Source organism: Gobio gobio (assembly GCF_949357685.1).
Source record: "Gobio gobio genome assembly, chromosome: 2".
Lineage (NCBI taxonomy): Eukaryota > Metazoa > Chordata > Actinopteri > Cypriniformes > Gobionidae > Gobio > Gobio gobio.
Window position 1 is genome coordinate 68,244,460 of NC_137098.1, and position 144,179 is coordinate 68,388,638.

Below are 144,179 nucleotides of genomic sequence, written 5' to 3' on the forward strand. Positions count from 1 at the left end.
TTTATAATATGCCATTGAAAATAGATAAGGTAATGGGATCTAACGGTGGTCGCCATGTTGCCCCTCCATCTTGAAAGTACATTAGCCAAAGAGGGACATACCCGTAAATTCAAGCTTCGCCTTTCGCGTTCAAAATTCTCCGCCTCGCGCATGTGCGCGTCAACTTGTTCAGACTTGTCTGGTGCATGCGCAGAGAGTTTTCATCTCAGCAGCTCCAGTAACAGAGTTATACGGAGTTTTCCTGGCTTGTTTATTCCTCAAAAGTCTGTTTTTCCTTGTGTGGTATTTCTGTGCGTTAATAACTCCGTAAGTAATAATAGTTATTGTCATTGTAGATGTGTGTCAGAGTGTGTCATCGCGTAATTCAGTTGATGTCACCTCAGAAGTATTTTTGTGTCAACATACAATAGCGTAATGCTCACCTATTTGAATAATCATTCAGTTATTTTGTTATCAACAATGTTTATTCGTTTATAGAAAATATTTGCTTGTAATGTATGTTGATGGAAATATGTATCAGGTCTGATCGGCATATTAACAATTGTTATACAGAGCGCACTGCAGTGCTAACGTTAAAGCGGCGCACACACTTTTGTAACCGGACACCGCTTGTTAGCAGCGGCAGCTCCGCTCCTTTTAATGCAGCTGCATTTAGCGCCTATATATGGTACAATAAGCTCTGGTTTACGGTTACATTATTCAAATGTAACTTATAAGTATAGTTATACAGTTCTTAACTGTGTATCTTCTGTCATGTCATTATCATATATATTAACCATCCTTATTTGTTCTCTCACAGAAACCACATTTATGTACATCCACGCAAACCTGTTTATGCCTTGCAATTGGATGACTGAATAAACATTACTATCATCAAAGTTCACTCTGGATTAGCTGCAGTTCTTTCTAGCCGAATAATTAGGCCAGTTGAGTTCCAACCATCCCACTGCGCACAGAATATCCCACAGGCACCGTGTCGAATGTGGACGAGGTCGAACTGGAAGCCATGTTAATCTTGGACTAAATCGGCCACCGTAGGAGTTGAAACGAAATCGGAATTGAGAGGAACAGAAACTAAAAGTCACTGGATGGTCATATACCTTTTCACCACAAGATGGGGGAAAATATCACACAGTGTAGCTTTAAACTTAAAATAAAACTTGAACTAAAATAATAAATATCACAGCTGAAAATTGAGCAAATTCAGAATATGAATAAATAGTCACATGGACTGATGTTATGGTACTTTATTGCACTTTTTGTCCGTTTTGGTGCTAAACTGCTACAGATCTCCATCCAGCACATGCAAAAACACTTCAAATCACCAAAACAAGAAATTATATTTGGTATGAAGAAAAGCCTGTTTTATGAACAATAACATTTGAGCACCATTAAAATCAACAACATTACCAAAGTGCTGTAGAAAAATAATACACAGAGAAAAAATAAAGAAAGAAATAGATCAAATGTACACTATGGCTGGTGGAAAAGCCACATAAATCCGTGTTTCCTGTAGATTTGATGTGTGCTGATGTTACTGTATTGTCAGTAATGTGTAGCATGCACTGACCCGCTCGTCTCCGCGGGTGGACTCTGCGTCCAGCAGGGGCTCTCCGGGAGCCTGGATGGTGACAGACTTGTCTCCTCGGCTGCTGCTGTCTCTGCTCTTAGAGCGATGTCTGTCCCTCCGGTCCCTAAACACCAACGGGACAAACCACAGGTTACAGATCATACAGCACCGGCCTTCAGAGCCAGCCACTGAAGCGCCTTCACACGGCAAAGGAGGAGAGAAGCCTCTGATGAAGCTAGGGGTGGCGAAATTACCAACATTTTATTTTTCATTCTATTTTACGATAACGATATATTTATCCTGATGTGCTGTAGATATTTTTTGCGTTAAATAAGGATTTGATCCATTATCAAAATTTGATCCCACTGAAATCTACTTTCTTCTATCAGACGAACACAATCAGAGTTATATTAAATATGGCCTGGCTCTTCCAAGCGTTATCATGGCAGTGAATGGTAATTTCACAGACTAACATGTAGATTTGAAAAGAGTATGGCGTCTGCGTGTACCTGTGCTTGCGAGAGCTGCGTGAATGGGAAGACTTGTAGGAGTAGCCCGAGTACTGCGACTCGTTGTCCATGTCTGGGGCCGGTGGGCGGGGTTTATGGGCCCCAGCTCCGCCCCTGGAGCGTTCGGTGGTTCCGCCCAGCTGACTCTTGCGCTCCGAGATGGATTTGGACGACAGAGACAATGGCAACTTCAGCAGTTCCACCTTACTCCTGAGAGAATCTATCTTGGAGGCGGGCGGAGAGGAGGGGACGGACCTGCAGCAGATTACCAAATACTTCACATTAGAACTCTTGAAACTATAGGTTCACTTCAATCCTGAAACACTGTGTTGGGGTTCTTGACAGTGCATTAAAAATAAATTAATAATTATAATAGCCACAGATTGCAATAATCAAACTTTAATACAAAAAGTCAAAGTTTTAGGTTGATGCAGATAAGAGAAGCCGTTTCCATCGCCTATTTTCATGCACATTTTGGGGTATCACTTAAAAAACGACTGTTCACAAACTCCAGCATCCCAAAACAAGAGAACATGACAGCGTTTCGCAACTTCCATTTTTACTACAGATATTGTGCATCTATTTGCAAGGAAGTGATGATTTTGTTCCCTTGAACAAATGAGATGGAAACTGCTTTATCCACAAATGTTTTATGCCATATTCCAAGTTGCAAACTGCAAATTCCAAATTGCAAGTTAAAATTTGCAACTCTGAATGGAAACATAGCTATAGAAAAATTAGCAGACAATTTAGCGCCAAAACAACGAAGCGCCTCGATTATATTTGTATTTTGGTTTCTAAAAAGATCCTACACTATAAAATCGAATTAGTTAGACTTACTTAAAAAAAAAGCATGCAAACCGAATGCCTTAAAACGACAATTAGTGAAAGTGAAATAGAAATAGTATTTTGTACTGAGTACTTGATAATTTACTATAAATAAAACTGCAGCTCTTGTTTCCCTGTCTGCAGTGGTCAGTATCTATCAAAAGTGCTACAAGGAAGGACTGGTGGTGAACCGGCGACAGGGTCATGGAATCAAACTGAGATGCTCTGTGTTTTCTGACACCTTTCTATCAGAACCAGCATTAACTTCTTGAGCAGTTTGAGCTCCAGTAGCTCGTCTGTTTGATGGGACCACACGGCCCAGCCTTCGCTCCCCACGTGCATCAATGAGCCTCGGCCGCCCATGACCCTGTGGCCGACTCTGTCAAGAGCTGCAGTTTTGGAGATGCTCTGACCCAGTCGTCTAGCCATCACAATCTGGCCCTTGTCAAACTTGCTCAAATCCTTACGCTTGGCCATTTTTCCTGCTTCTAACACATCAACTCTGTGGACAAAATTCAGTTCACCTGTCAGTGGTCATAATGTTATGACTGATTGGCGTCTATATAAATATATACCCTTCCTTTTGGAATCAAACATTTGTGATTTCATCTTGCATCGCGACATCAAAAGGAAGAGAATTATAATAATATAAATGAAGTTCAAGAGCCCAACCAAAGAGAACACTGATCTCCATAATGGTGACTTCAAACAAAAACATCAATTTATAAAGTCCGCTTATGAGATTTTCTTTCCATTTTTTCAGTTGTTTTGACAATTCAACATTCAAGATGACTTTGGGAAATGAGTGAATGCAAACTAAGATAAATAACTGCAAAACGAGTGAAAGTCCCCATGCCTCAATTATTTTATTTTTTTTGACAAAATGGCACTCAATTCATCTAAACTTGGGTTTTCTGAGTAAAAAAAGGCATAGTATGTGAATAGTACAGATTACTAGACTTTCTTTTTAGTGTGCGATCTTATCACATATCATATTTTCCAGCCCTAATTTAAACACATAAACCCGAAACCCCACATCTGACCTTTGTGTAAAATCGCAGAGCCTCATTCTTAAAACACGGGCTGTGGAAATCGTCTTAAATGATTCTCACCGAAATCGCCTCATTCAATTAAGCGCAACTATTTCGGCAACACAGAAATTCGTTCTGCTCATGTCATGAATGATGCCCATTGTGCTCGAACATCTCACAGGAATACACACACGCATAACCGCATTTCTAATCATTTTTTACACGACTTAAAAGTATGAAACGAGACGAACAGGTGTCATTAACACACTTCTGTGGTGCTTCCAGAACATCAAAAACACGTTGTAACTAAGCGAAGCGTCCGGCATAAGGAGCTCAGCATCTCCATAAAAACCCCATTACTCAACACACACACACACACACACACACACACATTCCCCAGCCATCGCCTGTCATCTCCACAGCAACTGAGCTTGGCTGTTACTATGGGAATGAATGTGAGGGTATGAGTGTGATGGGTCAGGAGGGGGGTCTGTTTCTATGGCCGCGTGACCTTTACACGTACACCCTTTTATGAAAGTATGAAATTTAAAGCAGTTTTCGGAAACACCGGTCTATTCCTGCATGGTTCTGTGCCGGGTTGTTTTGCTCGTTCTTAAGTAACGGCTCAATTCGATTATCTAAATTAGAGGCGGCACTGTGGCGTCTATTTTTGCTCCTCTCGCTCACATTTCTGTCTCCTAACAAGACTCATGTGAGACGGCCTGAGACAGACAGCGTTTCTTCAAGCACAAACACACACGCTGAGTGTGTGTGGGCCGTCAGGAGTTGTTTACAGAGCTGATAAGACACCATTTGTCCAGGACGGATTCGGAGCATGTGTCACCCATCAGTCTGAGGCTCTTCTCTCGCTCGCTGCCCTTCAGGAACACTCTGGGAATCAAGTAGAGCCGGGGACCCAACTGCTCATGTTTCAAACGCTTTCACACACACACACACACACACACACACACACACACACACACACACACACACACACACACACACACACACACACACACACACACACACACACACACACACACACACACACACACACACACACACACACACACACACACACACACACACACACACACACACAACGTATCAGTTATTGTGTTGCTAAGACAAATCACAAACCAATCTTTCTTGTTTTTCGATTCAGGTCATGAAGATAATATCGGTTAATGCATACATAAGTTATTTATAAAAGCACATTTTCACACTCCAGTAATTAATGTAAGCTTGATCTATAAGGAATATATCACTATAATGTGTGTTTATTTTACACAATATTATTCGTTTTTGTTCTGTATATTACATTTGAAGGTTTTTTTTGTGGAGGGGAACTGCAATGTTTGTGAACACCCAGAATTTTACATTATTTCTGAATAAATGTGACTTACACACTAATGCGACTTATCTGCATTTCTTTTTTTTCCTCTCTCAAGAACACAATTTTGACCCAGTACGACCTAAATTATTGAAATTCTTCATGAAATCATAAAAGTGGAATTGTGAATCAAAACATTAAACTTCTCAAGATTCCCACAATTAGACATTCACATATAGTTAAGTGTCTTAAAGGGACAGTACACCCAAAAATGAAAATTAACTACCCATCCAAACCCTTTCGTTCATCTTCTGAACACAAATGAACATCTCTGATGAAACCTGAGAGCTTTCGGTCCCTTCATTGACAGCTACAGCATACAACATTTCAAGGTCCAGAAAGGTAGCGAAGACAGCATTAAAGTAATCATGTGACTCCAGGAGTTTAGTCTCAATTTTGTGAAGTGACAAGTGCTTTGTTTGCGCAAATAAAACATAAATTTACCACTTTATTTACAAAATATTAGGCCTAATCTCTGACGCCCATTCACGAAACGTCTGTTCTCGGGTCAACCACACGCATCCATGAATGTGCATTGGAGATTAATATTTTGTAAATAAAGTGGTACGTTTTATTTGCGCAAAAAAGCTCTCGTGTAGCTTCATAAAATTAAGGTTAAACCACTGGAGCCACATCTGTACTCCCTTCGTTTTTGTTCTCTATATTACATGTGAAGGTTTTTTTTGTGGAGGGGAACTGCAATGTTTGTGAACACCCAGAATTTTACATTATTTCTGAATAAATGTGACTTACACACTAATGCGACTTATCTGCATTTCTTTTTTTTTTCTCTCAAGAACACAATTTTGACCCAGTACGACCTATATTATAGAAATTGTATTTGTAATTGTATTATATGAAATCATAAAAGTGGAATTGTGAACCAAAACATAAAATTCCTCAAGATTCCCACAATTAGACATTCACATAGTCTTAAAGGGACAGTACACCCAAAAATAAAAATTAACTACCCATCCAAACCCTTTCGTTCATCTTCTGAACACAAATGAACATCTCTGATGAAACCTGAGAGCTTTCTGTCCCTTCATTTCTACACATCTACAGCATACAACATTTCAAGGTCCAGAAAGGTAGTGAAGACAGCATTAAAGTAATCATGTGACTCCAGGAGTTTAGTCTCAATTTTGTGAAGTGACAAGTGCTTTGTTTGCGCAAATAAAACATAAATTTACCACTTTATTTACAAAATATTAGGCCTAATCTCTGACGCCCATTCACGAAACGTCTGTTCTCGGGTCAACCACACGCATCCATGAATGTGCATTGGAGATTAATATTTTGTAAATTAAGTGGTACGTTTTATTTGCGCAAAAAAGCTCTCGTGTAGCTTCATAGAATTAAAGTTAAACCACTGGAGCCACATCTGTACTCCCTTTCTAGGGCTTGAACATGGTGGTTGCGTAGCTGCCAATGAAGGGAAATAAGATGAACGAAGGTCTTACGGATTTGGAACGTCATGAAGGTGAGGAATTAATATTTTTGGGTCACATTTTCAGCCGTTTCGTTTAACAAAATCCAGTTTTTTTCAATCGGAATCCACGCGATTGGGAATTTCACGTGAGGACGAAAGATGCCCACGCAGATTTCAAGTTCAACAGTTCAAGTTGGCCTGGCGAATTCACCACATTAACCAAAAAGAAAAGCTGGACGGTCTGAAAGTGACTTTTGTGTGAGATGTGCTATAGACAATGCTTGTTAAATTTGGCTAATGTGACCACACCTGGGACACAGCTGCCAATACTTTCGTGTTTATGTGGGAACTGCTCATAAACGCTTCAGCTACAGGTGTGATAGTGCAAGAATCTGAAACAAAAACATACACTATATCAAGAAATGTCGGCTGATCATTTTTATGTCATGTCCAATAGCTAACAGGATGGGCAAGATAGCGAATACTCCAGTTTTAGAAGAGAAAATGGATGTCGCCGCATTATAATACACAGAAATACAGATGATACCTGACAACAATAGTGCATAACTAAAATTAATCTGCACAGCTACAAGATCTCAAGAGGTCCATGATACCAACATAAGCGTCTACATCCTACAAGATAGCAACTGAATGTGAATCCAGGACAGCAGGGCTAGGTTTACTGTAAAGCCTCAGAAGTTCATCTGGTATTCTGTGCGGTTGCGTTCGGCAGCTGCAGAAATGTGTGTGAAGGTTAGGCGTGGCAGCTGTGATTTATGAACGAAGACACCGGTCCCAGGTGTGTATTCTGCCTGGATATACAGTTACTCATTATTCCAGGTCTCATCTGACCTATTTAAACAACATCACAGTTGAACAAACACACATGCTCAAGTGTCACAAGACACATCCCAGGCACTAAATGAAGCATAATATATCAACTTAGCTGCACTTTCGTTTATGAAGGATTAAAAACATATTGTAACGTCAAAATGTTTGTAAATGAGCGTCTATTGAGTGTTGCAATCGCGTTCTCCGGTTACAGTCTCCTAGGAGACGGCACAGGAGACATCTGAGCTCATCGCACCGCACGGGCCTCAAAGCCTCGGACTGGCGGCGTCAATCACCGCGGCATGACATGAGCGACACCTGCGCCGGCCTCGCCTACGAGAGTCCGAGGCTTTCGGGCCTTCATCTCGACGGGACACAGTAACCTAAATACAACGTAAACGACCAAAATTCAGAAAAAATATATGGATTTTTGTATACGTTCTGAATGCATGTAACGTTTAAGTGTATACAACAAAACCCAAATAAAAGGGTATCTAGTGCGAGCATTAGATGAGGTTTTGCTTGAGAGCAAAATACAGTGACAAATCACTTTTAAAACGTGTTTGAAATGAAAAATAGTTTGATGTATGCACATAAGGTTGAAATCAAGCTCAAACGCAAAAAGAGTGCATTTAGAGGTCGGTTTCGATGAAAACGCAGACAAATAAAAATAAATTAATATTTATCAAAGTTACATTTATGGGTTGTGGAAATGTTTTATATCACTTTCACATTACTTGCATTGTCTTAAAATACGCACTAAATGCAACAACATCCCGTGAATAAGTAGCACAAGCGATGCTCGATTGGACAATGAATCGTTCTATTGAACCGGATCATTTCAATCATTCAGTCGAACCGATTCGCTACATTTTCGTAAGGCGGGTGACATGTTGGAAACATAAACACAAAACATGTCAAAATAACAATTAAAAGAGTTAAATACTAGGTCAACAAAAAAGTAAGAGATACGAAGCTTCTGGGAGGGTGACTCAAACGGTTTATGAAACGAATCGATTCGCCGCTAAAAAATGAATCATTACACTAAATACCACTTTATCGAGATACGACCAAAGAGCAAAACAAACACTTTCTTTCAATTTAAAACTGTTAATTGTGCTTACAAACAGATTGCAGACATAAAACGTCCTTGGCTATACTATAGTATATATCTATTGTACCTTTTCTTTGTGGATCTGAACACAAAGAGTCCGAAAGAATCTCTGAAACAAACCCGCATCCAAACGCCCAGTTTACAGAAAACAATGAAAGCGAATCTTTCGCTCCGTTCCCGTGCGTTTAATTGCAAAGTCCACACGGATTCACGGCCAACTGTTTAACTTTATATGCATCATGCAACACCAGACGGAATATAATACACTGACCTGGTAGAAAACCATCCGAATGAGATACTAATGTTTCAAAACGGAAGTAAAATTGAGACTCTGCATCCCCAGTAATGCATGCAGCGACACTTTCTGTCGTGTCTTTGTATCTCTTTTCACCAGAACAATAATCCACACGACACAAAAAGGGGAAATAGATCCTGTTTTCTGGATAAACTCACAGTTTTCAGATGAGTAAACCCTCCTCTTGTTGTTTTAGAGCCCCGGATCATTGAATGTGAATGTGCTCTGGCCCGCGGCTCTACTTCGCGTCCGTGTGTGTGTTTTTTTTTCCTTCACAGAAACTCGCATATTTCCGTCTCCATTCAAACCTGAGCTGATACACGCCCCGAACGGACGGCCGACTGACCCGACCTCCCCCACGTTCCTGCTCCGCCCTCCGACACACACACACACACACACACACACACACACACACACACACACACACACACACTCATGGGGAGGCCATTACACCGCATGCTTGGAACATATATTGTATATATATATACATTATAGATATATGTACATATTGTATTTATGTGTTTTAATATCTTTTAAATGTTCTTTTATGTTTTGATTTTTTGATGCTTGGTAATGTGTGTATATGTGGATTTGCATTTTAGATCTTGTCAGTTTTACCACTTGTTATTTGTATTTAAATGTTTGTTCTGCTCATTTCTGATGTGCAGGTTTATATCCTATTTTGCCTCATTTAATGTATATTGATACATTTTGGAATATTAAAATACAGTATACAGGTGCTGGTCATATAATTAGAATATCATCAAAAAGTTGATTTATTTCACTAATTCCATTCAAAAAGTGAAACTTGTATATTATATTCATTCATTACACACAGACTGACATATTTTAAATGTTTATTTCTTTTAATTTTGATGATTATAACAAGCAACTAAGGAAAATCCCAAATTCAGTATCTCAGAAAATTAAAATATTACTTAAGACCAATACAAAGAAAGAATTTTTAGAAATCTTGGCCAACTGAAAAGTATGAGCATGAAAAGTATGAGCATGTCCAGCACTCAATACTTAGTTGGGGCTGGTTTTGCCTGAATTACTGCAGCAATGCGGCGTGGCATGAGGAGATCAGTCTGTGGCACTGCTCAGGTGTTATGAGAGCCCAGGTTGCTCTGATAGTGGCCTTCAGCTCTTCTGCATTGTTGGGTCTGGCATATCGCTTCTTCCTCTTCACAAAACCCCATAGATTTTCTATGGGGTTAAGGTCAGGCGAGTTTGCTGGCCAATTAAGAACAGGGATACCATGCTCCTTAAACCAGGTACTGGTTGCTTTGGCTCTGTGTGCAGGTGCCAAGTCCTGTTGGAAAATGAAATCTGCATCTCCATAAAGTTGGTCAGCAGCAGGAAGCATGAAGTGCTCTAAAACTTCCTGGTATGCGGGTGCGTTGACCTTGGACCTCAGAAAACACAGTGGACCAACACCAGCAGATGACATGGCACCCCAAACCATCACTGACTGTGGAAACTTTACACTGGACCTCAAGCAACGTAGATCTCTTCCTCCAGACTCTGGGACCCTGATTTCCAAAGGAAATGCAAAATTGACTTTCATCAGAGAACATAACATTGGACCACTTTTTTTCCTTTTTGTCTTTAGCCCAGGCGAGACGCTTCTGACGCTGTCTGTTGTTCAAGAGTGGCTTGACACAAGGAGTGCAACAGCTGAAACCCATGTCTTGCATACGTCTGTGTGTAGTGGTTCTTGAAGCACTGACTCCAGCTCCAGTCCACTCTGTGAATCTCCCACACATTTTTGAATGGGTTTTGTTTCACAATCCTCTCCAGGGTGCGGTTATCCCTATTGCTTGTACACTTTTTTCTACCACATCTTTTCCTTCCCTTTGCCTCTCTATTAATGTGCTTGGACACAGAGCTCTGTGAACAGCCAGCCTCTTTTGCAATGACCTTTTGTGTCTTGCCCTCCTTGTGCAAGGTGTCAATGGTTGTATTTTGGACAACTGTCAAGTCAGCTTCTTCCCCATGATTGTGTGGCCTACAGAACTAGACTGAGAGACCATTTAAAGGCCTTTGCAGGTGTTTTGAGTTCATTAGCCGATCAGAGTGTGGCACCAGGTGTCTTCAATATTTAACCATTTCACATTATTCTACTTTTCTGAGATACTGAATTTGGGATTTTCCTTAGTTGTCAGTTATAATCATCAAAAATTAAAATAAATAAACTTTTGAAATATATCAGTCTGTGTGTAATGAATGAATATAATATACAAGTTTCACTTTTTGAATGGAATTAGAGAAATAAATCAACTTTTTGATGATATTCTAATTATATGACCAGCACCTGTATGACTTGTGCATTTGTATTACACAATTCATACTTTTTTATATTTACTATACAGCAAATCTCAATTGCTTGATTTGCTATATTGAAGCCATACATCGTGAACTGATGTGGACAATCAGACATTAAACTATTACAAACACTGACATCATTTCTGTTTTGAAATAATCTGCCCTGTGAAAACACTGCACATAAAGCATATTTGATTAAATTATCTACTGTGACGTTCTTTAGTGCTTTTCCTGTTGTTGTTTCCACATTAAATCTCACTGTATGCTGTGAAGAAGTGACAAAGTATCTTACATATGATGTTATTTAGAGATATATTGTTATTAAGTTGCATTTGTTTGAAATGAAAGGTTTTAAACTATGAAACAATAGACCCGTCACTTTTCGCTCAAGTGAATATTTATCTACTATAATTTTCGATATCAAGTCGATTTTAAAAGTCAATTTCTGTATGAACACATGCCCTGCTGAGCATTTCCTGCAGTGAAGAAAAACACACAATTCACTTAAACATATATTAGTCCTGTAAAGGGGTGAGTTGTCACAGGCTTTTCAGCTAAATGAACAAAATATGATTGTTGGGGGGGTATAATGCTATTTCATGCATTCTGACTTATATACACACATCACCCAGAGCAAGAGTGTGTCCATCATCGAGCTTCGTTCGGGTTAAGGTAGCCGTCCGTGGCATTGTGTTTTTAGACACGAGATCAACAATGTCCCTAAAGAAGAGTGTGTGTGTGTGTGTGTGAGGGAAAGATCACCTTGTTCAGCTTCACAAATAACCCAGTGTTAAGGGAACAGTGGATGCAGTTTGTGTTTCCGGAGTTCTGCAAGTGTGTGTTTGTTCCCGGTCATGAGTGAACTGATCAAATGTGTGTGTTTTGTTGACAATCAAAAGTTGGTAAGTGCATATAATGTGAACACCACCAATGTGTAGTGAATTGTGTGTCTCTCTTTAGCTCCGCCCACTGCACGCCTCCACGAGCTCGGCTGTTTTCAGAAAGAATCACTACAGTGTATCTGTCTTTTATAAACCTGATCAAACTAGAGACTCTTGTGAGGATCAACACTACTCTACAGATACTCAAGATGAACACCAGACTGGCAGAAACTGTGTGTGTTACGACCCTTTAAAAGAGCAAAACTCTGAAAGCTAACATAATCCATTATTTTGTGTGTATGAGTGAGTGTTTACACACACACACACACACACACACACACACACACACACACACACACACACACACACACACACACACACACACACACACACACACACACACACACACACACACACACACACACACACACACACACACACACACACACAGTGGCTAAAGTACTTGAAAGTCATACTTCAGTAAAATATCTTACCAGAAAATGACTTTGGTAAGAGTTAAAGTCACTGTTTAGAATATTACTTGAGTAAAAGTTTTAAAGTATGTGATATTTACTGTACTTAAGTATGAAAAGTATTTTTAAAAAATATTAAATGTACTTAAGTATTGAATGTAAAAGGACAAGTAAATGCAAAATACAAAAGGAGCAAAAAACCCCCCAAAAAACTAGCTTTATACAGTTTGAGCAGCAAGATTGTGTTCAGTTTTAACTCTCTTCCATTTTGATTGCTTTGAATTAAAAAAAGGCAAAATGTTTATTGTAAGTTTTAAATATAAAAAAGACTAATATATTAATTATACCTTGATCAGTTATTAAAGGGTTAGTTCACCCAAAAATGAAAATTCTGTCATTAATTACTCACCCTCATGTCGTTGGACACCCGTAAGACCTCCGTTCATATTCGGAACACAAATGAAGATATTTTAGTTGAAAGCTGATGGCTGAGAAAGGCTTCACACAGGCCTCCATTGGCATTCAGTACATTGACACTTCCAAGATCCATGAAAGGCACTTAAAACGTCGTTACAAAGTCTATCTCACCACAGTGGCTCTACAATAATCATACAATGCGACGACAATAGTTTTTGTGCGCAAAAAAAAATCAAAATAACGCCTTTATCCAACTTGTTCTTGTCTTCCGTGTGCGCCTCCACGACGCATGCGCGAGAATATGACGTAGCGCCGGTGTTCGGGAATCCATGAAATACACACTTAAGCTCCAGTTTGAGCACTACGCCGAGACCTAAAGCACGATCAATGTAGAATCCAACAGCTTAGACACGCGCGTCTTCCTCTGCTCGTAAACAAATCGCTTCTGGGTCATGTGTCCGAACGCCGGATCTACGTCATATTCTCGCGCATGCGTCGTGGAGGCGCACACGGAAGACAAGAACAAGTTGGATAAAGGTGTTATTTTGATTTTTTTTGGCGCACAAAAACTATTGTCGTCGCATTGTATGATTATTGTAGAGCCACTGTGGTGAGATAGACTTTGTAACGACGTTTTAAGTGCCTTTCATGGATCTTGGAAGTGTCAATGTACTGAATGCCAATGGAGGCCTGTGTGAAGCCTTTCTCAGCCATCAGCTTTCAACTAAAATATCTTCATTTGTGTTCCGAATATGAACGGAGGTCTTACGGGTGTCCAACGACATGAGGGTGAGTAATTAATGACAGAATTTTCATTTTTGGGTGAACTAACCCTTTAATGCACAGTAACTAATGTAAGAGACAACTTCAAAATGTTAAAATGTATTAGTAAATGTTGAAATGAACAATACCGTTATTAACCTTATTTAATGCTACAAATGGACTTGTAAAGTGCTACCAATTCATTGAAGCATGGCATTGAAATTACACACATGTATATTTCACACATTATTTGCTTATATTTTAGAGCACTTGATAATTATCAAAATATGTTACAGTGACGATAAAAAACTTAAATCAAATAGATTTCTGATATGTTTCTGTCGGCTGATAAGGATAGTTTAAATATGCAATTTCACAGGATAACGAATGCATAAAAGCGAACAAATGGATAAAAACTAATGCAAATAGATGGTAACAATCGTGACATGAAACGGTCGTGTCAGTTTTGTTAACATTAATGTTCCTCAGCCTCTGCAAACACACGGCTGTTCTCCACTAATGCAGCATTTAGTCAACTAATGACTTTATAGTGATATGAAAACATGTAATATAGCGTCCTGTATACGTTTTAATTCTGCTTTTGACGTGTCCCGCTCTGTGTAGCCTCACGTCAGGTGTCAAAACAAACTCCACGAGGCATCAGTGAGTATTACTTTGGCCTCTAGAGGTCGCTCTCGTACTGTATAATGACAGAGGACACTTCTCAGCCGCTCCAGCCACATCCCGGAAAATGAAATCAACTGCGGTTGTCGAGCACTTGTTCGCACATGCTTGCTTGCAGTCGTGTTCTTCCGACTTTATTGTGTAGTAACGAAATGCTTTGGGGAAATGTATCGGAGTAAAAGTAAAAGCTGACAGAAATATAAAAACTCAAGTAAAGTACAGATTATTACTCCGTTACAGTACACCACTGCACACACATGTTTATTTTCCCATGCTTAACTTGATGAAAAAGTATATCTGAAACACCAAAAATAGTTCTCAATCCATATAATTGCACACAAGTAAAATATGAAATGATATAAATCCAGACGCGGACTCATCTGTCACATTCCCCACCAATAACACACTGCACCGTTCTCGTTTTAAACATGTTTAATTTCACAAAACAAATGAGTTGTTTTTTAACATGAGTTTTCATTTTCCTTCTGTGCATCTAACAATCTCGCCGTTTTCAAAAAGAGGGAGAGAAAATAATTTACACATCCTTTGTTTGTCATATCTACAAAAATAAAATTAACGAAACGACTAGAGCTTTACAGGAAACCAACATATAAAACAGGCCGTCAACTATATTACATGAGCGAACAGTAGATCGCACGAGCGCTTCCTTCAAACCGCAGACGAGTGTGAGCGAGCGATGGAGGAGAGAGACACCGCCCACGCTGGAAACGTCCTGCGGTCGCACATAAACAATGATTAAAATAAAGGAAATCCCGAGAGGAGGCGAGGGCGCGCTCCTCCGCTGGCAGGTTAGAGTTACACACTTGCGTAGTTTTATTCATTAGCCAATCCCTTCATTTGTGTTTCGAGCGAACGACGAGGGACAAACGTTCACAGTATTTACACGGAATACAAATGCGTCACATGACATGATGTCAGAATTCATAAACACGCCCCTTTTTTATCCAGTCGATAGTGTTGTGCGTTGGAATGCGTTATTTCTTCCATTGCGCACGAAAAAGTCAAATAAAACCTTTCCCGTATGTCGTTTTCCTTCTTTCGCGTAGTGTTACGTCATCACACACAAGCTACGATATCAACAGACTGCGGTATATTGGTGAGACGTCCTCATTCGCCCCGTGTGTGTGTGTGTGTGTGTCCACCGGGGTCCCAGTGCAAAACAACCTCGCCGGCGCCGCCCATCCGAGAACGGCGGAAAACGGCGCGCGAGTTTCCTGACGGAGGAGAAACTGACGTACAGCAGGTAAAGTGCTGGGGTTTCCTTCGGAGGACAGAGTCATGTCTTCGGCCGCGCCACTTCCTGTTCTTCACGCATCACTTCCTGTTCCTTACGCATCACTTACGTTCTCCCATCAACCGACGACATTTCATTTTCTGCTACTCGAATCGCCACTTCCACGTCCTTTCTCTCTCGTGCGGGCCGAAGGGTCGTCCGTCCCCGTCTCAAATTGACACAAACAACACATAATTCAACCTGGATGGTGCTTCCAGGCACAAGGCATGCTGGGAAAGGGGCTACATCATAGAGTGTGTTTGCGTGAGTCTGTGCGTGCGAGATGGAGGTCCAGTGTAAACCGTCAGAAGCCAGTGGACAGGAGTACAGGCTGAGCTGGTTCTGTCGAGACGCCCTCCTTCCCTGAGAGAGCAGACACACACGTCAATATCACTCACACACACACACACACACACACACACACACACACACTGAACTTCTATTATGAGGCGTTTTTGGGGCTGAAGTGTCCTACCGTCTCCTGCTCCTCGGTCCAGCGATGGCATTCGGGCCGCTGGGGGAGACTTGCAGATGAGATCGCTTGAGGTTTTCTCGACAGGAAGTGGTTTAGTTAATTTCTTCAGGAGTTTGTAGTGATCTGCTTCAATGTCCTAAAACAACAGAAGAGACACGCCAAGATTTACAACAACACACCATACCAGGGTGAATCGCACAAAAACACACACAGGTCACAATATATATAAATATAAATAAATAAATAATAATAAAAAAAATAATAAAAAAAATATATATAGGCCACTGACATCTTTTTGCACATTGATAGTTTTTCCCATTGACTTATTTGTTTATATTAAATCAGCATATATTAAAAGATGTACAAAAAATAATATGATAATACTCTTTTAGCACATTTTAGATAATATATGTCTAATATAGTTTACAACTATCTGTCACTAAAAACATGTCAGGTCACATTTAGCCACACAAACAAACAAACAAACAAACAAACTAACAAACTAACTAACTAACATAAACATTTATTTTTATTTTTTAAACAGTGCACATTTCATTTATCTATTATAACTTTTATGTTGGTTTGGTTGTTTGGCTGTTTCCTTATAAAGGTCCAGAAATTTGTGTTTTTTTATTATTATTTTTTTAATTTGTCAAGTTTTTTGCCAGGTGGCTTTTTTAATTTTATGATGTCATTGCGTTGCTGTCTTGCTGCCAGCCAATCGCTGCATTGCTTTTTTTAATTATATGATGTCATTGCGTTGCTGTCTTGAATCGCTCCTCGTGCGGACGCGTCGAGTTTAAACAAGGCTTAAAGCTACACTAAAGTTGGCAGTTTGATAAATGCAAGTTAATTCTTCAGCTTAATCTTTGTGTGCTAAAAAGGCACATAAGTTCCTGCAGAGATAGCAATACATATTCTCCTTTTTTGCCAAATAAAAGCATGGCATCAATGTCTTCTCTGCTTAAAGTCAAGCCAAATTCAGTTTGTGCATGATTACTAAGGATGGGCATTTTTGTCAATTTCTCATTTCGATCATCGATAGGTCTCAAAAAAACGAGTACTCGAGTACTCGGGGGCGGGGCATGTGCAGGGGGCGGGGCATGTGCAGGGGGCGGGGCATGTCCGTCATTGAGATAATGAAAATACTATGAAAATGGTTGTTGACAAATACAAACGTGACATGAAAACAGGTATATGAAAACATGAACATATAAAACAAAAAATAACTGCTAGATTATGATGCATAAATGTCTTTGAAAAAGAATAGATTTCACAGGCTATGGTTTGAAACGGAACATTTTGAATGCGCTCTTCCCAACACCGCTGATACACGGACAACGAAAGCACACACAAACAACATTTTATTAAATGTGTCAGGTGTGTGTGTGTGAGTGTGTGTTTTACCCTCAGGTGCTGCAGTTTCCTCATCAGCTCCTCCATGGTGTTGAAGATCTCGTCCACGTTCTTGATCACGTGCCGCTGGACGCTGGTTTGTGATTGGCCGAGCCCAGTCAGCGACTGGTCCGCTGGAGAGAGGCAGGGCGTCTCTTGCTCCTCTTCCTCGATGATGAAGGGCGATGAGAAGACGCTGCTCTGTGTGTGACGGCTGTTCTCTGAGTCTCTGAGCTCGTCTGTGCTGCTCTCGTCCGTCAGGGCGCCCGACGGCTCTTTGGGCATGACCAGATAAAACATGTTTCCTGGAAGCAGCGCAGCAAAATCATCAACAAAAATTAAAATGAACTGAAACAAATACATTAAATGAAAAATGTAATCTAAAGGCCTGTGCACACCGGGACGATTATCATGCGGGCTTATCGCGAGTATTTTTCGAGACGTGTTTTGGCACGTCTTGAGTGTTCACACCCAAGTGATATTCAGCGATGCGTCGAGTGAACGTGTAAATTCAGTAGTTTTACATAAGGTACACAAGGTGGTGCTGCGCTACTTTACACTTCTAAAACTCACTTGTCACACAGAAGAAGTATTTAAGTTCTGCAAAAACCATTTACACACTTTTTGCTAACTGGCAAGCAGCATTAGCAGCTCATCTTCTTCTTTGTCTACTTACTTCCTCTTCGTCGTATCAATGTGTGCTCGGCAAGACCGTTTTGTGCTTGAGAGCCACCAAGTGGTGTTTTACTGTAACTCCAGCAGCTCCAGGCACGTGAACAAAGCGGCGATCTCATTGGTTGGCCTGCTTTTAACGCGCTGTCAAAACTAAAAAAACAAACCCGTTTAAAAAAACAATTTTTTTTATTACGCTTTTACGCCTGCCGTTTTGTGCATCGGTGTGCACACTCACATTGCCGCCCTTTGTTTAGTCACGAGGCGTTAAACGTGGACGATAAACGCGTGCGAAAATCATCCCGGTGTGAAAAGGCATTAATGTTTTCAACAAAAAAAAGAAAACTTTTTATGCTTTGTGGCCGTTGATTTACATGACATGAGGGCCTGAAAACACAAACAAAAAAAATATATAAATAAATATAAAAATGGATATGCAATAATAGTACAAACATAATACTAAAATAATAGTATGATTACGATTAATACATTAAATATAACTAAAATAATCATTTGACATTCAGTAAAAACTAACAGAACAAAAAGAAAATATATAATAATAATAATCAATTCAATATTTTAAAGGGTTAGTTCACCCGCTCACTTCGAAGCGTTATGAATCAGCGAGTCGAATCATGATTCGGATCGCGTGTCAAACCGCCAAACTGCTGAAATCACGTGACTTTGGCGATCCAAACCGCTGAATCGACTCGCTGATTCATAACGCTTCGAAGCTTCATGATACTGTATTTTGAAATCGGTCATCACTATATAAGTCGTTATTTAGGGGTTTTTTTGCGCACAAAAACTATTCTCGTCGCTTCATAAAGTTATTGTAGAACCACTGTAGTGAGATGGACTTTGTAACAACGTCTTTAGTGCCTTTTATGGGTCTTCCACAACCAAACATCCTCTCTTCATTTTCTACACTCACTGAGACAGAAGTATCTAAACTTCTCCTCTCCAGCCATCCTACCACCTGTCCTCTCGAACCCATTCCCTCACACCTCCTTCAAGCCATCTCTCCTACACTCCTACCAGCACTCACACACATCCTCAACACATCTCTCCTACACTCCTACCAGCACTCACACACATCCTCAACACATCTCTCCTACACTCCTACCAGCACTCACACACATCCTCAACACATCTCTCCTACACTCCTACCAGCACTCACACACATCCTCAACACATCTCTCCTACACTCCTACCAGCACTCACACACATCCTCAACACATCTCTCCTACACTCCTACCAGCACTCACACACATCCTCAACACATCTCTCCTACACTCCTACCAGCACTCACACACATCCTCAACACATCTCTCCTACACTCCTACCAGCACTCACACACAACCTCAACACATCTCTCCTACACTCCTACCAGCACTCACACACATCCTCAACACATCTCTCCTACACTCCTACCAGCACTCACACACATCCTCAACACATCTCTCCTACACTCCTACCAGCACTCACACACATCCTCAACACATCTCTCCTACACTCCTACCAGCACTCACACACATCCTCAACACATCTCTCCTACACTCCTACCAGCACTCACACACATCCTCAACACATCTCTCCTACACTCCTACCAGCACTCACACACATCCTCAACACATCTCTCCTACACTCCTACCAGCACTCACACACATCCTCAACACATCTCTCCTACACTCCTACCAGCACTCACACACATCCTCAACACATCTCTCCTACACTCCTACCAGCACTCACACACATCATCAACACATCTCTCCTACACTCCTACCAGCACTCGCACACATCATCAACACATCTCTCCTACACTCCTACCAGCACTCACACACATCCTCAACACATCTCTCCTACACTCCTACCAGCACTCACACACATCCTCAACACATCTCTCCTACACTCCTACCAGCACTCACACACATCCTCAACACATCTCTCCTACACTCCTACCAGCACTCACACACATCATCAACACATCTCTCTGCACCGGCACTTTCCCTACCACTTTCAAGCAGGCTCGGGTAACTCCACTGCTCAAGAAACCCACATTAAACGCATCACTCATAGATAACTACAGACCAGTCTCTCTCCTGCCATTCAGAGCGAAAACTCTTGAACGAGTTGTTTTCAACCAGGTTTCATCCTTCCTATCACAGAATAATCAGTTGGACGTCAAGCAATCCGGTTTCAAAAGGGGCCACTCCACAGAGACTGCACTACTGTCGGTCACCGAAGCCCTGCGGATAGCTAAAGCTGAGTCCAAATCATCAGTCCTCGTCCTGCTCGATCTATCTGCTGCCTCTGACACGGTCAATCATCAGATTCTTCTGTCCACCCTCTCATCACTGGGCATCACAGGGACTCCACTCCTCTGGTTTGAGGTATCTCACAGGTAGGTCCTTCAAGGTTGCCTGGAGAGGAGAAGAATCCAAAGCACATGAACTGACCACGGGGGTTCCTCAGGGCTCAGTGCTTGGACCTCTCCTCTTCTCCATCTACACTACTTCATTGGGTCCCATCATTCAGGCACATGGCTTCTCATACCACTGCTATGCTGATGACACTCAGCTCTACCTTTCATTCCAACCAGACGACCCCACAGTAGCTGCACGAATCTCCAGCTGTCTGGCTGACAGCTCTGCATGGATGAGTAAAAATCACCTACAGCTCAACCTGGCAAAGACTGAGTTTCTCATCTTCCCCACCAGTCCCACTATACAACATGACTTCACCATCCAGTTAGGTACATCCCTGATCTCCCCTTCAAAATCAGTCAGAAATCTTGGAGTTACATTTGATGACCAGTTGTCCTTCAGAGAACACATTGCTAAGACAGCTCGCTCATGCAGGTTTGCGCTCTACAACATCAGGAAGATCAGACCGTTCCTAACAGAACACGCAACACAGCTTCTTGTCCAGGCCCTGGTTATTTCTAGACTTGACTACTGCAATGCGCTTCTGGCTGGACTCCCCTCTTGTGCGATCCAAACACTTCGAATGATCCAGAATGCAGCGGCACGTCTGGTCTTCAACGAGCCCAAAAGGACCCACATCACACCTCTCTTCATCTCTCTGCACTGGCTACCACTCGCTGCTCGCATCAAGTTTAATGCGCTGACGCTTGCCTACAGAGCCACCACGCACTCAGCTCCTGCATACTTTTACCACTTTTCCACCAAAGCAGAGCCAGAGCTAGATCGGAGCTAGAGCCTAGTTTCAAATCGGTTCTTTGTGTTTCCACACCCAAAGCCCCAGCTCCGAGCCAGGAAAAGTGGTTCTTAAGTAGCACCAAAACATTGCTGGGCTAGAACAGGGCTAGAAGTAAGAACCGATTACGTCAGGCGCTGGGGGCGGGGTCAACAAGACGAACACAAACTGGAGATCCGCCATTGTGAAATAGCAGCTAATGGAGCTAACAGCTGCTGCTCATTTGTAATCTCCGTCTATACAAATTACGGCGAACTGCATGAATGCGTTGGTTTCGTTGTGTTTTGATGCCGATGTAGGATCGTAAAGCCATGTGAATCAATAGTAACGCAACGTTTGCTTTGTTGATGGAAGGCTTGTTCGCAGCGGTGCTGTGCAGAGACCGATCGCCGTATGATAACGAGTCCAGCGAGAGCATACGACTCCTTATGCTTTTGATTCACTCATGCGTTTTTTTATATCATACGTGGATCAGTCTGCGCAGTGACGATGCATCTCGAACAAGCCTGGTGTGTGTGTGTTTCCCGCTGTCCAGGGTTGCCAGGTTTTCACAACAAACCCGCCCAATTTCTACTCAAAACAAGCCCAATCGCGTTCCAGGGGGGGGATTCCCCAGTAAAAATCACATTTGGGGGTAAAATATGTGTTTTTTGGCATGGTTGCCTACTGAAATTCGCATTCCCGGGGCTAAATATCACACAATTGGGGTCGCTTCATCCCGCGGACATGAAAAAACAGCCCGCGGCAAAACCACATACTTGGCAACACTGCTGCTGCCTCGCTAGCGTTGCTGAGAGAGATGAGACGTATACAGTGACGTAAGACATGGCTCTGTTGTGGCTCTCAGCAGGTGGAAAAGCAAACCGGTTCTTAGAAGGCTCCTTAGTCGAACCAACTATGAACTGGGACTAGCTCTGGCTCTGAATTAGCTCTAGCACTGCCTTGGTGGAAAAGGGGTAGAAGACACCATTATACGACTCCACACCCCCACCAGAAGCTAAGGAGCGACGGCTTGTAGTACCATCACAGAGAGGCAAAAAATCCCTTTCCAGAACATTTTCATTCAACGTTCCCAGCTGGTGGAACGATCTTCCCACCGCCATCCGAAACGCAGAATCACTGACAACATTCAAAAGTCAACTAAAAACTCAGCTCTTCCATGAGCACTTAACCTCATAAAAAAAAAAACTTTCCTTTCCTCTTTCTCCTCCTCTTTCCCTCCCTACTCTAGCCTGTGCTACACTGAGAAATGTACATGGACTAAGTATTTCAGGCACTTGTTGCGCTTACTCGACTCTTCATGACCAATCGCTTCGTGTACCCCCAAGTTGTAAGTCGCTTTCGATAAAAGCGTCTGCTAAATGCATAAATGTAAATGTCTTGAGAGTGTAAAGTGCATTGTGCCAATGGAGGCCTTTCTGAGCCATCGGATTTTAACTAAAATATCTTCATTTGTGTTCTGAAGATGAACGGAGGTCTGACGGGTGTCCAACGACATGAGGGTCAGTCATTAATGACAGAATTTTCATTTTTGGGTGAACTAACCCTTTAAGATCTTTTGTAACTTCCTGACTATTAAAAATCCCAGTTGACAGATTTTCTGTAGGATTCTCTCATGCTGATGACTAAAGGAGCCGCTGAAGTTCAGGAGAAGAGCACCAGAGAGAGACGACTCAGGACCGGTTCCCAAAACTGAAACCAAACCTCGACCCAGATCAGATTTCACAGTCAGCGGAGACTGAACACAACTGCTGAAGTCTGAGACGAGGCACAATTGTTCACAGGAAACCGGCCCAGAATGCATCTGCCAAAGGTATTGTACCATAAATTAAGCCCCACCTCTGTCCTGAGAGGATTGACTGGCGGTGACATCATCGGTGATGTCGTCAGGAAGAGAACAGCCCGCACCCATGACTGTGTGTGAAAGACAGGAAGAAGGTGTGTGTGTGTGTGTGTGTGTGTGTGAGTGTGTGTGTGTGAGTGAGTGCGTATGTGTGCGAGATAGAGTGTGTGTGTGTGTGTGTGAGAGAGAGAGAGTGTGTGAGAGAGAATGTGTGAAAGAGTGAGTGTGTGAGAGAGTGAGTGGGTGTGTGTGTGTGTGTGAGAGAGAGAGTGAGTGTGTGTGTGTGAGTGAGAGTGCATGTGTGAGTGTGTGTATGCGTGTGTGATAGAAGTGTGCAGAAAAATGGCGTGAGGTGCATTTATAGTGTGTGTGTAGTTAGAAACAGACAAATACAAGAAGCCAAAGCACCGTGAGAGAGAGAGAAAGAGAGAGAGAGAGAGAGAGAGAGAGAGTGTGTGTTGTGGAAAGTAGCAAAAAGAGAGAGAGAGAGATGAGAAAAGTGTGTTAAATCACATAAGCTTCATCACCGTGAGATCTGAGCACATGCAGAGAGAGAGAGAGAGAGAGAGAGAGAGAGAGAGGGGAGAGAGACACACACTCCTCAGACTCTGAGAGAGTTTTCAAGATTCAAGATTCAAGATTCAAGTCAGTCAAACACAACAACAGCCACAGATCCTTTAAACAAAACGTCAAAACTGTCATTTCATTCACTGAAATAAGTCTGAAATAAAATGAAACCTTAACTTAAATATTGACATTTATTTAAAGCACAAAATAAATATGAAATATGTCCCTCAATTTGTAAAAACAAACTAAAGTCCAGAGTTCTTAACTGGAAATAATCCTTCTGTAATAACATCGAATGATTTTCAGCATTGTGTGAACAGCTAGATCACGTGGACATGCTCCTTATGTGTGTGAAAAGTTGAAATACTGGTTATAACTCTGCACACACACACCTAATAAAGCATTTAATCCCTGTCGTCTAACGCTGGGCGTGTGTGGTCATGTGTGACAGTGTCTGTAGCTTTTATAAACGGAGGGACGAGTTGAAATGATCCTCTGAACATTAAATATGACTTTAATACAGCGCCGACCGATCGAGTGTTTACCTTTCCTCACAACCTGAACGGCAGGCGGAGCTTCCACAGGCTCCTCCTCCCATTGGCTTGGGGACTCGCTGGGGGCGGGCTCAGGGAACTCCGCCCCCGGCCCGTCTGTAAAAGAGCTCCTTTCATTGGCCGTCTCATTTGTGGGCGTGTCATCTGAATCTTGACTCCAGCCGTCCTCCAGGTCTCTGAAGATCAGCTGGCGGAGGGTCTCCACTGAGAACACACGAGAAACGCTCATCTCTCAGAGTTTGAGTTGCTGCATGTTGTTGTTTTGAGTTGTTATATGTTGTTGTTTTGAGATGTTATATGTTGTTGTTTTGAGATGTTGTATGTTGTTGTTTTGATATGTTATATGTTGTTGTTTTGAGATGTTATATGTTGTTGTTTTGAGATGTTATATGTTGTTGTTTTGAGATGCTGTATGTTGTTGTTTTGAGATGTTATATGTTGTTGTTTTGAGATGTTATATGTTGTTGTTTTGAGATGTTATATGTTCTTGTTTTGCGTTGTTGTATGTTGTTGTTTTTCTATGTTATATGTTGTTGTTTTGAGTTGTTGTATGTTGTTGTTTTGATATGTTATATATTGTTGTTTTGATATGTTATATGTTGTTGTTTTGATATGTTATATGTTGTTGTTTTGAGATGTTATATGTTGTTGTTTTGAGTTGTTGTATGTTGTTGTTTTGAGATGTTATATGTTGTTGTTTTGAGTTGTTGTATGTTGTTGTTTTGATATGTTATATGTTGTTGTTTTGTTGTTGTTTTGAGTTGTTGTATGTTGTTGTTTTGAGATGTTATATGTTGTTGTTTTGAGTTGTTGTATGTTGTTGTTTTGATATGTTATATGTTGTTGTTTTGATATGTTATATGTTGTTGTTTTGAGATGTTATATGTTGTTGTTTTGAGATGTTATATGTTGTTGTTTTGAGTTGTTGTATGTTGTTGTTTTGATATGTTATATGTTGTTGTTTTGATATGTTATATGTTGTTGTTTTGAGATGTTATATGTTGTTGTTTTGATATGTTATATGTTGTTGTTTTGAGTTGTTGTGTGTTGTTGTTTTGAGATGTTATATGTTGTTGTTTTGATATGTTATATGTTGTTGTTTTGAGTTGTTGTGTGTTGTTGTTTTGAGATGTTATATGTTGTTGTTTTGAGTTGTTGTGTGTTGTTGTTTTGAGATGTTATATGTTGTTGTTTTGAGATGTTGTATGTTGTTGTTTTGAGATGTTATATGTTGTTGTTTTGATATGTTATATGTTGTTGTTTTGAGATGTTATATGTTGTTGTTTTGAGTTGTTGTGTGTTGTTGTTTTGAGATGTTATATGTTGTTGTTTTGAGATGTTGTATGTTGTTGTTTTTCTATGTTATATGTTGTTGTTTTGAGATGTTATATGTTGTTGTTTTTCTATGTTATATGTTGTTGTTTTGATATGTTATATGTTGTTGTTTTTCTATGTTATATGTTGTTGTTTTGAGTTGTTGTATGTTGTTGTTTTGATATGTTATATGTTGTTGTTTTGATATGTTATATGTTGTTGTTTTGATATGTTATATGTTGTTGTTTTGAGATGTTATATGTTGTTGTATGTTGTTGTTTTGATATGTTATATGTTGTTGTTTTGAGTTGTTGTATGTTGTTGTTTTGATATGTTATATGTTGTTGTTTTGATATGTTATATGTTGTTGTTTTGATATGTTATATGTTGTTGTTTTGAGATGTTATATGTTGTTGTTTTGAGATGTTGTATGTTGATGTATGTTGTTGTTTTGAGTTGTTGTGTGTTGTTGTTTTGAGATGTTATATGTTGTTGTTTTGATATGTTATATGTTGTTGTTTTGAGATGTTATATGTTGTTGTTTTGAGATGTTATATGTTGTTGTTTTGAGATGTTATATGTTGTTGTTTTGAGTTGTTGTATGTTGTTGTTTTGATATGTTATATGTTGTTGTTTTGATATGTTATATGTTGTTGTTTTGATATGTTATATGTTGTTGTTTTGAGATGTTATATGTTGTTGTTTTGATATGTTATATGTTGTTGTTTTGAGTTGTTGTGTGTTGTTGTTTTGAGATGTTATATGTTGTTGTTTTGATATGTTATATGTTGTTGTTTTGAGTTGTTGTGTGTTGTTGTTTTGAGATGTTATATGTTGTTGTTTTGAGTTGTTGTGTGTTGTTGTTTTGAGATGTTATATGTTGTTGTTTTGAGATGTTGTATGTTGTTGTTTTGAGATGTTATATGTTGTTGTTTTGATATGTTATATGTTGTTGTTTTGAGATGTTATATGTTGTTGTTTTGAGTTGTTGTGTGTTGTTGTTTTGAGATGTTATATGTTGTTGTTTTGAGATGTTATATGTTGTTGTTTTGAGATGTTATATGTTGTTGTTTTGAGATGTTATATGTTGTTGTTTTGAGTTGTTGTGTGTTGTTGTTTTGAGATGTTATATGTTGTTGTTTTGAGTTGTTGTATGTTGTTGTTTTTGAGATGTTATATGTTGTTGTTTTTGAGATGTTATATGTTGTTGTTTTGAGATGTTATATGTTGTTGTTTTGAGTTGTTGTATGTTGTTGTTTTTGAGATGTTATATGTTGTTGTTTTTGATATGTTATATGTTGTTGTTTTGAGTTGTTGTGTGTTGTTGTTTTGAGTTGTTGTGTGTTGTTGTTTTGAGTTGTTGTGTGTTGTTGTTTTGAGATGTTATATGTTGTTGTTTTGAGATGTTGTATGTTGTTGTTTTGAGATGTTATATGTTGTTGTTTTGATATGTTATATGTTGTTGTTTTGAGATGTTATATGTTGTTGTTTTGAGTTGTTGTGTGTTGTTGTTTTGAGATGTTATATGTTGTTGTTTTGAGATGTTGTATGTTGTTGTTTTGAGATGTTATATGTTGTTGTTTTGAGATGTTATATGTTGTTGTTTTGTGTTGTTGTGTGTTGTTGTTTTGAGATGTTATATGTTGTTGTTTTGAGTTGTTGTATGTTGTTGTTTTTGAGATGTTATATGTTGTTGTTTTTGAGATGTTATATGTTGTTGTTTTGAGATGTTATATGTTGTTGTTTTGAGATGTTATATGTTGTTGTTTTGAGATGTTATATGTTGTTGTTTTGAGATGTTATATGTTGTTGTTTTGAGATGTTATATGTTGTTGTTTTGATAAGTTATATGTTGTTGTTTTGAGATGTTATATGTTGTTGTTTTGAGATGTTATATGTTGTTGTTTTGAGATGTTATATGTTGTTGTTTTTGAGATGTTATATGTTGTTGTTTTGAGATGTTATATGTTGTTGTTTTTGAGATGTTATATGTTGTTGTTTTTGAGATGTTATATGGTGTTGTTTTGAGATGTTATATGTTGTTGTTTTGAGATGTTATATGTTGTTGTTTTGAGATGTTATATGTTGTTGTTTTGAGATGTTATATGTTGTTGTTTTGATATGTTATATGTTGTTGTTTTGAGATGTTATATGTTGTTGTTTTGAGTTGTTGTGTGTTGTTGTTTTGAGTTGTTGTGTGTTGTTGTTTTGAGTTGTTGTGTGTTGTTGTTTTGAGATGTTATATGTTGTTGTTTTGAGATGTTGTATGTTGTTGTTTTGATATGTTATATGTTGTTGTTTTGAGATGTTATATGTTGTTGTTTTGAGTTGTTGTGTGTTGTTGTTTTGAGATGTTATATGTTGTTGTTTTGATATGTTATATGTTGTTGTTTTGAGTTGTTGTGTGTTGTTGTTTTGAGATGTTATATGTTGTTGTTTTGATATGTTATATGTTGTTGTTTTGAGTTGTTGTGTGTTGTTGTTTTGAGATGTTATATGTTGTTGTTTTGAGTTGTTGTGTGTTGTTGTTTTGAGATGTTATATGTTGTTGTTTTGAGATGTTGTATGTTGTTGTTTTGAGATGTTATATGTTGTTGTTTTGATATGTTATATGTTGTTGTTTTGAGATGTTATATGTTGTTGTTTTGAGATGTTGTATGTTGTTGTTTTGAGATGTTATATGTTGTTGTTTTGAGATGTTATATGTTGTTGTTTTGAGTTGTTGTGTGTTGTTGTTTTGAGATGTTATATGTTGTTGTTTTGAGTTGTTGTATGTTGTTGTTTTTGAGATGTTATATGTTGTTGTTTTGAGATGTTATATGTTGTTGTTTTGAGATGTTATATGTTGTTGTTTTGAGTTGTTGTATGTTGTTGTTTTTGAGATGTTATATGTTGTTGTTTTTGATATGTTATATGTTGTTGTTTTGAGTTGTTGTGTGTTGTTGTTTTGAGTTGTTGTGTGTTGTTGTTTTGAGTTGTTGTGTGTTGTTGTTTTGAGATGTTATATGTTGTTGTTTTGAGATGTTGTATGTTGTTGTTTTGAGATGTTATATGTTGTTGTTTTGATATGTTATATGTTGTTGTTTTGAGATGTTATATGTTGTTGTTTTGAGTTGTTGTGTGTTGTTGTTTTGAGATGTTATATGTTGTTGTTTTGAGATGTTGTATGTTGTTGTTTTGAGATGTTATATGTTGTTGTTTTGAGTTGTTGTGTGTTGTTGTTTTGAGATGTTATATGTTGTTGTTTTGAGATGTTGTATGTTGTTGTTTTGAGTTGTTGTATGTTGTTGTTTTGAGTTGTTGTATGTTGTTGTTTTGATATGTTATATGTTGTTGTTTTGAGATGTTATATGTTGTTGTTTTGAGTTGTTGTGTGTTGTTGTTTTGAGATGTTATATGTTGTTGTTTTGAGTTGTTGTGTGTTGTTGTTTTGAGATGTTATATGTTGTTGTTTTGAGTTGTTGTATGTTGTTGTTTTTGAGATGTTATATGTTGTTGTTTTTGAGATGTTATATGTTGTTGTTTTGAGATGTTATATGTTGTTGTTTTGAGATGTTATATGTTGTTGTTTTGAGATGTTATATGTTGTTGTTTTGAGGTGTTATATGTTGTTGTTTTGATATGTTATATGTTGTTGTTTTGAGATGTTATATGTTGTTGTTTTGAGATGTTATATGTTGTTGTTTTGAGATGTTATATGTTGTTGTTTTTGAGATGTTATATGTTGTTGTTTTGAGATGTTATATGTTGTTGTTTTGAGATGTTATATGTTGTTGTTTTTGAGATGTTATATGGTGTTGTTTTGAGATGTTATATGTTGTTGTTTTGAGATGTTATATGTTGTTGTTTTGAGATGTTATATGTTGTTGTTTTGAGATGTTATATGTTGTTGTTTTGATATGTTATATGTTGTTGTTTTGAGATGTTATATGTTGTTGTTTTGAGTTGTTGTATGTTGTTGTTTTGAGTTGTTGTGTGTTGTTGTTTTGAGATGTTATATGTTGTTGTTTTGAGATGTTATATGTTGTTGTTTTGAGATGTTGTATGTTGTTGTTTTGAGATGTTGTATGTTGTTGTTTTGAGTTGTTGTATGTTGTTGTTTTGAGATGTTATATGTTGTTGTTTTGAGATGTTATATGTTGTCGTTTTGATATGTTATATGTTGTCGTTTTGAGATGTTATATGTTGTCGTTTTGAGATGTTATATGTTGTCGTTTTGATATGTTATATGTTGTTGTTTTGAGATGTTATATGTTGTTGTTTTGAGATGTTATATGTTGTTGTTTTGAGATGTTATATGTTGTTGTTTTGAGTTGTTGTATGTTGTTGTTTTGAGATGTTATATGTTGTTGTTTTGAGATGTTATATGTTGTTGTTTTGAGATGTTGTATGTTGTTGTTTTGAGATGTTGTATGTTGTTGTTTTGAGATGTTGTATGTTGTTGTTTTGAGATGTTATATGTTGTTGTTTTGAGATGTTGTATGTTGTTGTTTTGAGATGTTATATGTTGTTGTTTTGAGATGTTGTGTGTTGTTGTTTTGAGATGTTATATGTTGTTGTTTTGAGATGTTGTATGTTGTTGTTTGCCACAGTCTAAGTGGGCGGCGCTCATGTCGTACTGTGGGTTCGCTCACCGTCCTGAAGAGCAGCTTCTGCCACACCAGATTTAGTTTGGAGGAAAGCGTCCCCGCCCTGGCGACAGCTGGCTTCTGATTGGTCGGTGGGTGTGGTGGGCGTCAGAGCGCTTTCATCATCACTGGAGGAGTCCCTCTCTAGAGACACGGATGACTCCGACAGAGACACGTCTACAGGAGAGAGCGGGAAAACAACACGCCGCACTCTTTTAACCTCCAACAAGTCATCACATTCAAAATAACATTAACATTGGATAATATTTAGAGCTTTTAAGTGCTGGAAAAAGTGAAAAGCTCTTGAAAAGTGCTTGAATTTCACTCTCAAAAGGTTGAACTCTGAGATGAATAAAACCATTTTACTATTTCTGCCACAATACCATGGTTAGTTAGCATTACTACATTAGATGTGCAGTGTGTAAGTTTTAGCGGCATCTAGAGGTGATGTTGTGAATTGCAATCGCCCACGGCTCACCCCTCCCTTCTGAAGCACATAGAGAAACTACGGTGGCCCACACAGGACAAAAATTTTGTCGTCGGAGAGAGCAGAAAGTAGCTAGCGCGAGAAGTTTGTCCATTTAGGGCCACTGTAGAAACATGACGGCGCAAAATGGCGGCTTCACTGTAAGGAACCCACGAGTGTGTAGATAGAAATGGCTCATTCTAAGGTAATAAAAACATAACGGCTCATTATGTAAGGTCTTTATATGTAAGGTTTTGTTTCACTTTTGTGTTGTTTTGCCGTTTGATGTTTCTCATATGCAACAAAACGCAGCTCTTATCAGTTGAGAACCGTGGTTGAACCAGTGCGACCGCTAACAAAATTTAGTCGCACTGTGTAAATGTCTAATGTGTAAATGTTTTCACTGTCACTTTTGATCAACTGAATGTGTGTTTGCTGAATAGAGAAATCTTCCTGACCCCAAACTCATTATATTTTAGGCAGGTGACCCTCCTCAGTGGCTCTTACCTAGCTGATTGGCAGAGGTGGGCGCACCTGAGGACCTGAAACAGAGCAGACACAGTTTGATGAGAGTGTGTGACGCCGGGGCTGTAGTCTTCAGTGTTTCTGATCTGCGCTCACGTACCGTGCTGGAGATTCTGGTTTGGTTGATCCCGATCCTTTAGTGGCGGAAGCGATTGTCTTTTCCAGCTGGTCTTTCCAACTGAACCAAACAACGTTTGAAAGAGAATTACAAGACTTATAAATCAATCTCAAACACATTCTCAATCAAAGCAGCTTTCCAACATCAGTACTTCACAAATGGGTTTATTTGAGCCTTGTTGCACTTCCTGTGTTGTGAAAAAATGTATTTACAAGTACAAACATTCATTGCATTTGTTCAATAAATATGAATTCATAAAAGCTGCATGCAAATGTTGACAAAAGAACCAAGGTTGTTATTGTTAACTAAAACCTAAACTAGGGCTGAACGATATGGACAAAATTTCATATCTCGATTTTCATGCCAGATATCTCGATATCGATACGATACGATATGACTACGTGTTCGGTGAAAACCAGAATCTGAATTAAAATGTGTTTGATTTAAGCCTACATTTCAAAAATTTGTGTCAGAAAATGTATTGATTTTAAGCCTTTGGCACGTACGATAACACAGGTGTAATCAGTCTAGGCTGGTCCCTGGAGCACATGATCAAGTGCATCACATGATCAAATGTTGAATTTAGCCAGAGACAGCCGTGCTCAGAGCTGTCATATATCACAACTTTTCAGTGTTTTCAACCACATACAATATACTTCCACTGGCATGTGTTTGACAATCGGAATATCAGATATTTCATGCCATAGCTAACACATTTGTGAATATTCTGAATAAAAAAGGAAAAAATTACTAAAGCAGATCATCATTCATTCAGCGCTGTTGCTGCTGCAGTGTGTCACGTGACAAGCAATGACGTGTCACCATGGAAACGTCCCCCTCTCAAGTCCCTGTAGTGTGCGCGCGCTGGCTTTAGCATTCAAGGGCACTCGTAAAACTGATGTTTTTTGTGACTGCCAGAGTTGTAGCGCGGAGAGGGGAAATCTATATCGTCTATATCGTTGCTTTTTTCGATAGTAATATCTTGAAAGTTCATATCTAGATATAGATACGATAACGATATATCGTTCAGCCCTAACCTAAACTATTAAAAACATTTCTGTTAACTGAAATAAAGCTGAAATAAAATAAAATATTAATAATAAAAAAAGAAATCAGAAATTATGTCTTGGCTGAAATAAGTTTGAGTTGAAGCAGTAAAATGATTAGCTGGAAATATAGGAGGAACTAAAATTAATTAAAACTGAAACTGAAATAAAAATACATTAAACATATACAGCAATATTTAAAAAAAAACTAAAATGACAGAAGTACATAATGAAATTAACATGAAAACGAAAAATTAAAGCCAATTCAAAATGATATAAGACTATAATGACACTAAATTAACATGCATATTTTTAGAAACCGGCCCATTTCGCCCATAATAATGACAGCAGGAATCAATCAAGCTCCCTGATAGGCTGCAATCCTGCCAGTCAAACACAAGCAGCCAATGAGGAACGAGCTGCGACTCACGTGTTCTTCTCTGAGGACGTGCCGGCCACCAGCTCATAGATCTGTCTCTCTGACGTGCTGATCACATACAGCGCTTTATTGTCTGATGAAGAGGAAATATCCGTTTTCAGTGTTTGGTTTAAAGAAAGCTCTGATCTGCACTTGATTCGATGTGAAGTGTGTCTCTATGTTTAAGTGTAAACGCATGAGGTTTGAACTCTGACCTGTGGCCACTGATCTGACGAGGGAGGAGTCGAGGCGAACGATTGGGCAGAATGGTGTTTTGAGGTCTGTAGCTCCGCCCACAGCTCCGCCCAGCGAGCGTGAGGGACAGCGCAGGATGAGCCGCTCGTCTGGACCCTTCTGAAGCAGCACCAGCAGATCTGAGAGCAGCAGCGCCTGGATCTCTGACACACACACACACACACACACACACACACACACACACACACACACACACACACACACAGTTCAGTCCATGTCTTTAAGCTTTGAGCTTTTCAAATTAATATTCATTTTATCAGTGAATATAGTGTTTTTTATGAATATTATTTATATATTTTTTTATAATATTTATTTAAATGACACATTTATTGTAAAAATTAACAATATTGTACTGTCAAATAAAAACAGAAAATATGGAAAAAATATATGGAAATATATTTTTACACATTTTTTTAAAGATAATTTGATTTAAAAAGTATTCAAATGTACAGGATAAAAAATAAAATAAAATATAATAATCAATAATAAGATTTTAAAAAGCCGCCCCTTGAATATTAACATAAAGTAATAATAATTTAAAATAATATGTTTTATTATTTATATTATACAAATAAAATTATGTAAATATAAAAAAATAATATTGTTCTGTGAAATAAAAACAGAAAATATGGAAAAATTATATGGAAATATATTTTTACATACATTTAAAGCAAATTATCTTTAAAAAATGTGTTATGTATGTGTATATATATATATATATATATATATAATATAATAATCAATAATATTGAAAAAGTTTTCCCTCATTGAATAGTATTTAAAATGATAAAAATGAATTTTATATATAATATTGTACAGTAAATTTAAAAACAGAAAATATATGGAAATATAGTTAAATATTTTTATAGATCAATTGCTTTAAAATGTATTCAAATGTCCAATAGAAAAAAAATAATTTTATATTAAAATATAATATAATAATCAATATAATATAACAATAAATATAATCAATACTATAAAAAAAACATTAAATATGATTATAAAGTAATAACAAATTAAAATAATAATTTTATTATTTAAATTATATAAATGAAAATCAACAAATAAATATATTAATATTGTAATAATACTATTGTACTGTCACATCCTTGAATAATATATTTTTAATATATTTGAAGTCAACTATGAAAAGAAACTGCCTTTACAATATTGTACATCAGGCGAGTGATAAAATGATCAAATATAATAATCAATAATAATATTTAACCCCCCCCCTGAATATTAATATAAAGTAATAATAATTTAAAATAATTTATTTTACTATTTATATTAAATAAATAAAATTATGTAAATAGCAAAAAATAATATTGTTCTGTGAAACAAAAACAGAAAATATGGGGAAAATATATGGGAATATATTTTTACATACATTTAAAGCAAATTATCTGTAAAAAAAAAAAAACTGTGTATATATATATATATATATATATATATATATATATATATATATATATATATATATATATATGTATGTATTTATATATATATATATATATATATATATATATATATATATATATATATATATATATATATATATATATATATATATATGTATTTATATATATATATATATATATATATATATATATATATATATATATATATATATATATATATATATATATATATATATATATATATATATAAATATATATACATACATACATACAATAATCAATAATATTGAAAAGTTTTCCCTCATTGAATAGTATTTAAATGATAAAAATGAATTTTATATATATAATATTGTACAGTAATTCTAAAAACAGAAAATATATGGAAATATAGTTAAATATTGTTATAGATAATTTGCTTTAAAATGTATTCAAATGTCCAATAGAAAAAAATATATTTTATATTAAAATAAAATATAATAATATAACAATAAATATAAAAAAATGTTTTCCCCATTAAATATGATTATAAAGTAATAAAATAATAATTGTATTATTTAAATTATATAAATTAAAATCAACAAATAAATATATTAATATTGTAATGTCACATCCTTGAATAATATATTTGAAGTCAACTTTGAACAGAAACGGCCTCTGCAGTTTTGTCCATCAGGAGAGCTGATACAGTCAGACGTGGTTATGATGATTTCTGTGTTACCGATGGCTTTGTCTTTGCTGACTTTCCAGGTGAGCGGCCCCTCGTGGATCATCCTCTTCGTGGTGAGATCCAGATTCTGTGTGAGGATGAGAGAGGACAGCATGAGGAGCGAGGTTACCCTGAGGCGTGCGGGACGTGTGGAGGACGCGGGGCGGCTCGCACCTTGAACTGCGCTGCGACGGGATTGGCCTGCCTCTCCAGAGGCGAGAGGTCCAGCCTGCGCTGGTATTGGCTGAGCCGGTGGCGGTGCTCCGTCTCCCTCACGTCCTCATTAACGGCCTGCAGGATCCCCCGGCAGCACACCTGCGCTCTCTGCAGCGGCTGCAGGTCCGGGGAGGACACTGCACACACACACACACACACACACACATGATGCCGTCTCAGACACCTGGCCCACATGTACACGTGATGATGCTGTGTGTGCTTCACTCACTCTCGGTGTATTTGAGGATGTTGTCCAGCAGCAGGGGATATTTGGTCAAGCGCTGCATCTCTGACACCAGCAGGTCTTTGAGCTGTAGCCGGCGGCAGTGAGGACTGGCCTCACATTCCTGATGAACATCACAGCGTCAGTGTGTGTGTGTGTGTGTGTGTGTGTGAGTGTGTGTGAGCAGGGCAGGCGTGCGTTACCTGTATGAGGTGTGTGAAGCGAGGGTCTTTGCGCTGCTTGTTCTTGATGAGCTCCAGCGCTTGGCTCTGCTGACTGCACAGATGAGACACCTGCTCCTCAAACTGATCTCCAGCCTCTCCCTCGAACTAACACACACACACACACACACACACACACACTGCAGGTCTGGGATTCTTCACAATCGAAGGCATCATGTGTAAGGAAGGAGACACTCACTCTGGCCAGCATGATGTCTCCGATGCCCTGAACGATTGCCGATTCCCTGCGCTTCCTCATGGACTCACACAAGCTCGCTGGGACAGAAAGACAACATTAGAACATCGAGCTAGGGATGTTAACCGATGACCGTTTGACCGATGGTTGACCGTATCAACGTTAACCAATCAAAGTTGTCGGTTAAAAAAAAAAAAAAAGGTGATCTCTAAATTAGGCTATTATAGACAGTGGACTAAACGCTACTACAGTTAGCCATCTCATTCCAAAATCTTTTTGTGTGAGGTGAACAAATCCCTCACACTCAATTTTCATAACTCGACTGTTTGTACTTAATAAACCAATAAAAACATTTGGCGCGAGGTCACAGCGTTTGGGTTTGACAGTATGAAGCGTGCAAAGAAAAGTAGTGTGTGGGACCATTTCACCAAAAAGAACGACACAGATGTAAGTTGCTACTTGTGTGATACAGTGCTTAAATACAGTAGTAGCACTTTCTGAAGGTTGGTTTTATCGTGTTGCAGTCTATTAGACAACATTCCGCATCAGATGGGCTTACATTTGGAAATATTACATCTACATTTCAGTGGTAACACGTAAGGTGTTGATCATCATCTTTCTTTATTATTGTTAGCACTTCCTCGAACTAAAGCGGCGTCTCTTCGGAGCTGTCATTTTCTTAAATGAGCCGCGGCAATGTTTCAAATGAGCTTCTAACGCTAGACAAATGCCTTTATTTTCAACGCGATCAATTTGTACCCAAACCATTTCGAAACTATGGAGCCATTTGTCCTCCGATTACAAACAAGCTCCTCTGCGCCGCGTTTGCGGGACTCATGTTTGGCGCTGTAGGGGATTTTAAAAAAGTGACGTGAGTGGAAGGCGGCGGCGCCGGGACAGTGTGTGTGTGTGTGTGTGAGAGTGTGTGAGTGTGTGTGTGTGAGTGTGTGTGTGTGAGAGCGGGAGGCAGAGCGGCAGAGAGATGCGACAGGGTTGCGAAATTGCAGGCGCGGCTCGCGGCTGTTATTTCAAATAGCGCAGCATATTTTAAACTAATCGGTTAACCGGTTTCAACCGACTAATGAGTCTCGGTGGTCGGTCAAGAAAATGTTTAGTTTTCGCCATCCCTACATCGAGCACCTAAAGTCACAATTACAGCACTTAGTCACAGCGCTTCACTGTTCACACTGATCATCCTTGAGATGTTTCTACAGCTTGACTGGAGTCCACTTTAAAAAAAATCCCTATAGGAGAAATGAATGGAAGTGTAGTGACAAATGTTGCCTATATTGTGTTGTCTTAATGATTGAAATCACGTCTAAAATCCATATTCTGTTTGTACTGAACAGATCCCCAGCTCTAACGCCCCAGCGGTGATCAGCGGTGGAGACTGACCGTGTAGCTCGTACACCTGACGCAGGTTGAGGAAGATGCAGGACAGCTCCTCCGGACTCAGGACGCTCTGCATCTTCTGGTAAAACACCTGGTCCAGAACCCTCAGCGTGCGCAGGTGAGACGCCTCCGTGGTGAACAGCTCTACAGGACCAACACACACACACACACACACACACACACACACACACACACACACACACACACACACACACCAGATGTTAAAGCAGGTCAGGATGAGCAACCCATCTAATACAGCTCAACTACACACTTAAAGGGTTAGTTCACCCAAAAATGAAAATTCTGTCATTAATGACTTCCCCTCATGTCGTTGGACACCCGTCAGACCTCCGTTCATCTTCAGAACACAAATGAAGATATTTTAGTGTAAAGCTGATGCTCTGAAAGGCCTCCATTGGCTCAATGGCACGGTTCACTCTCAAGACCCTTAAAAGGTACTAAAGACGTCGTTACAAAGTCCATCTCACTACAGTGGCTCTACAATAACTTTATGAATCGGCGACAATAGTTTTTGTGCGAAAAAAACCCCTAAATAACGACTTATATAGTGATGACGATTTCAAAACACGCATCATGAAGCTTCGAAGCGTTATGAATCAGTGAGTCGAATCATGATTCGGATTGCATGTCAAACCACCAAACTGCTGAAATCACGCGACTTTGGCGATTCAAACCGCTGAATCGACTCACTGATTCATAACGCTTCAAACTGCTGAAATTTGGCGATTCAAACTGCTGATTCGACTCACTGATTCATAACGCTTCGAAGCTTCATGAGGCTGTGTTTTGAAATCGTCATCACTATATAAGTCGTTATTTAGGGTTTTTTTCGCACAAAAACTATTCTCGTCGCTTCATAAAGTTATTGTAGAGCCACTGTAGTGAGATGGACTTTGTAACGACGTCTTTAGTACCTTTTAAGGGTCTTGAGAGTGTAGAGTACCATTGAGCCAATGGAGGCCTTTCAGAGCCATCAGATTTACACTAAAATATCTTCATTTGTGTCTGAAGATGAACGGAGGTCTGACGGGTGTCCAACGACATGAGGGTGAGTAATTAATGACAGAATTTTCATTTTTGGGTGAACTAACCCTTTAATGCTTACATTATGTGATTTGTGATATGTAGTGTAATTCACCTCTGCGTGTGTTTTAAAATGTAGGGTATTTTACTGTAGTAAGACAGGACAGTATTCGTTTCCATTCAAAGTCACACATTTGAATATCAATCATATATACATTTGAATATCACGTAAAACCTTTACAAATAAAGCTCTGTTTTCATCCTAAGAGAACATTGTTGTCACTTTAATGGGAAACTAGAGCAAAGTGTCAATTAGGACTGCACGATTTGAGGGAAAAAATACATTTTGGAATTTTATGGAAAAATATAAGGAATCGTGTTTTGTTGTGCTTGTTTGTAGGGCTGCACAATTTGGCCCAACATTTTGTGCTTATATATTAATATGACTAATAATAATTATTATGATTTTTTATTTTATATTTTTATTTAGCAATAATAAGAATCATAATATATTAATTATACCTGAATATTACTATTATTATTTAGGTATAATTAATGACTTGCAAGTTTGCAGATGAAATGCAACAGTAAGACAGACGTTGGTGTTTTCTTGCGATCGGATGCCTGATGTTTGAGACAGTTTTTATCTGAATAGAAAAATTATCATATCGCATACGTTTTTATGCGCATCCATCCTGCGTTTTTCTTAATGCAACATCCCAAAATGTGCATAAAAATACATCAATGGAAACGTAGCAAGTTTAAAGCATTAATTAAGCACCAATAACTGCCAATGTTTCTGGTTGACCCCTTAAGCGCTGAAGATATTTTTAGAGTTGTTTTGTCTGAGTGACATATAGAAATTTAAACTCATAACTCCAAAACAAAATTATTTTTTTGGTGATGCTCCCCTAAATGTGGTCTGCATCTGGATCAAATTTTGTGGTGATTGCATGAAGTAATCAAAAGTTACAGCATTTAGAACAAAAGTAGCCTTTTTGTTCAGTCCTTGACACCCTGAAAAAATTGATAAAACTGTTGTTTTCTGAGTGACATATACAGCTTTAAAGACTCATAACTCCACAACTATAGCAAGGAGACTCAAACGGTAGTTATCATTTGGTAAAACACCTTTTATATTTTTAGAACATATACATTTTATTATGTTTGGACAATCTAATGCTGAGAAACTGCTGATAAAAGACATTATATTATTACAATATTATTTATATTACATATATATTATATAATAACACATGGAAGAATGTTAGAATCTCAGCTTTCTAATGCATCTATCCATTTTGATAGACTCATAATGAGCGTTGAGTTATTCATCTAAACTGGACTGTACCGCCCGCGGGCGCCCCCTAGCTGCTATGAAAATGAATTACCATACATTTTCAAAACTGCACTGATCAACACAACATCGTGAGGAATATCTCGTGATTTTGGACTCATTTCATTCGGGAGCATCAACTGTAAGTACTGATGTGCCATTTTCAACAATCAGAGCATTTTTCATGAAGTTAGAAGCGTTAACGCCACTTTAAAGCTACGGTTTATTAGCTTAACTGCTCCTGTCAGGCTATAATGTGTTATAATTCCATGAGTAATAACTTCTGATCCGACTGACGGATTATGGCGACTTTTTTTAATCGTGAAAATCTGCTGTAAAAAAAAGATGTGCCATTTTCAACGATCGGAGATTGTTTCATGAAGTTCCAAGCATAAACTATACTTTAGTGCAACAATAGCTTATTTAGCATATTTGCACCTGTGAGGTTATAATTTCCATTATTCCAATTCCATTTTTAACGATCCGAAAACGCCAAGTCTAAGCAGCTGTTATTTTTGTACTCCGCTCATGTGCGTCTGTGCTGTTTTCTGTGTGCCATACTTCAACGAGGGATATCTATAGACCTAAAAGACAGATTATGGCTCTTTTTAATCGTGAGAATCTGCTGTAAATAATGATGTGCCATTTTCCACGTTTCATGAAGTTAGAAGTGAAAGAATGCTGCATCAGTATATTATTTACATATGGGTGTTGCAGGACTTAACTTATCAAAACTCGCTGCAAGTTTAGTCAAAGCCCAAAACAATTAGGCTTGTTGTATTCTGCTCCACGAGACCTTTCAAATGACATATGACACATGACTATCTGAGCTGTATGATGTGATTGACACATGGCAGAACATAATAACCCCCCCCCCCCCCCCCCCTCCATAAATTATGATTTTGTTTTCTTCATTTTATCAGAAAATAACTCATCACTACTTTGGAGATGCTCATAATGGCTACATTCATTGTAAAGTTTAGACTCTAAGCTTTCAGATGACACCTATTTTGTGTTGATCAATGCAGTGGTTTTGAAAAATATGCAATACATTTTTTCACAGCTAGGTGGCGCCCTCGGGCGGTACACTCTGTTTTAGATGAATAACTCAGCGCTCGTTTAGAGAACCTCGCCGTCGGTCCATCGGGCGGATTTTTAAACTCCACTGTTGATTTGAATAGTAAACGACTCTAACTGCGCGCACCGCCCACATCAGACTTTTAGGTTGAAATAAAATGCTGCGTGAGCTCAACCAATCAGCATGTTCAGCGCCCACCCCAGAAAGTTCCTGACCTTTGAAAAAGCACCACCTCGTGAGCAGGGCCGTTTGGAGGGGGAAATATTTACCCAGAACTTAATTTAGTCCCTGCGGTCGAAACACACAAGTACCAGCCCAAAGTCCCTAGGGAAAGTTCCCGCGGTGGAAACGCGGCTTTATATATTTGAGTTCAGCTTATGAAAAATGGGGGCAAAAACAAAAGTGTTGCGTTTAGGAATAGGCTCACCCGAGAAATGAAAAAGTATTTGTTAGTAGCCTAATGGTGTAGAAGTCAACATAAAACAGATATTTACTTTGATGTCAGGGCTAGATTACAGCATGAAACCTGTTGAGCATATTAATAAATTAAATTGCTTTTCCTCTTCATTTTCGTTATGCATTATTTGTTCTAGTTTCTCAAAAACACAACACATTTTTTTAAATCCGATTAATCGATCGATTAAGTGCTAAATTAATCGATTACAAAAAGATTCGATAGCTGCAGCCCTACAGATTTGTGAACAATATTTGAGAAAAATAGGCCTTTTGTGTACTTATTAGTCTTAGATATTTGAGGTCAGCTCATGAAAAATGGGGGCAAAAACAAAAGTGTTGAGTTTATAATTTAGTTCAGTGTATAATCATCCGCGAGTCTAGCTCTGCCCTTGTGTACGGCCGTTACCAGAGGCCACTGGTTATAGTTTATAAAGTTATAAATATGGAGATTTTCCCCCTGGAGCCGAATGATCACTCCGAATAGGTGCCATATAAACACACACACACACAAGCAGTGAATCTTTGACGGGTGTGAGTGTAATTTGTGTGTCTGTTCACACAGTCGGTGAGTTCTGTCATGACCTGTGTGTCCCAAAACAGCTTTAGATTTGGGTTCCAGTTTCTCCTAAATGCTGAACTAAAGACACACTGCAGTCTGAGGCTCAAGGCCATCTGAGATCATGAATGAGTTCTTTGATTGGCCGGGTCTCCACACGCGTATCATCTTAAGACAGGCGGGCACGTCTCGGCCTCAGAGTGCTGGGACGGGCATGTCTGGGACTGTCAGGAAGCTCAATCCTCCCGCCGCAGGAGAAACGCTGCTCATTACAGACTCACAGCCACACCTGACCCCGCAATCCGAGTGGAAATCACCCTGGGCTGGATATTAATTAGAGGAAGTATTGAGATTTCACACTGATGATCTGTGAGCGCACCACTAGCATTCACTCATCACAGATGAGCAGCACCTGCTGTTGGTCAGTCTGGGGATTCAATTATTTCACTCGTCGAAAACATAATGGGTGAACATGTACACAAGGCACAGATTTAGCTCAGTTGCTTGTTATTAAAATTAAATGTCTCATTCTGACTGCCTTTCAAACACACGTGTAAAATAATGCTAAGCACAGGCCTTTAATTATTTATTTAATTTTTTTTATAAATAAAAAAATAAATACAAATGTTCTAGGCTCAGTACAAGTTCAGCTTTATGATGCTAATTGTGGCTTAATGTCCATTACCAAAGACACAATCTTTGATGTATTCCTCTATTTTTAAATATATATATATAAAGAATGCCGTTTCTAACATGCTAAAAATCATGTTAGCAATGTGTTACAAATAGAATCAACATGCTAAATCATGCTAGCAATGTGTTAAAATAGTATCAACAAATGCTAAATAATGCTAGCAATGTGTTAAAAATAGTATCAACAAATGCTAAATTATGCTAGCAATGTGTTAAAATAGTATCAACAAATGCTAAATCATGCTTTCAATGTGTTAAAAATAGTATCAACAAATGCTAAATCATGCTTTCAATGTGTTAAAAATAGTATCAACAAATGCTAAATCATGCTTTCAATGTGTTAAAAATAGTATCAAAATGCTAAATTATGCTAGCAATGTGTTAAAAAATAGTAGCAACATGCTACAAAATTCTAGGGCTGCTTTATTTTTTCTTAAATCATTTAATAAATTCTCCCTGTAAAGGGAGTGTATTATCAGAGCTACAGCATTGTCTAAATCTGTCCTTTTGATGCATTTTCCATGTGGAAGCTTTACCTAGATGTTCAGATTTGAACAAAACATTTGTTTGATGAAATCCCTGCATGCATCAGGGCCTGGTATTTAAGTCGAACTATAGGATATTATCTTAAAACGAGCACATTTGAATGATTTGGTAGCATTTCACAATAAGGTCCCATTGGTTAATGGTTGGTTATTAGCTAACGAGCAACACTTTTGTTACAGTGTTTATTAATCACTGCTAATGTTAGTTATTATAAACACAGCTGCTCATCGTTCACGTTAACTCAGGTCTATTAAATAAAGGAATCAGATACAACACCTGATTTAAATGTTGAAATTAACACTAGCAATCACAATCCATCCTGTTTTAAAGAGCGCAGGCATTTACAGTGCTAGACGATAAACCTGCATTTATAATAAACGCAGCGATAGTGTGTGTGTGTGTGTGTGTGTGTGTGTGTGTACCGTAGATGACGGCCTGTCTGTCGATCTCTCGTGAGGTGAGTGTCGCCAGCACATGCGGCTCCACCGTCTCCTGCCAGTTCTGCGAGTCGATCACGTCCTCCTCCAGAGCCGGCGCGTCGGGTAGCAAAGCCACCGGCGTGTCCACGACCCTGCAGACAGAGGCAGAGTGAGAGAGGGGACCGGCGGACCTGCTGAGAGTGTGTGTGTGTGTGTGTGTGTGTGCTGCGGGACGCACCTGCGCTGAGAGCGGGGCGTGTACGGCGGCGTCGGGTTCTCCAGAGATCTGAAACCATAACAGCGGACGTTAGAGACGAACACACTGTGTGTTCCTGCTGTGTGTGTGTGTGTGTGTGTGTTTCCTACCGTGCGGAGCTGCTGGACGCGGAGGATGAGGCGCTGTGATGTAACGGCCTCAGGCCCGGCCCTTCCCGCTCTTCACAGTCCTCCATGTCAACGTCGCTACGGGAACGCGGGACAGACTCCGCCCCCGTCCCGCCTCCTCGCCGACGCCCCTCCCCCTGAGCTTTCAAAGACTCGCTGCGAGCCAAACGCACCGATATGGTCGGACTGAAAAGAGGAAAAAAAAGATGTTGAATCATTGAGTCATTTGATTCGTTTACACGGCTGATTCATTCAGGGATGAAGTAAATGGCTCTCTTTAAGAATGAGTCATTGAATCATTTGATTCGTTCACACGGCTGATTCATTCATGAGTGAAGTAAATGGCTCTCTTTATGAATGAGTCATTGAATCATTGAGTCATTCGATTCATTCACATGGCTTACTGATTCATGAGTGAAGTAAATGGCTCTCTTTATGAATGAGTCATTGAATCATTAAGTCATTGGATTCATTCACAGGGCTGACTCATTCAGGAGTGAAGTAAATGGCTCTAGTTATGAATGAGTCATTTAATCATTGAGTCATTCGATTCATTCACACAGCTGACTCTTTCTTAAAGAGAGCAATTTACTTCACTCCTGAATGAGTCAGCCGTGTGAATGAATCAAATGATTTAATAACTCATTTTTAAAGAGAGCCATTTACTTCATTCCTGAATGAATCAGCCGTGTGAACGAATTAAATGACTCAATGATTCAATAACTCATTCTTAAAGAGAGCAATTTACTTCACTCCTGAATGAGTTATTGAATCATTGAGTCATGTAATTTGTTCACACGGCTGATTCATTCATGAGTGAAGTAAATGGCTCTCTGTATGAATGAGTCATTGAAACATTGAGTCATTCGATTCATTCACACGGCTGACTCATTCGTGAGTGAAGTAAATGGCTCTCGTTATGAATGAGTCATTGAATCATTGAGTCACTTGATTCATTCACACGGCTGACTGATTCAGGAGTGAAGTAAATGGCTCTCGTTATGAATGAGTCATTGAATCATTCGATTCATTCACACGGCTGACTGATTCATGAGTGAAGTAAATGGCTCTCGTTATGAATGAGTCATTGAATCATTCGATTCATTCACACGGCTGACTGATTCATGAGTGAAGTAAATGGCTCTCGTTATGAATGAGTCGTTGAATCATTGAGTCACTTGATTTGTTCACACGGCTGACTCATTCAGGAGTGAAGTAAATGGCTCTCGTTATGAATGAGTCGTTGAATCATTGAGTCACTTGATTTGTTCACACGGCTGACTCATTCAGGAGTGAAGTAAATGGCTTGTCATTGAATCATTGGTTCACTCTTCTCAGTGTAAATGAAGCACAAACCTTTCCATGCTGTCGTCTCCAAAGCTGCCGGAAGACAACTGCTGTCCCTCAGCATCTCCGTCCTCAAGGGAGTCAGAGTTACTCTCGAACTGCTGAATGATGTTCCGCACGCTGCCCGGACGAACTGCGGCAGAAAACCAACACGAGTCGTCAACATTCCCACTCCATCAGGAGCGTTTCACAGGACTGCTACTCAACACACTAACAGATCCTCAAAGATTACTAAAGAGAGGAAGTGATTTGAGTGTGTTTGTGACTCAAAGAGTGAATGAATATGGAGAAGAGAGGGCGTCTACCTTCAGTGGGGGACAACGGGACATGGAACGCTGGAGAAATAAACAAACAATGAGAAGAACAAACTCAAAATAATATAAAGCATTTCAAACTAAAGCGGCAAAGGACATGAGGTTCAAAATAAACAAACTGAACGACTGACAGGCTCAAACAAACTGAGAAACAACTGAAAAAACTGAGTGAGTGAGTGTGTGTGTGTGAGAGAGAGAGAGAGAGAGAGAGAGAGAGAGAGAAAGAGAGAGTGAGTGTGTATGTGTGTGTGTGTGAGAGAGAGAAAGAGAGAGTGAGTGTGTATGTGTGTGTGTGTGAGAGAGAGAAAGAGAGAGTGAGTGTGTATGTGTGTGTGTGTGAGAGAGAGAAAGAGAGAGTGAGTGTGTATGTGTGTGTGTGTGTGAGAGAGAGAGAGAGAGTGAGTGTGTATGTGTGTGTGTGAGAGAGAGAGAGTGTGTGTATGTGTGTGTGTGTGTGAGAGAGAGAGAGAGAGAGAGAGAGTGAGTGTGTATGTGTGTGTGTGAGAGAGAGAGAGAGAGTGAGTGTGTATGTGTGTGTGTGAGAGAGAGAGAGAGAGTGAGTGTGTATGTGTGTGTGTGAGAGAGAGAGAGTGAGTGTGTATGTGTGTGTGTGAGAGAGAGAGAGTGTATGTGTGTGTGTGTGTGAGAGAGAGAGAGAGAGAGAGAGAGAGAGAGAGTGAGTGTGTATGTGAGTGTGAGTGTGAGTGTGTGTGTGTGAGTGTGTGTTTACTGGACTGAGATGAGTGTGTATGTGAGTGTGTGTGTGTGTTTACTGGACTGAGATGAGTGTGTATGTGAGTGTGTGTGAGAGTGTGTGTGTGTGTGTGTGAGAGAGAGAGAGAGAGAGAGAGAGAGAGAGTGAGTGTGTATGTGAGTGTGAGTGTGTGTGTTTACTGGACTGAGATGAGTGTGTATGTGAGTGTGTGTGAGAGTGTGTGTGTATGTGTGTGTGTGTGTGTGTGTGTGTGTGTGTGTGTGTGTGTGTGTGTGAGAGTGTGTGTGTATGTGAGTGTGTGTGAGTACTGGACTGATATGAGTGTGTATATGTGTGTGAGTGTGTGTGTGTGTGTGTGTGTGTGTGTGTGTGTGTGTGTGTGTGTTTACTGGACTGAGATGAGTGTGTGTGTTTGTGTGTGTTTACTGGACTGAGATGAGTGTGTGTGTTTGTGTGTGTTTACTGGACTGATATGAGTGTGTGTGTGTGTGTGTGTGTGTGTGTGTGTGTGTGTGTGTGTGTGTGTGTGTGAGTGTGTGTTTACTGGACTGAGATGAGTGTGTGTGTTTGTGTGAGTGTGTGTTTACTGGACTGAGATGAGTGTGTGTGTGAGTGTGTGTGTGTGTGTGTGTTTACTGGACTGGGATGAGTGTGTGTGTGTGAGTGTGTGTTTACTGGACTTAGATGAGTGTGTGTGTGTGTGTGTGTGTGTGTGTGTGTGTGTGTGTGTGTGTTTACTGGACTGAGATGAGTGTGTGTGTGTGTGTGTGTGTGTGTGTGTGTTTACTGGACTGAGATGAGTGTGTGTGTGAGTGTGTGTTTACTGGACTGAGATGAGTGTGTGTGTGAGTGTGTGTTTACTGGACTGAGATGAGTGTGTGTGTGTGTGTGTGTGTGTGTGTGTGTGTGTGTGTGTGTTTACTGGACTGAGATGAGTGTGTGTGTGTGTGTGTGTGTGTGTGTGTGTGTGTGTTTACTGGACTGAGATGAGTGTGTGTGTGAGTGTGTGTTTACTGGACTGAGATGAGTGTGTGGGCCCTATTTTAACGATCTGAAACGCAAGTGTCAAAGCGCGAAGCGCAAGTAACTTTGTGGGCGGGTCTCGGCGCTGTTGCTATTTTCCCGGCGGGATAAATGGCTCTTGCGCCCGGCGCAAATCTAAAATGGGTTGGTCTGAAGTAGCTTCATTATTCATAGGTGTGGTTTGGGCGTAACGTGAATAAACCAATCCGAGCGTCATCCAACATTCCCTTTAAAAGCAGGTGCGCAAGTTCCATTATGGATTGCTATTATTATGGCGTATTTACCAGGCGCACGCCAGGAGCGGTTCACAGCCGAGGAGACTGATGTTCTTGTAAGAGCAGTGAAAGACAGAGAAGTGAAGTTGTAATGTTGTACATTATGGTAAAGGTGATTTCACAGTCTTTTTTTTTCAGTCTTTCAGTTTTTTCAGTTTTTCAGTCGATTTTTTTTCCTGGTTCTTGACGGACAAACCAATTTGTCAGATGTCCTTATATACATATATGTCTTGCCACTATTGGGCAAACAGGTCTTATCCTTAATTATTACAATTAGCCTGAATCATTTGTAAGCTAGATTTATGCCTATTTTTTCACATCTTCGTGGCACACCACAATGATTTCCGTCATCTCATGTGTTAATATTTTTTTAGTGTAACAATTTATGATTTGCAAAAATAACTGTTGCATCTGTGTAGATTACATGAGCAAAGTGTATGCGCGTTGTGCACGCTATACATTATGGTCAAGCATGCGCCCTTAAAATAGCATAATGAACAACGCGCAACGCGCCACTGACTTTAGACTAGGTTTTTTCTGGTCAGTGGCGCAATTGTTTAATGGAACAGCAAAATAGCACCAGGGATTGTTTGCGCCGGAACACGCCTCCTTTTTTGCGCTGAACCGCCCAGGGAGCGCAAGTTCATTCACTAGTTTAGCGACGTGCTTCTGTGGAGGGAAAAGCGCGCTTTGCGCGGGTGCAAAATAGGAATGACACACGCGTCGGTGTACAAAGTCAATTGCGCTGGGTGCAAGATAGGGCCCTGTGTGTGTGTGTGTGTGTGTGTGTGTGTGTTTACTGGACTGAGATGAGTGTGTGTGTGTGTGTGTGTGTTTACTGGACTGAGATGAGTGTGTGTGTGTGTGTGTGAGTGTGTGTTTACTGGACTGAGATGAGTGTGTGTGTGTGTGTGTGTTTACTGGACTGAGATGAGTGTGTGTGTGTGTGTGTGTGTTTACTGGACTGAGATGAGTGTGTGTGTGTGTGAGTGTGTGTGTGTTTACTGGACTGAGATGAGTGTGTGTGTGTGTGTGTGTGTGTTTACTGGACTGAGATGAGTGTGTGTGTGTGTGAGTGTGTGTGTGTTTACTGGACTGAGATGAGTGTGTGTGTGTGTGTGTGTGTGTGTTTACTGGACTGAGATGTGTTCCTGGGCTTCCCGATGTACTTCAGTATGGGGTTTCGCTTCCTGTCCTCTCCGTCCCTCTCTCTCTTTGCGCTGCTCAGCTGTGGATGAACAAATGCAGAGACTTACACCAACACAAGAGGAACTAGACGAGATATAAATATAATCCGTCATTTAAAGAGACAGTTCACCCAAAAATCATCATTTACCCAGCCTCACGTTCCAGACCTGTATGAGTTTCTGTCTTCATCTGAACTCAGAGAAGAACGAGAGAAGAATGAGAGAAGAACGAGTGAAGAATGAGAGAAGAATGAGAGAAGAATGAGAGAAGAATGAGAGAAGAACGAGAGAAGAACGAGAGAAGAATGAGTGAAGAATGAGAGAAGAATGAGTGAAGAACGAGTGAAGAATGAGAGAAGAATGAGAGAAGAATGAGAGAAGAATGAGAGAAGAACGAGTGAAGAATGAGAGAAGAATGAGAGAAGAATGAGAGAAGAACGAGTGAAGAATGAGAGAAGAATGAGAGAAGAATGAGAGAAGAATGAGAGAAGAATGAGGGAAGAATGAGAGAAGAACGAGGGAAGAATGAGGGAAGAATGAGGGTTGATGGGATCCATTGACTTCCATAGTATTTTTAATAATCATCAACTGTTACTCTTCAGCTGAAGACAGACACTCAAACAGAAACAACTTCAGGCTGAGTAAATGATAGAACTGTCCCTTTAATAAACACACACACACACACACATTAACACACACACACACACACACACATTAACACACACACACACACACACACACACACACACACACACACACACACACACACACACACACACACACACACACACACACACACATTAACACACACACACACACACACACACATTAACACACACACACACACACACACACACACACACACACACACACACACACACACACACACACACACATTACATTAATTTGGCCTAATAATCAATCACATCATTCATCATTAGCACTTGAAAACCTTCACCTTTTTAGCTTTGGGAAAGAAGGGAAGCCACTTTTCCTTCTCGGACATCAAGCCGGGAAACACTTTAGAGTCTCTGAGTTTAATGCCCGAGTGTCTGAGATAGAGATGAACCGCAGACGCTAGCGGAGAGCTGACACACACACACACACACACACACACACCTGTAAATATGATGTAATATAATGCAGATTTATATTCCATGAATCCCTGTAAGCTTCATACCTTCTGTCCTCCTCGTGTTTTGACCTGTAAGGAAAGAAAACACACATTAGCACACACACACACACACACACACACACACACACACACACAAACACACACACCAGAAGTGTCACACACACAGCTCTGTGTATAAAAGCGGAGCAGTGGCGAGTCTTACGCTGAGATTTGCGAGGGTCCCGAGAGACGGCCCTGAGGGACGCCTCCTGCTGTGTGTACAGCGGTCATGTGACCTGCTCTGCGTCTGCCCGGGTCATGTGACCTGCTCTGCGTCTGCCCGGGTCATGTGACCTGCTCTGCGTCTGCCCGGGTCATGTGACCTGCTCTGCGTCTGCCCGGGTCATGTGAGCAGGTCTACAGTACGCGAGGCGTGTCGCGGGACCTTTGTAACTCCGGCTCAGTGTGATTATATGTGTGTATCATGTGACCTGACTGCTGTGCTTCAGCATGATGACCGTGTGCAGATCCTCCTATAGCCAGCGGTGTGTGTTTGAGAGGACGTTTACTGTGTTTCTTGCCTTAGCTTCCTGTGTCTGTTTGTAGTCCACTTGTAGTTCTTTTGCTCACCGGTTCCCTTTGATTGCCTCCCCAGTTCAGTCTTGTGACCCTGAGTGTGTGTATATACACACTCCTGTGTTTCAGCCGCAGGAGGTCTGTCGTTGTCTTTACATGTTTTTGGTAAAGCTGCTGTGTTTCTGTTTTCCTGTTTGGCTCATGTCCTTCATGTTTGGATCATCTGTGTGTGTGTGTGTGTTTGTGTGTGTGTGTGTGTGTGTGTGTGTGTTTATTAGGGCTGTCATGAATCCTCAAATAAATGTGAGTACTCGATTTAAAAAAGTCCAGTAACCGGAAAAATAGCGGAAGTGGCGCATTCCACGGATGAGAATCCATGAACCGCATTATTAGACCATTTTCTAAGCCTGCACGATGTGTTAAAAACATTTCAAATCATAACATATAGTGATATTGTGAATTCACAAGGCTGCGATTAAATGAAACATGCGCTCCGGGTTTAATATTCTATATGTGGAGGTTAATTAATGCGTCTCAGAGCGGCTCCATTCACAGTAAATGCTTCTCAGAGTCTATATTATTGAGGGTTTTTGGGTTTCCAATAACGTGCATTAGGTAAAGCATATAAAGTCTGACGACGAGCTGGAGTTTGGGTTGCTCATAACGTTCATCTCAGAACTAAATCTGCGGCATTTCATCCGATTTGTAAGGGAAATCATTTATAAACACACGCCAACACTGGGGAACACATCAGTGCGTTTGTAAATATGCAACGGTTCATCGCAATTTCCAAATAAAAGCCCTCGCTCTGAGGCTTCATGTTTTGACGGCCACATTCGTTCCTGTTCAAGAAATGACAGTGTCTGTAGCATTTCTGAAGAAAAGAAGTTGCCAAACATTAAGTGGAAATTTTAATGAAATGTAGTTTGGCCAATATCAAACAAGGATTTGATCATGTGACGACAACAACAATCTGCAGGCATTTGTTGTAATGGTCATAGGTTGATTTGTGAATATTATGTATTTTAGCAGTGTTTAATAAAGCAGATTCATTGCTTTTGATACTTTATTTGAACCAAATAATATTGCCTCATTATTATATGTATTTTAAGCAATTTTAAAAGCAATTTTCTTTGCTTAGGTCTATTTTTATTACTTGATTACCAAAATAATCGTTAGTGATCATTAGCTTTAAAATATTGATTGTTGTCAATATATATATATATATATATATAGTATTTTTATTAAATTACAAATATTAAGCCAACAAAGAAATGTATTACTATAGTAATAAAACTATTGTTATTTAGAGAAATGCTTACTTAAAGGTGTGTTTTTTACAGTGTGTTCAGGGGACAGGCAGCTAGCGGATAGTGAGGAGATGTTTGCTGTATGTGACAAAAAATTTTTTGGCCTAAAAAACGCGTGACATCTCACCTTTAAGAAACGCTATTATTATTACAAATTTTTTATAGTGCAGCATTACAATAGTATTATTAATATAGTGATGCAACTATGTTGTACAATAAAATGAGTATTTCATAATGATAAAGTAATACTATTATTACATTGGCATTACTAAGTTAAAACGTTAAATCACTAGAGAAATGTATAATATGCATAATAGTAAATAATACTATAGTACTGTTGTACTATAAAACATTGAATATTAACAATAATTAGGGCTGTAATCTCCCAGTCGGTTAGTTGATTATTAGTCGATACGTTCTGGTGCGACCAAAATGTTTCCGTGTTCATTTCATCAGGTGGAGAGCACTAATTGCTAATGGGGGTGTTTTCAGAGCAGCCCTGTTTCACAGGTCACAGTCTGTCTTCAGGACAGCCCCATTGTTTCCACTTCTTTTGGATTAGCCCAACCCACTGGAGAAGAGAGACCGATTGAAGAAGGCTAGTTGGCTGTCATATTATTTATTTAATCGTGAGAGCGTTTTCCTAGTCAGTCCTCTTCTACCATGTCAACAAAGACATCGGCAGTGTGGCAGCATTTTTAAAAAATAGAAAATGGGGAAACAAGTTGGATGCCAATTTTGCAAGCTTTGCATATCACAGCTCGACGACAAACATATCAGCTAAAGGCGGTGAGCTAACTTGTCTGCGTTAGGTTGCCCCGTCTGTTTTGAGTTGGCTATATGAACATATCAGAATTGCCATATTTCAATGTTTTTAATTTGGAGCCTAATGCATGATGCGCTGTGGCCATTGTTTGTATTCGTTTTGAGCCTATATGTTTTTTTTTTCAGTTATGCACTTTATTTTGTTTCTGCTCTTGATCTGGCTTGTTTAATAAATATTCCTTGATATTAAAGTGGACGTGTCTTTTGTGTTTAAGAGTAAAAGCTTTAAGTTAATAGTCTATTCGTGTCTCAGCCGCGAAGCTGAGCTAAAGGCCCGGGTATACTTCGGCCGTCCACGTTCGTGCACCGCCCGCATGACGTAATTTTCGTCACTCGGAGGGCTCGCGGCCGGCCGCACACCCCATCCGCGCGCAGCCCAAATTTTGTGACCGCGCGGACGGTCCGCGTGCAACAGCGCATGCGCCAGCAGTACAGAAGAGTCCACTAGGTGGCAATAAACACAGTATTGAGCACAGTGTTCAGCCGTCGAAGAAGAGTGTGCAAAGACCGGTTTAAAAACAACACGCTTGGGAAAAAAAGAGAGAATTGTTGATTCTTCAGTGTTTCTTCCAAACTATGTAGCAATGGTGGATGCACTACAGTTCTTCTCCGATCATGCCCAGCGAATGTCCCGTTGATGACAGGACTCAGTGCTGCCCTCCGATGTCTGGTGGAGCATAGACACTTTTTTACTGCGCATGTGTCGAACGCGATCCTCCGCGCGCATCCGTTGTGTAGTATACTTTGAAAGACGCGCGGACAGGGCTGTGCGCGTGACGCGTCCGGGCGCGGTAAGTGAAGTATACCCGGGCCTTAATCCTGTGTTCACAGAGCGGCTGAAATGATAGTGTCTGTCAGTTATTATAATACATATGACAAAAACAATTGTCTAAATTATGTTGCATATTCCTCAAAAGTTATTGTGATATCGCTAGTTGACAACATAGTACTATATTTTGTGAAATCATAGGCTGATATTGCGCAGGTGCACGTGATGCAACACTTTCAGAGCCACAGACTCGTGTGTCAGACTCATTTCAGTGCAAAATAATCAGCTCAAAAACTGCAAATAGCCGACTAGTTTATGTTTATTTATAATTCATTTAGGCAGACAACAAGGCTACCAAGTACTGTGCACAGTGTGCAGCTAATTCATTTAACTTTTTTTTCCCTAACGTCATTTTTAGTTGAAAATTTCAGGACTTCAGTCGATCAAGATTTTCTTTGGTTGATTACAGCCCTAACAATAATAATAATAATAAGTTAAGCTATAAAATGCAACCAATATATACATTTATTACTATAGTAATATTGAATATTGTGTATTTAATAATCATCATCATCATCTTTTTTAACAACAGTAAATGTACTGTAACATTATTAATACTGATGGCTGTCTATACCCGAACATAATACATGTTTTTTTCCTCAGAGGAGATTTCTGCTGAAATATGTTGTCTCGAGGATAACCTGCACTGATGAACAGTAGCGGCCTTTGCTAGGTTTCACCCATTTCACATTTCACTCTGTCCGCTTGTGCCCTGCTATCCGGAAAACTAACCCAGGCTTGGGGCAAAAAAAATGCCCCAAAAATCAAGATAGGATATGGAGTGCTGTTGTTGTGCACGATTGCACATGTGATAACCTATTGATTTCAAACAACAGCTCAATAAACAAGTGTTAACGTTAGGTGGTGGTTTTAGACGTATTGTCTGTTTTTGCTCGATCACACAACAGATCAACTGAATGCGTCCGTGTTTTGAAGGTATCATTACACTGAATGATTGAGTAACTCATTTAACTGAATGATGTGCTGCCACCTACTGGCAGTTTGAGCTTCATTACATGTTTCCCCATTGTTTAATTCTCTATATTCTGCGTCTGATGGAGGATGCATTAGCACACATAAAGTCAGTGTGAGTGTCAGTGTCATGTTCAAGAGTAACTCACAGGATCTCCCAGAGCGCCACCACCTGCCGGTCCACCACCTGTCTCTCTTTCACAGGGTCTCCGTCTAACTGCTGCAGGTCGCTCTCTCCAAACAGAGAGCCCAGACCCATCGTCTGCTTACTCCTGCAGCACAACACACACTCGGTGTAACCCAAGGGAAATAACTACAGCAGTGGCTTCAACAACACTGTGAAGAGAGCGTTAAAGTGCCCCTGTTGTGGTTTTCTGTGAATGTAAGTTTTAAAGTCGCACAATAAATAAAGTTAATGTCTCCCAAAAGAAGGAATGGACTCCGAACGAGTCGTTTGTGTTTCGAATCTCACAGCGTTACGGTTCTAAATCACTAGAACAGACATTCGCATAACAGTCGTTCTTGCAATGGAGGTTTGAGTTAAATAATGAGAAAATGAAAGTGTTTTTGACCTTTAATGCATGTAAACCTGTTGTAGGAGACCACCAGCCTTTAAAATAGCACAACAGGGGCACTTTAATTGTTTCAGCTGGACCTTTAACACATTAAAATAAAGTTTTGACAGATCAAATATGAAAAGCGAGACACTAGAGCACAACCAGTAGCCGCACCTGTAGTCTTGAAGCTGGTCTTGAATGTTTGGAAGCACCTGCTGCTGGAGCTCTGAGAGCGGCCCTCGAATGTCCTCCTGCGCATGGAGACGGTTCTCTACAGGAACACACACACACACACACACACACACACAGCTCCGTCACACTGCCACCGCTCTCTGATCAAGAGCTGAAAGACTGAACCTCACCTATATCAGTCAGAAACTCCTCGCGCACTTTCATCTTCAGCGGCTGAAAAGCATCAGAAATTGACAGTTCAAAACCAGAACAGGCACCTGCACCTGCGGGATTACGGGTGTAAATGGGACACTCACGGCATCGTGGTCCAGGAAGTGGGAGCAGATCTGAGGGGCGAGCGAGCGGGCGTCTTTCGGGCTGGAGCCCAGATACGCCTCCACACACAGGTAGAACAGCTGGACACAAACACACACACGTGAGAACGAGGACTCACTCACACAGCACGTTTGATATTCCTGAAGCCGCACTGACCAGAGGGTTGGGATCCAGGAGCTGGCTGAAGACGTATCTCATGAACACCGTCATGTGTGCCGGACGCAGCTTCAGCAGCTCGATGTCCTGAAACGGCCCGTCCATCTGATCAGGAAGAGCGGGAAAGAGTGATCACATACATTCATCTCGGGGCTCTACGCTAACATTTTTCTTTAGGCGGCTTCTGATCAATAACAGACATTACCATTATAACTTTCCCATTACAGGGAGATGTAACATTCGCATTTGCTCTCACATTCGCATTCACGCTCGCATTCACTCTCGCATTCGCTCTCACATTCGCATTCGCGCCATTCGCTCTCACATTCGCGGCATTCACTCTCAAATTCACATTCGCTCTCGCATTCACTCTCACATTCACATTCGCTCTCGCATTCACTCTCGCATTCGAATTCACGCCATTCACTCTCGCATTCGCGCCATTCGGTCTCGCATTCGCGGCATTCCCTCTCGCTTTCGCGCCATTCACGCTCGCATTCGCGGCTTTCGGTCTCGCATTCGCGACATTCGCTCTCGCATTCGCGCCATTCGGTCTCGCATTCGCGCCATTCGCTCTCACATTCGCGGCATTTGGTGTCGCGCTCGCATTCGCGGCATTCGCGCTCGCATTCGCGCCATTCCCTCTCGCATTCGCGGCATTCGGTCTTGCATTCGCGCCATTCGGTATTGCGCCATTCGGTCTCGCATTCGCGCCATTCGGTCTCGCATTCGCGCCATTCGGTCTCGCATTCGCGCCATTCGCTCTCGCATTCGCGCCATTCGCTCTCGCATTCGCGCCATTCGGTTTCGCATTCGCGCCATTCGGTCTCGCATTCGCGCCATTCCCTCTCGCATTCGAGCCTGCATTCGCGGCATTCCCTCTCGCATTCGCGCTCGCATTCGCGCCATTCCCTCTCGCATTCGCGGCATTCCCTCTCGCTTTCGCGGCATTCCCTCTCGCTTTCGCGCCATTCGCGCTCGCATTCGCCCCATTCCCTCTCGCTTTCGCGCCATTCGCGCTCGCATTCGCGCCATTCCCTCTCGCATTCGCACCATTCGCTCTCGCATTCGCCCATTTGGTCTCGCATTCGCGACATTCCCTCTCAAATTCGCGCCATTCGCTCTCGCATTCGCGGCATTCCCTCTCGCATTCGCGGCATTCGCTCTCGCATTCGCGCCATTCCCTCTCGCATTCGCGCCATTCCCTCTCGCATTCGCGCCATTCCCTCTCGCATTCGCGCCAATCGCGCTCGCATTCGCTCTCGCATTCACGGCATTCGCTCTCGCATTCGCGGCATTCACTCTCGCATTCGCGGCATTCACTCTCGCATTCGCGGCATTCCCTCTCGCATTCGCGGCATTCGCGCTCGCATTCGCGCCATTCGCTCTCGCATTCGCGGCATTCCCTCTCGCTTTCGCCCCATTCGCGCTCGCATTCGCGGCTTTCGGTCTCGCATTCGCGACATTCGCTCTCGCATTCGCGACATTCGCTCTCGCATTCGCGACATTCGGTCTCGCATTCGCGCCGTTCGGTCTCGCATTCGCGCCGTTCGCTCTCGCATTCGCGCCGTTCGGTCTCGCATTTGCGCCGTTCGCTCTCGCATTCGCAGCATTCGCGCTCGCATTCGCGCCATTCCCTCTCGAATTCGCGGCATTCCCTCTCGCTTTCGCGCCATTCGTGCTCGCATTCGCGCCATTCCCTCTCGCATTCGCGCCATTCCCTCTCGCATTCGCGCCAATCGCGCTCGCATTCGCGCCATTCGGTCTCGCATTCGCGCCATTCGGTCTCGCATTCGCGCCGTTCGGTCTCGCATTCGCGCCATTCGGTCTCGCATTCGCGCCGTTCGCTCTCGCATTCGCGCCATTCGGTCTCGCATTTGCGCCATAAGGTCTCGCATTTGCTCTCGCATTCGCGCCATTCGGTCTCGCATTCGCGCCATAAGGTCTCGCATTCGCTCTCGCATTCGCGCCATTCGCTCTCGCATTCGCACCATTCGGTCTCGCATTCGCGCCATTCGGTCTCGCATTCGCGCCATTCGGTCTCACATTCGCGCCATTCGGTCTCGCATTCGCGCCATTCGGTCTCGCATTCGCGCCGTTCGCTCTCGCAATCGCGCCATTCGGTCTCGCATTCGCGCCATAAGGTCTCGCATTTGCTCTCGCATTCGCGCCATTCGGTCTCGCATTCGCGCCATAAGGTCTCGCATTCGCTCTCGCATTCGCGCCATTCGCTCTCGCATTCGCACCATTCGGTCTCGCATTCGCGCCATTCGGTCTCGCATTCGCCCATTCGGTCTCGCATTCGCGCCATTCCCTCTCAAATTCGCGCCATTCGCTCTCGCATTCGCGCCATTCCCTCTCAAATTCGCGCCATTCGCTCTCGCATTCGCGCCATTCCCTCTCGCATTCGCGGCATTCGCTCTCGCATTCGCGCCATTCGGTCTCGCATTCGCACCATTCGCTCTCGCATTCGCCCATTTGGTCTCGCATTCGCGCCATTCCCTCTCAAATTCGCGCCATTCGCTCTCGCATTCGCGGCATTCCCTCTCGCATTCGCGGCATTCGCTCTCGCATTCGCGCCATTCCCTCTCGCATTCGCGCCATTCCCTCTCGCATTCGCGCCATTCCCTCTCGCATTCGCGCCAATCGCGCTCGCATTCGCTCTCGCATTCACGGCATTCGCTCTCGCATTCGCGGCATTCACTCTCGCATTCGCGGCATTCACTCTCGCATTCGCGGCATTCCCTCTCGCATTCGCGGCATTCGCGCTCGCATTCGCGCCATTCGCTCTCGCATTCGCGGCATTCCCTCTCGCTTTCGTGCCATTCGCGCTCGCATTCGCGGCTTTCGGTCTCGCATTCGCGACATTCGCGACATTCGCACTCGCATTCGCTACATTCGGTCTCGCATTCGCGCCGTTCGCTCTCGCATTCGCGCCGTTCGGTCTCGCATTTGCGCCGTTCGCTCTCGCATTCGCAGCATTCGGTCTCGCATTCGCGCCATTCGCTCTCGCATTCGCGCCATTCGGTCTCGCATTCGCGCCATTCGGTCTCGCATTCGCGCCATAAGGTCTCGCATTCGCGCCATTCGGTCTCGCATTCGCGCCATTCCCTCTCAAATTCGCACCATTCGCTCTCGCATTCGTGCCATTCCCTCTCGCATTCGCGGCATTCGCTCTCGCATTCGCGCCATTCCCTCTCGCATTCGCGCCATTCCCTCTCGCATTCGCGCCATTCCCTCTCGCATTCGCTCTCGCATTCACGGCATTCGCTCTCGCATTCGCGGCATTCACTCTCGCATTTGCGGCATTCACTCTCGCATTCGCGGCATTCCCTCTCGCATTCGCGCCGTTCGGTCTCGCATTCGCGCCGTTCGGTCTCGCATTCGCGCCGTTCGCTCTCGCATTCGCGCCATTTGCTCTCGCATTCGCGCCATTCGGTCTCGCATTCGCGCCATAAGGTCTCGCATTCGCTCTCGCATTCGCGCCATTCGGTCTCGCATTCGCGCCATTCGGTCTCGCATTCGCACCATCATTCGCTCTCGCATTCGCGCCGTTCGGTCTCGCATTCGCGCCATTCGGTCACGCATTCGCGCCATTCGGTCTCGCATTCGCGCCATTCGGTCTCGCATTCGCGCCATAAGGTCTCGCATTCGCTCTCGCATTCGCGCCATTCGCTCTCGCATTCGCGCCATTCGGTCTCGCATTCGCGCCATTCGGTCTCGCATTCGCCCCATTCGCTCTCGCATTCGCCCATTCGGCCTCGCATTCGCGCCATTCCCTCTCGCATTCGCGCCATTCCCTCTCAAATTCGCGCCATTCGCTCTCGCATTCGTGCCATTCCCTCTCGCATTCGCGGCATTCGCTCTCGCATTCGCGCCATTCCCTCTCGCATTCGCGCCATTCCCTCTCGCATTCGCGCCAATCGCGCTCGCATTCGCTCTCGCATTCACGGCATTCGCTCTCGCATTCGCGGCATTCACTCTCGCATTTGCGGCATTCACTCTCGCATTCGCGGCATTCCCTCTCGCATTCGCGGCATTCGCGCTCGCATTCGCGCCATTCGCTCTCGCATTCGCGGCATTCCCTCTCGCTTTCGCGCCATTTGCGCTCGCATTCGCGGCTTTCGGTCTCGCATTCGCGACATTCGCTCTCGCATTCGCGGCATTCGCGACATTCGGTCTCGCATTCGCGCCGTTCGCTCTCGCATTCGCAGCATTCGGTCTCGCATTCGCGCCATTCGCTCTCGCATTCGCGCCATTCGGTCTCGCATTCGCGCCATTCGGTCTCGCATTCACGCCATTCGGTCTCGCATTCACGCCATTCCCTCTCGCATTCGCGCCATTCCCTCTCGCATTCGCGCCATTCCCTCTCAAATTCGCGCCATTCGCTCTCGCATTCGCGCCATTCGGTCTCGCATTCGCGCCATTCCCTCTCGCATTCGCTCTCGCATTCTCGCCATTCGGTCTCGCATTCGCGGCATTCGCGCTCGCATTCGCTCCATTCCCTCTCGCATTCGCGGCATTCGGTCTCGCAATCGCGCCATTCGGCTTTGCGCCATTCGGTCAAGCATTCGCGCCATTCGCTCTCGCGCCATTCGGTCTCGCATTCGCGCCAATCGGTCTCGCATTCGCGCCAATCACGCTCGCATTCGCTCTCGCATTCGCGGCATTCGCTCTCGCATTCGCGGCATTCCCTCTCGCGGCATTCCCTCTCGCATTCACGGCATTCGCGGCATTCCCTCTCGCATTCGCGGCATTCCCTCTCGCATTCGCGGCATTCCCTCTCGCATTCGCGGCATTCCCTCTCGCATTCGCGGCATTCCCTCTCGCATTCGCGGCATTCCCTCTCGCATTCGGTCTCGCATTCGCGCCATTCGGTTTCGCGCCATTCAGTCTCGCATTCGCCGCATTCCCTCACATTCGCGCTCGCATTCGCGCCATTCGGTTTCGCGCCATTCAGTCTCGCATTCACGGCATTCCCTCTCACATTCGCGCTCGCATTCGCGGCATTCGCTCTCGCATTCGCGCCATTCGGTTTCGCATTCGCGGCATTCGGTCTCGCATTCGCGCCATTCGCGCTCGCATTCGCGGCATTCGCTCTCGCGGCATTCGCTCTCGCGGCATTCGCTCTCGCGGCATTCGCTCTCGCGGCATTCGCGCTCGCATTCGCGCTCACGCTCGCATTCGCGCTCGCATTCGCTCTCGCGGCATTCGCTCTCGCGGCATTCGCTCTCGTGGCATTCGCGCTCGCATTCGCGCCATTCGCTCAATTCGGCACCACAGGACCTCCAGACGCACGTCAACGAGCCTTTCCATTGAAATCACTCGCTCCTGACGCTCTATCCGCGTTTGGTGTGAACGCAGCATAAGTGCACTAGTACTGACTCTCTCACCTCATTGATCGTATACCCATCATCCTCCTCTTCTTCTTCCTCCGGTCCAATGATCTGCATCTTTCCTCCCTGAAGAGACACAAGAAGATCAGACTCGAGGCTCAACACCGAACACGCTACGGGAAACAAGTGTGTCTCTCACCGGGTCCGAGGGGTGCGTGTCGGATCCCTGCCGGCGGAGCAGGGGATTCCTGAGGAAGGTGGAGGGGGAGGAGAAGGGGCTCTCACACGCCTAAACAGGGAGACGGAGGACGGGTTGGGCAGATGGAAGGGGACGTTTGATTCTGAGGCAAATAAAACTAGCAAATGAAACTCACCTCGAAATCTCCTTCACTGGAGTCCATCGATAAGCGACCTGCTCGAACAGAAAACACAACAGACACAACGTCAGTCATATGAGCTCGGCCTTCAGCACTAACAGAACGAACGCCACTCACCTTCTCCAGCGGTGAGATAGTTCGCAACAGCTTCAGATCGAGTGCCGTCCTGGAAGAGGGAAGAAGTGAACGAAGCACACATTAACTGACCATGTGCTAAACTACGAAATAATACACAAGGAACATTGCACAAATCTCACCACGTCCTGCTGGATCTTCACTCGGACTTGATTGGCTCGTCGTTTGGCACTCTCTATTCGCTCCTCTAGCGAAGGGGAGGGGTTTCGAGACTGCTCCTCCAGAAGGTTCTGCACAGGGAATGTAATTTATGATTGGGTTATATTTGACATGACAGCACACACACACGTCAGAGGAACACTGAACTCATACCTGTAGCTCTGCCTCCTCCTGCTCCAACATCTTTCTGAGGATTTCTGTGGCGTGTTTCTGCACCTCGGGGTCCTGAGAATGATGGAGAACGACATTAAAGACACACAGAACATGTCTATTTGCATTGTAATATTCACACTAGTCCATAATCGCAAGAGTACAGCCCTACTTCTATACCAGGGCTGTCCAAAGTCGGTCCTGGAGGGCCACTGCCCTGCAGAGTTTAGCTCTTACTTGCCTCAACACCTGTCTGGAAGTTTCTAATATGCCTAATAAGACCTTGATTAGCAGGAACAGGTGTGTTTAATTGGGGTTGGAGCTAAACTCTGCAGGACAGTGGCCCTCCAGGAGCAGGATTGGACACCCCTGTTCTATACATTTTAGCCTTCAATAGACTTAAAACCATGATGCACCTGTAATGGTTTGGGTCCTGTGATTCTCTGAGTGGGGGTACTGCTTCCTGTGGGTGGGGTAAGCGGAGGGGGCGGGGCTTCGCCCCCCAGTGCTGTCCTGTGATTGGGCAAGAGGTCAGTAGGGAGGGGCTGAAGCGGGACGGACGCGACCGAAGGAGGCGGGCCCTGAAGAGTTAACGCCACATACGTCCCAGCTATCAGAGGAAGAGAACACGCGTCAGCAACGAAACGCTTGAAAACGTCAAAAACAAGACGCCCAACCACAACACTCACATTTGATCATCTTTACTACTTCCTGATGAGACATGGACGAAACCACCGAACCATTGACCTGAAAAGCAAACAGGCAGGACAAATAAGAGGTTAGTTAGTTATTAAGTAAATTAGTATCACAAATGCTTTACAATGCCAAAGCGTGTTGTAGTTGAGAATACCTTAATGATCCGGTCTCCTTCCTGAACTCCAGCTTTGACCGCTGCTCCACCTGTGAGGCCATGGTTTGAGTGTCATAATTATGTTTTTACTGCCACTTCAGATCAATTTAAAGTGCTCCTATTATGCTTTTTCAAATATTACCTTTCATACAGTGTGTCATAGAGCTGTTTGTCAAAGGTCTGCAAAGTTTAAAGTGCAAAAGTTTGTCTCCTAAAATAAATAATTGATTCTGAACTCTGAAAAGAGCTGTTTAATTCAGACACGGTAAGGCGTTTGGTTTCCAACACGCGCTGTAAGCAGTAGACCAATCACAACAGACTGAGCCATCTGACCAATCAGAGCAGAGCACACCAGTCACAACAGACTGGGCCATCTGACCAATCAGAGAATGTAACCCGGATGTAGGAGACTCTAAAAAGTAGGGATGCAGGATATGAAACATTTTAACTGATACCGATAACCGATAATTAAGTCCTTCTCATGGCTGATTCTGATATCGATAACCAATAAGTTCATATTTTTATATTATAGTTTCCATATAATCTGCAGTTCGTGCACCCAGGAGAATAGAAAATCTAAGATGTACTGATGAAATTGATATTTTAGTAGCTCTGGCCTATATAATGGCAAATTTCAGTCGTGACTCTTCAAATGCTTTTATTTTTTGTGTAAGGCACCACAATACTTAGTAACAGAAAGGGTTTAACACAATTATATGGTTTATCTGCACTTAACTCATTAACAACACATTTATATTCAAGTATTTCATGCATAAAAAACTGCATCTATTTACCTTTAGTGCATGAGGATGAGGAAGGTATATAGACTTGAAGTCACATGTTTCTCAAATAAAATGCACTGACATTTCATTTATCAACCTCGAGAGAAAAATTAAGTACATCCTCAACAAAAATAAAGTGCATCTTCAACAAAAGAGCATAGGGCATAGTTGAGATTTCACTGAAATTGTTCGCTCTCGCATTCGCGGCATTCGCTCTCGCATTCGCGCCATTCGCTCTCGCATTCACGCCATTGGGTCTCGCATTCACGCCATTGGGTCTCGCATTCGCGCCATTGGGTCTCGCATTCGCGCCATTCGCTCTCGCATTCGCGCCATTCGGTCTCGCATTCGCGCCATTCGGTCTCGCATTCGCGCCATTCGGTCTCGCATTCGCGCCATTCCCTCTTGCATTCGCGCCATTCGGTCTCGCATTCGCGGCATTCGGTCTCGCATTCGCGCCATTCGGTCTCGCATTCGCGCCATTCCCTCTTGCATTCGCGCCATTCCCTCTTGCATTCGCGCCATTCCCTCTCGCATTCGCTCTCGCATTCGCGCCATTCCCTCTCGCATTCGCGCCATTCCCTCTCGCATTCGCTCTCGCATTCGCGCCATTCGGTCTCGCATTCGCGCCATTCCCTCTTGCATTCGCGCCATTCCCTCTTGCATTCGCGCCATTCCCTCTCGCATTCGCTCTCGCATTCGCGCCATTCCCTCTCGCATTCGCGCCATTAGCGCTCGCATTCGCGGCATTCGGTCTCGCATTCTCGCCATTCGGTTTTGCGCCATTCGGTCTCGCATTCGCGGCATTCGGTCTCGCGCTCGCATTCGCGCTCGCATTCGCGGCATTCGGTCTCGCATTCGCGCCATTCGGTTTTGCGCCATTCGGTCTTGCATTCGCGCCATTCAGTCTCGCATTCGCGCCATTCGCTCTCGCATTCGCCCAATGGAGATTTCACTGAAATTATATAGTTTAACAAAATAAATATAAGGGATGAGGAAGGTATCTTTAAGTGCGTTTCAAATACATAAATCAAAAAAAGCATTGGTCATCAATTAAATCCATTACTTTGTCGTTTATGGCTTTAGCCTTTTCGCTGTCTCTGGAAAACTTTGTCTCTGGACATTGAAGGCCCGTGTTTTAGGCTTAGCGCTTGTAGCTGCAGCCGCTTCATATTCCTTTAATACAGCTTCGCTGCGATGATGCCCTTTCAAGTGAGATATAAGATTTGTTGTATTAAAACTTGACGCCTTTTTCCTCCTCTTGTAATCCTTGCTGAACATGTTTTGCAAATAGCAATAGCATTGTCCTCCGCTGCCACAGAGAAAAACTTCCACTTTTCCGATTACTTTTCTAATTCATTGGCAAATATTTTAGTTTGTTTCAAGCAAAAACTCAATTCATTTAGATTTTTTTCCCCAAGAATCAAGAAAAAAAATTGTAATTTTCCTTAGTAAAAGCATCTTTATTTAAGACTTTTTAGATATTTGGACTGGAAAAAAGACAGAAATACTAAGTAAGAAAAGTGTTTTTTGTAGTGTGGTTTTACTTGTGGTGATCTAAATAGAGCACTTGTTAAATTTAAATAAGAAAAGAGTTATAATTCAGTAATAATATTTACATTTCACCCATTAAAACTTTTAGGTTGATGAAAGTTTTACAGATATTGTTAAATATCTATACATTTACATCTGTGTCCTATCTCAAGCTACTCTACTGTCAGCTCAAGCTTTTGTCAAATCTGTCATGTTTCCAAGAAACAAAACATGCACTGTAAAAAAAATTCAGGTCTCCAATTGAAAATTTTCTAGTGAGCGATCACATCTAAATTTTTCAGTTGGCCAAATTTAATTTCTGTGAATTGATGCAATTTAATTCAATTAAAATTCAAGAAATTCAATTTGGCCAACTGAAAAATTTAGATGTGATCGCTCACTAGAAAATTTTCAATTTTCGATATATATATATATATATATATATATATATATATATATATATATATATATATATATATATATATATATATATATATATATATATATATATAATAGAAAAGGGACCGGCCCCCAGATATGTCCACAACATCGAATCTGGCCCCCTTTAAAAAAGGTTTGGACACCCCTGCTTTATCGGATCTAGTTATCGGATTTATTTTATTTATCGGAGCAATAAAAATGACGTAATTTTCACCCACATCGCCCGATAATTTATCTGTCCGATAAATATCACGCATCCCTACTAAACAGCATTAGGAACCTTTCACACAGCATAATAAGGGCACTTTAATGCATCCTTGCTGAATAGTAGCATTCATTTAAAAAGAATAAGTACAAATCTTACTGACTGCAAACTTGTATTCATTAGTATAAGTGAGTGTGTGTGTGTGTGTGTGTGTGTGTGTGTGTGTGTGTGTGTGTGTGTGTGTGTGTGTGTGTGTGTGTGTGTGTGTGTGTGTGTGTGTGTGTGTGTGTGTGTGTGTTACCTGGCCGAACATTCTGCACTAGTTTGATTCTCTCGCCACAGACGGTGAAGCCAAACCCCAGATTGTCCCTCTGCACAACCACACATCTTTGGACTAAACCCGTCCCTGCGAAACAGAGGAATCTGCGTTCAGATAATCAGATAATCACGGCTGAATATGCCTCAACTGCTCGTGCTGCATCACCTGTGTTGTCTGAGGGGAGATCCGACAGTGCCTCCCTCTGCTGGCCAGGAGAAGACCTGCGCTCCGAGTCTCCTAACGTCAAACTGCTCAACCTGAAGACAGAGACGGACAATGAGGACCACACTCACACAAGCTCAAGGAGAAACTCAGCCAGGGCACCAGAGAGCGGGCGGCTCGAAAAATAACACAGGAAATCCCCAAGATGCATAATAAAACTGAAAGTCTGTGAACTTAAGCAGAACCAAAAGAGAAAGGACCTTAGACACATTCCTGAGTTGCAACAGATATGGTGTTTTCAAAGGGCAATGCAAACACTGATAAGGGGGATGTAAAAAAGGTGTGATAGCTAACAAAAGATCCACTAGAAATGTCATGCTTCATTCACTGAGCCACTAATCACCACATACAAATCAAACCAGAAAACTCACCAAGCGGCAAAAGGACTTAAAGCACGCATGAAAGAGAAGAGGAAGGCATTACAGAAGAGAAAGAGCAGATACACAACATGAGACGGACAGCTAAACTCAGTGAGAAAGCCACAGTTTACAGCCAATGAAAGGCCTCTAAATAAGCACTTGTGTGAGTGACGCCTCAATGGCACGTCTGGAGCGGTTCGGCCATCAGCTTTACTCAAACGCATGTCAACTAGCACCAGACATCTGCGGTTAATGACTGACAGGCGGCATGTGTGTTCATACCTGGGCAGGTGTGTGTGTTTCTTAATGGCTGCCCTGCGGTCACATGACACAAACAGGAAGTGGATGCACAGGAAAAACAAGTGAATGGGAAAGAGAAATCAAGAGCTTGAGACAGAGACACACAAACACACGTCAAAACAGAAGCACAGAAAAGGCTGATACACACACACGACGCGATGAACATGTTAGAGAGCGACTCCATCATTCATCAGTACACACACACACACACACACAATGCTGTAATAGAAACTGATGTGGCGAGAGGGTATAAATAGCAACGAGGAAACTGAGGCACGCTGGACGGATGGAAAAAACCTGTAGTGTCACACAGAGGACACACACACACACACACACACGAGACTCTGATCTGAAGGAACGTAATGTTCATTCATTTATAATTGCCACTTAAATTAATGATCAATAGAAGTTAATGGTTCACTAACTATCGAATATGAGATTAACTTCGGTTTGGAAAAAAGAAATCGGGTGTGTTTTGCGCGAAACGGGTGGCTTCATGTTCTCCAATTTCGGTACCACAGCTAAATGTTTTTTCATTTTTTTTTAACTATTAATAAAAATAAAAAAATTTATTAAGTTTATTATTTATGATGATAACAATTCTAAGTAAATAATACATAAACATTTAAAGGCTGTATGCGGTTTAAAAGTAAACATTGTTTATAAAAAAAAAGATAAAGTGAAAAATAATCAACCATCTAGGCATAATTATAATCATAAGTATAGAGACGTATTATTACTACATAAAGATGCAGCTAAATCTACTGTAGGCTACAACAGTAGCCTAATATATTGCCAATTTACATTTTTTTTACCTCTTAACCGCTGGCGGGACACCTGGCACTCTTTTTTGATCACCTTTTTTTCGTATCATATATTTTAGTAATTATCATAAATTAGGTATTAGGGCTGTAACGATTTTGCCCAAAAATAAAAACCTCGATTAATTGAACATTTTACCTCGATTATGATTAATGAACGATTATTTAGCTTTTTTTTCTTTTCTTTTTTTTTGCCCTCATAAGGTTTTTGAGTAAGTTCACTGATAAGGTTTGTACTGTAAATATGTTCTACATATTTATATATAGAACAGGTGGATTTTTTTTTCTAATGAAAAAGTGCATTTCTTTGTGATTTTACAATACTTGAAGGAAACGGGTCACTTTCAGCAGTTTTTGTCTATGGGGCAGATTTCTGCTTGTTGTACATCAGATACAGATACATTAGCACATAGGCCTACATTACATTTATCTGAATGCATCAATGAGAGAGAGATTGTGTGTGAATTACTCATACCGTCTCTATTCATTATGAAGCTGTGGTTTGTACTTACTGCAAAGGTATTCAAATGTATGCCTATAACGGTTGAGTTTCTAAGCTACTTTAGTGACTTTACTTTAGTCACAGGACAGCGTTTACACTGTTTCTGTGCTCCTCTGCGCGCGATCTTCACCTGATGTGCGAGCTTCTGTCTGAGTGTTCGTTTGTCACAATATATCAGGCATTAGTTCAACATAACACACATCTGATGGCCGAAACTCGCTTTAATGTTCAAACTGGCAGGTCTTAAAACACATACAAATGACAAGCTTTGTGAGGACGCAGGTGAAAGATCTGCCTTCAGGGCGCGCGTGTTGTCAGAGACGCGACACGGCTCTCTGTGTCATAGAAAGAAGCTGAGCCCTGAACGGAGAAGTTTTACGTATTATTGTTTTTGAATAGTGCACAATCGCTTTAAATGTTGAAACTGGCAAGCCTTTAAACGCATTTCCTTGACAAACTTTATGAGCACGAAAGTGAAAGCGATCTGGCTTCAGGGCTTGCGCGCGCCGTCTCTGTGTGTGTCTGAGCACGTATAGGCTATAAGAACGGCAATTAACTGACCTGTATAAACTGTATAAAACATGCAGTTCCTAAAGTGATTGTGGGCATCTATAAACACAGATAACTGCATCTCTGTGTGCCTGCAAACTGCACTTGATGTGACTGACGGGGCGGAGTCACTTAAAAACCGAAATAACTGACAAGGGAAAAACACGTTGGTTAGAGGTTCTGAATGTCGGTTTCGGTTATTTTTCGATTAATCGTACAGCCCTATTATAGCTATCATTCAAAGCTTTCGAACGCAAAATTCATCCAGTGAAAACCGCTTTGAAATCGGACGTTGTGTTACCATGGAAACGGTACTCTAAATTCTTCTAGCAGGCTCCTCCCCTAGTGGGCGGTGTCATGTTTCATATTACAACAATTATTTTAACTAATCAAAATCTTTTCTCATCTTGACAAAACACGTATCGTCGGAAAGGTCTGAGTCTCAAGGTTCCATATTTGGTGACCGTTTTGTGACGGAAGTGACATTTGGACAGAAATTTACAGGAAAATGCATCAAAACAACTATCAATGAAATTTGAATGACATCCGGTGGCTATTTTTAGTACAGCGTCTATACAAAATCTCATGGGGACTTCAATTTTTGTGATTTCAACTTCAAATTTGGAACACAACTTGGTTAGACATATGGCTTTGATTTTATAGTAATTTTAGATTAAAACATTTTTGTAAAATATATAATTTATATAAAATAAATAAATACAACTTTCATATTCTGAATTGCTTTCACTTCAGCAATAATCTGCCGAGTGTCTGCTTTAAAACAATCTTGAATTACAGCCCTTTAAGTTGGATAGTGCATTTTCATGTGTACACAGCGCTGTTTTATAGGAGTGTAACGATACACTCGTGTCACGATTCGATATAAATCGTGATACCGAACTCACGATATGCATCCCGATATTTTAAGCCAAAATAAAGATGTTTTTTTTATATTTTTTTTACTTTTTATTATTATTAAAATACTATTATTAGTGTGTATTATTATCAGGACCCACAAATATTCCCCCATTGCATTATTATACATTATATGCAGCTGGTGCACTTCAGATGATAAATGCAATCAATCTCAGTTCTAATCGCAGGAAAACGTGTCAAAATGGCCACTCAAACTGTAAATGTTTAGCTCATCCAAGAATTATACTCTCGTGTTGTTTTTGCGCGGCACGCAATCATTTGAACGTCCGTGTTTACTACAGTATGCGCGTAGTGTTAAATATATCCATCATATAAAGCCACTGTGTCTCTTCAGAAGACTTGCATTTGGATTAGACCACTCGATTAGTTCTTTTACGATGCCTTTATGACATTTTTGGGGGATATTTTAAGTTTGAGAGGAATGACAAAGAATATCTTCATTTGTGTTTGGAAGTTAAACGAAAAACAACATGATGGTGAGTACATGATGACAGAATTAACATTTGAGGTACATTTGTAAAATTGTGTTTGGGTGAATTATACCTTATAAATAGGCCGACTACAGCAAGTTGAGCCTTGGATAAAACAACTCCATATCGCGAATCATATAATTTCCATCAACGATACATATCGTCACATTTTTATATCGTGATATATGGTTTAACTATATATTGTTACACCCCTACTGTTTTATCGTGTTACACACATTTGAGTGTGTTAAAGTGATGTTATAATGCTACTCTGTGCGCTACTACGAGACACTTGTTCACACTGCAGTGAGCGAGATCATATTAGGCGGTAAAACATGGTACTTTGTGCGGTAAATCAACAACACCAGATTTAAACGACTGACTGTGTTGAGCTGGAGAACTAGCTTTCTGTCCATGAATGATTCAAACAGTTGCTGTCTAATAAAACACATCACATATTAAAGCGTCTTTGGTGTTTCCATGGTTTCTACAAAATAAAACCGGAAATCGAAGGTACCGCGGGTATGATGTCATTGATAGGCGACGCTTGGACACGGTCCGTGTCCTGGTTAAAATCGCGTATTTCTCTAAATGTAAACATTCTTGGAAACATTTGGGATAATACAACACAAGTCAACAAAATATACGACACTGTTCTAGTGTTTTTGGATATTTTAAAACAAAAAAAATCTTACATTTAAGATAAAAACAAATCAGTGTCGGTCGTTAAAAAACCCAACTCACCTGTCCAGCGTGGAGGTCGGCTGTCGGACACTCATAGCTGCAAACCCTCAGAGGTCTGTCCGTTTGTTTGTGTAGTGATTTTGTGTCAGTTTAAGATCATGTCATTAGTGTAGGTTAGTTGTATTGAGGTAAATCTCGTCCTTTCAAGGGTCAAAGTTCAACACAGTAGTGGTCCTCCTCACCAGCATCGTCCCGTTTCATAAACAACCCCAAAATGGCTTCAGAATAGTGTCAAAACAAACGGACTCTTATGTCAATATTATCTCTGAAGCTTCCAGTTGGTGTCCCGAGCTGAGATTCCTGAGGACTGAATCATCTTTCCACTTTAGGGTCACATTAAAAACATCAACACATTATTGTGAATCTGCATTTGAAGAGACAGGAGAAGAATCGGCTATTGTTTGTGTCTCCAGTGTTTAAAGGGTCGCTGTGATTCACAGTCAGTTGGTCCTCTCAGTGTTTTGAGCTTTTCTGGTCTTTATTGGGGATCTCAATGCAGTGCAAGTGCAGCTTATGCCCGCGGCCACAGTGATAGGGGAAGAATAAAGTGCGTTAAACTGATTTATGAGCAGCGAGAGGTTCACAGTGACAGTCGGACCGCAGCATCTGCAGCTCAGAGGACTCCACTAAAGACCGACCGCGAAGATGAGCAGGGCGCGAACCCGTAAAACACAGTGTTTGTTGTGCAATAATCACCGCGGACGCGCGCTCGGCTCGATCCAATTCGCTAGCGATCCGCTTCCAGTGTGCGCGAGGCCGCACGGCGCGCATCCCCGCCGCCGCGTACGGACAGACGCCGCACGCGAGCGCGACTCCGACGGCCTGTGCCGTTCACCCTTCACGCGCGGGCAACACAACGCTAACGCGCGTTGTGGAACAACCCGACCCGGGCGCGATCCTCCGCACTGTTGATGGCGATAAACCCGCCTCGGATCGCTCGCGTCTCGGGGTGCAATTATCGCCCGAATTCTGGCGACGTGCACACGCTCGTTTGGTGTCCAGCGAGATTCATTTGATCCGTACAGGGCTCCGTAACGACTCGAATCTGGTCCGGTCACGTCTTCTGCGTCCGTCTCCTGCTGTACGGACGTTTACAGTTGATATCCTCTCATTGTTTCCCAAAGATGTGTGATCGGCGTCTTTAAATGTAGTGTTATCCCAGTGTCCGAGCGTTCGCCATTCCGGAATAATACCATCATCCTTGGGTTTATGTTTGGCTACTAGGAAGGCAAACAGACTCGCGCTCGCCCCCTGTCGGTTGGATTCCGGCACTGCGAGGACTATTCGAGTCGCTTTTACTGGAAAAACAAGTCCGGGTTAACAGAAAAAAATGAAGTCCGGGTTAACAGAAAAAAATGGTGTCGAAAGAATTTTCACTCAGGAATTGCTAGCACATTTCATATAGAAACGCAAGTAACGCGAATTAAATTCTGAAGTACAATAAATTAAACATTTTCTTGTAAAATGTTCTCCACTAAAACGTGTTTCCCCCTCATTTAAACACTAACGCATTTAGGCATTTATAATTCTCACAATGACAACAAATAGCTCAATGTAATCGCGAAATAATATATATTAATCCTTAATTCTGTAAACTGTCATCAAAAAGACTTGTTCCCTGACCGGGAATCGAACCCGGGCCGCGGCGGTGAGAGCGCCGAATCCTAACCACTAGACCACCAGGGAGCGGTGTTCATTGAGCATCTAGTTTAGACTTTGACTCTAAATTTTTGTAGCCATAAGCCAAAACTAAAATTAAAAAAGAAGGCATAAAGATGAATAAAAAATGCTATAACTAGACTACAACTGACTTTATTTGACCACGTTAAACGTGTAAAACCATAGGTGCAAACTCGATGGAGACGTCAGGTAGTGTTGTATGTAACCACGTGATCATTCGTGATGTCACGTTAAACTGAAAATTAACCACATACAGAAATTAATTAATCCCGTTAACTCTTTTTAGTCTAATTAATTAATATCATAAGATTTTAATTTAACTTTTTTTTCCTAATTATCAATGTACAATCTATGACAACTCTTGTCCCGAAAATGTACTTCAGATTAGCGTTAATTCTCAACCTCATAACGGGTTTCGATCATCTTCGCAAAGAGAACTGAAAATACAAATGAGTTCAACTCAAAACACAAGGCATGATTCACACACAAAATAGTACGAACAATAAGAAAATTATATTTTTCCTGTTTTTGTTTTCTGTTCGTAATGAAAAAAATGGACCAATATAACTTAACGGAAGGGTGAAATATATCTAATTTTAGCATAAAACCCCCTTCTCTAGACTGCATGGGAAGGTCAAATGGTAAGAAAAAGGCAGAACCTAATATGGAAGGAAATGGGCGTGGAGGAATGAAGTGAGTCCCGTTAAGGAAGAGAGAGAAGAGAGAGAACATCTGGGCATCGTCACAGGAAAGAGAGAGAGATAAGGGGCTCGGGTCTCCTTTGTGAAACTAACTGGAATAGAAGGGAAAAGTCTGTCTACATAACTTAAGTACAAGGTATGTCTATGTGTTCTCTCTTCTTTTCTGTTGGGATTTGCGTTTTCATTGGTTTTGATTTAGTTATTGAGGAACGTGTGTGTTTTTGTGGACTGACTTCACTTCAGCCAGAGGAATGCGCCCTGATAACAGTATTGCTGCGTCCCAATTCGCCTACTTATACTACGTCCTAAAAGTATGTACTCTTTTTGTGAAGAAAAAGTACATACTTTTGAGTGTATAGCAGAAGAGTATGCAAGCTTTGGGACATACTACTTCGTCATCTTTAACGGACTCTGTTACGTGCGTCCCGTCACCGTTTAAACTGCCCTGTCAATCATCGTCACAGTTCATATCCTCCACTTTCAATTTAATTTCCTACCGTATCGGAGAGAAATGTAGTCGCTCGTTGATCTGCCTTTCGTCGGTCTTTAATGCAGAGACTCCTCTCATGTGTTTGCAAAGTTAATGGGCAAACGTATCATTACAAAAGTTCTCAATGCTGCTGAAGGAGAAATATAATGTGGGTAATATTGAATAAATATCTTTTCGTCAGGTTAAATACTGATAATTGCTCACTCAAACCACTTTATCTAATCCTCTCCACTTAACCGTCAGACTCGCGTAACCGTCATGTTTGTAGTTTTTTAAACACTTTTTATCCGCGTTTGTAGTTCTAATCGAATCCTCGTCCATCTCGCAATGGGTTGTGGGCAATATCAGCCGTTAGAGTGCGCATCGATCAGCACTTCGGATTCTGACCGGAAATAGTAGACCATCCGGGAATCTTTGGAATACTTTTTTCAACATACTAAGATTTGGGACATACTAATTCTTTTTTCGAATACTATTTAGTACGGATAGTATGCGAATTGGGACGCAGCATATGTCGCTACATTGTGAAACATACTCAGAGCTGCCAACTTTTCAAAAAAACTTAGAGTGAGATTTGGTGGGGCCAACCAAAATTTTGCCGCGAACAAAGCAAAAATTGCAACAAAAAAACAAAATAAATAATAATAGCTATATATATATATATATATATATATATATATATATATATATATATATATATATATATATATATATATATATATATATATATATATATATATATATATATATATAATAGCTATATACACACACATCACAGAAAACACTCTCTCTGCATCAGCATTTGAATGGGGTAGTATTGGTTTTTGTTATTGATTTCTTTTTTGCCTTTGATAGATAAGGTTGATAATGAATTCTTTCTATTAAGACAAAATGCATCTATATGACGCTTTGTATACAGTATATCCTATAGACACACACACACACACACACACACACACACACACACACAATTTTAAAGCACTATGTAGAGGCATGGTTTTGTCTAAATAGAACAAATTGATTATACATCAACCTACAGCATACTTTTACAGGGAAGAAAAAGGAAAATAACTGTCCTGTCTGTTGCTCTTCTGTCTGTTGTGTGGTTCTTTTTTGCTGTGGCTGATCTAAAAAAAACTGTGTTGTAGTAAAAAATACTTTGAGTAGTTAAGTTATATTCAAGCTACCCTTTTGAAAATAGCTACACTACAAGTTACTATCAAAAAGTAGCTGGCTACATTGAAACCATGTTTCTTTTTCTTCTTCTTTTTTACAATGAGATTGTTACAAATAACTGAATAATTGTTCATGAAGAATGTTATAATATTTGGGGTTTCAAGCTTCATAATGCAATGTAATTATGATTTCAAAGAGGATAGGGTGAATTCAGGGTTATTGGGACACTTTCCCCCAGTCATTTCAATGGAAAAAAACTGTCAGAATCATTACACACAATACTCAAATATAACCTATATCTCAAACTGGCTGCCCAGTGCAAAATGGTTACACATTTAACATCAGTGCAAGAACGAAATTCAAGATTCAAGATTCAAGATTCAAGAGTTTTATTTGTCACATACACAGTTATATACACAATATACAACTGGCAGTGAAATGTAAACAGGTCCGCTCCATGGACAGTGCAAATAACAGTTACAAGAAATTAAATAGAAATAGAATAAAGTTAGAATAAAAAGTATTAACATAAGTAGAATTATAAATAAATCAAGTAAAAGATAAAAATAGGAAATAAGATAAAAATAAAAATATAAAAAATATGTGGATGATAAGTGAGATAAACTGTAGACTTAAAAATAAGTGGTTAACATAAAATATATAATATGTATATATAAAGAAGTATAATGTGCAAGGTTTATTACAGGTAGTTACGCAGTAACAATAGGGACGTAAAGTAAAGTGCAGTGCAATGGCAGTATGTGGATGTTAATGTTGAAAGACCGTATGTTTATGCGTGTGCGGGGGTGAAGTGAGTCACGTGACTGAGTTCAGGAGTCTGATGGCCTGGGGGAAGAAACTCCTCCTGAGTCTTTCAGTCTTTGCCATCAGGCTACGGAAGCGCTTACCAGATGGCAGCAGGGTGAAGTGAGAGTTTGCAGGGTGATTAATGTCTCTGATGATTTTAGTAGCTCTACCTCTGCAGCGTTTGGTGTAGATGTCCTGCAGAGGCGGGAGAGCTGAGCCTGAGATGCGCTCGGATAAGCGCACCACTCTTTGCAGGGCTTTGCAGTCGTGACTGGTGCTGTTCCCGTACCACGCTGTGATGCACTGAGTCAGGACACTTTCTATCGCCCCTCGATAGAAAGTTTTCAGGATGGCTGGTGAAACCCTGAATTTCCTCAGCTGGCGCAGGTGGTACAGTCTTTGCCTGGCTTTTTTCACCTGTGTCTGGATGTGTGTAGTCCAGGTCAGATCCTCGGAGATGTTCACACCCAGGTATTTGAAGCTGCTCACTCTCTCTACCGGTGTCCCGCTGATCATGAGAGGGGAGTATGACCGATGCTGTCTCTTCCTGAAGTCCACAATCAGTTCTTTGGTCTTGTTAACATTCAGAGAGAGACAGTTGTCCTGGCACCATGATGTCAGTTGCTCCACTTCGTCCAAGTATGCCGTCTCATTGTTGTTGGAGATGAGACCCAGGACAACAGTATCATCAGCAAACTTGATGATCGAGGTGGAGCTGTGTGTGGACAAACAGTCATGGGTGTAGAGAGAGTAGAGCAGGGGACTCAGCACACAGCCCTGTGGAGCTCCAACACTCAGGGTGATGGAGGAGGAGGTGAACTGGCCTACTCTCACCGCCTGGGGTCTGCCAGTGAGGAAATCTTCAATCCAGAGGCAGAGAGAAGAATTCAGGCCTAGATCCAGGAGTTTGTGTGTTAGCTTAATGGGAACTATGGTGTTAAAGGCTGAGCTATAGTCAATAAATAGCAGCCTGACATAGTTCCCACTTTTGCTGTCGATGTGAGTGAGGCAGGAGTGAAGGACGTGAGAAATGGCATCTTCAGTCGATCTATTGGGACGATAGGCAAACTGAAGAGGGTCCAAAGTGTCAGGAATGGAGGAGCAAATGTTGTTTTTAATGAGTCTCTCAAAGACCTTCATGACTAAAGATGTGAGAGCCACTGGACGATAGTCATTTAGGCAAGAGGGTTTACTGATCTTAGGTACAGGGATGATGGAGGATCGTTTGAAGGAGGTGGGGACAACAGATGTAGCAAGGGACTCGTTGAATATGGATGTAAAGAGCCCTGCGAGCTGATCAGCACAGGACCGCAGAACACGACCTGAAATACCATCCGGCCCAGCAGCTTTCCTGACATCCACACGTTTGAGTGCCCTCCGAACCTCGTCCTCCGAGACAGAGATCACGTGACCGTTGCTGCTCTGAGGGACTCTCTCTGACGCGTCACTCGCCGGAGTCGCGCTGCCGCGATTACCATCAAAGCGAGCGTAGAAAGAGTTTAACTCGTTCACCAGTAACGGATCAGCTCTCACCTCTGCAGAGGATTTAGTTCCAAAAGCACAGATGGTTCTCAGTCCCTGCCACATCCGCCGGGAGTCGTTGAGTTGGAAATGAGATTCCACTCGGTCTTTATAGCGGAGTTTTGCGGCTTTAACGGCGCGCCGGAGAGCGTAACATGAAGCTTTGTACTCCCTCATATCCCCCGTTAGGAGACCGGCATTGTAAGCGGTGGTGCGCGAGTTTACTGCAGTGCGAATTGAACTGTCCACCCACGGTTTCTGATTAGGGAAGGACGTTATAGTTATTGTTTGTGTGGCTTGCTCTGTCAGTGTGTTAATAAAGCAGAGCGCCACTTCTGTGAACTCGCTGACGTCTTCAGAACTCGCGCGGAACATGTCCCAGTCGACGTCATCAAGAGCTGCCTGTAGCGTGATCTCTGAATGGGATGACCAGCGTTTGACTTCCCTCCTCACCGGGGGCTCTTGAACGAGCCTTTGTTTATATTCCGGTGTGAGGAAAATGGCGGCATGGTCCGATTTGCCAAAAGCTGGCTGTGAACGAGCTTTGTAGGCGTTCTTAAACGGAGAGTAGCAATGATCCAGTGTGTTTGCTCCTCGTGTGGGACAGGAGACATGCTGGTGAAAGTTTGGCAATACTTTCTTTAGGTTTGCTTTGTTAAAATCACCCGCGACGATGAAAGCAGCGTCGGGGTGTTTGTTTATGAAGCCGCTGGTCACATCATGGAGGGCAGATAAAGCCAGCCCCGTGTCTGCTTGTGGTGGAATATAAACGGCAGTGGTGATGACCGAGGAAAACTCCCTCGGCAGGTAGAAAGGCCGGCACATGAGAGTTAAATGTTCCAAGTGAGGCGAGCAGGATCGCGAAAGAATGGAGATGTTCCTAGGATCGCACCATTTCTTGTTTATCATGAAACACACTCCACCGCCTTTAGATTTCCCGGCCTCGGCTGTTCTGTCCATCCGAAAAACAGAGAAGTTCTCGGACGGCGTCACGGCTGTATCCGGGACCGCTGGCGTGAGCCATGTTTCGGACAGACAATAGATGTTGCAGTCTCTCATGTCCCGTTGAAAACTTATCCTGGCTCTAAGATCGTCCATCTTATTCTCCAAGGATTGGACATTTGCGAGCAAAATGCTCGGGAGAGGAGGACTGAATGCTCTTTTTCTCAGTCTGTTGCGGATCCCAGCGCGTTTCCCGCGTTGATTTGCAAATGTATGCAAATCAACTTTGCGATGCTGTTTGCGAACGTTCGTTGGAACTATGGTTTCGGGAAACACGACTCGTTTAACTATGCTTATAATGACGGAACTTGTGACCATAGTTAGCGAACGACACTTTCGGGAAACGCACCTTCGCTCATTACAGGCTCGTTCTCGTCAGAACCCAAAACGGAATGTAGCTTTAGGTCGCGCAACACCGTATTTATTTGCCCATTTATCTTGAACCCCCTCACCGAAAGCATGATCGGCTCAACATGTAGATCTATAGATAAACTCATCTTTCAGGCATTTGACCGACCGGGTTGGCACTTCAGCGTGAGAAATCAGGGGTGTGGCGTGTGAGCGTGTGAAACCAATCAAATGCGTGTGTCTCACGGCCAATGCGTGAGAGTTGGCAGCTCTGCATACTACTTATAAGTTCTTTATATCTGTGTTGGGTTTATATATTGTGCGTACTTTTGGACATTTCAAGCGTTTATTAACGCATTAGTTCTGCTAGACATTGTGCCTTTTAAACCCATAGATCGCTAAAATGGCTTTTTTCTTAGATCGGTTTGATTCTCACGAATCTCACTATTGCGATAATCTCGACCTCATCCTAACAGTAAAACACAACAACCACACCCCTCGCCACATCCGCTAGAAAGATGGAGAATACACCGCTGAGTATAACCTAAACTCAATGTGTATAAAGGCTACGTAATTCTGAGATGTAATACATGGTTTAAGCCAATATCAACGGCTTTGAAAACTCAAGCATATGTTTGTTTGCTAGCTCTACTTGCGTCTAAAATGTGTTGTAAAATGTGGCGGAAGTGACCTGTAGCTGAGTCACGTCATCCGATGAGGAGTTTGTTAACTTGTTAGATATGTTTAAAGGGATAGTTCACCCAAGAAATTAAAATCAGCCCATGATTTACTCACCCTCAAGCCATCCTAGGTGTGTATGACATTCTTCTTCCAGACGAACACAATCAGAGTTATATTAAATATGTCCTGGCTCTTCCAAGCTTTATAATGGCAGTGAAGGGCTGTTTCTGTTTTGATGTCCTCACAAGTGCATCAATCCACCATAAAGGAGCATCTATCCATCATAAAAGGGCATCAATCCACCATAAAGGAGCATCTATCCATCATAAAAGGGCATCTATCCATCATAAAAGTGCATCTATCCATCATAAAAGGGCATATTTCCATCATAAAAGGGCATCTATCCATCATAAAAGTGCATCTATCCATCATAAAAGTGTATCTATCCATCATAAAAGGGCATATATCCATCATAAAAGGGCATATATCCATCATAAAAGGGCATCTATCCATCATAAAAGGGCATCTATCCATCATAAAAGTGCATCTGTCCATCATAAAAGTGCATATATCCATCATAAAAGTGCATCCGTCCATCATAAAAGTGCATCTGTCCATCATAAAAGTGCATCTGTCCATCATAAAAGTGCATATATCCATCATAAAAGTGCATCCGTCCATCATAAAAGTGCATCTGTCCATCATAAAAGTGCATCTGTCCATCATAAAAGTGCATCAATCCATCATAAAAGTGCATCAATCCATCATAAAAGTGCATCTATCCATCATAAAAGTGCATCTATCCATCATAAAAGTGCATCTATTCATCATAAAAGTGCATCTATCCATCATAAAAGTGCATCTATCCATCATAAAAGTGCATCTATCCATCATAAAAGTGCATCAATCCATCATAAAAGTGCATCAATCCATCATAAAAGTGCGTGCATCTATTCATCATAAAAGTGCATCTATTCATCATAAAAGTGCATCTATTCATCATAAAAGTGCATCTGTCCATCATAAAAGGGCATCTATCATCATAAAAGTGCATCTATCCATCATAAAAGTGCATCTATCCATCATAAAAGGGCATCTATCCATCATAAAAGTGCATCTATTCATCATAAAAGTGCATCTATCCATCATAAAAGGGCATCTATCCATCATAAAAGGGCATATTTCCATCATAAAAGGGCATCTATCCATCATAAAAGTGCATCTATCCATCATAAAAGTGTATCTATCCATCATAAAAGGGCATATATCCATCATAAAAGGGCATATATCCATCATAAAAGGGCATCTATCCATCATAAAAGGGCATCTATCCATCATAAAAGTGCATCTGTCCATCATAAAAGTGCATATATCCATCATAAAAGTGCATCCGTCCATCATAAAAGTGCATCTGTCCATCATAAAAGTGCATCTGTCCATCATAAAAGTGCATATATCCATCATAAAAGTGCATCCGTCCATCATAAAAGTGCATCTGTCCATCATAAAAGTGCATCTGTCCATCATAAAAGTGCATCAATCCATCATAAAAGTGCATCAATCCATCATAAAAGTGCATCTATCCATCATAAAAGTGCATCTATCCATCATAAAAGTGCATCTATTCATCATAAAAGTGCATCTATCCATCATAAAAGTGCATCTATCCATCATAAAAGTGCATCTATCCATCATAAAAGTGCATCAATCCATCATAAAAGTGCATCAATCCATCATAAAAGTGCATCAATCCATCATAAAAGTGCATCAATCCATCATAAAAGTGCATCTATCCATCATAAAAGTGCATCTATTCATCATAAAAGTGCATCTATTCATCATAAAAGTGCATCTATCCATCATAAAAGTGCATCTATTCATCATAAAAGTGCATCTGTCCATCATAAAAGGGCATCTATCATCATAAAAGTGCATCTATCCATCATAAAAGTGCATCTATCCATCATAAAAGGGCATCTATCCATCATAAAAGTGCATCTATTCATCATAAAAGTGCATCTATCCATCATAAAAGGGCATCTATCCATCATAAAAGTGCATCTATCATCATAAAAGTGCATCTATCCATCATAAAAGTGCATCTATCATCATAAAAGTGCATCTATCCTATACAGCAGGGGTGGGCAACAGTTTTAGTCTGAGGGCCACAGTTACTTTGGCAAAGTAAACGGAGGGCCACACTTTGGACAATTGCAATTAAACATAGTTACATGATTAAATCGTACAAATGAATTAAATGCAGATATTTATAAGGCTACAGTTACTTTGACTTTTACCAGCCTATTTCAAGGCCTGATATATATATTTTTGCTAGGCCTGTCTGACATAGGCTACTCTAAGGTTACAATAACTGGATTTACTTTCAAGGATTCATTTACACTACCCTGCATATTGTTCAACTGTCATTCATACCAGCTGTAGCTATTCAAGATCGAAAACTATGAACAAACCTGTAAATGTATGTGTGCAGGTTACATTAACATACAGACTTCAGGCAATCTGGCTTGGAATTATCAAATTTAATTGGGGATAACTTCATCACTGAATGAAAAACATATTCAGCTTATTTCACTTGTTATTATTCCTTTTTTTGTAATTTCTTTTTTTAACATATGTTGTTTAAATCTTTTATAAAATAGAACACAATTTAAGTGCAGATCAACTTCATCACACGTATGTTTGCTTGAAAGAAAGAACAACATGGAATAGAATAGTCCTATGCGTCTCACAAAATGTAAATTTGATGTAGCTGTATCATCATCACCATCTACAGGACATGCATAAGAAATAGCAACATGAAACTGGACAATGTTGTTTAACTTTATACCATCAATGATCAATACACACTGATAACTAGCTTAATAAAAAGATAAGCCAGCGTCCCCAGTGAGTTTCTTCAAGGCGGTTCCTATTTTAGATTGTTCCCCCTTAATGTTTCCATGGCGATGGGTCATATTTGTCACGTGACGCCGCACCCACAATAACACTGTATTACAGATGCATCGCTTTTATTCCGAGAATCAGGGTCATCAGTTTCTCACGAAATACGTGCAAGAAAGTGGTGAACTGTGACAAGAATAGAGTAGACTTAATAGTTACTTCCACTATGTTTGTCTGATATAATATCACTTCGGAAAATGATATTTGAATAGATTGTTATTGCTGCTTCCACAGCCATCAGTGTGTATTTTACAAACTCCAAATGTATTGTTTTAATTTGTAATCCTGAATACAAAAATTCAACTTTCATCCAAATTGCCAGCACATCAAGCGTATCGCGGGGGCCGGATTGAAGCACTATGGCGGGCCGTATATTGCCCATGTATGCTATACAGGAACAGGAACACAATTCACTGCCACTATAAAGCTTGGAAGAGCCAGGACTTTTTTAATATAACTCAGATTGTGTTCGTCTGAAAGAAGAATGTCATACACACCTAGGATGACTTGAGGGGGAGTAAATCATGGGCTAGTTTTCATTTTTGGGTGAATTAACCATTTAAGTCTAGTTTATATAGTAGTTAAACAAAATTTTATGTGTGAAGTGTGGTAACATACTAGCTCTCAAACTGCAGCTCTTAAAACCAACACTCAAAAATGAGAATTCTGTCATCACCAAACCACATTTCCTCAACAGAAGGAGATCTTGAGCAATCTGAAGTATTATCTGCTGAACTTGGCGGTACACAGTTTAAAGGGATAGTTCACCCAAAAATGAAAATCATCCCATAATTTACTCACCCTAAATGTAAATAATATAAATATTATAATATTCACACTCATTGTGGTGTAAAACTACAAAAAAATTATAATCATAATCTTTATCTCCATACCAAAATTCCAGATGGCCAGACAGTGATTCATCTTTTATAAATTGTTAAAATATTAATGTCTGCGACGCTGTGAGCACAGAGACTGTTGTGTAGACTGTAAGTATTTAAAATGTTGAACTTTTTAAAATGTTTGATGTCTAATATGAATAAATAGCGCTCATAAACCACCGTCGATGGCATTCTCAAGTGAAACGAGTTGAAGCTTGGTCCCAGAAACGGTGTTCCTTACGTCACGACTTAACACACGGATAATGGGGGTGGATGGGAGCCCAAAATAAAACAAAATTTGAAGCCCAAAAAAGTGCATCCATCCATTATAAAATGAATCCACACGGCTCCAGGGGGTTAATAAAGGCCTTCTGAAGCGAATTGATGCGTTTGTGTAAGAAAAATATCCATATTTAACACATTATAAAGTAAAATATCTAGCTTCCGACAGACTGCCTTCCCTATTTAACTAACGGAAAAAGTGTAAGTTGTAAATATTTTACTTTATAATGTGTTAAATATGGATATTTTTCTTACACAAACGCATCGCTTCGCTTCAGAAAGCCTTAATGCTGCTGTCACAGAGAAGGTCGGACATTTGCACAAGATCTCTCTTTGTGTTTGACTGAATTTTCATTTTTGTTTGAACAATTTTTTTTTTAATGTAGCCTACATTAAATCAGAGGTTTCAAAAGTATGTTAAGTATTTTCAAACACGCAGGTTTATCGCGTTGTTTCCCTGACCTACATTTAAACCGCTCTGGGCAGTGAGAACATATCTGTCATGTTTTATTTTGGATCAGTCCTGAACGGTCATACAACCCCAAATCAGAAAAAGTTGGGACAGTATGGAAAACGCAAATAAAAAAAAAGAAGTGATTTCTAAATTTACTTTGACTTGTATTTCATTGCAGACAATATGAACACAAAATATTTCATGTTTTGTCTGGTCAACTTCATGTTATTTGTAAATATGCATCCTTTCCTGTCATTCAGACCTGCAACACATTTCAAAAGAAGTTGGGACAGGAGCAATTTAGGGCTAGTTATGAGGTAAAATTGTTAAATAATGATGTGATTTGAAACAGGTGATGTCAACAGGTGATTGTAATTATGATTTGGTACAAAAGCAGCATCCAAGAAAGGTCTAATCCTTTAGGAGCAAAGATGGGCAGAGGATCGCCAGTTCGCCAACAAATACGTGAGAAAATTATTTAAATGTTTAAAAACAATGTTCCTCAAAGAAAGATAGGAAGAGATTTGGATATTTCACATTCAACAGTGCATAACATCATTAAAAGATTCAAGGAATCTGGAGGAATCTCAGTGCGTAAAGGACAAGGGCGCAAGCCTAAGCTGAACAACCGTGATCTCCGATCCCTCAGGCGGCACTGCATCAAGAATCGTCATTCATCTATAAGCGAAATCACCACATGGGCTCAGGACTACTTTGGCAAACCTTTGTCAAGTACCACAATACGTAGTTACATCCACAAATGCCAGTTAAAACTGTACTGTGCCAAAAGGAAGCCCTATGTTAACAGTGTCCAGAAGCGCCGTCGACTTCTCTGGGCTCGGAGGCATCTGGGATGGACCATCACACAGTGGAAACGTGTACTGGGGTCAGATGAAGCAGTATTTCAGGTATTTTTTGGGAGGAATGGACGCCGTATGCTCCGGACCAAAGAAGAAAAGGATCATCCAGACTGTTCCCAGCAACAAGTCCAAAAGCCAGGGTCTGTCATGGTATGGGGTTGTGTCAGTGCCCTTGGCAAAGGTAACTTGCACTTCTGTGAAGGCACCATTAATGCTGAAAAGTACATAGAGATTTTGGAGCATAATATGCTGCCTTCAAGAAGACATCTTTTCCAGGGACGTCCATGCATATTTCAACAAGACAATGCAAAACCACATTCTGCACACATTACAAAGTCCTGGCTGCGGAGGAAGAGGGTTCGGGTACTTGACTGGCCTGCCTCAGTCCCGACCTGTCTCCAATAGAGAATGTGTGGAAGACCCCGTACTGTTGCCCACCTTAAGACTTGTTTGCAGGAAGAATGGGACAAAATTACACCTGAAACACTTCATCACTTGGTGTCTTCAGTCCCTAAACGTCTTTTAAGTGTTGTGAAAAGGAATGCCAACATTACATAGTGGTAAATGCTTTACTGTCCCAACTTTTTTTGAAATGTGTTGCAGGTCTGAATGACAGGAAAGGATGCATATTTACAAATGGCATGAAGTTGACCAGACAAAACATTAAATATTTTGTGTTCATATTGTCTGCAATGAAATACAAGTCAAAGTAAATTTAGAAATCACTTTTATTTTATTTTTTTGGCGTTTTCCATACTGTCCCAACTTTTTCTGATTTGTATAACCAAAGGCATGAATGCGATACAATGCACACTTTAGTAAAGCCAATCCAGTGAAGGAAACAGGCCACACAAGCTCCCAAATGGTGGGTCACATGTTCACACACCCAGGACTGAAGTGAGCATGTGGCAATGATCAGCACGTCAAACATGTCAGCCAATAGCATGCTTTGTTGATTCAGATGGTCAATCTGCCTCTCTTTTTGTCCTTTGCAGAGTCACCAGAAGGACACGCCTCGTCTGACACATCATGCCTCTGGTGGTCTTGAAGCCGTCCCGTTTATTGTGGACGCGTTTGGCCGCTCTAGTGTTCACCTGTGTGGCGTTTAGCGTGGCGTCCCACGGAGCGGGGCTCAATGGCGGCACGGCGGACTGGAGCGTGTTCTGCTGGGCTTTCAGCTTCGCAGGGACGCTGCTGGTTCTGCTGGTGGAGCTCATGGGTCTGCAGGCTCGCGCCCCCGTGTCCTGGAACAACTTCCCCATCACGTTCGCCTGCTACGCCGCGCTTCTCTGCCTGTCCGCCTCCATCATCTTCCCGCTCTACTTCCTGAAGGGGTATACGAGGCACGACGAGGTCCGGGACCACCGAATCGTGTCCACCGTGTTCTCCTGCCTGGCCACCATGGCTTACTTCGTGGAGGTGTGTATGTCGCGGGCGCGGCCGGGCGAAGTGGCCGGGTACATGGCGACCGTTCCGGGCCTGCTGAAGGTGTGCGAGACCTTCGTGGCCAGCGTCATATTCGTGTTCGTCAGCGACCCCGTCTCTTATAGCAGTCACCCCGCGGTGAAGTGGTGCATGGCCGTCTACTGCATCTGCTTCATTATATCGGCAGCCATCGTGGTGTTGTGCGTCGGAGAATGCACCGGGTGCCTGCCCTTCCCCTTCGCACGCTTCCTCTCTGCCTACGCTCTGTTGGCCGTTCTCATGTACCTCACCGCCACTATCATTTGGCCCATCTTTAAGTTTGACAGCCGCTATTCGGGAAGCTCAAGCCGACCGGGCTCCTGCCAATACTTTCACGGGTTGTGCCCATGGGATAAACTGGTCGCTGTGGCCGTCCTCACCGCCCTCAACTTCCTGATCTACCTGGCGGATCTGGCGTATTCTGCCCGACTGGTGTTTGTCACGGTGTGAGAGAGCGCAAACAATCCTCTTTTCCTTGACTTTGATGGAGTCTTTGAAAGCCGAGGACTTAGTGAATAATGGGATCATATGTACGAGTTAAACGCATATATAAGTGGGGAAACAGTGTTATTTTAGTATATTTGATATACTAGTATTCAGTATTTTCTTTGAGGCCAGAGTTTCCGAGTTGGGGCGTTTCAGTAAGAACATGTTTATTGATGAAAAGTTGTGAAAGTAATGACTTTTTTCCCCCTTTACACCAAAACTAGCTAAGTTGCTTATAAAAAATATACACTGCCCGGCCAAAAAAAGCCTCTTAAGTTTCTGTTTGGATTTAAACATGTCGATGATTGGGTGGAAATAACATCTCAACATTTATTTCCATCAAGAATTGTATTGCCAATGCAAGAGTCCAGCACATCCCAAAGACTTTCAATGAATTTAAGGAGCCGATTCATGTGGAAAATGATCCTTCAAGCGCTGATGAATCTTGTTTGATTGTGATGTGTCTTCCTACATGGCTGTTTAAGCGATGATACACTCCATCAATGAGGGGATGAAGAACTGTTGCCAAACATAACATGCTAGAAATATAATAATCACGGCAATAATGATCCTACGGAGCCCCGCACATGACATGCAGGAAAAAAATGTTAGGCTCGTAACTGGAGTACATCGATCTAGTACGAGTTCACGGGTAGGAAGCATAGACCGTAAAAAAATATGGACGACGTGACTTCATTGACATCCGCTGAGCAGAGTTGAAGCTTTCGGAGGCCGCACACAGAGCTGACATCTCGGGACCGAGTCTGCGCAGTAGAGAGCAGGAAGTAGAGGCACGATTATCAAAAGCCCGCCCACACTCTCACAGATGCAGAACAATTCATTATGTTGGTGTGAAATAAGCTGTTATGGAAATGTAGAAATTAAAGCTTAAGCTCCAATCTCCTTCCCAAAAATCCCGAAAAAAGTCTGTTAGTGCCTCAGTGAAAACTTCACTGAGAGAAGCCGTCAATCAAAGCTGTCAATCATGACGTCACTCCTCCCGTTTTTATAGCATCAAATAACTCACTAAAACTAAACTTATTTAAAAAACGAACACTTGAAATTAAATCATCGTTATAAAAACTGCCTAAAAGGACAGAAACCATCTTTAGGAAACAATTATTTGAAGTGTAATTTAATTGTTTAGAGTGTCTCGAGTCCATTCTAATACATGGAGGGGTGGGGTTTAGGAGCTATACTGAGACCGGCCACCAGGGGGGGCGATCGAGGTGCGGAGGCTTCAGTTTCTGAGAGGAGCACTACAGGCTTGGTGGGAAGTCACAGATTTGACTGCCGTTCCAGTGCACTTTCACGGGTAGAAGGTTGGAAAAACACAGGTTACCGGGAACCGTGCGCACGATTTATAAATCAAGTGAACAAATTAGTAAATCATGTGGACAGTTTAGCAAATTGAGGGATCGAATAAGTAAATCATGTGGACAGTTTAGCAAATCGAGGAAACAAATTAGTAAATCATGTGGACAGTTTAGCAAATCGAGGAAACAAATTAGTAAATCATGTGGACAGTTTAGCAAATCGAGGGAACGAATTAGTAAATTGTGTGGACAGTTTAGCAAATCAAGGGAACGAATAAGTAAATCATGTGGACAGTTTAGCAAATCAAGGGAACGAATAAGTAAATCGTGTGGACGGTTTAGCAAATTGAGGGAACAAATTTGTAAATCGTGTGGGCGGTTGGTTTAGCAAATCGAGGGAACGAATTAGTAAATTGTGTGGACGGTTTAGCAAATCAAGGGAACGAATAAGTAAATCATGTGGACAGTTTAGCAAATCGAGGGAACGAATTAGTAAATTGTGTGGACGGTTTAGCAAATCGAGGGAACGAAAAAGTAAATCGTGCGCGCAATTTACTTTTTTTTATCTTGGACGTCATGTGCGGGGCTCCGTATGATCCAATCATAGACATTTGCCTAATTAAATCAAAACAGCACATTTTTATGTATAATGATTCGGTTTACAGCACCTCCCATAGTTTGATGAAAAACATTACATAAAACCAAGAACACACCTGACACTCCTTCTTTATTAATCACTATGTAGAAGTAGAGTTAAAAATCTAGCCATATTTTTTTTGTTAAAAAAAAATTAAAGGTTCATCACCATCTTGCTCCGACCAAAGTGATCTGAACGCACCTGATGTCAATAATTACAACTTCCTAACTCGTAAATACGAACTTAGAGGACTTTTTTTATTTTTCTAATTACATTTTCTACATGTGCCACTGCTGCCTTATTATGAGTGTGTTGTGTTAATGTTGCTGTGTTGAACTACTGTACATTTCTGTGCTGTTTTGTGTGACTTGAAGCGTATGTTTGTCATACGAGTGTTATCATTGACACATCACAGTAGCGTTTCAGCTCATGTGTTATAATGAATGCGAACAATTCCAGAGCAAACCATTTTTATATTATTTTCTATATTCAAATAAAGTTTCACTGTGATATGTAAACATGTATTCTAATTTGCATTTTGTTGATTGGTTTTGGGGCTTTCAAGTTATTTGTGAAAGTGTTTCAAGATGTTAAGGCATCAGGTATCAGACAAAACAACTGTTATTTTCATTCTCTCTTGCAGCTTATGAAGTTGTGATCAATCAAAGAAATACTTTAATATGACTTAACTGTCCACACGCTTACAGAATTAAATTTTAGTTATGGGTTTAATTAATGTTGTATTTGTAAGGATGTGAAAACTTGCATAACTCCATATTGTCTGGCGAAGACAATAACTCACTGAGAGGACAGTTTATTTCGCAGCCGACGTCCCACTGAGTGAATCAACTGAGAATGGCTTAATTTGCATGCATTTACCTTGTACCAAACTTCCCCCAAACTCCTGATCCCCTTTCCTGGAAATTGCTAAATCCAATAGATTTTGGGTATATTTCAATGTCAATTCTCACTTTACAATATTATATGTGTTTGGTATCGTTTGAAATGTCTCAGTGCGAATGGGACAAAAATCTCATAAGCATGGAAATATACAAGAAGTTAATTAGAGTTTTTAGAGCTTAGACCTATTTTACTTATGATGGTGGATGTGGCTATTGGAGCCATTTGGTTTCCTTTCAATCAAGCCAAACGGGAATTCGACTCAATTTAAATTCCCTTTGTTTTCATGTATTTCCATTTGAAACAGTTTCTGTTCTGGTCTGAGTTATTTAAAGCGATGCAGCAATGAGTTCGAGGCGCATACTGTAATGGAGTTGGCCCATAACGTGGAGTGTCTCGATACTCTGCGTTGCGTAATATTCAGTCAGGTATCGATATCTTATTCCTTGCTACAGGGTATTTGATGTTATGTACGAATTATCTTTGTATTGATTATGGAATTGGCATTATACATTTACCTGACTGTTAAAGGGGCTATATGCGTTTTTCTGAAATTTAAACTCGCGACTGACACCTGTGGCCAAAAAACAGAACTGCTCTCATTTTCTGCTCGCTCTCGCAGCGGTGGTGACGTCACATCCGCAGACAGCGCGGGAAAAGACGACCCGCCAGAAAATAGGAAAAATAGGATACAGACTTATAGGTGCACCCACTGTGAGCGGACAAGGTGTCAGTATGCTCATCAGGAGATGTTTGAGTCATAAATGGTGAAATAAAAAGGCTATTGTTACGTTTATTTGGGGGAAAAAGTTGCATATAGCCCCTTTAATAAAATTGTTACATTTTGATCCTTTCTGAATGAATCTGTAATTATTAACTATCTCCAATGTGGAACGGTATAATTGCAACAAAGGGTTAAAACAGAATGATTAAATGTATGATTAACTATCAAATATAAATGAGCAAACAACCAGTTGGCATTCTCTTCTAAATGCGACAATTATGATAAATGGAGTCAGATAAAGAATATTATAATCAAATCCATTTTTCCAGCTGAAACACTGAACACGCGTGCGGCCTTCACCGCGTTTCGCTACCGATCCTTGGAGCGAAATCATGCGGTCTTACATATTTATATAGAAGAAATTATGATATATGTTCAATATAAGGAGATAACCAACTTTTATTGAGTTACTGATAGACTGGTGTTGATTCAGACCATAAATGATCAAACAAACCCTTACGAAAAAGAAGTTTATTCAAGTGTTACTTCTTTTAAAATAAAAATAAGAAAGTATACTTTCAGTCTATTTTTTAAATACTTCAGAAATATACTTTAAATGGCACTTAAGTAGCCTATACCAGACTTATACTGACAGAAAAGTCTATATTTGGCCTGTACTTGTACTCAATCTTTTGATCGAGATATACTAAAGGTATAATTAAGTTTTCAAAGTATACTTGGCTTGTAATTGTGTTTAATTTTAGATTGATTTGTTGTTGTTTTTTACATAGTTTTACATACAGTCTTATGAAACTTACATTGTTTGAAACTATTGATTAGAATATTGATTATATAAAACAGATATGTTCTTAATTCTGTGTATCTCAATTTTTGTGTAGGCTAGTCCACTGGTAGTGTACATAGAAATTTACTTCAAATCTACTTTACTCTAAGTTATGATACAATATTTTTAAAAAGAGTTAAAGTACAGTTAAAGGTAAGTATAAAAATGGAATATCTACATTTGAACATAGTGTTGGATTACAAATTTAAAGCTACACTGTGTAACTTTTTTAGTCTATTCTTAGCTAAAAACACTTAGTTCTTTCAAAAATATATGTGCTCATTAATGTATATTTACTTCTTTCAAGTAATAAAGTATTCTCGTAAGTTTATAATATGCCATTGAAAATACATAAGGTAATGGGATCTAACGGTGGTCGCCATGTTGCCCCTCCATCTTGAAAGTACATTAGCCAAAGAGGGACATACCCGTAAATTCAAGCTTCGCTTTTCTCGTTTTAACCGGTTTTAATACTCGATGGCACTGTACAAAATTCAACTTGTTCAGACTTGTCTGGTGCATGTGCAGAGAGTTTTCATCTCAGCAGCTCCAGTAACAGAGTTATACGGAGTTTTCCTGGCTTGTTTATTCCTCAAAAGTCTGTTTTTCCTTGTGTGGTATTTCTGTGCGTTAATAACTCCGTAAGTAATAAGTTATTGTCATTGTAGATGTGTTTCAGAGTGTGTCATTGCGTAATTCAGTTGATGTCACCTCAGAAGTATTTTTGTGTCAACATACAATAGCGTAATGCTCACCTATTTGAATAATCATTCAGTTATTTTGTTATCAACAATGTTTATTCGTTTATAGAAAATATTTGCTTGTAATGTATGTTGATGGAAATATGTATCAGGTCTGATCGGCATATTAACAATTGTTATACAGAGCGCACTGCAGTGCTAACGTTAAAGCTGCGCACACACTTTTGTAACCGGACACCGCTTGTTAGCAGCGGCAGCTCCGCTCCTTTTAATGCAGCTTCATTTAGCGCCTATATATGGTACAATAAGCTCTGGTTTACGGTTACATTATACAAATGTAACTTATAAGTATAGTTATACAGTTCTTAACTGTGTATGTATATTTACCATCCTTATTTGTTCTCTCACAGAAACCACATTTATGTACATATCCACGCAAACCTGTTTATGCCTTGCAATTGGATGACTGAATAAACATTACTATCATCAAAGTTCACTCTGGCTTAGCTGCAGTTCTTTCTAGCCGAATAATTAGGCCAGTTGAGTTCCAACCATCCCACTGCGCACAGAATATCCCACAGGCACCGTGTCGAATGTGGACGAGGTCGAACTGGAAGCCATGTTAATCTTGGACTAAATCGGCCACCGTAGGAGTTGAAACGAAATCGGAATTGAGAGGAACAGAAACTAAAATTCGCTGGATGGTCATATACCTTTTCACCACTAGATGGGGGAAAATATCACACAGTGTAGCTTTAAGAAAGTACATTGTATTTACAAATTTAAGATGGATAATAATTCTGGGGGTTTTCCAGCAGGAGATTTCCTGCTGGGCCTGTTTTACAGTGAGCATTTGAGATATAAAGGAAGATTGTTGAGTTTCCAGCAGGAGATTTCTGCCGGATCTGTTTTCAGACTCTCACCGTCGTTGCCTCTATATAGTTATGCTGATTAGGAGTATTGGTGATACTCTGTCTGGGCGGGTTTTCCCAAAACCTGTATATTTAATTTACATGCTTTGTTCAATCTCAATGTAAATCCCTCCCCCTTTGGAATGTATATAACCTATCAGGTATACTGTTAAATCAGACTGTTTTCGGACGACCTGCAGCACAGAGAGTTCTCATTAAAATAATCACTTCTGTTTGATCCCGACGTCTCCTGGTCTCTACTTCAAGAAACAACAGAAGTTCACAACAATAGTATACTGAAAGTGCAAAAACAATATATAAATGGTAAACTATAAGTATAGTGTTATGTTCTATAATGCTATATGTACTTAAGCTACTAAACTAGTAGTTTACTGAGATTATAATTCAAAGTGTACTTTCATAAACAAAACAAAAAAAGCTACAAGTATTATAGTTTTTCTCGATTGTTTACACACATTTTCTGAAAGCATGCCTCATACTTCTCAGAACTCTACACACAAATCCAAAAAAACACACACACAATGGGCAAAACCCCTCAATTCTCCTGCAAAATGAAACTTTACATTCAAAACAATGTTATTTCTTCTCAAAATTGTATTTTGTTTCCAAATGACACACAAACCATCATATGAATAGACATTTATAAGAACCAGTTGAACACTGATGTGCTCAATGGAAAACACTTCTTCTCCATTCATAACACATTTTTTTGGTTCAGTGTTACACTTACCGACAGTACATACACATAAGTGTGTTGTAAAATATTTTTTTGTTTCATACTCAGAATTTGTTTTCATACTCAGAACACACAAATACACAGCAACAAATATATTTTATTTTTCCCACAAAAACAATGTACACAGTGTACACATCCCAACCAACACAAAGTTGCACATACAGTGGTCTACAACAACAGAAGGATTTACTGTATACAAAAAAAACAAAAACAAAAACTAGGCTGCTCCAAAAGAAGAGCTCACCTGTTGCCCTTTTATGCTAAAGCTGTGTTTGCTGATTGTAAAACTGTGTGACCGGTGTTTGCCCATGTGATGAGTCAGTGTGCAAATTTGAATGGCAGTGTGTTTCTTGTGAAAACAAGAGATTTTCTGCATAAAAATTGTGCCAAATGCAGAGAATTGTGTGAAGTGTTTTGAAAAAAGTGTGTTTTAGACCTGCAATGTGAGTGTAAAGCAGGAATTGTGCTTGTAGTTTAGCAGGGGGTTTGTGCATGAATTACATGTTGTGGTCATTGTGTGTCAAGTACCAGTATTTGTGTGTAAACATTTACATTTACATTTACATTTAGTCATTTAGCAGACGCTTTTATCCAAAGCGACTTACAAATGAGAGCAATAGAAGCAACTACAACAGTCAGAGGCTACAGTATGCAAGTGCTGTAACAAGTCTCAGTTAATCTAACACAGAACACACAGGATTTTTTTTTTTTTTTTTTTTTTAAATAAATTAGACAGACAGAAAAATGAATAGAATGTTAAGTGCTATTCTTGATTGGTCAGGTGCTGCTGGAAGAGATGCGTCTTTAGATGTTTTTTGAAAATGGCTACAGACTCGGCTGCTCGAATTGAGATAGGCAGGTCATTCCACCAGGTGGGGGCAGTCCAGGAAAAGGTCCGTGACAGTGATTTCATGCCTCTCTGGTATGGCACCACAAGGCGTCGTTCACTGGTAGAACGCAAACTCCTGGAGGGTGTGTATGTCTGAACAAGCGAGTTAAGGTAAATTGGTGCAGAGCCAGTGGTTGCTTTGAAGGCGAGTACCAGTGCCTTGAATTTGATGCGAGCGGCTATTGGTACAATTGAGAAAAACAATTGAGAAAAACTGTAAAATAGTAAACTATTAGTATACTTATAAGTTCACTTGTAGTACAGATGAGAAACCTAGTTGTGCACTTAAATTTAATACTGTTACACTCATAGTACACATAAACATATACTTGTATATACTAAAAGTGGGCCAATTTAGTCCCAATCAGTATTGAAATAGTACACTAACAAGTATACTACTAGTACACATTTGTTATTACTTCATAATGTATACTTAAAATATACTTGAACATTACTTAAGTATACTTCATAAAATGAACTTGAAGTAGGCCTATACTTTTTCATAAAGGAAGTCACAGGACTTTGGAAAAAATGTGCTAAAAAAGTCAATGTTTTGTTTGCTTCGATGGCATATTTAAAAAAGATACTGACGGAAAAGCTTATAGGGGTTAAAAAGTTGCCTTTTTGAGTCAGGATCAGGCTTATTTCCAATAAGTAAACATTTAACTTCAAATAGCTAGCACTACAAATGCTAAAAACCAAGGGCCTTTATTAACAACAAAAAATTTTGTTAAAACAATCGGCTACGTTTCATGATGTTACAAAGCTGTTCCTCTGCACTTGATCAGCTGCATTTGTTATGTGACGTGACGTGAGGCAAAACGCTCTGGTGACCTTGGTTCCCTGAGATAACGGGTACGAGCATTGCATCAGTTTTTCTGACGCTAATGGGGAAAACTGATCCTGATTGTTTCACGTCTGCCATTTTCATCAGAATTTGTTTTGCCTGGAGCATTCACTTTTGATACAGTTCACTCGCCTTGCGTCAGTTGTTCTGACACTTATGGGGAATGCAATTCAATAACGCTGTTTTACTAGCGCAGAACGGAAGGCCATCCTGCGAGCCCAGGGCCCCATGGCAGGCTACCAGAGAGATAAGGACTTAAAATACATCCGATAAGTCAGGCTCGGGTGCGGAACCAGAGCCTGTGGGGCATGACGCCATCAGGAAAAATCCCAGTGAATGAGTATCATTCGCCTGCGATAATTAATGCGATATGGCTCAGCTTGTCAGTGAACTACGACTCTGTGTAGTAAATGCCGCTCTCTCTGAAAGCAGGTGATGGCGATTTACTACTAATCAAGGAACCGGCTTTACTGACGAGATGCGCCTAACAATGTCATGCGATATATCGCCCAGCCCTAACTTCTAGGCTGTGGAATCTGGCAAAGGTGGATGGTGAGGACCAGCCCAAGAGGAGGCATACGCATGGTAGAGTGGGCCCTCTCCAATAGGGCACTGCAAGTCCGAGGACTTGTAAGTCTTGTGAGCTAGTGCGTTATTTTCCTTCAAGAAGAACTTCGGCCAGTGGGAGTTCTCATTTGAATGAAAGAGGTCCACCTCTGCTTGGCCAAAAATGCCCCAGATCATGCTTACAGTCTGGTGGTTGAGTCTCCACTCCCCGGAGATGGTCCATGCTGGGATAGCATATCTGCTCCCGTGCTCATGGAGCATTACATGTGCACCACTCTCACTTAGCAAAGATTATGCTGTGCCCACAGAAGGAGTATTTTTTTAGGTTGTCCCAAATTTCGAATGATTCAGCTTGCCACTAAATTTTCAGAGAGTGCTCCAGCGAATCGAAGACTGCCCCCAGAAATGAGATGAGTTGGCTGGGAGACAGTGAGCTTTTACTTAGATTAATCCTGAACCCCAAACTTGCCAAGTGGTTGCAGAGCAGAGATATCTGTGCACATAGTTCCCCCTTTGATTGGGAGCAGCTAATCGTTGAGGTCATTCGGGACACATACTCCCATCTGTCTCAGGGGGGAGTGGCCGCATCCATGCATTTTGTTAAGGTGTGCAGAGCTAGGGACAGTCCGAATGTAGGCATGTATAGGTAAGCCACCCGTTCGAATGGGAATCTCAAGAGAAGTACAAGCAGAGCTTGTACTTTGGCTCAGAGGACATGAGGTAGGGAAAATGTGATCAGATGATGTTGGCTACTTGTTGATGATAGAGATCTAGTGGTCTGATTCACTGAACTTATTCTGAGTTTTTATTTATTTACAGTGTTTTTTCTACCCAACATTGGAGCATCAAACAAATGTTGGGTTTAGACATCAACCAATTTTCATTTTCAACCAAAATTTTATGTCTGTCCGATGTTGGAGTTCACGTCCAGTGCCTGCTGTGTTTTAACCAAAACTCCCTTACAGGGACAATTTAAAATTGAAGATTAGAAACATAAGAGAGGCTTTCCACCACTGCTTATTTTAATTATGGAATATGACTAGAACAATAACCCTCACTGTTTCTCCTTCTGTATCACGTCAGAGATGGAAATATTGTCCACCCTGAACGTCTACATGTCGTGCGGACATAAACAAATGAGTGATGAGGATGTGTTCACATGCAAATGTATTCATATTTTTTCGGGCTCAAGAAGGTGGATTGGTTTTTAGCAGTGTTCATCACCATAGTAACTTACACTACACGGCTAACCTGCTCTGGAGCAGGTTTTATTCTGGGTTAGAGATCGCAAACCCAAACTGGACCAATCAGCTGCAAGTAAAGATGCAATAAAGCCACACCCCCTTTATATCTCGTTTATTCCTGCTTTGTAAACACATTCAATTTCATGATTATTTTCAAAACGATCTCTCAATCTTCAGAAGAGAAGTGAAGTGAATTAAACGGACACTGTGATTGGCTGTTTGCCGCACGTGTCACACTTTCAGGTGCATGCGGTTCAGAGTTAAAGTCCCAGTGAACCGGAAGTTGCAACCGACTTTATTTCAGTGATTTGACGTATTTCCGAGAGAAACGGAATACATATCTTCTCAACATCACTTCACAACTCTTTCAAGTTTTCTTTAACTTTCTCAATTTCTCTTTAAAGTTCTCTTTACCAAGTTACTGTGATTTATGTTTATTTCTCTCATTAGTTGAACATTAGTTGACTAACATTGAAACATGCTTAAAAAAAACATGAATTTTGGTGTAAAAAATTTAAGTCTAACACTCTTTGAATTTTATTTATATATATTCATATTTATTCTTAAAAAATGTTTTCAACGGAATGCTACTGTAATTATTAAATTCAACTGTGTTGCTGTAATATGTATTTTTATTAAATGTTTTCAACTGAATACTACTGTAATTATTAAGTACAACCGTCTATCTGTAATTATTTAAACACTTGTCAAAAGTAAATTGATTTGAGCACATTTGTTGTTGTGGAGTGTTTAATTTACCTTTCAGTTAAGACTTTTACATACTGTCAGCTGCATGTGGGCCACATAGATTTTAACAGAACTCAACCATACTAAAATTGCATGCAAGGATCACACATGGGCCACATTAAATTGTATTATTTGGCTCATGCTTGGTGGAGTTATGGCACTCCTTTGGTTCACTTCTGGCAAAGAAGATGAGGGCCATATATGGGCCGGCAAACACAATCTTATCTGGGCCACAGCTCAGCTGTTTATCTGGGCCAAATCTGTGCCAAAGGAAATTTGCTGACTGGGGAGATTCATATGCTGATTATTGACATCTGTGTGCGTCTAAACTCCCCCCCCCCCCCCCCCCCCTAGAATGAATTTAAATTCAGAATGTCTGATCTGTGGCAAGAAAGTATTGTTGGTGAATATTATTTAATAACATTTTTAGTCAGTGATGAGTTAAATCAAAAATTTTTCTTCATGATAATTTTTGTTTATGGCTTCTTTTGACTTTAACAGATTATTTGTTTTGTTAACACTGTAACAAAAAACACAAACTAACAAAAAAAAGCCAAATATCTAACTGCCCAACTAAAGGAATACTGATCTGGTGATGGTGACCAAACATTTTCAATAAAACATCAACATCTAAACCTCTGTTAATTCTCAATTAGAGCTTTTATAGATTTTTTATAGAAAACTCTACAGGACAGTGACTCACTAGGACCGAACTTGACTACCCCTGCTCTAATTAGAGGAAAACAATGGTATAATGGTACCCTAAGGACCACTTGTGTACCTTTAAAGGTACAGTTATACGTTTTGTTCCCCAAGGAACAAAATTGTACCTCCACTGTAGCTTTTTTTCTGAGAGTGTGCTCGTGTTTCAAGAATGAGGCCAATAGCTAGTCTGTCAAAATCTGATTTGTGTTGGAATATCCGACTGGAATCTGATATAAATGATTGACCATCCACACTGTGTATTGAAATTCAGATCAGATCCAATTTGTGTCCCATTGCGGTCTTTTGTTTTCCCGAATATCTGCATTGGCTTCTATGACAATTGCGTTGCATTGGTAGGCATTCGCCAAAAACAATAACAACAGCAACAGGGGTTTGCAATACAGATGTTGTCTTATTTACAACAGGACTATGTGAAGCCGCTGCGCTGGACTACTGTGTCTTCTGAGGCAGCGACAGAAATGTAGGAGGCTGGAATGAGCACTTATTCCGATCTGTCATCTCCGCCGGTTTCATGTAAATGACATGTACATCAAACTCGTATCAAACCCTGACCCTAAAACCGAGGTATGTACCGAACCATGACTTCAGTGTACCTTTACATATATGTATGATCTGAAGTAACTCGATACCTGAGTAATTTTTTCATTGGATATATTTTACTCTTACTCAAGTAACTATTAAGATTATTACTTTTACTTGAGTAAATATTTCAATAAGTAGGCCTGCTTGTACAGTATTTGGATACTCTGCCCACCTCTGCAAACATGTCACACAGTCCAGCAGTAACATTAAAGCAGCTGTTTAGCTGTGAACGTTAAAGTATAAATTGTTTACATGTACTTTCTTGATTAGTCCATATTGTTGCTAAGCCTTTATTCTGCATCCTTTATTGTAGATACGGATAGTGACAGACACAGAGACGTCAATATACATATAAAGATAAAGAGAGGTAGAAAAATATACAAATAAGGAGGAAGTAAAATATTAAAATTAGTTTTAGAGCAATATACACAAATGATGTGATGCCCTGAGGGATGAGAGCAGATATAATAATCACGCAGTTTAAAGCTGCAGACAGAAACATCAGACTCAGGACAGAAACACACCACCTCTAAAGTAAGAGCAACTCACATGTTCATTCTTCACACACAATTAGACTTTGAGATGTTAATATTGTCTGAATGATTGTGTGTTTGATTCATGCTGCTGTTCAGAAACTGAAACTGTCATATTTTACTCCAAAATGAATCTGTGAATGTTTGATGTCTGAGTTTTTCAATGTGTTTCTTCCTCAGAAATGGAGCAAACTCTATATTTTGTTCTTCTTCTCATTGGTGAGTGTGTTTGTTGTTTTATTTATGGTTTATAGTTTCATCAGGTTTGACCCTGTTATGAAAAGCATTAAATCAAACCCTCTCTTTCACAGCTCTCTGCTCCGTATCTGAATGTGTTCAGCGTCAGTATCACTTTATAAACGTGTTGAAGAACTGGACTGAAGCTCAGAGATACTGCAGAGAGAATTACACAGATCTGGCCACCGTTGACAACATGAACGACATGAACGAGCTGAACGAGCTGAAGAAGAGTGTGAATGATGGAGATGTTGTGTATGTCTGGATTGGGCTGCAGAAGACGAGTGTTGATAAATGGCAGTGGTCTTCAGGTGATCCTGCGCTCTATCTGAACTGGGGACCTAAACCTGAAGGCGAAGACGAGTGTGGAAAGATGAAAAATGGAAAATATCATGATGAGAAATGCAGTAAGAGCTTGACTTTCATCTGCAGTTCATCTAACAACAGTAAGTGCAGCTCCATAACAATGACAATAACATTCATTTATAAAAAAAACATATAAACCAGATAAACCATATACTGTACAAAATTGTATTGCAATACTAAATGCTGCTACTTTTGTAATGTGGTCATAAATATAGAGGAGACTGTGGATATTTGTATTCTTCTGTATAGAAAATTAACTGATATTGAACGCATGTTGATCTTTTCTTGTTAACTTTGGGAATCTGCCATTAGAGAACATAGAGAATTATATTGTCAGCTAAATTTATACTGTATATTATACATTTAAAAAGATCAAGCCATTGTTTTGACCAACACAAATTGTAATAAATTAATGAATAGATGGAATCTCAACATATAATAGATGGCTTTCTCCATCTTGATATTGTAATGTCATTACAAATGCTGGAAGACACTAGCTGATGTTCAACAGTGTTACTTTAGTAAAAAGTGGTTCTAGCTGTTAGTCTCTTGTTCACTGTAAGAGGCGGGGTTTCAGCGGGGTCAAAAACGGGGAGTTCAGACTGAGAGTGAGTTCACAGCGAGATATAATTCTCTTTTTCCTGTTATGTATGGTGTGGGTTACAGCCAAAACAGTAACCCTGCAGTTCCTTAATAAAGCATCCAAATGAGATAAAACCAGCCTGGTTATTCTTTAGCTTGGATGCCAGTCGAACTTAGACCTTTGAGGTCAGGAAGTTCGGTCTGGACTTGATCCGTTGTGCTGGAACCAGAGCTGCTCGGACCAATCAAATTGTCAGGGGGGGGGGATTTATACGATGATGGACAGATGATAAACAGTAACGTAATCATCCACATCACCAAAGAGCGCTTGGGTTGAATTTGTTTACTAAACGGAGAGTTTGTTCGAATATGCATTCACCTTTACTATCTCTCTCAAAAATGATGATTGTGTTGGTAAGTACTCTGTGTGTCCTTAAATTCTTTTTACAACACCGGCAAAGATCGTTTACACTTCTTCTTCTACTTCTTCAAGCGTGCGTAAAGTTGAGTTCTGTTGACAACTGCATCACTCAACACGTCACTTACTCCGTTGCTCTGATTGGTTGTAGGTCCATCCAATTGAGTGCAGAGGCATTTTCGCCCGATAATCACAGCCCAATCATATTCAAATGAAAGCCTCATATTCTGACTAGAATCTGAGCATGACAACGCCAGGCTAGTTATTCTTAGTAGCGAAACGCTTGTCCTGAGAACAAAGTTCAGTTCTCGTCTTGTCAGTGTGATTTTATTGTGTTCACCCGAATTACGATAATACATGATAGTCATTTTGGAAATTGTAATTAAAACAATTATCTTTTTTAAGTAGATATGATAAACATTTGAACGTCTAGAGCTGTGATATTGATTCATTCAGCTTCAGGATCTCAACACAAACCTGTAAAGACTCATGAACTCACACACACACATTGTTCATTACAACGTAACAAACAATCAGACTACAAACAAGATAAACCCTACATAAGTGTTAATATAGCAACAATATTCATTTTGGTCAATATAACATTTTGCATGAATGTTTTACTGATATATTTCTCAGGACTAGTTAACGGACACATTAACCTGCAGTGAAACATCTTCATCTGTTTGATGTTCTCATTCAGATCTTTGTGTCTGAATCCAGTATTACAGAGAAACATGGAACAAAACATAATGGAGAAATATAAAGATTCACCATTTTTTCATGTTACATCAGCACAATTTTCATGAATATGTTTAGAATATTTAATATCCCTTACAAAAAGAATATCTATATGAAGGATCAATTAATTACATTATTTAATGGAATATTTGAAAATATACAGAATAATATGTTATAGGTTAATACAATATAATAATATAAGGAAGTGCCGCTTTTCATATATTGAAATATATACATTTACTAAAAATATCATAATGTATGTAATTTTATATTCAGTAATACACTTCATAATATAGAGATATATATGTGATCAGATATGGTACTGCATGTGTATACGTTGCTCTGGTTGGTTGTAGCGCTATACTATTGTGTGCAGAGGGAATTTGAAAAACAACCGTTTATCCCGCCCCTCGGATTGAGCCCTGTCAATGGTGTGTTCCCAGACCCAACATCTTGATGTGGCTTTGGCTTGTCAGGCTAATTTGTGTGTTCATATTAGTATTTTATATGTATCAATGTATAGCCATACATGGTCAATGCATATATTGCAGTATATTCCCATAAATCTTTGTTGTAGAATAATTTTGTGTCTCTGAATGACGTGTTTCTGATGCTCCACCGCTGCTCTTATTCACATCCAAACCATAAATCAGTGTAAGAATAATGAACACACTGACTCTGAATCTGTTTCCATGTGTTTTTCTTAAAGTGAGCACAGGACTCGTCTTTGTCAAACAGGAGAAGAACTGGAGAGACGCTCAGAGTTACTGCAGACAGAATCACATTGATCTGGTCAGTGTGAGGAACCAGAATGAGAATCAACAGATTCAGAAGTTCATCAGTGATAGTCTCATATCTGATGATGTCTGGATCGGCCTGTTCAGAGACTCATGGCAGTGGTCAGATCAGAGGAACTCCTCCTTCAGAAACTGGAGGTCAGGTGAACCTAATAATGGTGGTGGTAATGACAACTGTACAGTGATTGAGACGAAGGCTGAGGGACAATGGAATGACTTCCCTTGCAGTGAGCATTTTCCTTTTGTGTGTCATGAAGGTGAGCAGATCCTCTCAAAACACACACAATCCATCATCAGCTCCAGATATCTTAAAGTTCACGCTACATGTCTGACATGACAGATTCCTCCACAGTGTTTGTTCTGCATGTTGTTTTTGATCAGTCTCTCTCTAGTTTTTGCTTGTGGTTTGTTTTGTGTCCAGATAAACTGATTCTGGTCAAAGAGAACCGGACGTGGTCTGAAGCTCTGAGATACTGCAGACAGAATCATGTGGATCTGGTCTCGGTTCATTCAGTCGAGATGCAGCGTCGTGTGATGAATGTGGTTAAAGGGGCGTCTACTGAGGAGGTGTGGTTGGGTTTACGTCACTCCCACATTTTGGGCATCTGGTACTGGGTGAGCGGAGACACCGTGTGCTATCAGAGCTGGGCTCCAGGGAACGGCACAGGAGACGAGGACTGTGAGAATACAGTGAGATCTGGAGCAGTTCAGTCTGGAGGAGATCAGCGCTGGATCAGCCGTCCTGAAAACAACACACTCAACTTCCTCTGCACAAATTATGAGTGAAGGATATGTTTGTGTTGTTCTTTCTTCTTTTCATTGTGTTTTGATCATATTTGTGTATGTTATTACCAACAGTAATCGGGTGTTCAGCGGGTGGTCCTGTTAAAACGCTTCCGCTCATCAGAAGCTGTTGCTCTTTTCTTTGTGATCGGTTATCTACGTTGTTGCTTAATTTCATTAGATGAATTATACTCCTATATTGTTATCTCATCTTGTTTGGGCTGTGGGTCTCTTTAATGAATCCTACTAATGTATTGTTATTTCCTTCTGTGATTTACAACACACATCGTGTGCACATGCTTTTTATCCACCTTCAGGATAAGTGATCATTGTAATGCTATTGGAGCCAATACTGCAGTCACACAATGCCATATATAAACACAACATTAGATGCTTGTTTTGTGATGATTTTGTCTGATAAATCTCGCTTCATGCTGCAATGCATTCTGGGAGTTACTATAGTATAAAACTCATCCGTGGCTCCCAGCATGCATTGCAGCATGAAACATGTCACTGTTGTTGAGACTCATATGATTCTTGATATCTGTGTGTCTAAATATGATAGTAGTTCAAAATGTTTTGCGCACAATGTGTTTAAAAAAGAATATATGATTACCACAACAGCGCTGAACCTTTTGTTATAGTATCACACTGCTGATAATGCAATATTTAAATGTATTTAATGATCTAACTGACCATCTTCTAGCCAACGCCTATACAAGGCTTTACAGAGTAAGAGATCTTGTTAGACAATATTTGTAAATGTCAAAAAAATTGTATTTCACTAAATAAAATAATCAATTAAACTGGATTGATTGTTTTGATTTCTGTTTGATATTAGTTTTGAAAACTTAATAGTTTTAGACAAAATTAAGAATGTTAAACTGATTTAACTAAATGGCATTGAATTGATAAACCTCATGTAAAAAAAAAAAAAAAAAAAAAACATAAGTTTACTGAAATAAACAAGGTTAATTAAATGCAACATAACCCAGTTATCATGCATCATGCTTGCGCTCTCAAGAAATGAAACATAACTACAACTGACTAAAAGCCACACAGCCTGAAATCAACTGCAAATAAAAGAAGACAATACATCTCTCAATATCTCAGCAGAAGCTCTTTATGAGAATTAACAGAGGTTTAGATGTTGATGTTTGAAAATATGTGGTTACCATTATGGTGATCAGTGTTTCCTTTAGTTGGGCAGTTTGACTCTTGGCTTTTTATCTGATTTTGTGTTTTTTTAACAGTTTTTTACAAAATGCATAATTTGTTGCAAAGAAAGCCAGAAACAAAGATGATCAGGTGATATAGTTTTCAGGATCATAAAGTAGAATAATTCACTAATCTAATCCCTGACCAAAACTTAAAAATTGTTATTAATAGATTATGTTCACCAAAAACACTTTCTTGCCACAGACTAGGGATGGGGAAATGAAGCCTCATGAAGCACTGAGGCTTTCCCCTGACTGTTCCAGGAAAAGATTTGAAGCTTCGAGAGTGTCGAGAACAGCGCCATCTGGTGCTTATTTAAAATAAAGCAGCCAGAAGCCTGTGGAAGAAGCTCTGTCAGATGAAGCAACCACAACACACTCCATCGTTTCAATGCTGTGTGTACAAATAAAAGCCTTACACTTTTGTGTTTAATTTGTCCATTAAATAAATTAATTTAAAGTGTGACAATAAAATATAATATGAGCTTATATGATTCAATAAGATCTAATATAGGCCTAATATAGGTCCACGTTAAGAAACGAGTCAAACGGGACACTATGGCCTTTGTTATGTTTAAGACGAAAATTATTAAATAATTATTACGTAATATTAAAACATGCACTCAGAGCCTTGATTTAGTTTATTTTCTTGCTTTCCCAGCTGCTTGACACCTCGTCTAGGAGAATAAGGTACGCTAAAACAATAATCGACGTTAAACCATAACCTTTTAATTACTCAACCTAGTTCAGTTGCTTGGCAACTATGGGAAACAACTTCAGTGCCAGTGAAGCATCTTAGTGCTTACAGATAAGGAGACGTTAGTATGTGTTCACTGTTTGCATGTTCACTGTTTGCATGTACAGTCAGCATGTCATTGCGAGCTTTTTGAAAACATATTCAAATGTTACTGGGAGGGCTATGCAAATTTAAATTTCATTCAAATAAAAAGAAAGCTTTCTCTTCTGTATTTTTATTTAAAGAACGACCAAAGGAATGAAAGACTACTGAAAGAACAAGACACGTTTATGAATGTAATAAAGCAAGATCACATACCAGATTTGGTCATGTAGTTGTGAGGGCACAACGAGAGAGAAAACTGTTCACCATTTCCACCTCCTCCCCTGCAGTTCTTCACCCTCCTGATTCCCACCACTCCAGACAACCTAACAAATGTGTGAAAAAGTTAATCGGTTAGCGATGCACCAATCTCAGTTTTATAATATAAATTGTGCATTCCTATTATCAATAATTAAATTAAATAGCAATAGCAAAATAAAGACATACCTCACACTTAGTTGAATGGGCCTTGGTGTGCATAACTGACAGGAACGGCCTCATTTGAAGAAGAGGCTCAGTTCAGGCATAGAGACTGAAATCTTCTGAAGTTAGGGCCAGTACTTGCATGAGATGTCAGTGCAGAAGAAATGGATGTTTGTGGCTGCCTGAAGCTCCTTCTGCAGGAACAGGGGATATGCAAAGATCTCCCCCTGTACATGTTTAGACCCTTTAGTATCACCCCATGCCTGCAAACAGCTACCTCAAGACCCTCTTCGTCAAGTTTGTTTGCTCTTCTGGCCGTCTCCCTGGCAGCAGACCACTGACTAGCTCCACAGCCTCTTCCTGGAGTCTGCATGAAAGAAAAATAATTTAGATTAGACAGCAAAAATACTGCATTTACACAGCAGGACTACAAACTCTGAAACATTACTTACACTTTTCACTTTACTCCTGATCTCTTCAACGAAAGAGGATACATCCACATCTTTGGCAATGAAGATGCCCTCAAAGTAGCTATGGTTCCTCTGACCTTAATGCAAGCAGAAAAACAAAAATCTATCATTGTTACGACCCGGCTCCAAGTCATAACATAAAGAGGACAATCCACAAAATGAGTTTACTTAAAGAAACATATAAGTTTATTTAAAGTTAAACAAATCGTGTCTAGGGTCAAAACATAAGGAAACGATAACAAATATCAATACAACATCAAATCAATAAATGGTTGGAAACGGGTTTGGTAGAGTGGTGGAAAACATAATGGGAACACAAACTCAATAACCCACCCTTCACACAAAGACACAAAACAAATGAGAGAGCTGACAAACTCCAGGAAATCCTTAAATAAGTTGCCACAGGTGCAGCTGATCTTCAATAAGGCAACTCCGCCCACCGAGGAGGAATTGGACCTAGAATTGACTCAAAAGAAACTAATGTTAAAAACAGGGGCAGGACTGTAACAATCATATTCAGACACAATTTGATTAGTAGGTTTTAGAAGGTGCGAAACAAGCCAGGCACACAGCTTCACAATACAACATTTTTATCACATGGTTCTTTGTACTGGATTTAAAAATGCAGCAAACTGATATTGACACTCCGATACCTGGTATCATCATGATATCGCATACCAGTATTTGTGCATCCAAGCAGGTTTGAAATTACCAGTATAAAATATGTCATGATGTTGTAGTGCGCTGGATGTATGACAAGCACAAACTATCATGGTCTCTTGAATAATTGTCATGAGAAATATAAGCTTCTGTGTTGTGATAACATGAGCTACTATGATGTAGTAATGTCACAGAGTTATGTTGTGCAGTGTAAGTCATACAGCAAAGCTGTGTAGTGTGCACCTTGCATTACCCTTTAGAGTGTCGAAATCTGTACAGTTTTCTGTTGCCGTCTGCAGAAACCGCAAGCATGTTGGGTGTACATGCTGGGCAGGTGAAGTGCTCCACATTTGCCATTTTCTCACAGAAACTGGCAGAAAGTGTACTCCAAAAAGCTCCTCTGAAATACATCTCAGTGTATTTTACCCCTTTGTAAATGTGCAAATAGGTAAGAGAAAAGTTAAATGAAACAGCCAATTAAGGCAGTCTTTATCCACACTTATCTTACCCTTCCAAACGGCTGAGTCCTCTGCTCTAACAGCCGCAAAAAGCCTTGTCTTGACAAACCCAGAGCAATGGTTTTCATCTCCTCAAATGTGCTGAATACATCCACTGAAAACAATGTGTCAGCATTCACAGATGCTGGCCAATACCCACTTCTTATGAGGTCGCTTCTGTCAGGTGTCCATTGTGATAGACACATTCTGCATGTCAAATGGGGCAAGTACAAGTCATAACGACCTAAAAAAAAAGAATGTAGCTCATCAAACGAAAGACTATCTTGTGACACATAACTGAAAAACCAAACAATAAAGGCTACAACCCACCTACCATTTATGCAAATTAAAATAGTTGCTCTGCCAGCAGATTCTGTTATGTCTGTAGGGTCACAGGTGCACAGTCGGTCAGGTCTCACTGTAGGCAACAGCCGAACTAAAAAAAAAAGAAAAGTTACACAATTTTGAAAAGCGCTTAAAGAGGGACTGTCTGATTAAGTAAATTCTAACACTTATACTAAGTTCACACACAAACAATTTGACCAAAATAGGTTTAGTGCAGAGCAGTACCTTATTTTTCAGTGTATATCTGCCATTTTCTTTCACACAGCACACCGTTGGCGGAACGGGCCTGTAAAATGCATCAATGCAGGATTCCCTGTTCTGGAGTACTTGTTTTTGGTGGCAAATTAAAATCACACTCCATACACAGCCACTCTTCAGGCATGCAGTGTCTGCAGCGAATGATGGCAGGAGATGAGCACTGACTGCATTTCTTTTCCTTGACCACTCTGGACAACAACAAGCAGTCCAGGTGGTAAGGCCTTGCGTTCTGCCACTCATCTTGGGCTGCAGACTGGCGCAAGCTCCATGATGTTGATGTTGATGGACCATCTGAAGCTTCAACAGTTGTTGCCAGAATCTCCTGCAGTTTCTGAATCTCACTGTCTGAAAGAGGGACATGAAAAAAGCTCTTTAGTGGTTCTACGAAGACTCCATTGTGGTTCTGGAAAGACTAAACAACTGGGCTACAATATAGTGAAGTAACAAACAATCCTTTCACACTATTAATTTGATAAGGAATAAGGAGTCATCCTACCAAGTAAGTGTTGAGACAAGTTTTGTTCCGTCACCATGGGTACCTCCTCAGCTGGTTCACAAGGATTCAGGACTAAAAGATATTGTGATAAAGTCTCCCTTTATTAATTTTGCAGTTTGGTGCAAGTAAATCAGACATGGCACTCTGGCAGCATGCAGGCAAAATAACTACTGTAATGTTACAGCATCACTCATTGATGCGATCTTCAGACAAAGTTTGTATTATATTGAAACATTACTAGCAAGGGGGCATCGACATCCTGGAATGGCAACAACAAAATAAAGCAATAAGCCCAGTGAAGCCGTGGTTTACAGTGAATCTATAACCACTAACTGTTGTTAGGCATGATGCGGAGCAGATTACCCCTTAGCAGATATAAATCATTAAACCACAGCTTCACAGGGGGTATTGCTTTTATAAAACGGTTATTTCATTATATGCAGCAATATTTAATAAAATAAAACAAAGCAAATAAACAGGAAACTAATTATATTCATAAAAATATAACTTTCCTGCCGATAGTGGAATGGTCGCCAAGCAACTCACAGACACAGCAACATACACATTCAGTGGCGCAGCGATAGGGCTGCACGATATTAAAGAAAAATGCAATATGTGATTACTTGTTAAGTAATGCCATTTTCGATATGCGATACGATAATGCTTTAAGTGCACAAAATAAATAAATAATATTTCAATATAATTACAGAAACAGGTTTATTAGGCTGCTGTCACTTTAAGCGCTGCACAAATCTATTATACTGTTACTAACACTTTCTCTCTTAACTGTTTAGTCCATTTATGACATTACAGACTGTGTTCACATGAATACTCACAAAGACAGGCATTTTGACAATTTTGTATGTATATGGCCATATAAGATGCGGAAGAACTGAATTCAGGATCACGCGCTGTCTGAGACGTTGATTAATGTGTGAGTGAGTACTTCACTTTAAAAACCATTAAGCATGTCTCACTTGTATGCAACCGTCATACTTCCATCCAGTCGACTCCCTGTTGTCTGCATTGACCTAAAACTTTGACTTATGTGGGGATTTGTAACAAATCAAAAGCAGTTATACATTTATAGGTGATTTAACCAGACAAGACACAGACCAACCTAGCCTGGCTCCACCCACACCCATTCAGAATAAAGGATAGAAACTAAGACCAACCTGTAGATGAAGAACGCATACGTGTTTCTCCGCTTCTGCTCTTTCTTTTCAGCAGTGGACGCCCTTCACAGTCCCTCTCAATCCACTGAAATTTACTCTTGCAGTTTGAGGATGTTCTTTTCTTATCTTGCTTTTCCTTGCATGACAGAAAGTCAACATTACATGTAAACCCAACAGCCAACAACAGCAGTGGGTTCTCTCCAAGAGGCCACTCCCCCGGTTTCTTTTGAAGCCTGCAATTCATCGACTGACTGTAGAGACAGGCTCCAGAAGGGAGCAGAATCTCACTGAGCCCCATGTTAAAATGCCCAACTTTACAGCAGAAAAGAAAAAACATGTTTACAGTCTGGTACAAACTGTGGTTTTGGTCTATACGGCTAATTTTGCCCTTCATGACAACTGTGAGGGGGGTGAACTCATTCATTTACATTATATAAAGCCTTAAAGTTCCGCATAATTAAGGGCGTGGCCACTTTGAGTGACAGGTGGATTGCCGCTGCTGTCACTGCTAGTGTTTGTCTGCAGTCACATCACCTCAGCTCCGCCCACGTCTCGCTTCTTTGCCCATTTTCTGTTCTCCGGGAGTGACGCGCTGCCAAGATGGCGGAAATGTGATAATTCCCACTTCTGAATTCGTTATTACAAGCTCATCGCCATCAAATTTCGAAATGGGAGGGCGTTTATGTGAATTTATTTTTATCTAGGAAATTATTTTAATTTAGGATAGTTCTGAGAGCATGTGGAGGCAGCATAAAACGCTACGGGTGACGTCACGGACACTACGTCCATATCTATGGTCTATGGTTTTCTCCCATTTTTACTCATTATAGCAAACTGGTATATAAGTAACTAAAGATACTCACTTTCATTTGATCCAGAAGCAGGTCTGCATAGAACATAGCATCCTCTGCTGCACCGATGACTTGTTCAGCCATTTTAATTGCTAATTCTATTGGGAAAAATAAGACATTAACTGAGTGACAAAACAACACCATAAAAAGATTAAATTGCAATCGCTCTTAAATAATTACATTGCTGAACAGATTGTTGTCAACATGTCTTACCTGCTTGCTTGATAAAGTTCGAAGAGGAAGTCTTGGCCGAACACAGGAGTTTTAATTATGGTCACGTCACGTGATGACTTACATCCGGGTATTTATTCGTTTTTCTTTCTGTCGTGTATTTCTCACGTTTAGAGGGGGTATGCACTATTAATGTATTCTATCCAATTTTCAACTTGAATTAATAGTATAACATTACAAATGCAGTGAACACATACTAATGTCTCCTTATCTGTAAGCACTAAGATGCTTCACTGGCACTGAAGTTGTTTCCCATAGTTGCCAAGCAACTGAACTAGGTTGAGTAATTAAAAGGTTATGGTTTAACGTCGATTATTGTTTTAGTGTACCTTATTCGCCTAGACGAGGTGTCAAGCAGCTGGGAAAGCAAGAAAATAAACGAAACCAAGGCTCCCAGTGCATGTTTTAATATTACGTAATAATTAAGTTGGCTTGGGAACCCATCTCCTCCTATAGCTTTAACTCCACATACTCCAAACTCGGCTCAGAGCTTCAGACTGTTCTGACTCGGTGTGCCATATCTTTTCTAACTGATCGGACTCACGGTTTTCCTAAAAATGACGATCAAAACAAAAAAAAATCCCATTGACTTTCATTGACGGAATGTTCAGATGAGCCAAGACTGTTCAAACTCCAACTGACAAAAATTCAAATCTAAACACTGAAGCCCATTAGACTCAAAGAAGCTGCCATTCTATGAACTACTATTTCTAATCAACTGAGACTCAAACTTCCGTTCTATCTAATATTTCTAATCTATCAAATCTATCAGAGGTGGTGGACCAGTGGGTTAAACCATGGAACTGATATGCAGAAGGTTGCTTAAGCAAGACACATTACTCCATGTTGCTCCAGGGGGATTGTCCCTGTAATAAGGGCACTGTAAGTCGCTTTGGATAAAAGCGTTTGCCAAATGCATAAATGTAAATGGTAAATCATGCTAGAATCATAGTAAACTATGGTAAATCATGCTAGAATCATAGTAAACTATGGTAAATCATGCTAGAATCATGGTAAACTATGGTAAATCATGATAAACTATGGTAAATCAAGCTAGAACGGGGTAAACTATGGTAAATCATGATAAACTATGGTAAATCATGATAAACTATGGTAAATAAAGCTAGAACGGGCAAACTATGGTAAATCATGATAAACTATGGTAAATCAGGCTAGAACGGGGTAAACTATGGTAAATCATACTAGAATGGGGTAAACTGTGGTAAATCATGGTAAACTATGGTAAATCATGATAAACTATGGTAAATCAAGCTAGAACGGGGTAAACTATGGTAAATCATGATAAACTATGGTAAATCAAGCTAGAACGGGGTAAACTATGGTAAATCATGATAAACTATGGTAAATCAAGCTAGAACGGGGTAAACTATGGTAAATCATGATAAACTATGGTGAATCATACTAGCACGGGGTAAACTGTGGTAAATCATACTAGAACGGGGTAAACTGTGGTAAATCATACTAGCACGGGGTAAACTGTGGTAAATCATACTAGCACGGGGTAAACTGTGGTAAATCATACTAGAACGGGGTAAACTGTGGTAAATCATACTAGCACGGGGTAAACTGTGGTAAATCATACTAGCACGGGGTAAACTATGGTAAATCATACTAGAACGGGGTAAACTGGGGTAAATCATACTAGCACGGGGTAAACTGTGGTAAATCATACTAGCACGGGGTAAACTGTGGTAAATCATACTAGAACGGGGTAAACTGTGGTAAATCATACTAGTACGGGGTAAACTGTGGTAAATCATACTAGAACGGGGTAAACTGTGGTAAATCATACTAGCACGGGGTAAACTGTGGTAAATCATACTAGCACGGGGTAAACTATGGTAAATCATACTAGAACGGGGTAAACTGGGGTAAATCATACTAGCACGGGGTAAACTGTGGTAAATCATACTAGCACGGGGTAAACTGTGGTAAATCATACTAGAACGGGGTAAACTGTGGTAAATCATACTAGTACGGGGTAAACTGTGGTAAATCATACTAGAACGGGGTAAACTGTGGTAAATCATACTAGAACGGGGTAAACTGTGGTAAATCATACTAGAGCGGGGTAAACTGTGGTAAATCATACTAGCACGGGGTAAACTGTGGTAAATCATACTAGAACGGGGTAAACTGTGGTAAATCATACTAGAACGGGGTAAACTGTGGTAAATCATGGTAAATAATACTAGAACGGGGTAAATCATACTAGAACGGGGTAAACTGGTAAATCATACTAATACGGGGTAAACTGGGGTAAATCATACTAGAACTGGGTAAACTGGGGTAAATCATACTAATACGGGGTAAACTGGGGTAAATCATACTAGAACTGGGTAAACTGTGGTAAATCATATAGAATTTGGTAAACTGTGGTAAATCATACTAGAACTGGGTAAACTGTGGTAAATCATACTAGAATGTGGTAAACTGTGGTAAATCATACTAGCACAAGGTAAACTGTGGTAAATCATACTAGAACGGGGTAAACTGTGGTAAATCATGGTAAACTATGGTAAATCAAAATTGACTGATCGTCAATACAGCACTATTCCATTTTTATCGGTTTAATCGTTATGGCAGAGGCCATTGTGATATCTACACGTTTTACAAAGTGGACCAACGTGACTATTTCACGTCTTGCCATGATACCGGGTTGCATAAAGTGATCGCACATAGGGCATAAAAACAGCCAGCGGCGGTACTGCCAAACACCCCATCCCCTATCCCCTCTCCCTTAATCCCACCCTAACCCCAAATACCAACACCAAATGACCTAAAAAACAACAAAAGATTATACCAAAATAAAAAGACATAACAACAACAAAAAAAGTATAAATAGTGACAGATACATTTTGGTTATCTAAATGTAATGTATTGATTAACTTTCAAAGTACAGCACTCTCCTCCCAAACCCATCAACCAGACTGACTGAGCCAACACGGACTCGATAAGTAAGATCTGGGGTTCGAACCTTCTGATACGCAAAGCGAAACGCACACGTGATTGGACAGGCTTCATTTGTCATTGATCACGTGACTCTGGGAAACCAAGGGTGTCTCAATCAACCTGTAAGAGCCATTATGCTTTATTTATATGTCTGTTGTAGTTCCACTGTTAGACACCGGGTGGAGTGTGGGTTTAATGGATATAGGTAGCCAGAGAGGAAGTGAGGTCAGGTGTAATGAGGGAAGCAAACAATTTTTGACCGTGTCAGGAGTGGGTATGAGGAGGACTATGTGTTTGAGCATCATAACTGTGACAATAAAGGTGATAATTGCAGTACTGGACTGGAAGCGTCATGTTTTGGATCCCACGCGTCAGATAACCCTACAACACCTCTAGCCTAAGGGACAAGATGGTCCTTTGTCGCTACATTTTGTCAAAAATTGCTTCTTTGTGGAGTATCACGCATCGTTTGGAACTTTTTGAACTTTAATGGACTAAGCACTGGATTCTGCTTTGGATTTGGATACAATTGGACGCATCAAGGACCAGTTGCAGCAACGCGAGTGGATGAATCCGAGGTATGTGTAGCGCTACCTTATGAATGACTCTGTGTGCACACATTTAATAGCGTAAATCCAATGCATTGGTTGCCTAAGTTTTAAAAAATTAACGACAAGGTAAATGAATTAAACAACTCTGTGAAAATGAGTGTAAGTAATTATGGCGAAGGTGCTGTGGCTGCTGGTAAACAAACAGAGACTAATGTGCTTACTGAGAAGGTTGTAATGGAGTCTGTGAAAGAAAAGCGTTGCATCAAACTTACTCCAAAGGCACTACAAGAAAAACTGGAAACGTTGCAGAAAACAAGAAGGAGTAAAGTAAATAAAGCCAAAAACTTGATGGTTATCATAAGAAATTTTATGCCTAACCGAGAGTATGAAAAGGAAGTGCAAAGTTCCTTTGAGAAGTTCATTAAACTGTGTGATGAGGCTAAAGAAATGCACAACTCTGTGATGGTTCTTTTGCCCAATGAAGAAAAAGAAAGACAGCAAACATGGTTCAATGGGAAGATGTTAATATACAATGGTTTTATGGATGATGTTCAAAAATGGTTGAGTACCGAGAGTCAAGTTTCATGTTCTGGTGTTGATGACAATGCTTATCAAGATGACATTGAACCAAATGATAGCATTTCAAACATTTCCTCATTTGTGTTAAGTAAACCATCCAGTAAGAAAAGTTCTAGCAGTGTGCGTACTGGAAAATCTTCTGCTGCTTCAGTACGAATCATAGCAGAGGCAGAAAAGGCTGCATTAATTGCACGTGCAACTGCTTTAAAGGACAAACATGCTTTGGAGGTACAACAGGAACAACTAAGGCAAAGACAAGAGCAAATGGATATTGATGCAGAAATAGCAGCTGCTACTGCCAAAATTGCTGTTTTAAATAACTCTGACAACCAATATCCTAAAACCTTTTCTGATGGTATGAATTCATATTGTGAAAAAGAGACTGCAAGAAGTGGCAAAGAAGTTACTCTTAACCCTCATGCAGAGGAATATATGCCAAAGAATTGTTCTCAGCAAGCAAGATCAAGGAAGGTGATTCAGCAAACTCAAAGTGCAGCTCAAACTGATCTTCATTCTGTGTCACAAATGCAAACTTCAAATGTAATGCAGAACAGCAATGGAACATCAACTTCAAACATCTACAGTATCATGCAGAAACAAAATGAGATCACTTCTCTTCTTGTACAACAACAACAATCCAGCATGCTGCCTCAACGAGAGATTCCTGTGTTCGATGGCAATCCTTTGAAATATAGAACTTTCATCCGAGCATTTGAACATGGAATAGAGGACAAAACCAACAATAACCGAGATCGTTTGTACTTTCTGGAACAGCACACACAAGGTCAGCCTAAGGAACTTGTGCGCAGTTGCCAGCACATGGATGCGCAAAGAGGATATGTGCAAGCTAAAGCATTGTTAAAGGAACATTTTGGCAATGAGTTCAAAATAGCTGCTGCATATGTAGAGAAAGTACTTGGATGGCCTTCAGTAAAATCAGAGGATGTGGGTTCATTGCAGAGTTATGCTGTCTTCTTGCGTGGATGCTGTAATGCAATGGAGGAAATTGCGTACATGGAGGAGCTGGAGATGCCAAGTCATTTGAAAATGGTCATTATGAAGTTGCCGTACAAATTAAGGGAAAAGTGGAGAACTGTTGCATGTGAGCTATTGGAAAGGCACAATCGGAGGGCACAGTTCAAAGATATTGTAACATTTGTTGAACGTCAAGTCAAAATGTCATCTGATCCACTTTTTGGTGATCTCCTGGGTACTCCAACTGTACAACAGAAACCTCAACCTAGGAGTAATATAAGAAATAGCTTTGCAACGATTGTTAATAACAGTAAGTCAATTCAGTGTTGTGACTCTGATTTAAGACCAAAGTCCAGAGTTGTATGTTTGTGCTGCAAACGTGATCACTTATTGGATCAGTATACACAAATGCAAGCCAAGATGCATAAAGAAAAGCTGAACTTTCTAAAGGAGAAAGGTATTTGCTTTGGCTGTCTTCGTGTTGGGCACATGAGCAAGGATTGTGATGAGCGCATGACTTGCACAGTGTGTGGCCAAATGCATCCCAGCCTTCTGCATATTCAACAAAAGGAGAGACAAGAGCAAAATCGTCCATCACTAAGTAGTGCGCTTGTTGCCCTTCAAGCATGTGGCCAAACAGGGGCCGGCGATGGAGAATGTGCATTATCAATTGTACCGGTTCAAGTCAAATCCAGTAAAGGACAAAAGGTAATCCAAACCTATGCCTTCTTGGATCCTGGTAGTTCTGCCACATTTTGTTCAGAACACTTAATGCACAGTTTGAAATTAAAAGGAAAGAAAACTAATATTCTTTTGAAAACAATGGGCAATCAAAGGTCTGTTAGTAGTTCTATCTTGACTGGATTGGAAGTGTCTAGCCTTCATAATGACATCTTTTACAGTCTTCCAGAAGTCTTCACTCAGGAGAAAATGCCTGTGTCCAAAGATAACATTGTTACTCAAGGGGATTTGGACAAGTGGCCATACCTGAAAGGTGTTAAGATCCCTCAAATTCCTGCGGATGTGGATTTGCTGTTATCGAGTGAAGAATGGATCAGCGGACCACATTTTTTGTGGAAACCACAGGAAGAATGGCCAGCACAAATAGTTGATTCTACTCTTAAAGTGAGATGATCCTGAGGTAAAGAGGAATGTGAGTGTAAACACCACTGTTGTGAATGATGTGTCAAGTGCAACAAATGCCACTCATAGGCTGATTACACACTTCTCAGATTGGACAAAGTTGAAAGTTGCTGTTGCCTGGTTTTTGAAGTTAAAAAGAATGCTGAGGCTACGTAGTCAAAAGCGGAAAGAAATCAAAGCCTCTTTGGATCCAAAGTGTGTATTACCATCATCCAAGAAGATGGAGAAGGAGCTTCAAAGGCTAACATTCTCAACAGCTACACCGAACTTAACTTTGGAGGACCTGACTGAAGCTGAAACGGCTATTGTTGCATTTAGTCAACAGCAACAGTTTGGAAAGGAAATTGCTGCTCTATCATCTGTTTTAAAGGTAAAGCGAGACAGCAAGTTGTATAAGTTGGATCCTGTCTTTCAAGATGGTCTTTTAAGGGTTGGAGGACGACTGAGGAATGCTGCAATGCCTGAGGAAAGGAAGCATCCTATCATTCTTTCTAAGGATCAGCACATTGCCACACTCATCTTGCGGCATATTCATCAACAGTTAGGTCACAGTGGAAGAAATCATATGCTTTCCAAGCTGAGAAAAAGATATTGGATCATTAAAGGTAATGCTGCCGCCCGGAAGATTATATCAAGTTGTGGCCATTGTAGACGTCTTGGAGTTAAGGTGGGTGAACAAAAGATGGCAGACTTGCCGAAAGAGAGACTTAAGCCCGATCTTCCTCCATTTACGAATGTAGGAGTCGATTATTTTGGTCCTATAGAGGTCAAAAGAGGACGCTCCATTGTGAAACGCTATGGAGTTATCTTTACTTGCATGGCAAGTAGAGCAGTTCATCTGGAAGTTGCCCATTCCTTGGACACTGATGCATGCATTAACTCTCTACGCAGATTTATTTGCAGACGAGGACAAGTTGTTCATATAAGATCAGACAATGGTACCAACTTTATTGGAGCAGAAAGAGAGTTAAGAGAAGCACTCAGTTCATGGAATAAAAGCAAGATTCAAAGGGCAATGCTACAGAAAGGTGTCCAGTGGAGTTTCAATCCTCCAGGAGGCTCGCATTATGGAGGAGTGTGGGAGCGTGTGATTAGAATGGTCAAGAAAATTCTGAATTCCATCTTACATCAGCAAACTTTGGAGGATGAAGGATTTCATACTGTGCTATGTGAAGTTGAGGCTATTCTAAATGATTGCCCAATAACAAAGCTGTCAGATGATCCTAATGACCTAGAGCCACTTACTCCGAATCACCTTCTTCAAATGAAAGGCAAACCAGTTCTACCACCTGGACTGTTTGACCAATCGGAGTTATACAGCAAGAGGAGATGGAAACAAGTCCAATATATGTGCGACTTATTCTGGAGAAGATGGACAAATGAATATTTGCCTTTGCTTCAAGAACGACAGAAATGGAACAGGGAAAGGAGGAGCTTTGTTCCAGGGGACATTGTTGTCATTGTGGACTCTTCAGCCCCACGTGGATCCTGGTTGATGGGACGAGTTTTGGAAGTTTTTCCTGATAAGAATGGACTTGTACGTTCTGTGCGTGTACAAACTAAAACCAATATACTTGAGAGACCTGTGACAAAGCTTTGTCTATTGTATGACGGCATGGAAAAGGACTGATTGCAAATACTATGAACTCTAACCAACAGAAGATTGTTTGAATACAGTGTTGCTTTGGACTTATGGCTCTTTGTATTAATATTTTATTGAATTGTAATGTCTACCTGTCATGTACAATTAGGGGCCGGAGTGTAAGAGCCATTATGCTTTATTTATATGTCTGTTGTAGTTCCACTGTTAGACACCGGGTGGAGTGTGGGTTTAATGGATATAGGTAGCCAGAGAGGAAGTGAGGTCAGGTGTAATGAGGGAAGCAAACAATTTTTGACCGTGTCAGGAGTGGGTATGAGGAGGACTATGTGTTTGAGCATCGTAACTGTGACAATAAAGGTGATAATTGCAGTACTGGACTGGAAGCGTCATGTTTTGGATCCCACGCGTCAGATAACCCTACAACACCTCTAGCCTAAGGGACAAGATGGTCCTTTGTCGCTACACAGCCCCCTATTTCAGTAGTCAGGGCACTGATCAGGGAGTCAGCCCATTGACTTATGTCCTGATCAGTGCCCTGACTACTGAACTAGGGGGCTGATTGAGACGCACCCATTGTCTCACATGCGTGATACGCACTTCGACGCTTCAGTGTCAAACGTAACATCACTACCACAGACCAGACATTCTGAATTTTATGTTTTAAATGCATTGTAGGGATTTTTTTAGACACACAGACATAAAGAATCAGCATATGAATCTCAACAATGGAGACATACTTCATGCTGCATGCCATGCATTTTACATTACGGTGGCTCATATGCAGGGCCGGCGTTTGCTATAGGCGAGCTAGGTGGTTGCCTAGGGCGACAAATGTGTTGGGGGCGCAGCCAGGCGCCCTCTAGTGGCGCCCTTAAACTTACTTCCCATTAAGCATAGAATTAAAACAAGCGAAATAAAACATACTGTTTATTAAACATGATCATCCTTGGGCGCCCCCTCAGCCGCAAGTTTAATTACTTAACCTGATTATTGGATTGAATTGAAAGTGAATATTGTCTAGCACAGGCGTTCAGGCGTTAGGTCAGGCAAGTGCTCAGCACTGGCGCGTTCTTCAAAAATGAAGCGGTCTAAACCCTCGAGTGCACAGGGACGGAAAAAGAGAAAGGCAGACGATCACAAGAAAGCCCAGTATAGAGGTAAGTCTTCTCATCTCAGCCATAAAGGTGTCAAACGAAATAAATTTACTTCGTATTATCGATATTATCAACTAATATTGGACGGCATTGGACGTTTTATTGCTTTCACTAAGCTATCACTAGCTAGCTAGTTATCTACATATTACTACGCATTTCACTGACAATAAGGAAATCCAGACGAGCCAAATTGTAATGCTGCGTCAATTTTCAAGGTGAATAGAAATGCCAGAAACAACTGTTCATCTTTTATTATTTAAGATAGGGATAGAGCTACAAGAACTTATATATTTTAATTTTGTAGTGGTAAGAACAGTGTATCAATAATAGCACTTTTGTTTGTAGAGGGTATAGTTAATCCAGTTTATGGGTCATAATTTGCTTAAGTGTCTTTACAGGTGCTTAAGAGAGTTTTTGCACAGTTTTTGGAGTTAATATTTGGTAAATATCCTTGAACATTCTTTCTAGCATTTGTGTATGACCAATGTATTGCAGTTGATCCTTCAAGTCTTAATTTTCTTGATTAAGTGTTGGAGTGACTATAAAAGCATTTTTGTTTGTTCATCCATAGTTTGAGTCATAATTCGTTAAATATCCTCCAACGTTCTTTGTAGCATTTTTGTATGTGCAATTTATTAGAGTGTATCATTTAAGTCATAATTAGCTTTTTTAGTCTTGGAGTAACAATAGTAGCATTTTTGTTTAAATAGTTTTTATAAATACTTAACCCATTTGTGCCCAATTTTTTCTGAATGGCATGTTCTGCATTTATTTCCCCCAGGTTTTTGTATTTTTTCTTGAAAATTCGTATTTGAATCTGTGGCAACTATAGTTGCCGGTGGGCAAATATGTTGTATGCAGCCCTTCAATGTCAAATATGTATAAGAGGAGAACATTTAGCATCTAACTCAAAATAACTGCTTTCAACAGATTAATCTTTATTCATAATCAAATTTATTATGTTTGACAAAAACTATAGATCTGTTGTAAGATGTGTTTTGTTTGGATGATTCTAGAGACCTTCATGATTATGTTGATATATATATGTCAACAAAAAATACTTATTAGTAACATGAAAATTACCTTTCTTTGGGAGGGTTTGCCTTCGTTGTGCTCCCTGGAAGTAGGGGTAGGAAGTTGGCAGTCTCATGTGACAGGAAGGAAGTTCATATTTTTTTCTTTTCTTGAAATCCTTTATTTGGTTGTCTGCACAGCAAATTCTGGTTTTTGGAATAAACTCCCTGTTAGTTAAAATCAACTCAATCTGAGTGTACATGCGTGACCATCAAAAAATCTCCAGCGCAGAGTTAAAATAACTCTGCTCTTGGAGTTGATTTTTTTAACACTTTTTCAGAGTTAAAATTTACTATTTCTGGAGTTAAAATACTAATCCTACAGAGAGTAACTGTAACTCTGAAATGTAGTTAATTATAATATAAACTCCTTACCAGTGTTAAAAATTAACACTTAAAACATATTTTTATTAACACTTCTTAGAGTTAACATTTATTTGTGGAAATGATTACATTGAACACCATACTCTTGATTTACTGCCTTTATTTGAGCGAATTCATACATTGTTTCAGAAATGCAATGCATGGACACACTTTTAAAACAATTGCTGTCATAAAATACTGTAAAATCTTAACAGCAAAACATAGCAGCTAACAGAGTGAATTAGTAAAGTTGAAACATTGTCAACAACACAATGTTTTTTATAAAATCAAGCCTGCAGGATTATTTAAAATGGTGCAGTAGGATTGTGTAGCCTGAGGTAGATACTTATAGTAACAAGGAACAACTTCACAGTAAATTCATTTAAATCAGAAATCAACATCACAGTAAATTCATTTAAATCAAAAATCAACATCACAGTAAATTCATTTAAATCAAAAATCAGATAATGCAACTCTCTGATACAACATAAAATTGTGAACCACAACCGTATGACATTTGGGCATCAAAAGATTTGAAATGTCTTAATCTTTCCTGTTCGATAACCAATATCTTCCTTGGTAAGTTTTCAGTAACTTGAAATGCATGGAAGTGGTCATGGAAACATGTTTCATGCTCAATCAAAACAAAAAACACTTTACCATTGTGTAAAATAATGGAGGTTATTTTGCTGAAAAATGGCATGTTTTCATCAGTACCTGTGCAAACAAAAAGTCCAACACGATACTCAACACCACAACATTTTACCCACTTAGTGAGATTGACAGTGGCTTGTGAATCAACATGGAGAGATGCAGTTACATTTTCTGAAAATTCAAGCGTCTCAAGTGAACACATTTTGACTGGACCAGACTCAACTGCTTTTAAAGACAAGCATTCCCAATGATATGCTACTGCAAATTGGTGTTTATTTGCGAGCGACACAGTCAAATTTTTGAAGTTCTTCACAGAATCTTTAAAAAATTTGTGCTTTGCTTCGAATCTCATGGTCCAGATATGAATGAGTGGTCCAATCTTTCTAATGCACCTTGGGTAGTGGACCATGAAATGATGTTTTGGAAGCAAGTTTCTTGATGGGTACAGTTCTTTGAAGAGCTGATGATGTTCTATAATAAGGTGCTTTAAATACACTGTCATCCCCTCAGTGATTGAGTAAGAGAACACAATGTTTATGATGTTCAACAATAAGAGCAACAAGCGCCAGTGCAAATCATCCTCTGGTACCAGGTCACCAAATATCAAAGGTATGTTTGTGACTAAACACGGTGTTTGCGATGCATTTAAGCCTAATCCATGTCCTCCAGTGTCAAGATTAATATTTGTTGGCTTGTTTTTAGTTTCCAGATAGCCATAATTAAAAGCATACATCCTGTTTAACAAGCTTTCTTTCGAGATGAAATTTTCAGTTAGATAGTCAAAAAGTAGTTTGATCTCATATTGACCAACCCCTTCCAAAATATTGTGCATTATGTCAACAGCATAGTTTTCCCCTGTATTGAAATACTGCAAAGTATTGAGCATGCTTTTCCTCTTGATGCCAAAAGAAGAGGTTAGTGTTGGATCATCTACCAAACTAGCATAATGCTGATCATTCAGTACTGGTGATCTTAAAGTCAAACTTGGGTCATCCTCTGAGAAAACGGTCTGAGCTGAAGATTTATCAATTAAGCAAAATCGACAGAAATAATTTGCATTAAATGATTCCAAGAACCCAAGATGCATACCCATGCATACCCAAGTTATCACCAGTAATTTGAGCAAGTGTGCCATGTACAGGTTGTTCAGAAAATGGAACAGCAACCCCAACAGTTTCTAATATTTTCAAGTCCCTTATTAAAGGTTTCAGCATTTCATCAATCCCATATTTCTTAACATCTTGAGCATGAAACAAAGATACCAAATGGATGTTCATGAGGGCAGAATTCACCTTTGGAGCAAGATTTCTGAGAATAAAGTAAAGGCAACCAACTTTATGAATACCTTTTTTGGAGCCAAGAGGATTTGCACATTCAAACTCATCAAAGTACAATTGAATTTGGAGAGCAAACTTATTAGTCGAAAATAATGGATGATTTTTAAAGTAGCTACCGTCACAGAAGTCTTCATATATATCAGACTGAGTACATGTTTGCATCATCTCACAAATGTTTTCGTTTCTGAAAATGAACTGGAGTGTTTTCAAAATTGGAATATATATGAATTTATCATTAATAGGAACTTGTTCATAAGTTCCAGTTTTGTTATTTCGTCTAGTATCATACCTAACACCAAGGCGCAGTTCCACTGGCTCCACTACTCCCCATTTGTCTCTGAAATACTTCTTCCATTTGGTATCAGTGTTCAATTGGCTGAAAGGGTTGTCCAAACTTTTAAATAACTCTTCTATGTCTGGTCTGGATGGATTGTTATCTGGGAGTAAGTTTAAAACATGGTCCTTAATATTAGACTGCAGATCTTCCACAAATTCCTCCAAATTCTCAATTGTGGAAAGAACTACAGTATTTGGTACACCACTACCCAAAAGCTTTGCTATTATAGATGCACACATATCTTTCTTGTGAGTGGATACTGAAGGCCCTGCTTCAACATTTTGGCACTGAGATGAAGTAGAGGGAATTTCATCATTTAAGGAATGAGAATTGTGTTCTTCATTTTCATAACTGGAAGGGGTCTCGTTAGGAACACATCTGTCACCAATTGAAGAATGTATCTTAACGAGATGTCTCCTAAATCCAGAATAACTAGAGAATTGCAAGCAACAACCTGCTTGAGCACATTTCAGTCTTAGATTTTTCCCAGGATACATTCCATGAATTAGTTTTGAGGTGCCTGAATAAAAGCAAAGCTGAACCAAAGGATGATGTGCAGAGGAAACAACTTAACATTTTGGTTGAATAAGACAATTACTGCTTGTTCAACAGCTTTGCTCTCAGTTCTTTGACTTTTGGAGTTTCTTCAGTTGTACCTATATCAATATTGTACACAGTAGTCTGCAAAAATGTGTACAGGCTGGACAGAGCATCATCATACTTCACACTGAAAACAAAATGGCACTTGAACAGCTCGTCAAAAGCACCCAAGGATGTACATGACTGACAAGGCAGAAGTTTTTTGTCCAAGACAATGTAAAAGGTGAAAACCTGTGCTTTTGAAGTCCCTGAAGCAAGAAGGTATGGCTGAGGGTTTCCTTCAGTGGTCAGGAGATGATCCTCAAGGCTTTGGCATGACTAAAACACAACATAAATGTCCCTTTATAAATAATTTGTTTAAAATAGGCATTATTTGGAATAGGATAGTGTTGTCTTAACAAACCTTCAAAAATTTCACCAGATGATCTGTGGCCTCTCCAACACTGATCTTCTTGGGCCGCTTTCTTCCAGCTGGTTGCGGAGTGAGAAGATGCAGCAGGACAAGTAGAGAAGCCATGTCGCTGTCCCATTCTGAAGACAGAAAATAACAGTAGTTCAAACTAGTGTGTTTATGGCATCTCTAAATTACCCCTCTGTATTGTGTATCATAATATCTTAAAATTACAAACTATTCGTTGGGTAATTACAATGTTCTTACAAGCAGCATGATTTTTTTTTATTAAATAGTTATGAACAGCATTCACAAAACATGAATTTAAAGATGAGCTTTTGTAATAAACTAAATTAAGAATTAACTGTGTATTAAGTGTTTTTAGCAGACTTTTAGGGGAAAATACTTTTGGGAAATAATCAATAAAAACTTTTAACCAGAAGATTGATTTACTCAAGTAACAACATTACTATTTTGATGATAACTGTACCTGGATCATCAGTAGTGTCAGATTCTTCATTCAGTGCAGCTTTCAGATGCTGTTTTAGGAGAGCAGTCTCTTTAAGGTTCCTGGCCTCCTGAATGACTTTTTCTTTAAAACTGGTGTTCCATTTTTCCAGGAACCTTGAAGCAACCTCTGCTCCAAACATCACTGAGAAGTCTTGCAAAATCTAATTAAAAAAGGAAAGATAAACATTCAGACACCTAAAGTAACATGTTTGTATTAAAATTTTGCATCTGACATTCTTATTTAATACTTACCAGTCCTTTGATGTCCAAGAAACGAGGAAACATTTGTAGTACATCAGCAGAGCGCTGTGGGTCGTGGAGAATCTGCTGACGGTAGTGGAAAGTTTCTCTCATCTTCTGGAACACTAAGTCACGGTCAGTTGTGTGGTGGAGGAGAGATATGGCTTCCATACATTCATCTCCCATTCGCTGGTCATCTATGGTTCCAATCGTTCTTGATGATGTGGGACCTCCTTTTAGCTCCACTCTGTTCTGTGATGTAGAGGAGGTTCTGGATTTACGTTGCACGGTCTTTATGCGCCACTCAAGAAAGCCTTTGTTGCTCTGAATGTCAAAGAAATGTTCCTGGGGGGGAAGCAGTATGTTATGTTGAACAAAATAATACCATTGCAGTGGCTCAAAAGCATATAAGAAAAATATTTTTGAAAAAAAACTTACATATCCTTTTTTAGAGTATGGGTCTTTCAAAGATGGGAACAGTGACACAATCCCAAGGGCATGGAACTCCTTTGTTGCTTTACTAACAGCTCTCCTGCAAAAGGGAAAACATTTGTATTTAGATTCTTGTCAGATTTTTAAGGGGAAAAATAAAGTCATGCCTTCTTTAAAGGGTTAGTTCACCCAAAAATGAAAATTCTGTCATTAATTACTTACCCTCATGTCGTTCGACACCCGAAAGACTTCCGTTCGTCTTCGGAACAGAAATTAAGATATTTTAGTTGAAATCTGATGGCTCTGAAAGGCCTCCATTGGCACAAATGCACGGTACACTATCAAGACCCTTAAAAGACACTAAAGACGTCGTTACAAAGTCCATCTCACTACAGTAGTTCTAAAATAACTTTATGAATCGCGATAATAGTTTTTGTGCGCAAAAAAACCCTAAATAACGACTTACATAGTGATGACGATTTCAAAACACGGCATCATGAAGCTTCGAAGCGTTATGAATCAGTGAGTCGAATCATGATTCAGATCGCGTGTCAAACCGCCAAACTGCTGAAATTTGCAGATTCAAACTGCTGAATCGACTCACTGATTCATAACGCTTCGAAGCTTCATGATGCCGTGTTTTGAAATCGTCATCACTATGTAAGTCGTTATTTAGGGTTTTTTTGCGCACAAAAACTATTATCGCGATTCATAAAGTTATTTTAGAACCACTGTAGTGAGATGGACTTTGTAACGCCATCTTTAGTACCTTTTAAGGGTCTTGAGAATGAACCGTGCCATTGTGCCAATAGAGGCCTTTCAGAGCGATCAGATTTACACTAAAATATCTTCATTTCTGTTCCGAAGATGAACGGAGGTCTTACGGGTGTCGAACGACATGAGGGTAAGTAATTAATGACAGAATTTTCATTTTTGGGTGAACTAACCCTTTAAGCTTCTTACCCTTCTTTTTCATGCATGTGAGCAACAATAATGTTCACCATTAACCGCCTTGTGGAATCTTTCAAACTCCCAGTCTCTTGATACTCTTTAATCACAGTCAACCCCGCTGGCTTTGAAGTCAGAATTTGTTCGACATTCTAAAACAAAGAAAACATTATTTAGAAAAATTACAACGAAACTTGGACCTGTTTTTCAAAGAAATACATTTAATCTTAAAGGGTTAGTTCACCCAAAAATGAAATTCTGTCATTAATTACTCACCCTCATGTCGTTCGACACACGTCAGTCCTCCGTTCATATTCGGAACACAAATGAAGATATTTTAGTTGAAAGCTGATGGCTGAGAAAGGCTTCAGATAGGCCTCCATTGGCATTCAGTACATTTACATTTACGTCATATTCTCGCGCATGCGTCGTGGTGCTTCGTGAGTTCACGGCAGAGGCCAAAACGGAAAACAAGGACGTGTTGAATAAAGTCGTTATTTTTATTTATTTTTTTGCGCACAAAAACTATTGTCGTCGCTTCGTAAAATTATTGTAGAGCCACTGTAGTGAGATGGACTTTGTAACGACGTCTTTAGTGTCTTTTATGGGTCTTGTGAGTGTGAATGTACTGAATGCCAATGGAGGCTTTTCTGAAGCCTTTCTCAGCATCAGCTTTACACTAAAATATCTTCATTTGTGTTCTGAAGATGAACGGAGGTCTTACGGGTGTCCAACGACATGAGGGTGAGTAATTAATGACAGAATTTTAATTTTTGGGTGAACTAACCCTTTAATCTAATAACAAAGATCTATTTGTGCACAAGTTAAAAAAAAAAACCTTTCTTGCATGGACACTGTCCATTAAAGGTTGAATCATTTGAGATCCAGAATCACTGCTGTTTAAGCTGCTTGAGACAGACAATGTATCTGTCAGACTTAGGGAGGAGGAACCTTCAACCCCTTGCTGCAGGACAGTCAAATCTGAAGATCACAAAAACACATACAAGGTATATAATCTAGCAAAACTATGTACCAGGGTGGATATTCCCAGGGTCAGACAAAATAATCACATTGCATAAAACTCTGCTTACCACAAGTAGTGAGAGTAACATATTCTTCTGTCAGACTCAGATTTGAGGAGGCACCAAGCTCTGTCAGGTCTGAGAAGTCAGCAGAGTTCCTGGATGTTCCAGTATTTGGGAGTTCTGAAATGCACACATTTTGTTTCTGAGTCAAGATACAAACTCTCAAAATATATATAAAACAAAACGTTCTTAAATATCCTACCATCATCAGTGTGGACGAAAAAACTAATTTCTTTCGTTGTTGCAAGTTCTGGAAAGACATCCTCATCCACCTCTATGCCCTGGTCATCTGTGACTTTTAGTGTTGTATTCTCAGGTATCAGAAACTTCTGCTGGACTACACCATAATATCAACGTTTTTTACAAAAGAAATTACAAAATTACTGTTACTTACTCTTTATTAACTGAATACTAAACATACAACTCACCTCCACTGAGAAAATCTGAGAAACATATTTCTTCCAGTTTTACATACTTCTTCTTCCCTTGAAAATGCACTTTTATTAACATCGTGACCTGACATTAAAGAAAAAAAAAAACATGTAATTTATGATAACAGCTAATGTTTGTGATTGAGAATGCAAAGATATGTTTAAGCTGAAAATCACGCACTCATGCATCACGACTAAAACGTATGATACACGTTGGCCTGCAATGATTTGAATTGTAACAGCTATGATATACGCTACAATTCAAATAATTGCAGGCCAACACATCACGGCTCAATTATCTTATTATCCAGGTAACGTAATTTAGACACTGCAGTTTAGTACGTCTGTAAAACATTAGGCTATCTGACAGACAAGGGCTGCATTACGTTACCTCGTCGACATTAAAGTTAACGTTAGTTTGTGGAAGCTGAACAGGCTTCTTAAGCTGAGTTGCCACTTCAATTTTGACGGCAAAACACTCATTTTCAGAAACACTTTCCACACGGTGAATGGAAAGACGGTTAGCTCGTTTACATCGACAAAAAGCCCGCGCAAATAGCCATTTCAAATTTTGAAACAAGTTATACGTTCATACGTTGCGGTCGTTGCCATTAGAACACAGTATAAAACGTAACATCTACGACAGAACGTGTTTGTCAGAAAATATAGAACATGTTGACATTTTTTGGTATATATATATATAGACTTTTACCTACCTCACGACGAAGCACATCAGTCCTTTTGTGCTGCAGAACCAGTGTCGTGACGCACTTCTCAAAATGTAACTCCAGATGTAGTGTTAAAACACGCTCCTGAACACCAATGAATGAACGCCAAAATACAACACAGCCAGGGAGTATCCAATAACACACGCGGTAGTCAAAATTTAAAAAATAACTCCAAAAATTTAACTGTTTCACACTTTTTTGTTTAACTCATGATTTTTCAACTCCTGAAATTTGCTGTGTGCTTGTGTGTCATTAAGATATAAAACATGGATAATATCTAGAAAAATACTTACAGAAGGAAAATGACAACTATACACTGGCAACTATAGTTGCCGGTGGGCTTAACAATTAAGGGGGGGGGGGAACTCAATCTCGCCTAGGGCAACCAAAGAGCTAGAGCCGGCCCTGCACATATGCATTTATGTATTTAAAAATCAAAAATCTGAATGTCTGATCTGGCATTTCTGGCAAGAAAGTGTTGTTGATGAACAATTTATTAATAACAAATAACCACATTTGATGAGTCATAAGATTAGTGAATTATTCTACGTTATGATGCTGAAAAATAATTCACTTGAGCATTTTGTTTATGGCTTTATTTCAAAGACCACACTCACATAAAAAGCAAAGAGTTTTTCAATAAAACATCAACATCTAAACCTCTGTTCATTCTCAATAAGAGCTTCTGCTGAGATCTTGAGAGATGAATTGTCTTCAGTTGATTTCTGTCACGGATCAGAGGCGGAAGCAAGTGCAAGTAAAACTATTTTTAATGAATGATTGATGATGTACACAGACATAGTTCACAGAGAGCAGGTTAGCGGCGCAGGGACTCCGATGGCCAGATGAGGATGGTGAAGAGAGTGCAGGAGTGTGCTTTGAAGATGTGACGATGAATCCAGAACCACAGGAACACAGACAGGAACAAGGAAGGCACAGGACTCAGACGCAGACTCGAACACACACCGGAACCACAAACAATGATCTGACAAAGAGATGAGAAGTGCTGCGTCCCAATTCGCATACTATCCGTACTAAATAGTATTCGAAAAAAGAATTAGTATGTCCCAAATCGTAGTATGTTGAAAAGAGTATTCCAAAGATTCCCGGATGGTCTACTATTTCCGGTCAGAATCTGAAGTGCAGATCGATGCGCACTCTAACGGCTGATATTGCCCACAACCCATTGCGAGATGGACGAGGATTCGATTAGAACTACAAACGCAGATATAAAGTGTTAAAAAACTACAAACATCACGGTTACGCGAGTCAATAGCACATGAGACGAGAGAGACATGGATTTATGAACCGGGACAATTTCAGGCTGTGTGGCTTTAAGTCTGTTGTAGTTGTTGTGTTTTTTTTTTCTGAAAGTGCAAGCATGATGTTGAACTATCATTACATTGTAACAGTGATTCAGTGCCATTACCATAGATTTTTGGATGACATTGAACATTTTTAATCTTCATTTTATTCAACATAATTTCACATTAACATTGATTTAACATAGTTTAGATGGTGGCTTGTTAACTGGGAGACCATCAACATAGCTGATTTCCTCTCTGAACGTCCAGTAAGGATCTCGGTAGTGCTGATCTCTCTTTTGCCCAGCCATCACTGACAGCGTTCTTTAATGCTTGCATCTCATCATCATCCTCTGAGGCTCTCTTGAAAACTTCCAGGTTTTTCTCAGAAATGGGAAGTTGTGATGTCACCCAATTCACCTCCAGCTCTTCTCCCAACAGATCCTCTTTCTGCTCTGTCAGATCAGCACGGCTCAGAGTATCAGCAATTTGCAGTTCTTTCCTAGGTTTGTACGATACTTTTAGATTAAACCTCTGTAGACGTAGAAGCGTTCTCTGAAGTCTCATCGGAGCTTGATGTAACAGCTTCCTGAAAATGCTTTCTAATGGTTTGTCACTTTCAGATGTGATATCTTTTCCATACACGACTGGTGGAATTTCTCACAGCCATTTACAATGGCGAGCAGCTCTTTCTCTATTTGTGTGTATCTGCGCTGACAGTCGCTCAAGGCTCTAGACCCATAGGCCACTGGCCTTCTTGCAAAATCACGATCCAATCCCTTCTGAGCTTGCATCCACCAACAGTGTTACCGGCTTGCTCATCATAAAACTTCAGCCTTGGATTGTGAGTGATCGTCTGAGTTTTCTAAAACTCTTTTTCTGAGCATCTTTATATTTGATTTAATAGGTCATCAGTGATGTTCACCTTCCAGGCCTTCTATCATTTGGACTATGGACCTTTTGAAAGACCTCTGATGCTGAAGAGATCCCGGAACGCTAAGCGAAGAAAGTGATATCGTCCAATGGGTGCATAATTTTGAACTATCTTGATCCAGCTTGATTTGCCAGAAGCCTTGATTTGCATCAAGTACTGAGAAGTACTTTGCGTTTGGTACTCTTGAGACCACCTCTTCTACAGTTATCATTGGGTAGTGCTGTCTTTTTATCACTTTATTTAGATCTCTGGGGTCCATGCATATATGAATTTTGTCTGATGTGACCAGTCACCATTCTGTTGACCCTCTCAGTTTGCTTTTCAGTAACTCCCATCTGTTCCATTCTTTGTAGTTCTTCGATGAGTCTTTCTCTGAGTTACTGGGATCCTCCTTGGAGCAAGCACAACTGGTGTGATGTCTGTGTTTATTTGTATGTAGTGTTCACCTGGGAAACAGCCTAGTCCTTTTTTATTTTCCTAGTCATTATTTTTCTCAACTTAATACCATGCCTAAATTTTGGCAGACAGCGTGTCCAAGAATGGCTGGAGTATCTCTCTGTAGGATTTCTAATACAATCTTGTCCTTTTTTCCCTTGAACTAACAGGTTAGCGCTTTCTTGCCTAATGTCTCCATCTTGTGGCCTGAGCAAGCAACTAGCTTGCAGCTCAATTTTTGCAGCCTTCATGTGATGTTTAGTGCTTTTTAAGAACTCTCAGACAAAACATTGCATTCAGCACCAGTGTCAAGTTTAACTGTGACATTTCTCTTGTTTATTTTTATTTCTGTTCAATTGCGTGCATCCTTTTACTCTGCCAAAATGTGCATTACCAAGAGTCATAATGAGTCAAAGTGATTTTTTTTCTTTTGACAGTTGTTTTCCATTTTGACATGTTTTCCCAAAGGCAGGACAATTTCTATATTCATGTTTGTTGCCGCATTTGCTGCATTTCTTTTTTTCAGCACACTCTGGTCAGATTTACCATCTTGTTTCTTTGGCTTCACTGCATTCAATTCAAATTTCAATTCAAATTTATTTGTATAGCGCTTTTCACGATACATATCGTTTCAAAGCAGCTTCACAGAAAATGCATCTACATTACAATTTAAATTGATTTGTAAATGTTATGCATTTCAGAATTGCACATATACAAGCACACAGATTAGCTAACTATCTATTATTAATCAATATAATAGCTATGGCATAGAAATAAGAATACAGGTTGTTAATGAATAGGTATATAGATGAGCATGAGTGCGTGTTGATGCAGAGCTGCGTCATCTGTAGTCCTCGCAGGAGTTGAGTCGTCTCTTCACAGGTGATGGTCATCTGAAGTCTTTACGAGAAGCTGGATCCAGACTGGAGCTGACGGACTCTCTAGTTACCTCGGGATGGGCGTCCCGAGATAAAACAGAGCAGAAAAATAATTAGCGTAGCTGCTGTTCTAGGCATTAAGCAAAGACATTCATGTGCATTGATATTGAAGGGATTGAAAATAATCAAAGATATTTGATATTTGAAATCCAAAAAAGAAATTTGCTTTACTGTTGTCAACACATTTGCTTATCAGAAGGACCATCTGAAAGACAATAGAGAGGCCTGTAGGCTGCATGGGGTGCCACACCTATCCTATAAAGTGGGGGAAGTTTGGTCTGATTGGTCAGTTTGAATGTTATGTGTGAGTTTGGTCTGATTGGTCAGTTTAAAAGAATACATTTGGTTTCAGTCACATGGTCAAGGAATAGATAAAAGAGGATTGGAACTGTGGCTCTCTCTCTTTTTCCTCTGGCTCTTGAAGTCATCTGGGCTTCTCGTCTTTGCTCTCTTCTCTCTCTTCTCTCTCTCCCCCACTCTCTCTATCCCTCTTGCTCGCTCGCTCTCTCTCTCTCTCTCTCTCTCTCTCTCTCTCTCTCTCTCTCTCTCTCTCTCTCTCTCTCTCTCTCTCTCTCTCTCTCTCTCTCTCTCTCTCTCTCTCTCTCTCTCTATCCCTCTTGCTCTCTCTCTCTCTCTCTCTCTCCTCTCTCTCTCTCTCTCTCTCTCTCTCTATTCATGCTGTGTACGATTAATGGTATAAGTTTATCCTCTCATTCATCCATTTTGAAACTATTTTAAGTGTAACCATAACCAGATTTTGTCATTAAATCCTTTCTATTACAAATACTGTGCTAACTAGTTTTGATTTAGTATTGGCTTTGAAGTGCTCCCTATTGCAATACAATATAGTCATATTATAGCAACGCTCTCCCACATATTTTGCTATTGTAACTGCGCTTATCTCCGTCGTTGGTATGAGTTGCAGTGGGTGGAAATAGACAAGAAATGTACAGTTTTCTTCCATCTTTCTGATAACGTTTCTTTAGTCTTCTGGCAACCCTGCAGATTGAACCATCTACAGGAGTCCACTCTTACAATATAACTATAGAGTACAAGGTTAGGAGAAGCATCATGTGTATGCCTGGCTAAAAAGATGCGTCTTTAATATAGATTTAAACTGGAGGAGTGAGTCTGAGCCCCGAACATTATTAGGAAGGCTATTCCAGGTGCCAAATATGAAAACGTTCTCCCTCCTTTAGTTGACTTAGATATCCTCGGTGTAACCAGAAGCCCTGAGTTTAGTGACTTAAAGATCATGATGGGTTATAAGGCGATAGAAGATCAGTTAAATACACAGGAGCTAAACCATTTAGGGCCTTATGGGTCAGTAGCAATACTTTATAATTGATGTTAGAATTGGTGTTATGTGCTCATATTTTCTGGACCTAGTAAGAACTCTAGCAGCTGCATTTTGGACTAATTGTAGCTTGTTTATTGAGGAGGCAGGACAGCCAGCTAGTAGTGCATTACAGTAATCTAGTCTAGAGGTCATAAATGCATGAACTAACTTTTCTGCATCAGAGACAGATAGCATTTTTCATAGCTTAGCGATGTTTCTGAGGTGGAAGAAGGCTGTTTTTGTAGTATTTGAAATATGATTTTCAAAAGACAAGTTGCTGTCTAATATAACACCCATGTCTTTAACTGTAGCAGATGAAGTAACAGTACATCCTTCTAAATGTAAGTTATAATTTAAGATATTCTGTGTTCCAGTTTTTGGTCCAATAAGTAATACCTCAGTCTTATCTGAATTTAGTAGGAGAAAATTACAGGTCATCCAATATTTTATATCTTTAACACACTCTGTTAGCTTGGATAATTTAGAGATTTCATCTGGTCGTGCTGAAATATATAACTGAGTATCATCGGCATAACAGTGGAAACTAATATCATGTTTTCTTATGATATTACCAAGTGGCAGCATATATATTGAGAATAACAGAGGGCCTAACACAGAGCCTTGCGGCACTCCATAATTTACAGATGTCATTTTTGATTGTTCCCTGTTTAAATAGACAAATTGGTAGCGCCCTGATAGATACGCTCTAAAACACTTTAATGCCTGTCCCTGAATACCAGTGTAATTTTGTAGACGATCTATGAGTATTTTATGATCTATGGTGTCGAATGCTGCACTAAGATCAAATAAAACTAGTACTGAGACACAGCCTTGGTCAGCAGCTAAGAGTGAGTCATTTGTGATTTTAACGAGCGCAGTTTCTGTGCTATGATGGGCTCTGAATCCTGATTGAAATTTTTCATAGATATCGTTTTCTTGTAAGTAAGAGCATAATTGAGCAGACACAATTTTTTCTAGTATTTTAGACAGAAATGGAAGATTTGAAATAGGTCTGTTATTTGCCAATTCATTTGGATCTAGTTGTGGTTTCTTAATGAGAGGTTTTATAACTGCCTTCTTGAATGGTCTTGGGACATGACCTAGAGTTAAAGATGAATTAATAATATTGAGAAGAGGCTCTTCTGCTACAGGTAACAGCTCTTTCAGTAGTTTAGTTGGGATTGGATCTAATAAACATGTTGTTGGTTTAGAAGCAATGATTAGTTTATTTAGCTCTTCCTGTCCTATAGTTGTAAAGCGGTGTTCTTGAGGGGCGATAATTGAGGCTGAGTTGTAAAACCCTGTCAACGGTTGTACATTTATAATTGTTTTTCTGATGTTTTCGATTTTTTTAGTGAAGAAATTCATAAAGTCATTACTACTAAACTGTACTGGAATATTTTGTTCAGCTGATGTGCATTTATTTGTTAGCCGGCCACTGTACTAAATAGAAACCTGGGGTTGTTTTGGTTATTTTCTATCAGTTTATGGTAATGCTCAGCCCTTGCTGCTTTTAGAGCCTTTTTATAACGGGAAGTGCTGTCTTTCCACACGATTTTAAAGACCTCTAAACGTGTTTGTTTCCATTTGCGCTCTAGATTATGAGTTTCTCTCTTGATAGCGTGAGTAGTATTGTTGTACCACGGTGCAGTACTTTTCTCTCTCACCTTTTTAATTTGATCGGTGCAACCGTTTCTAATGTACTAGAGAAAATGGTGCTCATACTGCTAGTCATTTCCTCTAGTCAATTTGTGTGTTTGGGTACACTGGGTACATGCATTGACTAGATTGTGTATACCTCCATCTCGTTGTTCAGCGCTTTCATCTGACTTGATGTGATCTCACTGGCCCTACAGATGTCTTTTAATTGATCGTCTTTTATGCCACATATAATTCTGTAATGAATTAAGTCCTGCAGATCCTCAAACTCACAGTCTTTTGCTTTATTTTTCAGGTCTGTGACATAAGCATCAATCATTTCTGTGGGTCCCTGCAAGCACGTGAAGAACATGTCTAATGTATAGTAAGTTTTTACAAGGTTCACAGAAGTTTTTAAAGGAACACTCCACTATTTTTGACAATCTCCCCTAGAGTTAAACAGTTGAGTTTTACCGTTGTGGAATCCATTATTCCGATCTCCGGGTCTGGCGGTAGCACTTTTAGCATAGCTTAGCATAGATCATTGAATCTGATTAGACCGCTAGCATCTCGCTTAAAAAATGACCAAAGACTTTCAATATTTTTCCTATTTAAAACTTGACCCTTCTGTAGTTACAGCGTGTACTAAGACCGACAGAAAATGAAAAGGTGCGATTTTCTAGGCCGATATGGCTAGGAACTATACTCTCATTCCTGCATACACTCTAAAAAATGCTGGGTTTAAAACAAGCCAAGTTGAGTTGAAAATGGACAAACCCAGCAATTGGGTTGTTTTAAACCAGTGAATGGGTTGTTTTACCCCAGCGGTTGGGTTAAATGTTTGTTTAAAACAACCAAATTGCTGGGTTTGTCCATTTTCAACCCAACTTGGGTTGTTTTTAACCCAGCATTTTTTAGAGTGTAATAATCCAGAGGTACAGAATCTACACAATGTGTCAAAATACCATCAACACACTCTGTGTGTTGTTTTTTAACACATCTCTTTTTAGTTGTTGGAGTAACTATCTCTTCAGTTGGTCTTTGCATGGAACCATATCTCTGCTCCAGTGAAGACAAGCATCTGTGCAAGGACTCGTAAACAGGAATTGTCCTCATCCACAGCTCTTATAGCTTGCAACAATGAATGGATGGTTCTTGTGCAGGGACGGACTGGGGCTAAAAAACAGCCCTGGACTTTCTCCCAAATAGGCCCATCATCTGGCCATTCGCCCTTAGCCGTGCGCAACAGACACTAGCCAGGATGTACTATGCCACAATACTGTCAGACTATCAGACAAGGTATTCACAACAAGTAACATATCAAAACCAATGATGATAATAAACTTTGATTTATATTAAGGTTGTGAAATGATGAAAATGGCTAGGCCCTATTAATTTTGTCTGTGAAGCTTTCAAAAACAACCACCACATTGTGCCAATTCCAAAGACAAGGAAAAACTCTCACTCTGATGGAAGACAGACAGAAAGTGCAAGCTAGGATTTTTTGGTTAAACAAAAATGTAGTCAATTATCTATCCCCCTTCCTTGTATGTTAGCACGTTTAGAGTGGTAGCAATGCATGCCTGATGATTTCCCGTTTAATTCAATACCTTAGGTGAGTGAGTGAGAGATTTTGGTTAGATGACAGTAGGTTACAGCTTGACAAGAGTTCATTTTGACAAAAGCACAATGTTTTGTTTTATTGTGAGTGTACACAAATATAAGCAAACACTTTGCAGTTTGAATGATGTCCTGTATGAACAAAATGACGGAGTATGTATTGTTTTTATGTTTCCACTGTTCGATCGCGGCATCGCGCCCGCACCTCACACACACACACACACACACACACACACACACACACACACACACACACACACACACACACACACACACACACACACACACACACACACACACACACACACACACACACACACACACACACACACATTAATTTAGCTAGCTGACTATGCAATTCACTAAGATAGGGATAAGGCAGCCTATTATAATGTGTCCTGCTACTACTGGCACTTACCAGGACCTCTTGCTGGTGTGAAGTTAACTCTGTCTGTCCCTCCTCATCATGACCAGGCTGTGGAAGCTCAGGCTCAGCTTCCACTTGCTGGTCCTCTACTCAGTGTGGCTAAGCGATGTAGTGTGCTGGCAGTTGCACTGCAACCAAAAAGCCAGTAGTCTCGAGAGACTTGGAAACTTTTTCCCATCCACTTTTCTCCTTACGTTTTCTGCTAGCCATAGACTTTTTTTTTTTTTTTTTTGCCGACGGCCGGGCGACGGCCCTCAGTTGGACGGCCATTCTGGACTTTTCCAGAACGCACAGATTACCAATCCGTCCCTGTTCTTGTGTGGTCCTCAAGTAGGCCTACTCTGGGCAGGCTTTCCATGTTCATGCCATCAACAACTCTTTAAATGTCCTCTAAATACTGCAGTAAAACAAAGCTGTAATATCGTCCTCATTGTTCCTTGTGAAGGAAAACAAAGCAAAAACTAGCAGAACCAAAAATCTCCATAGGGACATTTTGAAATATCGAAATCTTAAAGATAGTTTTGTGATTTTCCTTTTCAGTTTCTGGACACTCGAAAGCATTTAGTCCAGGCATTCTCAACCCTGGTCCTCGAGGGCCACTGTCCTGCAGCGTTTAGGTCCAACACTTATCAAACACTCCTGAAGCAGCTAATTAAGCCTTTCAGGATTACTGGAAAGCTACAGGCAGGTGAGTTTTATCAAGGTTGGACCTAAACTCTGCAGGACAGTGGCCCTCGAGGACCAGGGTTGAGAACCCCTGATTTAGTCAGAGAACAACATTCCCGACCAATGGAATGCTCAGGATCGGCTGTGGGGCAGGGTTTGTGTCAGATGCTTTTTTTCTGTTATGCGTGTCCGTGTGAATGAATTTCACAAACGTTGTTCAATGAGAGCCTTTTCAATAACTATGGCCTATACGGCCCCTCATAGATCTGGTCGAGATGCAGACGAGATGCATTCAGACGAGATGCAGCGTGAGCTGATGAATGTGGTTAAACGGGCGTCTTCTGCGGAGGTGTGTTTGGGTTTAGGTCACTCCCGCATTTTGGGCATCTGGTTCTGGGTGAGCGGAGAGGGAACGGGACAGGAGAGGAGGACTGAGTGTACAGTGAGATCTGGAGCAGTTCAGTCTGGAGGAGATCAGCGCTGGATCAGCCGTCCTGAGACTCACACACTCAACTTCCTCTGCAGAAATTGAAGGTTATGTTTTTACAATCAAATGACATCAGTTGATTTCATTGTGATTATAAAATCATCAACAGGTAACATCACCATATGATGTCATTTAGCTTTAGCTTCTTTGCTACTGGAAATGTGTTTTACAAACTCCCATTCACAGAAGCCAAAAGAGACAAGTGGATAATAAGAGTTAAGAGCAAAGACAATTTAAAATTGAATGGGAAAAGGCTGCATCTGTGCTGTGGATGAGGTGTTGGAAGAGAGGCTTTCCACCACTGCTTATTTTAAATATGAAATATGACTAGAACAATAACCCTCACTGTTACTCCTGTTTCACGTCAGAGATGGAAATATTGTCCACCCTGAACATCTACATGTCGTGCAGACATAAACAAATGAGTGATGAGGATGTGTTCACATGAAACATGTTCATGACAGTTAACAGCAGGAGTATGAAATTAAGCAAAACAAACAAACAAACAAAAAAAAAAAATTTATTCTAAAAAAACGAATTCTAAAAAAATGTAACAATGTTTTATTGTCTGCATTCCAGCCAAGAAAATAAGCAAATGAGACGAGTACAAGATAAGACAAGGATAATGAGAGTCCAACAACCTTCACTAAAATTATAAATGGACTTAAGGGGAATGAAAGCACACTATGAGCAGTTTAATGCAGTGTGGTCAGAGTCTTCATCTCGTCTCTGTTGTGAATGTCTGCCATGGTCTTGTTTCCTCCTCCTCCTCAAACACCAGGGGTGGTGACAAAAATATTTTTATTTTCTGTTCATCTTGGTCTATTTTTAATCCCTCAACAACACAAACTCTCCTCTCAATAGTCAGCCTCACTCCTTCATCTCTGGAGCCTCAAACGGAGGGTTTCTGAAGGCTCTCAGTGACCAGTATCACCGTCTTCACTAATGAACTCAACCCTCATCATCAGATCATTAGTGGGTTGTTCGGTTCACACAGCAACTGATGGCTATATTCATGCTAGCTATGATTTCATCCACCCATTTTTGTGCAGATTTTGGGATATCACATCAAAAACTGCTGGAAGGAAAGACCAAGATGCTCACAAATTCTAAAATAAATTCCTGAATGTGCATCAAACAAATCAAGTGACATTGAGATGGGATGGCTTCTGCTTTTCTTAGGGATATTTAGTGCCAGATTACCAGGAAGTGACTATTTTGTTCTTTTTGACTCATTGGATGGAAACAGTGCTTTATTCACTATTCGCAAATGTTGGGTTTAGACATCAACCCAATTTTGATTTTCAACCAAAATTTGACGTCTGTCCGACGTTGGACTTCACGTCCAGTGCCTGCTGGGTTTTAACCAAAACTCCCTTACAGGGACAATCCCTTACCAGGATACCCGAGGCTATGCACTCTACCCGGCCGGGCGGAAGTGCTCGCAGGCGGCGCCGAGATCGTAAACAAAGGCGGGGGGAACGCGGAGGACTGAGAGCTAAGCTAAGGCTAAAGCTAAGGCTAACCCCACATCGGCTCTCTTTACCCAGTATTTTCCTTGCCAATGTACGGTCGCTAGTGAACAAAATGGAGGGGATTCGACTCAGCATCACACACAGCAAGAAACTTTTGAACTGTATCGTCCTAATCTTCACGGAAACCTGGTTAAACAGTGGTATACCGGACACCGCTATTGAGCTAGCGGGACGTCACACGTTCCGGGCGGATAGAACATTAGATGGCTCCGGTAAGACCAGAGGTGGTGGATTGTGCATTTACATTAACAAAGCCTGGTGCACAAACTCTGCTATTGTTGGGAGTCATTGTTCAGCTAACCTCGAGTTTCTCATGGTTAAATGTAGACCGTTTTATCTACCGCGGGAGTTCACTTCCACCATTATAACTGCAGCCTATATTCCCCCGGATGCTGATGCCAAGCTTGCTATGAAAGAACTTCATGCAGCCATCAGTAAACAACAGACTGATCACCCGGAAGCTGCTTTTATTGTTGCAGGTGACTTTAATCATTCAAACTTAAAGTCAGTGCTACCCAAGTTTCACCAGCATGTTTCCTGCCACACCAGAGGAAACAAAACCTTAGACCATGTTTACACAAACATGGCTGGCGCTTACGTTGCGACACCCCTCCCCCACCTGGGACAGTCAGATCACCTTTCTTTGTTCCTCATCCCCAAATATGCACCCCTCATCAACCGTGTGAAGCCATCAGTGAAGACCATCAAGGTGTGGCCTGCGGGGGTTGATTCCACACTCCAGGAAAGGTTTCTACACACAGACTGGAGTGTGTTTGCTTCTCAAGCCACCAGTGGGGCTCAAACGGACATTGACTTCTACACCTCCTCTGTATTGGATCATATCAATACCACCATTGACAGTGTTACAACCCAGAAACAGATCACCACATACCCAAATCAGAAGCCATGGATGAACAGGGAAGTGCGACTCCTGCTGAAGTCACGCAATACTGCCTTCAGATCAGGAGATGCACAAGCCTACAGTACATCCAGAGCAAACCTGAAGAGGGGGATCAAAAAGGCCAAGCACTGCTACAAGCTAAAGATAGAGGGTCACTTTTCCAACTCTGACCCTCGACGCATGTGGCAGGGCATTCAGGCCATCAGTGACTACAAACCCCCCCACTCCACCCCCGCAGCCACTGATGTCAACTTCCTGAATGAGCTAAATCACTTTTATGCTTGCTTTGAAAGAGACAACAGAGAAACTGCCACCAAGCTCAAACCCTCAGCTGACCCACCAATCACACTCTCCACCAAAGATGTCTGCACTGAGCCGTTTCAGCGCGCACAAGGCTGCTGGACCAGACAACATCCCTGGTCGTGTTCTCAGGGCATGTGCGGAGCAGCTCGCTGAGGTTTTTACAGACATTTTCAACCTGTCTCTTGCCCAAGCAGCTGTACCTTCATGCTTTAAACGCACTTCCATTGTGCCAGTGCCAAAACACTCTAGCCCGAGGTGCCCTAATGACTACCACCCTGTAGCACTCACACCCATCGTTATGAAGTGCTTTGAGCGGCTGGTCCTGGAACACCTAAAAGACTCTCTACCATCCACATTGGACTCACACCAGTTTGCCTACCGCAGCAATAGGAGCACAGAGGATGCCGTTTCCATGGCACTGCACTCTGTGCTCACTCACCTGGACCATAAAAACACTTACGCACGTATGCTGTTTGTTGACTTCAGCTCAGCATTCAACACTGTCATCCCAACCAAGTTAATAGCCAAACTTGGAGACCTGGGCATCAATACCTCAATGTGCAACTGGATTTTGGACTTCCTAACTGACAGACCCCAGAATGTTCGTTCAGGATTCACCTGCTCCACATCCATCACACTCAACACTGGTGTACCACAGGGCTGTGTGCTAAGCCCGTTTCTCTACTCCCTCTTCACCGCCGACTGCAAGCCTGTGTATGGATCTAATTCTATTGTCAAGTTTGCGGACGACACAACGGTGATTGGTCTCATCAGCAACAACGATGAGACTGCCTATAGGGAGGAGATCCAGAAACCGAAAATAACCTGCTCCTCAACACCACCAAAACGAAGGAGCTCATCGTGGACTTCAGGAAGGAGTCAAGAGGCACACACGACACCATCCACATCAATGGAATGGCTGTTGAACGTGCCTCCAGTTTCAAGTTCCTGGGGATCCACATCTCGGCGGACATGTCGTGGACGACCAACACCTCCAGCCTGGTCAAGAAGGCTCACGCTGCGCAATAGAAAGCATCCTGACCAACTGTGTGGCAGTATGGTATGGGAGCTGCTCTGTTGCGGAGCGCAAGGCACTGCAGCAAGTGGTGAAAACTGCCCAGCGCATCACAGGGACTCCACTACCTGCCATCGAGCACATCCAGAGGAAACGCTGCCTGCATCGAGCTTGCAGCATCCTCAAGGACTCCTCTCACCCAGCCCACAGTCTGTTTTCTCTCCTGCACTCCGGCAGGCGTTTCAGGATCCACCGGACCAGGACCAGCAGACTAAAGAACAGTTTTTTCCCCAGAGCTGTCTCTTTTCTGAACTCAAACCCCCGTTGATCCACTCCCCTCATATACTGATAACTCTCCTACCTCACATCCGCCTTCACTTTGTTATTTGCACTACCGACTCTTTATTACAGTCACAACTGTTTACTTATTCATTTTGCACTACCATACCTTAACTGTATTATGCTCATTTGCACTGTCGATTGTTATTTACAGTACCAACTGTTTACATTTGCATTTTGCACCGTACTTCTAACTGTATTAGCAATCACTTTCCACTGCACTTTTACACTTTTTTTCGGATAGCTTCTGTCCATAATTTATTGCACTACCTTAATCCACTGCCATATTCCTAATTTTATCCCAACATATCATTGTATACCTCTATCTTTAAAATTCTGTTTATAGTAATAGCCATCTGTATATTATATTATATTCATAGTACATATCCACCTGTAAATTCTGTTTATAGTAATAACCATCTGTATATTTATTCACTGTACATATTCACCTGTAAATTCTGTTTATAGTAATAACCATCTCTCTATTTATAGATATATTTATATATATTCAGTACATATCAATGTCCTGCACTTATGCAAACGTTGTATATCCTGCACTTGCTGCTATTGCACTTCTGGTTAGACCTAAACTGCATTTCGTTGCCTTGTACTTGTACTTGTGTAATGACAATAAAGTTGAATCTAATCTAATCTAATCTAATCTAATTTAAAATTGTATGGGAAAAGGCTGCATCTGTGCTGTGGATGAGGTGTTGGAAGAGAGGCTTTCCACCACTGCTTATTTTAAATATGAAATATGACTAGAACAATAACCCTCGCTGTTTCTCCTTCTGTTTCACGTCAGAGATGTAAATATTGTCCACCCTGAACTTCTACATGTCGTGCAGACATAAACAAATGAATGATGAGGATGTTTACATGCAAACATATATTCATGTTTTATAAACAAAGAAACAGTAAACAGCAGGAGTGTGAAATTAAGCAAAAAAAATATTCCATAAAGAG

General features: G+C 40.4%; 4 protein-coding genes across 9 annotated transcripts in view; 2 read left to right on the forward strand and 2 right to left on the reverse strand.

Moving 5' to 3' along the window:
- vangl2 (VANGL planar cell polarity protein 2) overlaps nucleotides 1–9,374 on the reverse strand; it is a 23,343-nt gene extending 13,969 nt beyond the window's left edge. Inside the window, exons 1-3 of one of the 3 annotated variants that reach the window (XM_079807024.1) lie at nucleotides 9,162–9,374; nucleotides 2,080–2,334; nucleotides 1,571–1,694 (exon numbers count right to left, since the gene is read on the reverse strand). In XM_079807024.1, the coding sequence (XP_079663150.1) occupies nucleotides 1,571–1,694; nucleotides 2,080–2,150 (195 nt within the window). In that variant the 5' untranslated portion in view covers nucleotides 2,151–2,334; nucleotides 9,162–9,374. Of the gene's footprint in view, nucleotides 1–1,570; nucleotides 1,695–2,079; nucleotides 2,335–8,775 lie in introns of all 3 variants that reach the window. The other 2 variants (XM_079807025.1, XM_079807023.1) reach the window with 2 other exon arrangements.
- Nucleotides 9,375–13,937: 4,563 nt separating this feature from the next.
- arhgef11 (Rho guanine nucleotide exchange factor (GEF) 11) lies at nucleotides 13,938–72,339 on the reverse strand. Of its 2 annotated transcripts, XM_079806948.1 has the most exons (44): nucleotides 71,122–72,339; nucleotides 67,082–67,114; nucleotides 66,812–66,826; nucleotides 66,384–66,475; nucleotides 66,201–66,305; nucleotides 62,939–62,988; nucleotides 62,778–62,835; nucleotides 62,505–62,698; nucleotides 62,092–62,163; nucleotides 61,902–62,009; nucleotides 61,762–61,810; nucleotides 61,642–61,679; nucleotides 61,467–61,556; nucleotides 61,325–61,393; nucleotides 55,932–56,036; nucleotides 55,757–55,855; nucleotides 55,631–55,673; nucleotides 55,443–55,539; nucleotides 54,861–54,983; nucleotides 50,266–50,289; nucleotides 50,044–50,173; nucleotides 49,033–49,126; nucleotides 45,877–45,906; nucleotides 45,581–45,704; nucleotides 44,207–44,410; nucleotides 44,079–44,126; nucleotides 43,844–43,992; nucleotides 37,716–37,856; nucleotides 36,324–36,400; nucleotides 36,107–36,232; nucleotides 35,910–36,027; nucleotides 35,639–35,817; nucleotides 35,477–35,552; nucleotides 33,298–33,480; nucleotides 33,095–33,176; nucleotides 31,601–31,678; nucleotides 31,483–31,517; nucleotides 30,516–30,686; nucleotides 24,559–24,771; nucleotides 23,443–23,517; nucleotides 17,725–18,017; nucleotides 16,318–16,453; nucleotides 14,682–16,205; nucleotides 13,938–14,191 (listed from the first exon to the last, which is right to left on the reverse strand). In XM_079806948.1, the coding sequence occupies exons 1-43, from the start codon at nucleotides 71,154–71,156 to the stop codon at nucleotides 16,147–16,149; spliced, it is 4,320 nt and encodes a 1,439-aa protein (XP_079663074.1). In that variant the 5' UTR covers nucleotides 71,157–72,339; the 3' UTR covers nucleotides 13,938–14,191; nucleotides 14,682–16,146. The 2 variants fall into 2 exon arrangements, with proteins under 2 accessions (XP_079663074.1, XP_079663075.1); XM_079806949.1 differs by lacking the exon at nucleotides 13,938–14,191 and having other exon boundaries at nucleotides 14,973–16,205; nucleotides 23,443–23,981.
- A 1,152-nt stretch (nucleotides 72,340–73,491) lies between these two features.
- Nucleotides 73,492–90,623, forward strand: myadma (myeloid associated differentiation marker a). Of its 2 annotated transcripts, none has more exons than XM_079807227.1 (3): nucleotides 73,492–73,638; nucleotides 85,961–90,292; nucleotides 90,589–90,623. In XM_079807227.1, the coding sequence occupies exon 2, from the start codon at nucleotides 85,995–85,997 to the stop codon at nucleotides 86,877–86,879; it is 885 nt and encodes a 294-aa protein (XP_079663353.1). In that variant the 5' UTR covers nucleotides 73,492–73,638; nucleotides 85,961–85,994; the 3' UTR covers nucleotides 86,880–90,292; nucleotides 90,589–90,623. The 2 variants fall into 2 exon arrangements, with proteins under 2 accessions (XP_079663353.1, XP_079663354.1); XM_079807228.1 differs by lacking the exon at nucleotides 90,589–90,623 and having other exon boundaries at nucleotides 73,504–73,638; nucleotides 85,961–88,593; nucleotides 88,641–88,772.
- Nucleotides 90,624–99,129: 8,506 nt separating this feature from the next.
- On the forward strand, nucleotides 99,130–104,574 carry LOC307120225 (C-type mannose receptor 2-like). 2 transcript variants are annotated; one of them, XM_079807112.1, is made up of 5 exons: nucleotides 99,130–99,289; nucleotides 100,021–100,059; nucleotides 100,152–100,523; nucleotides 102,894–103,238; nucleotides 103,403–104,574. In XM_079807112.1, the coding sequence occupies exons 2-5, from the start codon at nucleotides 100,023–100,025 to the stop codon at nucleotides 103,765–103,767; spliced, it is 1,119 nt and encodes a 372-aa protein (XP_079663238.1). In that variant the 5' UTR covers nucleotides 99,130–99,289; nucleotides 100,021–100,022; the 3' UTR covers nucleotides 103,768–104,574. The 2 variants fall into 2 exon arrangements, with proteins under 2 accessions (XP_079663238.1, XP_079663239.1); XM_079807113.1 differs by lacking the exon at nucleotides 99,130–99,289 and adding an exon at nucleotides 99,779–99,841.
- Nucleotides 104,575–144,179: the final 39,605 nt, after the last annotated feature.

What these genes read in the sequence shown, in the direction of transcription:
- myadma (XM_079807227.1), top strand. Translation starts at nt 85,995, where the DNA reads ATGCCTCTGGTGGTCTTGAAGCCGTCCCGTTTATTGTGGACGCGTTTG.
- arhgef11 (XM_079806948.1), bottom strand. Translation starts at nt 71,156, where the DNA reads ATGAGTGTCCGACAGCCGACCTCCACGCTGGACAG. An exon ending in GTGGCGCTCTGGGAGATCCT is followed by an intron (nt 50,290 to 54,860) that starts GTGAGTTACTCT and finishes CTTTCCTTACAG; the next exon opens with GTCAAAACACGAGGAGGACA. An exon ending in GAGACATCATGCTGGCCAGA is followed by an intron (nt 36,233 to 36,323) that starts GTGAGTGTCTCC and finishes TGTGTGTGTTAG; the next exon opens with TTCGAGGGAGAGGCTGGAGA.
- LOC307120225 (XM_079807112.1), top strand. Translation starts at nt 100,023, where the DNA reads ATGGAGCAAACTCTATATTTTGTTCTTCTTCTCATTG. An exon ending in TTTTGTTCTTCTTCTCATTG is followed by an intron (nt 100,060 to 100,151) that starts GTGAGTGTGTTT and finishes TCTCTTTCACAG; the next exon opens with CTCTCTGCTCCGTATCTGAA. An exon ending in CTGCAGTTCATCTAACAACA is followed by an intron (nt 100,524 to 102,893) that starts GTAAGTGCAGCT and finishes TTTTTCTTAAAG; the next exon opens with TGAGCACAGGACTCGTCTTT.